The sequence below is a fragment of the Eumetopias jubatus genome, unplaced genomic scaffold (assembly GCF_037043125.1).
Source record: "Eumetopias jubatus isolate StellerSeaLion01/CBP00866 unplaced genomic scaffold, mEumJub1_p1.0 scaffold_11, whole genome shotgun sequence".
NCBI classification, from domain to species: Eukaryota; Metazoa; Chordata; class Mammalia; order Carnivora; family Otariidae; genus Eumetopias; species Eumetopias jubatus.
In genome coordinates, this window is record NW_028274817.1 from 113,077,733 (window position 1) to 113,221,911 (window position 144,179).

General features: G+C 43.4%; 3 pseudogenes; all 3 read right to left on the reverse strand.

Moving 5' to 3' along the window:
- Positions 1-12,758: 12,758 nt before the first annotated feature.
- LOC114223607 (heterogeneous nuclear ribonucleoproteins C1/C2 pseudogene) lies at positions 12,759-69,298 on the reverse strand (annotated as a pseudogene).
- A 4,368-nt stretch (positions 69,299-73,666) lies between these two features.
- Positions 73,667-108,199, reverse strand: LOC114223606 (protein Mdm4 pseudogene; annotated as a pseudogene).
- On the reverse strand, positions 84,833-84,895 carry LOC114223639 (U4 spliceosomal RNA; annotated as a pseudogene).
- Positions 108,200-144,179: the final 35,980 nt, after the last annotated feature.

Here is a 144,179-nt window from a genome sequence, read left to right on the forward strand (position 1 = left end):
ACAACAGGAATGAGAGGAAAAGACAGATTCTTATGTGAGACTTCCAACAATGATGTCATGGGGGCCCTCACCTGGTTAAGAAGGGAGTCACGATGAACCTGAAACTAATACAATATTGTATGTCAAGTACATTTCAATTAAAAAAAAAGGAAGTGTTTTAAACACTTCACTACAAGCACAGGAAAAAAAAGGAAGTGAAGAGATATTAAATAATATTTTAATAGCCCCTATCTGCTTTAAACAAGTTAAAAATCTATAAGCCTGGGCAAATTGTATCTGGGGTCATTGAAAGAACATGCAGATGAGGCAACAGAGCTGCTGGTGGTTACCAGGAAAATGATGGGGAAAGGAAGAAACACTAGAGGATTGGCACATATCCAGATTTTCCAACTGGAAAAGGCAAATGATACTAGTAGCAAATGTGTCTGTAGTACCTAATAGGTGCCAGGTTCAGGTTCTGAGTGCTCTAGATATGTTGATTCATCAATTCCTCACACCAACCTTATGAGTTAAGTATTAATACTGTCTTCACTTTTCAGATGAGGAAACCGAGACAGAGAAGTAATCTGCCCAAGATATATTGCTAGATGTAGATGGCAGAGCCAGGATTTGAGCTAGGGGGCCTGACTCTGGAGTCCGATTTTTTGAATTGGTATTACACTATGCTTCTCACAAATGAAAGATTTCCGGGGCACCTGGGTGGCTCAGTCGGTTAAGTGACTGACTCTCGATCTCAGCTCAGGTCTTGATCTCAGGGTTGTAAGTTAGAGCCCTGCATTGGGTTCCACGCTGGGTGTGGAGCCTACTTAAAAAAAAAAAAAAAAAAAAGGAAATTTCATTATTTGTCTAGTTCTCTGCCCTTTCATCCTCCTTTTCCCCATAGCTGGGAATCATCTGATATCCACTTGAAAGTTCAGCCCAAGCCAGGCTCTGGGGCAAGAGGTGTCTTTGGCAAGAGAGGTCCTAGTTCAATGCTTTGGTAGTACACCATCACATTTTATGGGCTACCATCCCCACCCTGACCTTGTACCTCAGTTCTGGGCCCTGGGTCCTTCCTTGTATCATCCATCCCTAATTTAGGTATTAGAGTCTGTTCTTGGACCCATTTGCAACTTGTGGACAGGAGATCCTGATACCCCAGTCTCCTCAGGTCATTGTACAGAACCTTCTTCTTGATACTACTTACCTGTCAGTTCTATTCTGTGTTACCTCTTGAGAGACCTCCATGACACCCAATTGCTTTTGCCAAAGCACTGTGAAGGATTATACTCCCCACGCACCATGTTCCACCTACTGGTCAGAACTTCCTCCCATCACTCAGATTGCCCCCATTTGCCCATCCATCCCAGCAACTGAGTCTAATTCCGAGATCAAGCCCCTCCTCCCCTCCCAGTTTGCTTGGTTTTCTGTATTGGTGAAACCTTCCTGTTATGAGTGAAATGCCATAGTGTCAAGTCTTTGAGTCCTTGGAAAAATTATGTGTATTATAAAACAGTTGATTTAGAAGCACTTAAGATGAAAAGCGAGGATTATTAAGAAATCCTTCCAAATCCAAACTCAGTCACCCTTTCCCCTTTTTAGATAGTGTTATTAAAAGTGCCAACAAGAAGAATGCCTTAGATATAGTATATCTGGATCTCAGCAAGCCATTTAACAGGGCTATCATGAAATTTTTGTGGATGAGAAGCAAAGAGTGTGGTCTGGATGATAGTATAGATATGTGAATTCATGTCTGGTCTTGAATGTCACTTTTGAGCTAGATCTCCAGTGCTGTTGTAAGGGTCTTCTTCTTGTTGAGGAGGAAAAATTTTTTCTCCTTCAAGAGTCTTCCAGCTTATCTAAGAATTAAATTGTCATGAGGCAGATTAACAGGAGAAAATAAAATTTGATTACATACCTACATTCATGAGATTTTAGGCACACTGTGGTCTGTATGTCACCCTGAATTAAGAAGAAGGGGGTTAGGGCTCTGGGACTTCACAGAAAGCTGAAAAAGAGTAAACATTTGGTAAACAAATGTTTGCTGGGCCATTTAGAAACAACAGGACATAGAGAAGAATTTTTACAAACAAACTTTGCTAAATTCCTCCCTGTCTACCACCCCTAATTTATATTATAATGTAGTGCTCTATGGTGATAGCTCTCTTTCTGGAGCAGGTCCTTTATCTAAATTCTTTTAGGCAGTTAGGGGGAAGGTCAAAATTTCTTCCTGAATCTTTTGGGCCTTGATTGTTTTCAACTCAAAAGAATCTGCATACCAAAGGGGCACGTTTTGGGGCATCTCTCCCTTGGCCCCTATGCTCTTAATCCTGGCCTTTTCTACTTTTTATTAAACGCTCTAATAGACACTTCTGAGGAAAGCCCAGCAAATGTGTAGGAGATGCAGAATAGAGACAAATAGATCCCATGGCCAGTGGCATACTCCGAAGTCAGGGGGTTCTCTGCAGGCTAGAATGAAGGGCTAAAATGAACAAGATAAAATACAATAAGAATGCATGTAAATACATGTGCTTTTAAAAAATTAAACTATACAAAAACTGTATAAAAGGGACATGGGCTAACAGTATAGTGGTGGGGAGGTGGAGTCTTAGGACCTTAAATTTATTATAAACTCATCGTGAGCCAGAAGTGTACATGGCTGCCAAGTATTGAATGTGATCTTGGACTACATTAATTATAGTATAATGGGAAGGCTAATTCCGTTGTACTTGGTACCTGCCAGACTCTGTCTGTATTATTGTACTCAGATCATGGCAGGCTGACAAATTACAAAGGATCTGAGACAGGCAGCAGGGCGGAAAAGGGTCTGGAATTAATGGTATGCTGGAGCTGGCTGGTACTCACTTCTAGAAATTGCTAAATATTCAGGAACTTGGGGGCTGCTAATTAAACCCTTGGCAGCTTGAACTGGGCCATGGTGGGAGTATTGACACCATGGTAATTGGCAAATGCTAGAAATCAGGACTTTTTATTTTCTGGAGAGTGGGTTTGTCAGGACACCACTGTCAGTAACCCTCTGATATGAAGAATGATTTAAGACAGTTGTTGCATTCAATCAAGAAGAAAAAAAAAAAAAACAACTCAAGGGCAGAGAGGATGAGGGTTTCAGAGCTATCTTTAAATAGTTTAAGAGTTTAGAGCACCTGGGTGGCTCAGTCAGTTAAGCGCCTGCCTTCGCCTCAGGTCATGATCCCAGGGTCCTGGGAACGGAATCCCTCGTCGGGCTCCCTGCTCAGTGGGGAGTCTGCTTCTCCCTCTCCCTCTGCTCCTCCCCCTGCTTGTGCTCTCTCACTCTCTCAAATAAATAAATAAAATCTTAAAAAAATAGTTGAAGAGTTTAGATTTTCTTTTTCAGCAGATGAGAGCCATGCTTGGCCAGCAGTCCCGTTTTCCTCTGAGGACAAGAACAGCTCCCACCCCGCCCAGCCAGAGGTATAGCCCCAGACTGCCAGTCACTGGTGAGAAACTCCTGTGAAGTTTCTCATATTGTCTTTAAAAGTTACACAAATTTTATATTTTACTTCATAAGGGATTTATATCTCTCTGACTCTAACAGTAATCCATTTAAAGAGGCACTTCTCAAACTTCTCTATGTATGAATCACCTGGGAACCTTGTTAACATGCAAGTTCAACGGAGTAGTTCTGGGCGGGAGGCTGAAACTGAATTTCCAACAAGCCCGAAGGTGCTGCTGGAGCTGCTGCTTTATGCGTACTTTGGGTAGGAAGTGTTTAAATGCCTTTACGTGCCTTTTCTTCCCCCAACTCCGTCTTCTAGTAAATTTGGCACCCAGGGTGATAGGGCTCGTGGAATGGGTGTTTAATCTCTGTCTCCCATGGAGAGCAAGCCCTTGGGGGGGGGTATACAAATGGACCTCTGAAAAGCTTGGAGTTGGAACTTTTTAGACTTATTTGCATTGCATTGTCTGCCCTCTTGTCGAATTCCTTTTTACTAAGTACAGCACTTGGACCTTATCCTCTCTGCCCATACTGAGTATCATTACAAAAAACAGCCAAGGAAATTCATTCTTTGACCCACTGCAGGAAAATTGTCAAGGACGTCATCCACTATGTTACATTCTGTTCTCTGAGAGCTCAGGGGAACTTTCTCTTAAGTTTTATTTCCAGGAATTGCTTCTTCTGAACACTTCATTCTTTTTGAACTTACTGACGCTCTGAATCTCATAGTTGAATGCACTTTCTTCTCTCACTCAGTGTTCATCCAGCACAGAACGATGGAGCACCTGCTAGGCTCCAAGCACCAGTGGGGTTGGGGCGGAGCAGGGAACAGAACAGACACAGATCCCTGCTCTCATGGAACCTGTATCCCAGTGTCTCTTCCCTTTGATTGTTAGGAAATACAGAGCCACTTTGGAGGCTGCCTCCAGCAACTCTGAAAGACCCGATAAAAGATAGTTCTGGTTTGAATCTGGCTCCCGGTTGTATGATTTTCCGAGTCTCATCTTCTCTTTACCGGATTCTCCCAACTCTTTATTTTTCTCTTCTCTACCATGTACATTTTATTTGTTGTCAGCTGCCTCAAATCCCCCGTGGAATGAGGCAGTATATAGATAGCTCATTAAATATGTGGAGTTGGAGAAATCAGAGCTAAAGCCAATGCAGTAAAGTTACAGGGAATTCAACTTTAGCCTCGTATACAAACAGTCTAATGTCCTGAAATGAAATTGTTCACCTTATAATATGGGGACTTTTCTGACATCATATTGGCAGTTCAACGTGTCTGGGGAATTTTGACATGGTACTTCGTGACACAAAGGGTTTTTCTACTAGATAATAAATACCTCAGTGCCTTTCAATAATTGGATTATAGACAAATTTCCATGATTTCAGTTCTATAGACCACAGTGGCTCCTCCTTTTCCCACCAGCCCCAATATCTATTGGAGAAGGTGAATTCTTTGGGGGAGATGGGGGCCTTGGGGGATCACACATGTTGAGGTGGGGGCAGTTTTGGAGAGGGAGAGGGGCTTCTGCCAGAAAAGCAGCCCAGAGCTCAAATCCTCCACCTGGGATGTGTTTTGTGACACTCACTAAAATCTAAACTCCTGCTTTTTCTTCTAACTTGTCTTGATCCAGTTCATGGTTTTCTTCAGATGAGTAAAATACCCCTGTATTTATAGTGGATGCTGTAAACCAGCCAGCCGTGGTATTTTTTTATATCATAAGCAGCTGCTCTCTGAGCCGACACAGAGTGAGAGAGGCCGATTTGTATTTTTACAGCCAGATATGAAACCAGCTTTCAATGATTTGGGAAGCACGTGCCACCTCTTGTGATCCTTGGGGTGCTTATTTTGAAACAAGCCCTGAAGATTGCAGATACTACAGTTAATACAACCCTGAACAGTAGCCCTGTTTTAGCCACTTCCTCGAACACAGGAAATTTTAATGAATTAATTGACTTTATCGTCAGTATGAAATATTGGCACTTGTGATGACACAGATGATACTCTGTGACCACGTAGAGGCCGCATTTATGACCTTTGTAACTACATTCCACTCACTGAAAAATGACAACTGTGCTAAAGGAATACTTTCCTCCTTGCTGCTGCTTCTCCCAACGAGAGCTTTCAGCAAAGGGCATAGAAAGTCCTGCCAATAAATAACAAAAATTTACTGTCCTCACCATCATTTTACAGTCTTGCTCTCCTCAAAAGAGGAGCACAGAGAGCAGAATGGATGAAATCAACCTGCTTTGCTCAGCACCAAGGACATGTTATCACTCAAATGAGGTGCTGAAGAGGGGGGGGGGGGTTGAGGAGAAATATACAGACCCACAACGGCGCTGCCCCGGCCGTGTTTCTTGGCCATTGTTGTTGTCCTCATTACTCCATTTCCCACCCCGAATGGCTGGCTGCCCTGTTTCCAATGCCATAGAAATCAGAATTGTCTTCACCTTCTGAAGACACCGAAAGACAGAAATCCCTTGAGTCAGAAGCCATCCAAAGGGAATCATTTCTGTATTCCTTTTGTGGGACTGAATGTTCGTTCCTCTCCTATGTAAGAGACTAGGATGCTTTAGAAAGTGCGTCTTCAGATTCCTTGAATTGAGGAAGGAAAAGAGACAGAGCCAGAAAGAGCTTAACTGGAATGAAAAGCATTTTCCTGGACGCTGCCCTCCTGAATTAATCAGGTCCAGCAGAGGCGGCTGAAGGAGGTTGTTGGGGAAAAATTCCTTTCTCGTATGACTGGGTATTTCTAGCTGGGCTGAAAACAGAGGAATGCTTTCTCGCCCTTGGTCCAGGGCCATTGCAAACCAGAATCAAAACAACTGTTTGCCATTCCTATAAGGAACTTTAATGATCTGAAAGGAAATAGCAATATGTACGAAAAGACCCAAATTTCTCTCCCATTAGTGGTTTAAGGGCTCTTGGTATAGTGATTCTTGAAATCACAATTACAGTTCATGAAGTTTCTCTGACAAAGCCCAACTGTGAGAATTGGTTTGAGAAAAGGAGCACTGGGAGTTCCAGCCTTTATTTCAAAGAACCTCAGCTTTACCCTCCTTGTCGAAGTCCTTGAGAAAAATAGCTTGCACGGGGTGTGTGTGTGTGTGTGTGTGTGTGTGTGTGTGTGTGTGTGTGTGAAGTAAAATGTATTTTCCCTCCTTAGTAAGCATGTCTTTTTAAAAATGTAGCCCGAGTTCTCCCTTTTTTCCCATCATTTGAGGCTTAATTCCCATATACAGACTATTCTTGTCACAGCCAATCCCTTGTTGCTCTAAATACATCTTTTATTTTGCTGCAGATTTTCAGTAGCTTCTTTTATTCCTCTATTTCAGTAACAGTGACTGGTCTACCCAAATTCTCACCAAGCAAGACATTTACAGGAGCAGGAGGGCTGGGGGCAAGGGCAGACAAGCGATTAGTTGAGTGCCTACAGTGGGTTGGCGGTACAATTTAAGCCTCCACCCGTATGCTGTAAGGCTAGTATAAGCATCCCCACTTGATGGATGAAGAAACTGAGGCTCTCTTTTCAAGGAGATTCAGCCATTCTCCCAAGTTTCAACCATGCGAACCCAGGTAGTCTGACCTCAGAAGCCACACCCGTTGTGATATGCCAAACTGCCTCTTGTTCAGGACGGATGATGCAATCTCCATTTGACAGTTGGCAATGTAAAGGCGAAGGGGGTTTTTTAACTTTCTCAAATTCCCATCGTAATCCTTGCCCGGTTAGTGTCCCTGGAAACCTGTTTACTGTACCAAGCCACTCAGCATAGCAGCTCAAGACAGATGATCAGGCTGCATCCCATGTTGCCTGGGCAGTGTATGGGCTGCTTAAGAGAAGCTCCAACTTGATTATAGAACCTATCAAAAGTCACCTTCTACTTAATGTAAAGAATAGCTTCAGGTCATCGCTTTACCTGGGGATGGTGGAATCCTCTCTACTCTGACATTAACCAACTTGGTTATGTTACACTGTTGGTGGCCTACAACTGTTCATCTTTACTATTTTGTTGTCCTAGCTCATTACTGAGGTTTCCCATATTCAGGACAGCAGTGTGGGACTCCAGTTTCCCTCTTGAGCTATGCAGGCAATACACTCAATGAGAATAACTGAATCTGGCATCAAGAGCTGTGTTTTTACATCATTCTTGGGACCACAGCACAGAGAATAAATATGTACCCAATAAGCCTCAAGGGAGGTGTTCCTGGATATTCCCAACCATACAGAGTCCTCGGAACAGGACAGGGACAACTTTCCCTTTACTTGGGCACTTCTTCCTTCGCCCTGGGCATCTGTGTCTGGAAAAGACCCCAGATTTCTCCATAGCCTATGGGAGAGTCAGGTCAGGGCCGGAGATAAAAGTCTAGAAGGGGATTGTAGTGGAGGCTAATAGCTGATCATCACAATCAGTCCTCCCCCTTTTCCATAGTAAAAGAGTTGTTGCCAGACACAGTGAATACCTACCCATGTTCTTCCATTTGAGTTCCTCTGTACAGCTAAACTATATTTAAACATGACTGCCTGGCTCTGTAACATTACCTAGCATTCCTGTGGTCTCAGAGCAGCAGCATCATCTGAGAGCTTGTTAGAAATGCAAATTCTCGGGCCCCGCCCCCCGACCTAGTGAAACAGAAACTCTGGGGGCTGGGCCCACAGTCTGTGTTTTAACAAGTCCTCCAGGGGATTCTGAGGCAGGCTAATGTTCTTGAGAACAGAGTGAGTAGAAAGAACGTGTGTTCCTTCTGTGACTGGGCCCAAAGACATTGAATACACCTCTTCTGTGCTCTCTTCCTACTTCCTTCAGGCTCGATCCAGATAAAGCCTCAACCATGCAGATGGTGACAGTGCTTTAGGGCAGAGGTTTTATACTAATTTGATGCTAAAGAATCTTTTAGATTCAAGTTTTCTTTTATTTTTTAAGTAGGCTCCACGCCTAGCGTGGAACCCAACGCAGGGCTTAAAAACATGACCCTGAGATCAAGACCTGAGCTGAGATCAAGAGTCGGACACTTAACGGACTAAGCCACCCAGGCGCCCCTCAGATTGAAATGTATGAAATAAAATTACATAAGATTGAAAAGAAAGCCATTTGTATTATAAAATATTCTTTATAAAACCAGATATGTGAAATAGTACTATATATATACATTTTAAGTAATGCATTAGCTAACAAGATCTGACAGTGGGTCTAATGACCTCCATAAATTTAAGATATCTGCAGTAACTATAATTATAATGTGAAAAGTATTTGTGGTCTCTACTGGTAACAAAATTCCAGGTACTGCTGATACTACTGTGGGTTGTTGTATACATTCATAATGTAAGGAATGCTAAGTTTCAATTAGAGATTTATGGTAGGCTCAACAGTGGCCCAGGATATCCGTGTTCTAATCTTCAGCACCTGTAACCGTAGCCCTACATGGTAAAAGAGACTTCACAGCAGATGTGATTAAGTTAGGGTATTGACATGGGGAGATCATCCTGGGTTGTTCAGATGAGCCCTAAGTGTAATTCCAAGTGTCCTTACAAGAGGGTGGTAGGAGGTGGCTAGACAACAGACGAGGATGAAGCAGTGTGGTGATGGATGCTATGCTATAGACCTTGAAAAGGGAGACGGGCCCACAAGCCAAGGAATGAAAGGGGCCTCCAGGTACGGGAAAAGGCAGGGAAATGGACCTCCCTCTGGAGCCTCCAGAAGGAACACAGCCATGCTGACACCTGGACTTCAGCCCAGTGAAACTTATTTTAGGATTTCTAACTTCCCAAACTGCAAGAGGATAGATTGGTATTGTTTCAAAACACTATGTTTGTGATGATTTGTTACAGCAGCAGTAGAAAACTAATACAAGCTTAGTTAAAGTAATGGTGATTTTTTTTCCCCCCTTATTCCAGTTCATGAACCTCCCGAATTCTATCCATGGGTTAAAGAACCCTTACCCTGGGGTTTGGAGAGCTACAAAGTGGAAGGACCTGGGTCCCTGAATGACTCAAGGAGGCAGAGCTGCCCATGAATCTAGAACCCTTTACTCTGGACTAATATTGAGAGAAAAAGAAACTTCTTTGATTTTTAAGCCACTGAATTTGGGGGGGGGTCTCCTTGTTATAGTACCTTAGTTCCCTTATAGTATGTATAGTTCCCTTAACTATTATGGGGGAATTCCTCAAGAGGGGTTAAGGAATGTATCTAAGAAAACCATATATGGATGGGAGAAGGAATCCAAAGCACCTCAGCCCATAGGACTCGGGAGCCAACAGTGCTGCTGAGCAGTTGGGTCTAGAAACTCAGAGCACAGACCTGGCAAGGTCAGGAAGCCAGGGGCTGAGTCTGGTCAGGACTGCATACTAGGGCACTAGGGGGCAAGGTCAGAGAAAGGTGAGTGATGGAGGATGGGGGAGCCTGGGGGCCTCAGCAGCATGAGGGGCCAGCCCCTTTCTGTGTTCAGAATTCCAACTCCCAGGCTGGTTCTCAGCCAATAAGAACCCCGACCTCTCTAGCAGCCATGCTAAAGAGCTTGGCTTGGGGTTTGCATGTTCCTATTTTATCTCACAGGTACCTGGGCTCTTGTTCCTCCAGGCATGGACCTGTGGCCTTGTTCCCTGGTTCTGAGACCCAAGTTGGGCCCCTTTGGTTTTAACGACCTTCCGGTTTTCCTTCTCAGCTTCTTGGATCTCAGAACTCCCTTATGGTTTTCAACTTTCCTCATCTTGGTGTCTTTGGTTCCCCTGGGTGAAAAATTTCAACTCCAACTCAGCCTCCCATCACCAGCCTCTTTAAAAACCTACCCTCGAGTTGAGTGTGCCCCAGCCTCGCCTGGAGTAGGTAAGGATTCTAACAAAGACATCTTTTCATTATGATTCCACCTTGAAATAAAGATAGAAACATTTCTCAAGAGTTTTGCTTGAAGATCAATATTGCTTCATTTAGGGGAGATATATATATATATACATATGTATATATATATTTATTTATTATCTATTTATTATTTATTATTTATTTATTTCATAAAAGACAGCAGCCAGTTGAAGTCAATTACTAAGGAATTATGAGGGTACCTGTGCAGAGTACCCATATTTCTGAAATTTTTCTGTACATGTTAAAATGTGTTAAGAACTAAGGAAGTTAGCTGGGGAACTTAAACCTCACCTTTCCATTGTTGTGATTTAGACATAAGGGTTTTCCTGATATGGTTTCTTACATTTATCAAAAAAACCAGTAGTAACCCCATAGTAAAGGAGATTAGACAGAGAATGTCCATGATAAAATTTTGGAAATGTTAACAGCCGATAAAAACTGGGAAAATGAAGTAGTAAGAAAAAGTTTTCTTCTGGAAATAATGTCTGGAGCAGCCATTAATGATTTTAAGTACCCACTTTGGTAAGGGATTTGGTTGGAGCACCGTAAATATAAAAGCAACAAACAGAAATTTTGAACATTGGACATATATGAAGAAATAAGGAAAAGAATGTCTAGTCTTTTTTTTTTAACAAGTTTTTTTTTAAGATTTTATTTATTTATTTGACACAGAGAGACACGGCGTGAGAGGGAACACAAGCAGGGGGAGTGGGAGAGGGAGAAGCAGGCTCCCCGCCGAGCAGGGAGCCCGATGCGGGGCTCAATCCCAGGACCCTGGGATCATGACCTGAGCTGAAGGCAGATGCTTAACCAAGTGAGCCACCCAGGTGCCCCAAGAATGTCTAGTCTTAAATCTGCATTTTGATTTTTCATATCAATGAATGAAAAATGTCTAAATTAGCTCTAGAGTAGAAATATAGAAATTATATTTAAAAAGTGATTATAATTTAATTGTACTTTTGTTTCACTTCATGCTTCAAATGCATTCCTGGAAAGTTAAATAAAAATATATCCAATATTTTCTTGAGTACAATTATGATTTTTTGGAGTTTCCATCAATACACAAAAGTCAACTGCATTTATATTTAATTAAGTAAGTAAATAAGTAAATTCTACACCACACATGGGGCTCAAACTCACGACCCTAAGATCAAGAGTCACATGCTCTGCCAGCCGAGCCAGCCAGGCACTCCTATTTTTTATTTTATTTTTTTCAGAAAGTACATGTTTTATTTTAATTCCAGTAGAGTTAACATACAGTATAATATTATTTTCAGGTGTACAGTATAGTGATTCAATACATTTATACATTACTCAGTGCTCATCATGATAAACGTACTCTTTAATCCCCATCACCTATTTCACTCACCCCCACCTCCCCGTACCTCCCCTTTGGTAACTGTCAGTTTGTTCTCTTGTAGTTAAGAGTCTGTTTTTTGGTTTGTCTCTTTTTTACTTTCTTTGTTTGTTTTGTTTCTTGAATTCCACACATGAGCGAAATCACATGGTATTTGTCTTTCTCTGACTGACTTATTTCACTTACCATTATACCCTCTAGATCCAGCCATCCATGTTGTTGCAAAATTTCATTCTCTTTTATGGCTGAGTAATATTCCATTGTGTGTATGTATGTGTATATATGTATGTGTGCATATATATCTCACATTTTCTTTGTCCATTCATCTGTTGATGGACACTTAGGCTGCTTCTGTAATTTGGCTATTGTAAATAATGCTGCAATAAGCATAGGGGTGCATATATCTTTTCTTTTTTTTCCCCCTCCAAATTTCTGGTTTAAAAAGGACTTGTTTGAGAAGAAAGGTCCCAAACATCAGGTTGTTCACAAAAATAACCTACAGTATCAGCTTTGGAAAACAAATCTTAAGACTATTGCGCTAATGTTTTTTCTAGAGGATGCATTTGACATGCCAACTCTCATTCACAAAAACACGTCGTTACATTTGTGAACAGCCCCATGTAGCACTCTTAGGTGGTGTTAGGGGTATAACACGTATAGCTTGAACTCAGAGCTGCTCTCAAGTGCTACTCAAGTAATGTGATTGCCTTTGCAGTTAGGGAAGCAGCTACTGAGCTCAAGTATGAATGGAAAGAACTGTACTCCCTGCATAACAAGAGATTATTTTGGAGACCGTTGATAAAAACCACACATCGTTTTTATCATTAAGTCAGAAAGAGGAATCAAAAGCAAAAGCAAAACTTACAGGGTAAGATAAGACAACGCCCAGGAGCATCAGAGGAAGCGACAATGAGACCGGGCACAGGGCAATATGAATTAATGAACATGGGAAGGGCAAGGATGGGGGCAACAGTAAGCGTGTGCTGAAGACGATACCAGGAGAGGGGATCTGGTGAAAATTTTGATCTTAGACAAGTGCCTAAGTAAAGAAATAATGGGACAAAATTTCCAAACCCCACTGTGTGCTTAAGAGTCATCCTCGCCATTGACACTGTCTCTGGTCATCCTTTCCTCCCTCAGCCTCTTTTTCATCATCCCTCACTCAACTCCAGCTGCTCATCACCACCCCCCTCCCCAGTCTTCATTGTCATCATCATCCGGGAGGTCCCCCCCCCACAGCAGAGCCAGCTGTAGCCCTCTCACACTCCATCTTCACAGGAGTCTCATCTTTCTTCAGGGAGCTGCTACTCTGCTCCTCTTCTCAGTTACCATTCTTCATCTCTACTCCTTGTTTGCTCTGTTCTTTTTCAGTTTTTTTTTTCTAGGTTTTCCAGTAGAGAACCTACTTTTTGTTTTATCTGGGTCAACTCCTTCTTAATGATGTGAAGGTCATCTCCTTTTAACTTTCCAGACCTGGAGGAAGATCCTCACTGTCCACTCTTAGAACTGAAGCCCCCTTGCCCCTTCCTGAGGTGTTTCCTGATACGCGGTGGGATTTTGAGGGAACTACAGCCCGAGCAATAGGAGGAGGAGAAGCACATGCTGGGTTACTCTACTCCATCCTATCATAATAATCCAAGTGAAAAGAAGAGCCATACAGCTCCGCTGCAGATCGTTTTGCACGTGCTTCTCCTCAGTTCACTTTTGGCTCTGGAGACAGATTAGTATCTAAAACCTGGCCAGCTGTCATTCTGCCATCCTCCCCTGCCCCAGCAGCTTGGGCATTTCTCTCATTAACATACTGAACAAAGGCAAAGCCCTTAGGAACAGAGCAACCCACAATTTGGCTATATTGGAGAAAATTGCCTCCATGTCCGATTTCTTGACCACAAGAGTATTGGGATTCCCAGTGAACTCATGGGAGTTCATGGAGCAAGGATCTGTCTTGTTGGTAACATTGCTGGCCGTTGTCTTTGATGATAAGGTTTCTCACAAAACCAAAAATTGTAGCTGAAGATCAAAAAAAATCTGACTCTACGTAAAGTTCCACTAACATATATTTCAAGTGATTTGTAACCAGGATGGGGGAGGGAGAAGAGATTTGCTTCTGAATCTCCTACTCCCGGGTTCTACCTGGAGAAGCAACTGCTGCTTGTCAGCAGTGCAGTGGCAGCCCCTCAGTCTTTGTCTTTGCACTATCTTTTCAAATTAGTGTTTTCATATTCTTTGGGTAAATCCCCCATAGTGGAATTACTGGATCGTCTTGTAATTCTATTTTAATTTTTTGAGGAACCTCCATACTGTTTTCCACAGAGGCTGCACCAGTTTGCATTCCCACCAACGGCGCACGAAGCTTCCTTTTCTCCACATCCTCACCAACATTTGTTATTTCTTGTCTTTTTGGTTTTAGCCATTCTGACAGGCGTGAGGTGATATTTCATTGTAGTTTTGATTTGCATTTCCCAGATGATGAGTGATGTTGAGCGTTTTTTCATGTGTCTGTTGCTCATCCATAGGTCTCCTTTGAAGAAAGGTCTGCTCATGTGTTCTGCCCATTTTTAATTGGATTTTTTGTTTTTTGGGTATTGGGTTGTATAAGTTCTTTATATATTTTGGATACCAACCCCTTATTGGGCATGCCATTTGCAAATATCTTCTCCCATTCATTAGGTTGCCTTTGAGTTTTATTGATTGTTTCCTTTGCTGTGCAGAAGCTTTTTATTCTCATGCAGTCTCAATAGTTTTATTTTTGCTTTTGTTTCCCTCGCCTCAGGAGATAGACCTAGAAAAATGTTGCTACAGCCAATGTCAAAGAAATTACTACCTGTGCTCTCCTCTAGGATTTTTATGGTTTCAGGCCTCACAGTTAAGTCCTAATCCTTTTTGAGTTTACTTTTTGTATAGTGTAAGAAAGTGGTCCAGTTTCATTTTTTGCATGTAGTTGTCCAGTTTTCCCAGCACCATTTGTTGAAGAGCCTTGTTCCCATTGCATATTCTTGCCTCCTTTGTCGAAGATTAATTGACCCTATAAGTGTGGGTTTATTTCTGGGCTCTCTATTCTGTTCTGTTGATCTATGTGTCTGTTTTTGTGCCAGGACCACACTGTCTTGATTGCTATAGCTTTGTAGTATATCTTGAAATCTGGCATTGTGATACATCCAGTTTTGTTCTTTATCAAGATTGCCGTGGCTATTTGGGTTTTTTTGTGATTCCATACAAATTTTAGGATTATTTGTTCTAGTTCTGTGAAAAATGCTGTTGGTATTTTGATAGGGATTGCATCGAATCTGTAGATTGTTTTGAGTAGTATGGACATTTTAACAACATTTGTTCTTCCAGTCCATGAGTATCAACTGCATCTTATATGTCAGCATTTTTGCACATCACGAAGGAATTTTTGAAAATTTATTTATTTGAGAGCAAGAGAACAAGAGAGAGAGAGAGAGCATGAGCGAGGGGGGGGAGGGAGGGAGAGGGGGCAGAGGCAGAGGGAGAAGCAGGCTCCCCACCGAGCAGGGAGCCGGACGTGGGGCTCGATCCCAGGACCCTGGGATCATGACCTGAGCCAAAGGCAGACACTTCACCGACTGAGCCACCCAGGTGCCCCCAGGAAGGAATTTTTAAAAAGATACCAATTAAAATGGTAACAAGAGTATGTAAGTTATCTAGGAATATGTCTCCGTAAGTTATCTAGGAATATGTCTAACAAAAATGTACAAGAATTCCATGGAATAAATTTTAAAATTTTATTGAAAGATGTTAAAGAAAATCTAAAGTCAAGTCTATGAACATACTATGTTCATAGATGGGGGATTCAATACTGTAAGTAGTTCACTTTCTTCAAATTGATGTATAAATTCAATACAATCCCAACAACCTTAATCTTGGCATGCTGTTTCTAAAATATTTATGAAGAATAATACCCAAGGGTAGCCAAGATGCTCCCCAAAAAGAGAAAGTAGGTGGTGGAATTTGACTCTCTAAATATTATATAACTGTAGTAAAGACAGTGTACTCCTGATAAGGGCTAGAAAATGGAACAGAAAAGACACCCCAGACACAGACTCATACATATATGAAGACCTGATATATGACAGTTATAATTACAACTGGGAAGGAAAAAAAAAAAACTCTTCAATATATAGTACCGGGAAAATTGGCTATCCCTAAGGGAAGAGAATGAAAATAAATCCCTACCTCACCATATACTGTACAAAATGAACTACTACTTTATTATACACATATATCCAGTCCAGATGGCTTTAAGAAATTAAATGTGAAAGACAAAACCTAAAAACTTTTGGAAGAAAACATAAGGAAATATTCATGTGACAACTCTGGGGGTAGGGAATGATTTCTTAAGTAAGACAGAAAAAGTTCAAACTTTAAAGAAAAAGATTGATACATTTGATTATATTAAACTTTAGGATGTCTGTACATAAAAGAGCTTCATTAAGAGAGGGAAGAAAATAGCCACAATTTGAGTGAGGATATTTGCAATACAGGTAGCTAACAAATACTTCTTACCTTATGTGTATGTTATCTATGTTATACACACACACACACACACACACACACACACACACACACGTGTGTATATTCTATTGCTGTGTAACAAATTACCTCAATACTTACAAATTTAAAATGACACATATTTATGATCTCACAGTTTTTGTAGGACAGGAATCTGGGCGTGGTTTAGCTGGATCCTCTGCTGCAGGGTCTCATTGGCTACAGTCATCTCAAGGCCCCAACTGGGAAGGATCTTCCAAGCTCAAACTCATGTGGTTGTTGGCAGGATTCAGTTCCTCAATGAGTTGTTGGCAGGAGGCCTCCCTCAGTTCCTTGCCACATGAGCATCTAACACATGGCAGCTGGCCTCATTGTGAGGAGCGAGCAGGAGAAGGCGCCAGCAAGAGAACCTGCTAGCAAGACACAAATTATGATGTTTTGTAACCTAATCTCAGAAGTGGTATCTCATCACTTTTGCCATATTCCATTTGTTAGAAACACATTACTAGGTCCAGTCTATATTCAAGGGGAGTGGATTACACAAGACTATGAATACCAGGAAGTAGAGATCATTGTTGGTCATGTTAGAAGTCTATTACAATGTATATCAACCTAGGGGCGCCTGAGTGGCACAGTCGCTTGAGCCTCCAACTCTTGGTTTCAGCTCAGGTCCTGATCTCAGGGTCGTGAGATCAAGCCCCACGTCGGGCTTCATGCTCAGTGCGGAGTCTGCTTAGAGTTTCTCTTTCCCTCTCCTCCTCCCCTTCCCACCCCCCTCTAAGATAAATAAATAAATCTTTTTTAAAAGACAACATATATCAACATAACGGGAAATTATGCAAAAGACATTAACAAATATTTCATAGCTAGGGAAACACAAATGACCCACAAACAATGGAAACACTTGTGCATGTGCGCCAGGAGAGGTATACAGCAATACATACAGCATCCTTATTTATAATAGGCAAAAACTGAAAAAGCAAATGTCCAGCACCAGTAAAATGGATAAATCATGATATAACCATACAGTGAAATACTGTACAACAGCGAAAATGGATAAACTATAGCTGGACACATCAATGTGGAGGAAGCATTCCAAAGCATAATACTGAGAGAAATAAGCAATTCACAGAAATAAATGTATGGTCTGATTCCATTTGTATAAAGTTCAAGGACAAGGGAAGTCAAATAATTTATGTATTTATATATTTCTACCTCCATCAGAGAAATGATCAACAAAACTAGAATAATGGTTTTCTGAGGTGAGGGACAGAATACTATCAGGGAGGAGACACACGCGGGGTTTCAAAGGCGTAGGGCAATGTGTGTTTAAGTACATTTCTTTATTATTATTTCACCAGTGAATACACAATACATTGTTTTGTATATGCGGGTTTTTTCATGCTAAAAACCATAGGGAAAAATAAAAAAGCTCCTGTTTACTGAGCATTCCTCTGTGCCTGCCATTTTGCAGATGCTCTCTTTGAAGGAATGAATCCCATGCTTTTTTTTTTTTTTTTAATGCTTCACCTCTCATTTTCTGTTTATTGTTTTTTACTTTCAGGAGCATTTACCTAAAATAAAATAGAACAGATTGTGTTTAAAGCAAGGGAAAAAATCATGTGATAATAAAAACAAGGAAGAAAATACTAATAACTCAAGGAGAATTTTATTTTTATACTGAATACAGAACCTAAAACCATGTCATCTACTCACAGAAGCCTCTGAACCAAAAGGAGCGACATGGAACAATCAGACTAGATCAGAGGTTTTCATCCTCGGCACTATCGACATTTTGTGCTGGATCATTCTTTGTTGTTGTACCTGTCCCGTGCACTGTAGGATGTCGAGCCGTGTCCCTGGCGTCCACCCACTCGATGCCAGTAGCGCCCCCTTCACAAGTTGTGTGGCAAATGAAATTGTCTCCAGACACTGCCAGATGTCCCCTGGGAGGCAGAATCATCCCTGGTTGAGATCCACTGAACTAGGTGGTCCTGGCATATTCAACAGAAGTATACATATGTGAACCTATCATGTGTCCCTTTCCTATTCCCTTGGTAGTTCTCTTTCCTTCATTTATTTCCTTGACATTTATTGAGGTACCTTCTCTAAGAACTAAATGTTAAGTAGCTTTGCTTGTTATATCATCCCTCCAGGTTTCTTTTTTTTTTTTTTTAAGATTTTATTTATTTATTTGACAGAGAGAGAGAGAGACAGCGAGAGAGGGAACACAAGCAGGGGGAGTGGGAAAGGGAGAGCTGGCTTCCCGCCGAGCAGGGAGCCCGACGCGGGGCTCGATCCCAGGACCCCGGGATCATGACCTGAGCCGAAGGCAGACGCTTAACGACTGAGCCACCCAGGCGCCCCATCCCTCCAGGTTTCTCGAACATATTCATTTACCAGCAGAGATAACAGTGCAGAAAGAAACCAACAGTTTATAATCACAATTCTGTATTTCTTTGTTTTCACATCATTTTAAAAGTAAGTGGAAAGGTTTATACCTCAAGAGGATTCAAGGATGCATTAGTGACCACTTGTAGGTTTTCACTGACCTTAAAGGGGGCCACTTAGGCCCTGTCCAACTCAAGGCTAATGCAGATTTTTTGAAGTTTTGTTGGGTTTAGCGTGTGAGGAGCTTTCACTTGGTGTAAATTGGGTGACTGCTTTAATTGATTAAATCATAACCTGAGCTAAGTCGATATGCTGAAGGCAAGGTTGACCTGTATTAAAAATTTAGGGAAAGGACATTTTAAAAAGTTAATGCACGCACTTATAGGCATGCATAGTTCTTTTTCCTACTCACACACAAGAAAGAGTTTCAGTCTCTGTACATAGTAAGTGTAGGCTGCAGACTTCATCATGCCCTTTGGATGTTCATTTTCTTCATTTAGTCATTTTAAAGACTTTTTTCTAGCTGTGCCTGACTTGCTCTTTTTCTGTCCTTGCTTGTATTTTTAAATTGTGCATTTACAAGGAATAAAAAGAAACTCCTAACTTGCAGTGTAATTGTGCACAAGGAGTGTATTTTGGTCCCTGCCGCTGTGTCAGCCTCAGAGTCGGGATGCTGTTGCCATGGAGACAAAGATGTTGAACGGGCTTCCTCACCTTTGCCCTGCTATTTAAAATCATACTCATAGCAAAGCTCTGGCAGACACAGGGCTTTTTCTGGTAGGTCAACCACCTCCTCCCTTTTTCTCTTTTAAAAACAACAATTTGGCAGATTGATGCCATTTTTATTTATGACTGTTATAAAATGTAATGTAAATACCCTCTCGCACAGAATGAATGGGTAGCTCTCTCTTTGTGTTGTCTTTTTCCAGCATGAAACTGAAATTCCTTGAGAGTTTGCCAAAACCAGTCCCTTTAATGGGTTCTGCTCAGGGTTCTATCCTCTCTCTTGGCTTTTGGAAAGTACTAGAGCAGTGGGTAGAGAACAGGGAGAAGCCGAGGATATTATAGGATGAGACAAAAAGCAGTAGAAGTTAATCACAGGCTTTTAAAATGTTTCAACAAGCCCCACTGTGTTTCGGGAGTAGGCTACTCTCAAACACCCCTGGCAGAGGAGTGGGCCAGTACTACCTTTCTGGAAGCAATTCAGTAATAAAAGCATTAAAAATACCCTTGCCCCATCAATGACAATTCTAGCAAATTTTTGTAAGAGGACATACATGCAAGGGAACAAAGATTTGTCTACAGGATTATTCATCACAGTTTTATTTATGCTGGCGGAAAGCTGGAAACAACCAGTTCAGAAACATGTCCGTAAAAGGGGATTGGTTAGGGGCACCTGGGTGGCTCAGTCGTTAAGCGTCTGCCTTCGGCTCAGGTCGTGGTCCCAGGGTCCTGGGATCGAGCCCCGCGTCGGGCTCCCTCCTCGGCAGGAAGCCTGCTTCTCCCTCTCCCACTCCCCCTGCTTGTGTTCCCTCTCTCACTGCCTCTCTCTCTGTCAAATAAATAAAATATTTTTAAAAAAGGGGGGGCATTGGTTAAATTAATTCTAGTACATCACACAATGGAATACTAGGCAGCTGTATTAAATAATAGTGTGGCAGTCTATTTCTTAGCCTGAAATTGAGGCTGTTCAAGCAATGTCATTTAATGAAAAAAAAAAGGGGGCAAGTTATAAATCACTAAGTGCGTTAGTATTCCATTTAAAAAATAATTATAGAAACATACACCTGTACCCATGGGAAAACTGGAAAGTTGTATGTCAAATTTTGGTTTGAGTGTTACTTTAATTTCTTTTTTTCTCTATTTTATATGTTCTACAGAGACCATTACTTATATAATATTAAAAGTCAATTAATAAAAAACTCATGCTTATATAAAATATTTTTAATTTAAAAAAATTCTAGGAGCTTTCCTTAAGAAAAGGACTTTTTACTCAATGTCCTGAGAATTCCAAAATTAAGTTACTACCTTTTGCTCTCAAATTGATTCTTTAGAAAATTTTCTGGGCAGTTTATTCTTTTGGACCCCACAAAACACAGCCAGGTAACTCCGGTTACAAGCATTGAACCCACTGAATGTTTGAGCTCCTCTCCACCAGTGTCCAGAATAGCCCCCCAGAAAGCAGGGCTGGCACTGTCCATCACTTGGCCAGAACCCCTGGCTCCCCAAGTAACGGCCTCTGCCATTGCCAGGGCCAGCTCTCTGCGCAGGGGAGGCGCCAGCTGCCACCGAGAGTTGAGGTGAGCTGTAGAGGAGGGGATTTAATAGTTCCCTCTCTGCCCTCTGAGCACCCTCTCATTGCCGATGCAGGGATGGGGGTGGGGAATAAAGCAAACCATAAATAAACTGGTGGCTAGGATGTGATTGTAACTCTCCATGCTCACACACACACACACACACACACACACACACACACACACACACACACGGGAATTTGTGTTAAATTCCATTACCAATGGCAGTTTTTTCCAATATGACAGGGTGGGAAGGGGGGTGGGTGAGGGAGGGAGTATTCCTTTGTCACCTGTATTTATTTTCTTTCCTAATGAAGACATTTTTGTGAGTCCAAAGTAATGTGCAGAAGCATTTGATGTGAACAACTGACAAGAGCTCAGTGCTCATTACTTTCATGACTCCCCCGCCCCCCAATTTCCTCCACACCATCACAGCAAACAAGATAACTACTTGGGGGCACTACAGAGCATACAACAATCTAAACGAGATTTCCGTGACCCACCGTAAAGCAGAGACACCATATTAACTGTGGAGATCTTGAAACTGCCTGGTGGGAGGACCAGCCTTTCTGTCACCCCTTTGCTGCGCTGGGCCCCTGGAGGGGTGTGGCCTTCATTATCTGACTGGCAGGGAAGCTGAGGTCCCCACGCTGCCCCAGCCTGCCTCAAAACTTCACCCTCAGGTTTTCATAGACTGACTGCCTTCCAGGAGTCCAGAGGTGGTGCTGTTGCTGGGCAGGCGAGGCAAATCAAAGGCAGAGAGCCCCATCAGGTTTCCATAAACTGGAGTGTTTCAAATGGCAGCCCGTAATCCGAAGGGCAGCATCTGCCTCTTTGGATTTTGAAAAATACTATTGGCCAAAAGGTACAAGATGGAAAGGCCTAGAACAAAGCACTAAAACACAGGGGAGAAAAGATATGTCCATACTAACTACAAGGCAAACTGTTGCTTTTTAATTTCCCGAATATTGCTTTATATATGGTACTTTTTAAAAAGGGTCAGAATGTATCTTTATTTCACATTAGCTCAACAAAATTTTACTTAACCTCTCTGTACCTCACTATTTTCTTCTGTAAAATGGTAATAGAAATAGAAACTGCTCCATCGGGTTGTTCTGAGAGTGAAAGGAATAAGTATGTGTAAACCCCCTAAAAGTGCCTGCCAGATGATGAACGCTCAATAATTATTACTATCACTATCATCATTCTTGTCATTATTGCACATCCCTCAGTACCGAGTCCTGAGTACTAAGTACTACCAGGCACTCTGCTGAGAGCTTTATGTGCAGTAGTTGAATCTTTTTTATTGCTCCAGTCATTCCATTGTATGAACACTATTATTTCATTCTCCCACTGACGGATGTGTGAGCTCTTTGGATTTGTTTTTTTTTTTTTTTTTGGCGGGGGGGCTATTTTTAACAAAGCTGCTATGAAGCATTTTGTACTTAGTCTTTACAGGACACACGCACCCATTTCTTTTGGGTACATACCATGGAGTGAAATCACTAGATCACTGTTCAGCGTTGGTAGATATTGCCAAATAGATTCCAAATTATTGCCAACGCTTATTTATTAAGCACCTATTTTGTGGTAAGCACGGAACCTATGGGTTCTGGAGCTAGAGGCTAACCAGGACACAGTCCCTACCCCACGGAGTTAGAAATCTTTGCCCCACTGGATAGCACTTGAAACATCTTGGCTTTTACTCTCCCCTTCTCTCTCCCAGTGGAATAGTGTGAGCGCCACATACCCGATTGATGAGCCAAGGGGCAGAAAATATAAGCAATGTGCTTATAAGTTCCAGCATCACAGAGCAGGTTGGCAGCAGAACTAGAATAAGTAGAGGAACAACAACAACAGATAAAAATGAAGACAGCAGCAGCAACCACAAAATCCCACTCTTCCCTCTCTACAACGGCAACATAAACCTTCAAAGGGAAGCCATCCTCAGCTTTATGCAGTAGCAGGCGGTTCATGCCCCCACTCGCCTTTACTAGACCAGTGTGCAGCATAGTAGAGTGTGTCTGAGACCCCTGGGGCCCCTGAAGCCTTCTCAGTGCTTTTGAAAATCCCAGAATTAAGCTACCTGAGCTAATCCCTGGTTTGTCTCTGGGAGAAGGCAAACAAGAGGAACCTCAGGAGCTACCTTTCCCGCCATCCAAGGAAACTAGATAGCTTAACAAAAAAGAGAGAAATAAAACATTCCGGTAACCACAGTTAAATGTCCGATGTGCCACAGATGGGTGCATTCTAAATTCAACAGAGGGCTGAATTGATATGAGCAGTCAGGGGCGGAGGGAATAGACCAGGGTTTCTCCCCCTTGGCACCGTCGAGTTTCGGGTTGGCTAAACTCTCTGCTGTCAGGAGTGTCCTATGTTCAGCAACTTCTCTGGCTTCTACCCAGTGATGTCATTAGCACCGCCTACCTCCCATTTGTGACAGCCAAAAATGTCTCCATACATTGCCAAATGTCCCTTAGGGGACAAAATTGGCCCTGGCTGAACCGCTGGGATATACTTAATGTTAACAGTGTGGGACAGTTGAATTTTTATATTTTCCCTCTTTTTAAATCCTGGAGGTGGGTCCTATTATGAAGCAAAAAGGCCAATATTTCGTATCAAGGAACTTTGATACTCTCTAGATAAGTGTCGGGAACACTTAGTCTTTTACTTCTTTAAGGGAAATACAGCAGAATGCTAATACCGAGTAAGAAACAGAAAATCCCCTTTCAATTCTCGAAATGTCTGAATTATTCAATTTTTCAATACAATTTTGTTTCAAATTCAGCAGAGTAAGTTCTTCAGTCACCCCTGCTGAATAATGGCTTGCAGTTGTGTATCAGTTGTATATTAATAGATCTTTTCCAAAGGTTTTAGGGTCTTTGAAAACAATTTCCTCCCATAAATGCTTTGTTCTTGTTGGTATTATCGATATGTATGATTTTCCCTATCCCCGAAGGAAGGCATTGGTAAACAGATGCTAAAATTGTGTTTGGACTTTGTCTAATTCTGTTCAACTGGGTCAGAGGGATTATCATATTCAAAGAAGGAAGTTTTTTTCCATAATGGTGAAGGCTTAACAGTGTGTATCTGTCTTATTCATTCAGTTTAAAAAAAAAATTATTGAATGCCTACCCAGTGCTCTGCCCCCGGGGATGTAGTGATGCCTGCGACAGGCTCCGGGAGCGCGCTGGTGGTGGTGGGTGGAAAGGGCACCATTCAGGGATCAGTAGCGGCAAGTTGTTAGTTCTGGCTCTGCCAGTTGGCCAGCTCTGAGAGCTGGAGAGGGTCACTTCATCTTTGTAGAACCATCTATTCACTGACATAGGTGGATTAACTGAAAGGGCAGGTGGGTTTCGCTTCTAGTGCCAACTCACATCCGGTACTATTGGCCGCCCAGAGTACTTGATTATGAGGTTCTGTCTTCACTCAATGGCAAAGATAGCTATCATTGATTACTGATGTCTGGCGTGGGTGCACCATAGGAAGTGGACGGTACCCTAACGAGTGTGCCATCCCTGGATTTCTAAGGCTTCGGATTCTGTGATTTGCAAGCAATCTCCCCTCCTGTCTCAGTATAGTTTGGCGTGGGGGAAGTGAGGTAATTGAAGTTTTTTTACTTTAAAAACAGGCTATATTTCCCCCGTCTTCCACTTTTAAATCTCTTGGTCCTAGAAAAGGATTTTAAAGTATTCCCCAAAAGGTTAGTTTGCAATATTTTCTGACATCCTGCTCCATCTTTTGAAAAGATCAAATAAGGCAAAACTTGACCTCCCTTCATTCAGGGCCTTTTTGGGTAAATGATTTTCCAGGGCAATGAGAGATGACTGTTTTCTTAATTTTGAATAGATGAAAATAGACACCAATCAACAAACCTTTGGCTAAGGGGAAAAATCTCTTTAACTCACATTTTGCTTCAATTACGGTGAGGACAAAGGAGCACATTGCACCCTGTGCATGAATAGATGCTTCATTATTCAAAACAAGCATCAAAGAGCATTCCGTCCCCTATAGAAAATATGCAATCACTGTTTAATTCAATGGTAGGATGCAAATTTAAATTCCCAGAAGGGGAAGACTGTTAATGCCATTTAAATTGGTTGTAAATTACAGATAATACGCTTGAGACCCCCCGAATACAGATTAGTGGAGTATTGCTTTAGGAATTCCATTCGACTTTGAACTTAATTGTGTATTTATCTATGAAAAATAAAGCCATGAAGGCTTGTTTACAGCTACATTTTATTGCCTATCTTTTTTCTTTCTGAAGCAAATATTTCACTTTTAAATGCCACAGAGATGGCACAGCATAATATAAGGAAATGTAATGATGTTAAAGACAGATCAGTACTCTCAGAGGCAGCTCTTCATTAACAAACAAAACAAAACAAACCTAAGAGAGGAATTTAATCAAGAGATCACACTAGCTGACTTTTCTTTTGACTTCATATCTATTGGTGTTTCTACAGCTTAAAAATCCCACAGTCACAAGACAATTGTGAGTTTCAGAAATTAGAGGCCGGGATTATCTCTTACTGCTAAAGTCTATCAGCCACTTAGAGGTTGTTTCTCATTTTCACAGAGTAACTAATCATGAGTGGGATGCCTGATGGGGCAAGTCTTTGTTGGAAGAATTATTCCTTAAAAACAAGGGCTTTTCAGAAGGAGAAAGGGTTAGATAAAAATGGACACTTTTCAGCAAGGGTTTCTGCGCTCCCAGCTTGAAGAGGAGCGATTTCCCTCCTCCCAGTTCATAGAAGTGAAAACGTTCCCTGCCCCCCCTTGATGTGGTTTCATGTCTCAGGTAGGAAATAGGTTACTCGGGGTGATAGAGATAAATCAGCTTTGAGGCTCGTGTTCTCTCCTCTGGCAGTCTGTAGGGCGTGTTTTTATTGTGTGTGTGTGCGCGCGCGCGCGCGTGTGCGTGCATGTGTGTGTGTGTATGTGTGTGTGTGAAACTGAAAGGTATTTTGAAAAAGTTGCCATTGATATATATACACAGAATGCAGCCAAGCTGCAGAACAATGGAGGAATGCCTAATTCATTATGCCAGAAAATGGATCGTTACCATCAATACCACATGGAGTTAATCATTTCCAAAGAACTCTAATGCCAGGCTATCCATAACACTGCACCTAAATGGAGTAATGTTTTATTTTTTCTTTGATCTGTCAGAGGTACTTCAAGCTTTGCCAGGACCTTAGAGACACTATCAGCATTTCATTGTATAGTTCCTATGAATTACACAGACCTTGTGATATCACAGAGGTTAACTGAATTTTTAAAATCGCTGGTATTGTTTTGTTTACTTGTCATTTGTTTATGCTTTATAAAATAACACAGAGCCTGACATACACACCCCTTTCTTTTTCTGGCTATTTGCATTTACATTAAACAGGAGTTTTTTCCTCTGTGCCCTTAAGGGTAAGGATGAAAACAGCCATTTGCAGCCCAAGGCTTAAAGAAAAGGTGGATAAGATCCAGCTAATCTGCTCAGGAGACTCGACAAAATATGTGTGTGCTAGGGGGCAGATTTGTGATTTAGGATCCTTCTGCCTTTTCCTTGATAGGCTCTGGATCAGAACAATCCTGATGCACATAAAAAGTAAACAAGGAGTAGCTAGCTTCCCGTTCTTAGGCCCTCGGTGCTCTGTGCATCTGTACGTCTTTAAGCCTTACCGGGTGAGGCTGGAGGCTGGCCTCCTGCCGGAGCTGTGCCCACCTGTGCTGGCAGTGAGTGATTAGCACCACGATGGCCATTTGTCTTTTCTTGGTCTCTTCTGGGTGTGGGTTTGGGACAAGCATACTGTCTTCTGGAAGAAGCCACTGACCAGCATTCCAATAGGGTGGGTAGGCCTGCTCTAGGTCCCCGTAACCTGGCCCCCAGCCCTCAAAGCTAACAAGAACAGGGAGGCAGGGCAAAGCAAGTACCAGACTAGGGGCATGAGACCTGGGTTCTTGCCTGGCCTCTGTCATCTTTTCTATCAGATCTCTGGGCCTCACTTAAAAATATTTTCTCATCCTGAAAGTGAGAAGAGCTATTCATTTGAACTAACCTTTGGTGAGCACTTAGCACATACTGGACTCTGCCCTGGATCCTGGACAAAAATAAAAACAAGACATTCTTTTCATTAAGGGATTCAAGGTGGAAGGTTGTAGGGAGGGGTGTAGACAAACTTGTAGACATATAATGATAATAAAATGCAGTAAGTTCTTTTTTTTTTTTTTTAAAGATTTTATCCATTTATTTGACAGAGAGCAAGAGAGAAAGCATGAGGGAGCACAAGCAGGGGGAGCTGCAGACGGAGAAGGAGAAGCAGGCTTCCCAATGAGCAGGGAGCCCGATACAGGGCTCAATTCCAGGACCCTGGGATCATGACCTGAGCTGAAGGCAGACGCTTAACCAACTGAGCCACCCAGGTGCCCCTAAAGATTTTTTTATTTATTTGAGAGAGAGAGAGAGAGAGAGAGAGAGAGAGAGAGTGTGTGTGCATGTGCAAGCTTGGGGAGGAGCAGAGGGAGAGGGAGAGAAGCAGACTCCCTGCTGAGCGTGGAGACCATGGGGCTCAATCCCAGGACCCTGAAATCATCACCTGAGCTGAAATCAAGAGTCATGCCCCAAAATGCAGTAAGTTCTTAACCCTGGTATAAACAGAATACTGTCAAAGCCCAGAGGACGGCCAGTTGGATTTAAGATCACTTCTGCACATCCATTAAGAACATAGGCTTTGGGATGCCTGGGTGGCTCAGTCGGTTAGGCAACTACCTTCGGCTGAGGTCATGATCTCAGGGACCCAGCCCCACATCGGGCTCCCTGCTCAGTGACGAGTCTGCTCCTCCTTCTCCCTCTGTGATCTCTTTTGCTCTCACTCTCTCTCAAATAAATAAATAAAATCTTAAAAAGAAAAAAAAGAGCATAGGCTTTGAAGCCAGACCAGTTGGTTTCACAACCTGGCTTCTCCCTTACTAGCTGTGTGACCTTGAGCAAGTTACTTAACCTCTCTGTGCCGTCGTTTCTCATCTTTCAAATGGAGGTGTTAATAGTACCTACCTCTTTGGATTATTCAAACAATTAGGACAGTGTCTGGCATGCAATGAACCCTATATATGTTCATATATAGTGATAATGTTCGAGAATTCCCACAAGTCCATGGGGTTGTAAAGGAAAGAGTGAATGAAAGGGAATCCTTAACTTTAACAAAATATAACTACATTTCAGAGAGAATGAAGATGAACGTACATTGTGTACTTATTAGGTGGTCAGATGGGTCAGTAACACCCCTGCATCCCTTGGATGCCCATAAGTCAAGGCCCAGGCTGCCAATAGGAGCGTTTGGCCTGGTTAGGAGCGTTTGGCATGGTTAAGGGTGTTCTGCATTAAGACTAGGGAAGGACCGTTCTCATTCTTTGATCTGCAACCGGCTCCCAGAGAACACACACAGAGAAGCTAACCATCCCTTTGCCCACCCGGCTAGGTCAGACCGTGGGAGAGAAGTCTGGAGCAGGAACATTTTCGGGCCTCACTGACTCCCATGTCTGAGAAGGAAAATAGGAGGGTGGGTGGGTCTTTATGCTTAGAAGTTGCAAAAATGAAGCCAGAACTTGGCCCTGGTGGGAAGGAGGGCCATGGGGCTGGCTGGATGTCAGTGGACTCAGGCCAAGTGCGGGCAGCTGTGGGCTGCTTGGGAAGGTCCTTCTGGGAAGTGGGACGCAAAGAGAGAGAGGGAATTGGGGAGGCTCAGGAGACTGGGATGGGGTCTTGATGGGGAATTTGAGAGAAAGGAGACCAGGTTAGACCTTGGAGATCCAGTACCGAGAAGGGCAGGAAAACAAGCCACAGTAAGCACACACCTGCGATGAGCAAGGAGCAGAGAGGGTCAGACTCGTGGGAAGAGGGACGTGCTGGTAAATATTTAACACCCGGCCCCTTTGGGAGGGCGGGCAGGGAGGGCACTCCTTCACAGAATCTGCTGATTTCCTAGTGTGAATCCAGCTGCTGTGGCTGACGTGGAGCTACCAGAGTGATATCACACAAAGCGGAGTTGGGAAGAACTGCCCCGTGGTGCCAATCACACGTTATTTCCACTTGCAACGTGTGCAGTAGAGATTCGGATAATCTCAAGTGCCTGGAGAAGAGTAAAATGTAACAAAAGAATGAGGAAGTAACAGGTTTTAAGTATTTATTACCTTAGCTTGAATATAATTTATTTAATCGTAAATTTCTAGACTTTCCTTTTAAATAATGACCACCGTTTACAGCTGGGGTGCAAAATTCTTAAAAATTTAACGATTGGCCTTTGGAAGCTGGCTCCAGAGCAGCACTGAAACTCTTACTTCTCTTAATATCTAGATGACAAGCTTCTTGTGAGGGTCAGAAAAGTATGTGGAAGCATTTCAAGAACTGTAAGCAGCATGTACGTATTATATACAATGAAAAATTATTCTCATGGGGACAGATAACCTAGTGGTCAGGAAGGCAGTATCTGGAACCGGCCTGCCCAGGTCTGAATCCTGGCTTTACTCTTTTTAGGTGCGTGACCTTGGGCAGATCCTTGCCCTCTCTGAGCCTCAGTTTCCTCTTCTGTAGAGTTTCCGTGAGGCCTGGTTAATATTGTAAAGTACCTAGAACAGTGTCTAATGCACGGTAAGCGCCTTTTAAGTATTGACTAAAATTGTTTATCAGCGTGAGCAGCAGCAAACCTGCAATTCTTCCAGAACCAGATCTTAGCCTCCACTGCCCCCCCAACTTGGTTTTAAAGAGACAGCTCCTCTCTGTGGTAACAGATTTGCTACTGTGCTAACAGCCAGTGCTTTTTAGATAATGAACCCTGAGGCCTTTTGGGGCGATAAAGATGCTGCTGGAATCAGATTCCATGGCCACTCACCATAGTAGCCGGCGGTGGGAGAGTGATCTTATTACATGCCTGGCTGGCTCACTTACTTCAGTCGTGACCTAGGCAGAGGCTGGAGCCAGGGCAGAGCCCCATAGTTGGAGGGGCCATCAGCTGCCCCAAAGAAGCTGGTCATTTACTGGCTCAGGACAGGAAATGGCGGCAGAGACTGCTCAGCACAGGCCCCGGGGCTGGGCAGAGTAAGAAAGCAAACAGGACGAGAGAGAGAGACAGGGACAGCATGAGGCAGGGGCCAGGAGCCAAGGCCGCCACAGCAGCCACCGACTGCTTCAGGGAGTCCCGCTTCCAAGGCAGAAGGTTCTCAGGCAAAGAGTCAGAGTCAGGGACAGATTTTGGTGGGCAGGGAGGAAGGTGGTTAGGCAGGTAGTTAGAGTCTCCTCACCAGGGACAAAGAAGTCAGGTCCCATGACAGATAAGAACAGAAAGGCAAAAGTGAAGAAAGGCTTAGTCCACAAGGCAGAAAAGTCAAGGCAGGCTGCTAAGGCCAGGTTTTTTCCAGCTCAGGCACTGCAGCCATTACAGAGTCCTGAGTTCCACAGAGTGAGTCAGAACCAACATTTCCTCTTTCTTTACAAACTAGAAAAGAGCAGCGTGCACATGAAAAAGTGCTCAACATCGCTCGGCATCAGGGAAATCCAAATCAAAACCTCAATGAGATACCACCTCACAACCAGTCAGAATGGCTAAAATTAACAAGTCAGGGAACGACAGATGTTGGCGGGGATGTGGAGAAAGGGGAACCCTCCTACACTGTTGGTGGGAATGCAAGCTGGTGCAACCCCTCTGGAAAACAGTATGGAGGTTCCTCAAACAGTTGAAATTAGAGCTACCCTTCGATCCAGCAATTGCACTACCGGGTATTTACCACAAAGACACAAATGTAGGGACCCGAAGGGGTACGTGTACCCCAATGTTTATAGCGGCAATGTCCACAATAGCCAAACTGTGGAAAGAGCCAAGATGCCCATCGACAGACGAATGGATAAAGAAGATGTGGTATATATACACAATGGAATATTATGCAGCCATGAAAAGGAATGAGATCTTGCCATTTGCAACGACGTGGATGGAACTGGAGGGTGTTATGCTGAGTGAAATAAGTCAATCAGAGAAAGACATGTATCACATGACCTCACTGATATGAGGAATTCTTAATCTCAGGAAACAAACTGAGTTACTGGAGTGGTTGGGGGTGGGAGGGATGGGGTGGCTGGGTGATAGACATTGGGGAGGGTATGTGCTACGGTGAGCGCTGTGAATTGTGCAAGACTGTTGAATCACAGTTCTGTACTTCTGAAACAAATAACGCAACATATTTTAAGAAAAAAGAAAAAGAAGAAGATAACAGGAGAGGAAGAAAAGGGGAGTATGTCAGAGGGGGAGACGAACCATGAGAGATGATGGACTCTGAAAAACAAACTGAGGGTTCTAGAGGGGAGGGGGGTAGGGGGATGGGTTAGCCTGGTGATGGGTATTGAGGAGGGCACGTTCTGCATGGAGCACTGGGTGCTATGCACAAACAATGAATCATGGAACACTGCACCAAAAACTAATGATGTAATATATGGTGATTAACATAACAATAAAAAAATTAAAAAAAAAAAAAGAAAAGAGCAGCGTGGTATAGATTGCCTAGATGCTCATCAACCCCATTTCCCCTTCCTGGGTGCTCAGACTGTTTCCCTGTGGCCCTTACAGTTAGGTTAGAACCATGTGACTTAGTTGTGGCCGTGGAGTGTAGGCATAAGTGATGCTAGCCACTTGTGAGCCTAATCATAAAATCTTCTCAGTGACTCTCCCTGCTCCCCCCTCCCCAACTACCACCCCACTCTCTTCCCCCCCCCCCCCCCCCGCCTTTCCTTTCTGCCATGATCCTTTGTTCAAGGTGGTGGTGTCATAACATGGAAAGAGTCTGGATCTCTGGGGTGGGGAGAAAGCCACTAAGGAGAGCTGCCTGACCCCGAGGTCAAGAGTCATGTTCTACCCACTGAGCCAGCCAGGTGCTCCTCGGTCTTAGACTGATAGCTTATGTGGGGCTGGCTCTAGCCCTTGAAATCAGGGTGAAGGATGCATGTATGAAGCCTGGTCAATTACGGTGTTCCATTCTGAAGTGTCTCAGAGATTGGTTCAAGGATGAACACCTGAGCCAAGTCGGTCCACTCAGAGCTAATATTGGGACTTTGGCTGGAGTGATCGTAAAAAGAAGTGTTTTGTTTCTCCTGGTTTGGGAACTTTGGGGATATAAATCTTTGGGGAGATGAACTACAGGTGACCAGAACATGCCTGGGAAGAACCATCACTGAGGAAGGCGGAGCTGGAAATTGAACAAGACAAAGCCCTGATGACATCGTTCCAACCCCTGGATCTAGCCATGCCTGAAGTCATCCCTATGGTTTTTAATTGAGTGCATAAATTCAGCAACTGGCTTCTTCTAGATCGGGTTGGGGTTTTGGCAGTTGTAACTGAAAGAGACCTGAGGCTGTGGTCTTCCCCATCTTTAAGATGTCACTTCCTTGGTAAAATGGGCCTCAGAAAAGGATTAAAGTAGAAAACAGCTGCTTTGCCAAGGAAAAGTGGCTTCAGTCACTGAAGAATCAGGCCTTTGACATATGGAAAAAAGTGTAAGGTAAAATCCAAGGAGAAACTGGTTTTTTCTTGTTTTCTGTTTTGAGAGGATGAAGAACAGATGAGTACCATTAGAACTAGTAATGTATTTCTCTTCATGTATTCAACACATATTTACTGAACACCTTCCATGTGCTGAGAACTGTGTTAGGCTCTGGAGATACAGCACTGAGTGATAACAGAGCAAATTTCTTCTGAAGAGCTTACTCTGCGTCAGATCCTGTTCTCAGAACTTTATGCTTATTAATCTTATTTGTCCTTCATATGTACCCTGTCAGGCAGATAACGTTTATTTCCTGTTTTATACACGACAGAACTGAGGCACGGAGCCGCTAAGCTAGGAAGAAGCAGAGCTAGTGTTGAACCTTGCGATACTGGCTTCAAGTCTGAGTCTCAAACGCAGTAAACCGTACAGCCATTTCCTTGCTCACTCTGCACTCACAGCTGTTCCTACAAAGGACCATCCTCGAAATCTCTTGGGATCTCTGCTCTGAGTTTCTTCTTTCCCAATTCAATTTAACAAAGTCTAACCTTGACTTTGACTTGAACTGTAACATCACTTGTTGAATTCCAGGCACTGCTCAATTTATCTTTCTGAAATTGGTATAACTATCAGCTACTAGTATATGTGACTCCGGGTATGAGGAGGATAAAAAATCGCTCACGGACACAGTTTAGTGTAGTGGTTAGGAGCGTAGCTTTTGGACTCGTCTTAGATACCGGGTTCTAATTTCTGCTCTGCCACTTTCTGGCTGCGTGACCTTGTAGAAGTTACTGACCTTCTCTGAACTTCTTGTTTCTTCATCTTGGAAATGGGGTTAATGATTGTAATTCATCTGGTTGTTGCACAACTGAAATAAAGTAATAAAGCGCCGGGGGCAGAGTCAGCACCCAGTAAATACTGGTTGTTATAGCTCTCTTTTTTTTTTTTTTTTTTTTTGGCTCTCAGCTCCTTGTTTGTAAAATGAGCTGGGCAAGATGCTCTCTGAGGTCTCTGCTGGCATATGTTTGTGTGACTAGTATTTTCCAAATGCTAATTTGGGAATGGCAAATTCCCACTGTCATGGTTTTTCTTTTAAAGAATTATTTTCTGTTGTGTCTCCATAAGGTTGGGCTTTAAGTGCTAGTTTGCAGCCAAAGGAGCTTTAAGCCTTTCATATGACATCATAAGTTTGTGCCCATAAAAGTGACAAAATGCTATATACCAAACCAGTGAGGGAGAGAATTCCAGGGGCCAGTGGTTCTAATCCAAAATCTGGGTCTTCTCTCTCTGGTGGGGATGGGTGGCTTGGCTTCCCCGCGTCCTTGACTCCCACAGTGCTGGAGACACTCTGATCCCCAAGTTAGAGGTGGTGGCACTGGGGGATGGGCAGAGGTTGAAGAAGCAAGGGAGGGGCAGGGAAAGACCAGAGGAGGAGGGGGAGAAACAGAGGAAGGAGGGGCCTCAGGAGAGTCAGGGTGGGCAGGGGCCAGCGGAGAGGAGAAAGAAGAGGGGGGAGAAACAAGAGAGGAGGTGGGGAGGGCAAAGAGAGGGAAAGGCTAGGACTCAGCTAGAACATGGGCAAGGAAGGACTGGGAGCCAGGAAGAACTGGGCAGACCGATCGGGGAAGTCAGCTCCGACCTTGCCATGAAATGTTCAATCTGTTATGGTAGAAGCTGATTTCTGAACCATCCTATTGGAAACCATGGAACAGATTCAAAAATAGGAGACCATAATGGGTCGAGGAAAAATTAATGACCATAGAATGTTCCTTTTTTTTTTTTTTTAAAGGTTCTATTTACTTATTTGTCAGAGAGAGAGTGCGGGTACACAAGCAGGGGGAGCGGCAGGCAGAGGGAGAGGCAGGCTCCCCGCTGAGCAGGGAGCCCGATGTGGGACTCGATCGCAGGACCCTGGGATCATGACCTGAGCCGAAGGCAGACACTGAACCAACTGAGCCACCCAGGCGCCCCCACAGAATGTTCCTTAAAAACCAAACTATCGGGGTGCCTGAGTGGCACCCAGTCAGTTAAGTGCTCGACTCTTGATTTTGGCTCGGGTCATGATCTCAGGGTCCTGGGATGGGACCAGTGTCAGGCTCTGTGCTCAGCGGGGAGTCTGCTGGAGATTCTCTCTCCCTCCCTCTGCCCCTGCCCCTACCCTCCCCGCTCACGCACTCTCCCTCCCCCCAAGTAAATAAGTAAATCTTTGAAAGCCAAACTATCATAATGCCATTGACCTCTTTTGCACTCTGCAGAGTCACTCCCAAGCCGTGATTTATTGACTGTTGAAATGCATAAGCAAATGCAATGCAAACAAACAAACAAAAAAAAATAGGTGGAAAAGACTACCTGTCTACACTTCTCAGAGAGACACTCTTAAGTGGTGTGAATTTTCCTTCCTTCCTTCACTTACTCATTGCTTTATCTGCCAGTCACTCATTGGGCACCTATTCCGTACCATGCCACATGGTAGATGGTAGGGGTTCAGAGATAACTAAGACACATTTCCTGTCCTGTGGAAGAATGAAAATACAGTGTCAGATGTGGGGGACCATATCCCTTACCCTTGAACCTTATGTGGCCTTTATGCCTCACCTGTAACCTACAGAATGAAGTGGAAGTAACATATAAGGTTAGGTTAGAAAAGGTGGTACAGCTTCTGCTTTGCTTTCTGGGACAGTCACACTTAGAGCCTTGAACTGCTGTGAAAGAAATCTGATGGCCCTGAGGCCACCGTGGCGTGAGGGATCCCAAGCAGCTACATGAAGAGGCCATGTGTATATGTTCTGATTAATAGACCCAGCTGATGTCCCAGCCAACAGCCAGGATCAACTTTCAGGTGTGAGTGAAGATCCTTCAGGTCATTCCAGCCCCGAGCCACTCAGTCACCTTCAACCGCTGGGTCTTCCTAATTTAGGTCCCAGACAACATGACACCAGGGCAAGTCGTTCCCGCTGTTGTTCTATTTGAATTGCTGACAACAGGGTCCATCCATGGACATAATAAGTGTTGATTTATGTCACTAAGTTTTAGGATGATTTGTTAGGCAGTAGTAGTAATTGGGACACTTTCTAGTGATCATTAAAATCCCAAATAACCCTGAAAACACAGTTATTAAATTACCACCATGATCATCATCCCCAGAGGTATTCTTCATTTGCCCATTCATGATACTTGCTGGGACTCACAGCAATTTAAAGAGTTACTGTCCTCAGAAAGTTGATAGCCTGACATGGGCAGATCCAACCCAAGGGGCTTAACACTTAACAACCAGAATGTACCAAGGGGGCCAAAAATCTGGTCCTTTAAGAAGCTTTATTAATGCAGCAGCCTAAAAATGACAACGAAAGCCCTTCCTTATACCATGATTCAGGGATATGCCAACTGCTTAAACTCACTTTCATTTCCCACCAGTCTGTCTTTTTGTAGAGCATGGATACTGACCATGACAGGCAAGCGTGGCAGAAAATGTGAGTGTACCGTAGATTCATACAATGCTAAATCTAAAGGAGGTGTACAGATCACCTGCTCCAGTCCACACACACTTGCCCTTTGAGGACATTACTGAGGTCCAGAAAATTGAGTGCCAGCTGGTGGCCATGTGCCAGGACCCAGGGCCCCTACCTTGTTTCTCTCCAGCCTCCTTTCCCTGCGCATCAGGGAAGGCATTGTACTCAACGTGGCAGCATGTAGAAATTCCAGGCCCATCTCATGGGGTCCGAGAGAGGTGGGACGGAGCTCAGTTCGGCTACTTCCTAGCTATGTGAATGTGGCCCAGTTACTTAATTTCACTGAGCCTCCGATTTCTCATCTGTAAAAGGAGGGGTGATTACAACACTTTACCAACCAGGATTCCTTGTGGGAGTGCGTGGAGATGATGCGCAGGAAGCACATAGCTTCACACCTCACCTGGTCTGCAGTAAGCACTTAGAAAGCCCAGATTGCTCTACAGTGAAAACTTTTGGGCTGTGCCTTGAAGAAGTGGTTTTTGGGCTGAGTGAGAAAGTGTGGTTTATTTTTTTTTTCTAGTTTGAGGGTGATCAAAAGGGGTGCAGGCCAGCACTGTGCCAGCCTTCTGGGAGAAGGAGGCGGCTGCTGGCTTTAGCTGAGCACTGGTGACGTTGCTGCCTCGTCGCCTCTGTTCTCTGGATGCTGGCAGAGCTAGCACACTCGGCTTGTCCCTTCTGAGACACTCCCCTCCACCTGTGAATGACATTTCAACTCCTCTAGGCCTGATGCACCTCCTCGATCTAATTCCTTGCCCCCTGCCTTAATCCTCCTTGTCACCCCTCAGACTTGAGGGCTCCCTGTGGATGTCTGTCAGGGGCTGCAGTGTGATCAGCTCCCTGCCTCCTCCTGCCAGTGGAGTCCCAGGGAAGCAGCACAGTGCACCCTGGGGGAAATAAAAATCCAACTGCTCCGCTCTGGCTCCTGGCACTTCAGAGCACCCTGCTGACCTCAAATCCTGGAGCAACCTCCAGAGCTCAGCTATAAAGCAAGGGAGGGAAGCGCTGGGCACCCCAAACAGAAGGAAGCTAAGAGGACAGCCCAAGCTAACGTTTCTATCCAGGTGCATGGAATGACTCTTATGCCAGGAATGGTGCCAATTACCAGAGAGAAGGGGCTAAACCTCCTTTTGGCTCTCTGAGGTCCACGCAGTCATTCACGAAAATTTCTTACAAATGTACGGTGTTCCAGGCATTATCTTTAGCACAAAAATGAACAAAATGGCGATGGACCTGCTTTCTACAAGCTCATAGTCTTCAGGGAGAAGCCAGACTCAGAAACGACCACACAGTGTGATTGGTATTGAATTTGCCATATGTGTGACAGTAGCAAGGGACACAGAGGGTGTGGCTGTTGGTGCTGTCAGAGGCTGAAGGAGGGGTTAGGAAGTCTTCATAGAAGAAGTGGCATTCTTACTGAGTGTTCAGTGATGAGCAGGGCTTGGCTAAAGCAGAAAGTGTGACCCAGGCCTAGGCACCAGCATGTGCAGAAAAGGACAGCAGTCTGAAAGAACTTGGAGTGTTTGGAGGAGCACAAACCACCTGGGGGAAAGGGAAAGAGGTGGTGGGAAATGAGGTTAGGAAAATGATAGGGGGCCAGACTTGCGAGCCTTTGGCTGCGTATATAATCTAGAGGTTGTACTTTATTCCATTGGTAAAGTGGAGCTCCTGAAGGTTATTGAGCAGCGGGATGACATGTAGCTTTGTATTTCAGAAGGGTAATGCTGCTCCCAGGGTAGAGGGGGAAGCACATGGGTCTGAATTAAATGCAGGGTGACCATTCAGCAGGCTCTGGCTTCATCCAGGCAGGAGGGGATGGGGACATGTGGCAGAGACCCGCCGGACAGAGGCTGGTGGAGTTCCATCTAGCAACAGCCTGATCAGATTTAACTTATACACACTCTCTCTGTATCCCCCAGACCCCAACTAACAGTAAGTGCTCCATAAACATTTGTTAAAGGAATGAACAAATGTGGAACATTTTACCTTCCAAGGACTTTCATGATGTGAATTGGAGACTCTGCGGGACCTCAAATTGTGCTTGGATCTTGACCTCCTAATGTCAAATGTGGAGGCTTCAGTCTGTAGCAGGACAACCCAGGGCTGTTGCTCTGCCCTGGTCATTCTAGGGAGCAAAAGCCTCCTTATTTAGGAGGGGCAGTGGAATCAGGCCATGAAGTTTCCCTGGCATCTGCAGATTTTGAATGGAGGTCAGAGAAGAGGGAGCAGAAATCGGCCAGGTAATTTTCACCATGAGGCCAAAGTGCTATGGACCTAGGTGTTTGCTGTCTTCCACTCCTGTCTCTCATAGTTCCAGGGTCCACTGTGAGCTGTTAGCTCACTTTTGTGTCTGTTAAGTCCTGGGTAGGGGGGAAGGTCTTGGTTTGGCTACCCCCTAGGAGCAGGTCCAGAGACAAAGACTCAAATGCAAGTTGTTTATGTGGAAGGCAGTCCCAGGAAACCCTGGTTGGAAAGTGGAGGCCTGAGAAGGGGAGAGAAGGAAGCCACAACGGCACGTGACAATAAGCAAGTTACCATGTGGGCTCCTGGAGATCAACCCACTCTCTCAGGGAGGAAACTCTCAAGGGTAGTGTTGGAGACATTTCAGACTTACCCCACCAGTGGGATGAGAAAGCTGGGGTCTTTCTCCACCAACTCCCATCTGTCAGTGTCTGAGGGCTGTTTCCAGGGGCATGCACTCGCCAGCACTTCCATCTTGCCCTGAGCACCTGCTAAGCATGTTCTTCTAGAGACGTTCTCCTGGAGATGTTTGCAATAAGCAGACTTGGGTGTGTAGAAGGAGGACAGGTAAGGATGACAACAGGATCTCTTATGGGCACTTACAAGCACAGGGAGGGCATCCAAGTCCACCCCAGGGGGGATTCTTCAGTCCCAAGTTCAGGGAGGAAAGTGGGCATGATAGACCCTGAGGTTTGATGGAAATGCATCGCTGTTTTCGTATGTAGTATTGAGGTGCACGTGTTAAGAGCCTGGACTTAAAAAAAATTATCTGTTTGTCTCATTCAAAGCACAAATCAGATGATCACCTGGGCTTTGGCATCTTTTCTCGCCCATGAGCGAGTAGACCGGAAGGTGGTAGCGTTGTGTGGCATGGCCAGGCTAGGGGCAGGATTTAGTATCCCTCTAATTTCCATCAGCCTTTCTCCAGAGCTACTTTGAATAAACACTGAGACCACAAAGAAGCCAGGTGACTGTTAGCAAATGCAGCCAAACAAGTCACCCAGCCCACCTCAGACCCCGTCCATAGAACAGAATGCTATCCCAAGGCCTAAGACATGCCACAGCCGCCGATCCTCAGAGCCCTTGGACCAGTCCTGGGTAAATCGGTGAGACCTAGAACCCCCTGTGGCATGTGCTCAAAGGTCAGGTTACTGGGCTAGGCTCCTGAGACACCGAGATTCGGGGGGTCTGGAGTGGGACCCAGTGATGTACATTTTAGACCAGACTTCCCCATGATTCAAAGTAAGTGTTGAGAAGCACAGGCTTAGAAGCTGCTGGGCACAGACAGAGGAAAAGAAGAAGGGGCAGGAAAAGAGGCAGAGAGTGAAGAGCTGAGTACACGGGGATGAGGGAAGGAGGAGACGTGTGGAAACTTCCAGTGGGGTGGGGTGGGTGGCCAGGAATGTGCGACGACTGGGGCCTTCTGTCTCAAACGAGTGCCTTAAAGTCCTGAGCTCTACGAAGCAGGCTTCCTTCTAGTAAACTCTGAAGGCAAACATGAGTATTTGAAGGTACACGATCTAAGGGAAGCGATTTAAGTAAGAGAGCTGATCGGGAGATCTTGGGCCTAGGGAGAAATCTCCTCTCTGCAGTGCATGTGTACCCAGCAGGACTGCCCACGGGTTATAGCTAAGAGGGAACTGGCCTCTGGGGAGAAAGAAGACCTGGAAATGCCTCACTGGACTGAATGCATTCCATGGTTACAAAAGCATCCATTTTAGCACAGGTCACTTTCTTTCTACTGTCTGAACCTTAGGGGAGCTAACAACACAGCCTTATGTTGGTGACAGCAGACGCACGAACAAACTAAAACCCAAACAAACAAAACTGAAGTGCCTTCAGAGCTGCTTCCACCACTTCAGTCTGGGGGGAGGATGAACACGGACCAACTCAGAGACCACATGGGTCAAGTTTAGGCAAGTGAAGGGCAGACTTCTGGTAGAGGTTGGTCCAGTGGTTCTCACACTTGAATGTGCATCAGAGAGATGCACAGATGCACGGTTTTAACAAGACCAGGAGGGCTTGTTAAAACACACTGTGGGGCCCCACCTTGAGTGTCTGGTTCACTAGGCCTGGGGTAGGGCCCAAGGATTTGCTGATGCTGCTGGTCTAGGGGGTCATACTTGGAGAACCACTGGGTTAGACCACGGTCTAAGGTTTAGACCAAGGTCTGGAATGTCCAAGGAACAGAGATATGAAGCTTTGTTGAAAAACTGGGCAAGAGGAGAAGGTATCAGCAGACCCTAGTTAAAAACGTGGTGGAGGGATCCTAAAAGATTAACACCTAATATCCCCTTATCTTAGATGAACATTTTTACCTGCTACCTGCATGCTTGCTTCTCAGGGGAAGGGGATGTTATGTGGTAGCTCCCTTGTCCTCCACGCTCCTTCAGGATGAAGATGATATACCCTCCTCTGCTCTCTCAAACCCTGGTTCGGAAATTAGGTCATTCCTGGCCTCTGAAGACGAGACTGGACACTGTCATATGAATAATGAACTCTCTGGAGACCCTTAGTCTCACCCAGTAATTTTCAACGCTCAGGACAGACCTGATCCACTGTCTCATATTTCCAGGCCCTTTGCAGAATCCTGCGGGTCAAAAAAAATTTTTTAACTGCCCTGCCATTAACGCGGTTTTGCTAGGTATAAACTTCTCAGGAAATAAGAGTTGAGCTAGGGAAGAATTACTTCTCAGAATATACAAAAGCATATCTCCTCAATTCTAGGCTATAAATTAGGCTGTTGGGAAGGAACACGGTAGCTCTTTGAGGTCACCAGGGTATGCTTTGGGGCAACAGAAGGAAGGCAGCCACTTCATAAATCCCAAAGGGGGCTTTCAGTTCAGCTTCCTCTGTCTGCCCGCTCGGTTCTATTCATGACTGTGCTGCACTTGCACATCTGCATTCACAATCCGACTGGAGCTCTTCACTTTCACTTCGGTTTGCATCTGTGGGTTAACCACAGGTAGATCTCCAAATCATAGGGTGAATTAAGGTCGCGGATTAAATTGGGAATAAGACATTGAAGGCGAATCTCTTAGAGCAGTTCTTCTTAACAATTTGAGGGGCTCCCAGACCCCTCTGGGAAGCCCACAAAACCAGTGGACCCTCTTCCCAGGAAAATGCCCTGATGGATATAGTATTCTGCATATAATCGTATGGACACCTCAAGTGAAGAATCCACAAGTACATACCAAAGAATAATCCCAATGGAAAAGAAGAGGCTAGGCTTGGGAGGTGGAGGAAGAGGGGCAGAATCACGAAGAAGGGCAAGCCTCAGGGTGAACAGCCCCTCTCTTAGTTAAAGTGACGTAACACTAGCTGCTATAACAAACAACTCTCCAAATCCAAGTGTGTTGATACGTAAGAGTCCTTTGTAGGTGTTCCTCGCCAGCAAGTGAGTGAGCTCACCACGGCAAGTGAGTGTTTCAGGAATCAGGCTTCTTCCACCTTGTGGCTCTGCTGTGCCCCCAGAGTCTCTGTCTGAGTCCTGTGCAAACAGCACAAAGGAGAGACACCACAGATGAGGCTCACATACTTCTTCAGAACCCCAGCCTGGAAGTGCTACATATCACTGCCAGTCGTATTTCATTGATGAGAGCTGGTTTCAGGGCCACAGCCGGATGTGGGGCTGGAGAACATATTCTCCGTCTGGGTAACCATTTCTTAGCGACAACTCCAAAGGGGAGTATGAACTTGTGGTGGCCAGAAAGCTATATCTTTTCCTAACCGCTGCATGCGTGTAAAATCAGGTTAAAATAAAAGGCAGGCACTGCCTTGATAGGGAAAAGAAGCCCCCAAGAGATATTATGAAGGCCCAGGCATGTGTAGACTAGTGCAGCTGTGGCTCTTCCTTGCTGGTACCACATCTTCCAGTCTCAGAATTTTCTAGAACCAGATGGTCAAGTTCCCTCATTCTCTCTAGCTCTATCCTTCCTTCCTCCTCCTCCTTTTTTTTTTTTTTTGGAGGAGGGGAGGGGCAGAGGGAGAAGGAGAGAGAGAATTTTTTATTGTTATGTTAATCACCATACATCATTAGTTTTGGATGTAGTGTTCCATGATTCATTGTTTGTGCATAACACCCAGTGCTCCATGCAGAACGTGCCCTCTTTAATACCCATCACTAGGCTGACCCATCCCCCCAACCCCGTCCCCTCTAGAAACCTCAGTTTGTTTTTCAGAGTCCATCGTGAGAGAGAGAATCTTAAGCAGGTTCCGCACCCACTGCAGAGCCTGACAGAGGGCTCGATCTCACGACCCTGAGATCATGACCTGAGCCAAAATCAAGAGTCAGACACTTAACGGACTGAGCCACCCAGGCACCACCGCGCACCCCCCCCCCCGCCGCCGCCCCGCTTCCTCCTTCTAAACAAAAGTGCTATTTCCAGGAGCAGCTTCCCATTTATAATGGATGCTTTCATACCCATCCATCTGAACCAGAATTTGGTTGGTTAATTGAAAAAAAAATAATTAAAACCAGGAATCATTTTTTAAAAAATGGGACATGCAAACTGTAAACCTTTTATTTAACTTAAAACATGTAAATAAACATTCATTCACTAAACTTTTGATGTACAGCCAAGTTGTTTTCTTTGAATAAAAATCAGCTGATGAGAGTTGCAGGCTTGCTTTCTTGCATGAGCTGTATCTAAAATACACTGTCTATGATTTCCACTTTTGGAAGTGGGGCAAGACTTTAAGACACCTGTGAGGTGAGCTTAGTGCCCAGTCCTCTCAATGTTTTGATGATTTTTCAATCTCTTATGGTTGTTTGGCAGACTCATGATTCAACAGCATTTTTAGCTACCTGCTACTATTAACATCTTCCAGAATTTCAATTTTGTTCCCATAAAACAGCTCCTTTTTGCATTCATATTTTATAATTCACATGTTGTATAAATTACTTAATTTAAGTAACAACTGGAACAATTGTCATATACAGGTTTGGAAGCAACCACGATCAGCTCTTAGTAAGTGTAAACAGTGGGAGCAGAAGTGTGCGTGGGATTAGAGTGTGGCTCTGGGCATTCATTGGGCCATGGACCTCAGTTGGCGTGTTTTACAGAGGGAATAGAGAGCCTTGGTGTATTTGGTGTGGTGCCAGCCTCCAGTGATCCTTGCCTTTTGGTATTCCCAGCTTTATGTAGTCTCGTCTCACAAGTGAATTCGTGGCTGGTCTGAGTGACCAAGAGAATGTGGCAGAAGTATCGGTTGTGTGGCTTCTGAGGGTAGGTCTAAAGGGTGTTGGGACTTGTGTCTTAGTGTCTTAGATCACTTGCTTTGGGAAAAGTAGTCATCATGCCATGAGGACATTCAAGCAGCCTGATGGGGAGAAACCCACATGGAAAGAATCGGAGTTCTCCTGCCAACAGTCAGCACCAATCTGCTGCCTTGGAAGCAGACTGGCCAGCCCCGGTCAAGCCCTGCTGTAACCTGTCGCCTCAGCCAACATGACTGTATTCTTATGAGAGACCCCAAGCCAGAGCCACCTGACCAAAGCTGCTCTTGAATTCCTGACCCACAGAAGTTTTGGAAGACAATGAGTGGTTATTGCTTTAAGCCACCAAGTGTTAGGATGATTTGTTACACAGCAATAGACAATGAATACATTTGGCAAAACGGTTACATGTCTGTCATTTATTTTTTTTTTTTAAAGATTTTATTTATTGGGCGCCTGGTGGGCGACTGCCTTCGGCTCAGGTCATGATCCCGGAGTCCCAGGATCGAGTCCTGCGTCGGGCTCCCTGCTCGGCGAGGAGCCTGCTTCTCCCTCTGACCCTCCCCCCCCCTCATGTACTCTCTCTCTCTCTCTCATTCTCGCTCTCTCAAATAAATAAATCTTAAAAAAAAGATTTTATTTATTTATTTGACAGCGAGTGAGAGAGAGAGAAAGAGAGAGGGAACTCAAGCAGGGGGAGAGGGAGAAGCAGGCTTCCCACTGAGCAGGGAGCCTGCTGTGGGGCTCCATCCCAGGACCCTGGGATCACGACCCGAGCCGAAGGCAGTCGCCCAACCGACTGAGCCACCCGGGCGCCCCCCATGTCTGTCATTTAGAGAAGCTTCCGCGGTAATGGGGCTATCTATTGTGCAGAAAACTGCCCTACCTGCATTTGCCTTTTGGAGTGGTGGCCACAGACCGTGTGTGAGATGGTTGAACAGGGAGAAATAAGATTAGAATCATGGAGGAGAATGGACCATGGGAGACTTAGTCTAGAAATCTTGGCCTTAGCACCAGACTCAGCCAAGCTACCAGGTTCAAGCTTGACTTCGGGCATGGTCAGATAACCAAGGCTTCTTTATTCCAAGTGTAGTCCGTGGAGCAGCCGCATTGGCATCACCCGGGAGCTTGCTGGAAGTTTAGCATCTCAGGCCCCATGTCAGGCATAATAAATCTGAATCTGCATTTCAGCAAGTTCCCCAAGGGATTCATATGCACTTTAAGGTCTGGGGAGCACTTCACTAAAGGATTATTTGTGCAGGGACTTGGGAACTGAAGGGAACACATTCTGAAGGGATTGCTTCTAGAAGGGGTGTCCTTTTTCTGGAACTAAAATCCGTAACAGGAACACTGTGGAATCAATTCCTGAATTAGGAGAGGTTGGATTTCATGTCCTTCCAGATGAACTGCAGTTTTCAACATTCTGTTGGTCTGTTCTGTGATCCTCGGCTCCGATTTCATTCTGTCTTAGATGGCTACGGTACCTGTCCCAGGAGCCCAGATCCTGAGTTTCACCGCCTTCTTTCTTCCTACCTCTTGCGTCGCTCTTGTTTGCTTTAGTAAGGCAAATTCATCAAAACCCAGTGATGTTTTCCCGCTACTTGAGGGTATAGATTTGGCTCCAGGGAGGGAAAAAAAAAACCCCACACGTTCTTCAGATTGTGGTATACCTGGGACACATGGCTTCCTGAGAGGGTGAGAAGGCAGGCTGCTCCCTCTTGCTATTGACCGCCCGAGACTCCTCATGAGCCACTGTGAGCTGGAAGGCAAGGTTTTTAAGGAGGCTGGAGGAGTCATTAATTATGTTATCACAAAAAAAATTTGGTGCTTTTTTTTTTTTTTTTTTTAACATTACAGCTGCCATTGCTGCTGGTAATGCCCTTTTATTTGTCCAGGGGGGCTTGCTCCCATTAGATTAGATTAAGTGTCTCCTTTGAGGCACAGTAACAGATTTGGCCCGGGCTTTAGCTGCTGGCTGTGGTTGACTGATACCCAAGCTTTTGACTCCCTGCTGCGTATCTAAGCAGTACAAGCTGTAGTCAATGCATTTAATCTACATAAAAAGAACACAAATTGCACGTTAGCCTTTTTGAGTCCAGTAATCAGGTCCCCCCCCCCCCCCCCGACAACGCACACCTCTCCCCTCCCCTCCCCCACCCCACCCCTGCTCCACTGGGCAATTTGAGGCACCCTTGTGTTGCAAAAAAATTTTTTTTCTGAGTCAGGTAAAAAGAAAAGACCTGCATTTTAATTGCACTTGATCTGCACATTGAATGACCTCTGTAATTTATATATTGTTCATAGTTAGTGCTTTCCCCAGTCCTGCTGTGCAGCTGATAACATAATTCACAGGCGCACACCTTGGGCTCTGTGGGTAGGGGCTTGGGTTTTCTGTTCTTTCTGAGTTTGCAAAATTCTCTCGCTCTTTCAGATTCAAGCTGCTGCAGCAGATGTCAGTCACTATCTGCTTTTGCAGATGTAGCGAAAAGGCCACTCAATGAGCCCCAGACTGCTCCTTTGTTTACATTTAAAGATTGCCCTTTCCTTTCCAGCCGCCTACGCTGTTTGCAGACCCGCTGGCTGTGTGTGACACAGCTTCCTCCACACCCTCCCTGGATCCTGCAATGAATAAACTCGAGCTGTGGAAAGAACAGCAAACACAGGTATCACCCTCTAGCAGGCTAACTACAGAGGCAGTGAGATCTGAGACAATCAATAAATACAAAGGGCATAATAATTAGAGGATGGGGAGATGACTTTTTTTTTTTTTTACAGTAGATGGTTAGCTTTTTAGAACCAGAGCCATGCTATTTTTGTGATTTGAAAAATATTCTAAGCGTTTAAGACAAGTCTTTGGGAAATCAAAGTTCAGTTTGTAGGAAGCGTGTAGGTGTTTCATCGTTTTTACTTGCTTCATATTCACGCTGAAGCTGTCTTCTTCACATCCTCGGGAAGGATTGAGTTGGATTATTTTGGCCCATCTCAGATTTGGCGTTATCGGTTTTGCTCTCAAATCCTTTTGGTGGTAAGAGATTAGATCTTGCCACTCAAAGTGTGGTCCACGGTGCATCAGCATGCATCAGCATGATCATCACCTGCGGGGTTGTTAGAAGCCACCATCTCAGAATCTGCATTATAATGAGATCGCCAGGTGGCTTGAAAATCACAGTTTGGGAAGCACGGAATTGGGTCTCAACCCTGGCTGCACATTCAGATCATCTGAAAACCTTAAAAACAAACCAAACCACTAATGCCTGGACCCCAAGCCCAGAGATTCTGACCTAATTGCTCTAGCACAGAACTAGGCATGGAGGATTTTTACCACCTGCTCACATGATCTAACATGCAGCTAAGGGCAAGAATCACAGGACTACCCAAAATCTTAGAGCAGGATTCAAAACAAACAGTTCTAAGCCTAAATCAGTGCCCCACGGACATTTCCAGAATCCTTTCACCCAGGCTCCCTGGAAACCAACAGGATTTTCAGCACAATTTAACTTGACAAGTATTTCTTTAGTGCCTCTTATGGATCCATTTCACCGCACTCCACAGGTCCACTGAGACAAGCCAAGAAGCCAAAATCCCCTTGTGGACAAGAGCGAGTTCTCTGTAGAATTCCCTGCACCATGATACCGAGAGGTCGCCCTGTGTGTCTGCTGATGGCCTCGTGGGACTCAGATAAGGTGGGTTCTCAGACAGCTCTGAAACACACCCCTTTGTAGAAGTTGTAGGACACACCAAGCTGGGTTCCTAAGAACTAATTGCAGAGAGTCCCAGTTCCATGGGCTTGCATGGTTTTGTATTTTGACGTCTTGTCTAGCATATGTTTAGCAAACTTTCTGATTTTTTTTTTTTTTTTAATTAAAGAGAGGCAGGTGGCCCTTTGGAAAAGATTTTGGAAGGGGAGTCAGAAGACCTAAGTTTGAGTTCTTATTTCACCATGAAGCAGTTCATTATGATGTCTGAAATTTACTTTAAAATTCCTCACCAGTTTGGGGTGCCTGCGTGGCTAAGTGGGTTAAGCATCCAACTCTTGATTTCAGCTCGGGTCAGGCCCCCCCGTGTTGGGCTCCACGCTTAATGGGGAGTCTGCTTGAGATTCTCTTCCTCTTCCATCCCCTTCTGCTCCCCGCCCCCGTTCATGTGCCCATGCTTGCACTCTCTCTCTCTCTAAATATAAATAAATCTTTAAAAAATGTTCCTCGCCAATTAGAGCAATGTCACATGCCACAAATTTAGGTTAAGCAGTAAGCCAGATGCAGATCAATCATGCACACCCCAGGGCCGGTGTGTGGACATTCCAAGCACAGGGGCCACCCTGCAGAGGCTGCTGCTATACCCATTTCCGCTATCTAGATTACCTAGGTTTTGCTAAAGAGCATCGCAAATGTCAGAACAAGGTTTTATTATTGGAATAAATGACTTGTTAATTAGCAAGATGAAGGTTGAAATGAGTTCTCATTGATGAAATTACATGAATTCAAGATACATGGATCTGCCCAAATATTTTAGCAGTACGTCTACTCTTTCGTGAGCCAGGTATAAGAACCTAGTGACTGCCATAGCTGGTACCCTTAGGGATGGTACCCAAGAATTGAACCCTAAGTGGGCCCTTGTCCAACCATTGGTTTAGGAGGATTTCTGACTGCCTGATGCTGGCTATAATGATAGCATATTCCTGTCCTGCTCTGTGGTTGTTGTGTCTGTTTTCGAGTGAACCTTTCTTTCTTGCAAGGTGATAGAATATGGTTTGAGGATTGCTTTCCTCATAACTCTGTCCTGAGGCTGCAGTGGAGTAGCTAATCCTCGCTCATTCACACCTTTTCAACAGCTACCATTAGCTTCCAAAAATATTCTTTTAGCTGAGTATGAACAAATAGGTATGAGTCAGCCACAACCCAGATAGTTTTGTGACTTTGAATCTCAACATCTAGTTGCTATACCTCTCTAGGTCTCAGGCATTTTATTAAAAGAAACCAAGAGGATTGTCAAATGTTAAAGATATTTTTCTGGCTTGAGATTCTAATTTTTTTTCAAAATTCTAACATATGAAGAAAAGCCAAACAGACCAAAATACAGTAGATCTTGCTTTTGAGTCCCCTGCATCCCCCCGCTGGGCCCCCTCAATCCCAACCCGTATTGTGTGACTCTTTTCAATAATCCAAACCCCTGGGAAACTTAGCCCATGCTTGCCATTCTCTCTGTATGGTCCCAATTAAGTCTGTGGACTGTAATATGGAATCCTGACAAGGCTCTGAATGTTGCTAAGTTAATAGAATATTCTGGCAAAAAGCAGAGTGGAAGAGATGATACTTTACAATTGTCTCATTTAGCATGCTCCTTTTATTCTGAGAAACACTGGCAATGGGGTTGGTTTCAATTTAACATTTTCCTCCAAGGGAACCTAGCAGTGGTCATCTCATCTCCCAGTGAGGCTTAGATGAAGCATCAAGTCTGATGACCCCAAGGCAAGCCCCAGTGACTCCTGCTCTGTGCTTGGTGGGGTCAGGGACGCTGTTGCAAGAAGCAGACCCCAAACGGTGAGGCTCAGTCACTTGCTTGTTCCAGCAAAGGAGGAAGAGCATGTTTAATTGACCTCTTGGTAGATAGTTGTTCTTATTTCCTCCTCCTAAACAGCCTTGGTATCTTTCTATTGTGGCTTCCCAAGGATTCCTGGCATGAGCCTTTTATAGCCCCTAACGAAGCCATTGTACTATTTTCAGTCAAAATCTGTGGCATGAAACAAAGAAGGCACTTGACAGAGCTGTTTCCAGCGTAGTTATTGAAAATAATCCCAACCTAGTGGGGCCAAAAATAACCAAGATCAAGACAAAGATCAAACTGTTGTTGCAATCTTGCGCAATAGCAGCTCCAGTGAAAAAATGCTGGGCAGCAAACCAGCAGAGGCAGTTCATCTCAAAGACTTTTCCTTAGAAAAATTCTTCAAGACATCTGGCCCCCAGCTCTGAAGTTTTCCTGTTTTCTGTTATCTAAATGTTTGTTGGGTTTCAGCATTGCTGTGTGTTTTCGGTTTTCTAAAAGAACTTACCTTTATCTTTAAAGACAGCATGGAATGAATGATCCCTTAAGGGCTTGAAGCAGGTTATAATTGCATATTATTGTACCTGACTGTATTTTAAATAATGGGAACATTAAAAATATGAGTATCAGAAGTCTTGATTAAAATGTCCATGAAAGATAAAGCAGGAGGAGTTGACAGGTATTTCTTTAAGGTGATTTGGGTTGTTCAAGTCTACTAATGGGCTGCTAAAGAAGTCCGTTTGTCCGACATTAGGTAAAACTTAAAAAAAAAAACAAAACAGCCCATTTCTTTGAAGGGATCTGAATATGAAACTCCAGTGACCCTAATGTTTTCCCAGAATCAAGTGCAATGCTCCTTGAACTCAGGCAAAATCTTTTTCTTAGATAAACATTTGATAAATATCCACAATATGCCACTTGCTGTGGTGGGAGATTAGGAGTATATCCTCAAAAATCCCACAGCCGTAAGGAGGTATGGATCCATGTTTGAGGACCACCAGCTACCACCCTGATTTTGAAACCCATGACCAAACTTTGAGCCGTAGGAAGTGCTAATGACAGCCATCCAAGGCCAAGAGGCCAGTAGAAATGAGGTGCAGGTGTGATGCCCTAGAGGTTGGAGGTGGGGCTGGGGAGGCCCAGGGGGTTCAACTTCTTAATTCACCCCATTCTCATCTCCTTTCTCTTGTTCTATCTCTGAGGACATCAGTCTCTAGGCGGGAGTGAGTGATGAAACCAGTCACTGTATTGAGCATCTCAGCCGTGGCTCTCCTTCAGAATCACCTCTAGAACTTAAAACAAAACAAAACAAAACAGAAAACCTTTTAGCTCAATTTCAGAATCAGAATTAACTAAGATGGAGCTAGGGACTCCATGTTTTTATAGTCTTCCCCTCACAAGTCTGATGCTCATCTAGAGTTAAGACTTCCTGGACATAGAGCCCACGTACTCAGAACACTTTGTGCTAAAGGGCCAGGGGGACTGTGAAACAAATAGAGAGCCAGGTCCATGCCTACAAATGATTTATTGCAACCAGAGGAGAAGTGCAGGGAGAGAACAAGAAAATAATAGAGAAAGGGCGAGGAAAACAACCCAGAGAGAAGGCCATGGAACCATGTTGTTACATTTACTGTTTCAGAGGTGGGAAGGAGTATTTGAGCTTCCACACACGTAGGCTCACCCCTAATATTTGTAAGACCTGGAACCATAGTACAAATGGAAGTGTGTGTGTGTGTGTGTGTGTGTGTGTGTGTGTGTGTGTATCTCCAAATACTTAAAGTTATAAATAAGCTCAGAAACTGTTAATCAAAAAATGTCTATCCCTCTATCTTGACAAATAGATCCATTGTAAGACCTGAAAGACCAGGTTTGAATTTAAAATTACTGAATTCCTTGGAGTTCCACACTGGACCATAATGACATGGGGAAAATAAGCTTGGGTCACTAGCCTGTAGCCCACCTACCCATCCCTTCCCCCTTGGCTCCATCTCCCACTGTAAGGAGCCCCGTGAGTGCATGGGCCAGTGGGCTGGAGTCTCTGTCTAAATTATCTTTACACCTCTCTGAAAACAGCTACTCCCTTGGCCTTCCCTCTAGCATATTGAGTTCATACTGGCTACATAGCCTGCCTTTGGGAAGAAGGACCCAGGAAAGAAGCCCATGCCATCCGGAAGCTGGCTTGGGTCATTTGGTCAGAAAATTCCAAGGTTCCTTTCATCTAAACCATGGTCTAGAAGGTTTTGGCCTTCCCGGCTCCTCACCATGTAGGAAGAGGCCCAGCCAGAGTGGTGTTCTCTAATGGTCAAGGCCAAGGATAGGGTCGCTCATGATGGGATCAAAGAATAGCTCTGTGTCTAGGCAAGATGATGGATGGGTCCTACATGAAGATCTATCTCATTGACCAGAACTTGGTTATGTAGCCACAGCCAGCTAAAACTTGCACCCAGATAAAAATGGAAATTCTATTCCCGAGGAAAAAGAGGAATCGGGTGACAACTAGCAGTCTGCCAATAGACTTCTGATTTCACACAATAGAAACTGACTTTGGAAAATTTAAGCAAAAGGAAAATTTACTGGATGGCTATTGGACAATTCAGATATTCGATAGGCTGAGTCGAGGGTCAAGTTCTGAAAGGGAGCAAATGATCTATCCAGAACACTATCATCAACCCAACCCTCAGAGCTGCCAACACCACCAGACTCTAAATGATGCCACCAATGCTATGTATACTTTCTCAAATGTCCCTGCAGCTTGGCATCATCCCTTCTAGAATTGTGCTGTTTGATACGGTAGTTAGTACATGTGGTTAGTGGTACCATATTGTCCAGTGCAGATATAGAACATTTCCATCATTGCAGAAAAATTCATTGGACAGTGCTAGTCTAGATTCAAAGTCCTGGGCCAGGGCATCCAATTTGCCAAGCAATAGCCATAAACTATCATGTGCCTACCTCTTGGCCATCAGGAGTATTCCCCACACCAAGATGCAATAGAACTTGCTCAAAATAGGGAGGAGGTGTGGATGCCCAGCAGCTACAAAAGCAGGAAATGTCCTCTGTAAACTTACTGACAGTGTGATCTTGGGCTAACTACTTTTCTAGCCGCAACTTTTTTTTTTTTTTGCATTTGTACAATAGAAATAATGATAACTGCCCCTTAGGATTGTTATGGAGATAAAAAGATAAGATATGAAAATTACCAGGACCGTCTGCATTAATGGAGTCTTAGATATAGTAACAACCAAATGCAGTGCATGGTCTATGATTGGACCCTGCTTTGAACAACCAGCTGCAAAAGACATTTGGGAGACAATTGGGGGAAATTTTAATATAGAGTAAGTGTTAGATAATATTAGGAAATTATTGTTAATTTTGTTAGGTGTGATGATGGCACTGTGATCATGTAGGACATGATAAAGGCTTTAAGGGCCAAATATTATGATGTTTGTGATTCTAAATATAAAAAATAGATGACAGAAATATGACACAATGTGCATTGTTAATGTAGATGATAGGTAAATGGGCATTATTCTCCTTTTTCTCTCTTATTTCTGACATTTTAAAAAAATAATTTATTAAGGAGGAAAGGAAAGTACCGTGGCCATAATAGGAATTCAATAAATGTGAATTTCTCTTCTTTTCTCATAGTCTTAGGGACCTTATAGTCTTCTCAAAATGTCTGGAATGCTTCCCATACTTTTCCCAGCCAACCCGCCCCACTTTTCCCAAGGCTACCTGCTTAAAGGCTTCTTGCCCTTTCTGTGACAATACACTCTCTCTATCTTGGGGGACCTTTGAATACAAGGAGTAGTTTGCCCAATAATGGGGGGAGCCTTGCAAAGAGGCACTTGTCCACAGCACTGATACAGGATGCAAAGCCTTTCCCCTTGCACCAGAGCAGGGGTTCAGAGGGAGAAAGATCAGTATACTGGTGCTCATTTTCATATTTGTCAGATCAGCCCCCCTTGCCCTGGTGTTGGGAAAGAGGAGGATGTGACAGCCAGTTTTCCATTTTAGCTGATCCACTTATTTAGTGAATGTAGAGGGCCAAGGTATGGAGATTTGGAGGGTTTGAGTCATCTCACAAAGATCAATAGTGGGAGGCATGCAGATGGACCTAGAATGGATCACCTGATTTTCTCTCTGAGGGCTCTTGAGAAATGACTTACCAAAAACATGAGTTGTGAAGCCTGTGGCAAATGAACAGCAAGCTACGATGGCTAACTTACTGTACAGGACTTGTCTTTAGGGACCATGTGCTAAAATATCAGCTTTGTATACAAGAAGCAAGCATCTTGAGGCCCATAGCTATTTTAAACGTTAGAGATGGTAAAATAGTGACTAAATAAGAAAGCCTAGTTTTATATTGGGTGCAGTAAGTGAAACAATGAGTAATGGCATTTTTTTTCAACCAGATTTCCACCTAAAACAGTATGTTTCGAAGTTTAACAATTGGTGTGTATGTGTGCATGTGTGTGTTGTGTGTGTTAGGCGTAGGAGGAGTGCTCTGAGTCAGTCTCTTACTGCATAGCAGCTATATCCTGGATAAAAAAATATGAAACAGTTTTCAAGTCATTTCTAGTCAAGCGGTTGGAGAGATTTCCAAAGGCTTCCACAACATTAGCTCCTAAAATAAAAAAATAATCCAGGCCTAGACCAGAGCAGGAAGCCTTGAATTACAAGCAGTAGGTGTGTGGGGGAATGCCCTGAGGGTAGATATCAGTAGCAACACATAGCAATACTGAGGATGCTGATCTGAGGACCCATTTATTAAGCCAAGATCTTCACAGTGGCTGAAGTGGTCTTATATCAGAAGTGTCTCTGACTTTTTGCTAAAATAAATCCTCTTCAGAAAAAAGTTCCTCTAATTTAGACCTACCGGATTCCTGCAGATTAAAATCAAGCAATCAGCTTGCAATATAGTAAGACAAGCCACCATGAACCAGAGGCAGCATAAATAACATATAATAGATTCAAATCTCCACAATGATCGGAGATACAGGAATTTTCAGTTACAGAATACAGAACAACTATATATGAAATGTTTAAAGATGTAAAAGATGTAATCACACAGATGAGTGGGCAACAATAGGCTAGCAGAAATACCTAGAAAGATTTTTTAATAGAACTTCTATAAATAAAAATATAATTATTGAAACAAAAACCCCAAAGGACTGGTTAAACAGTAGATTAAATCCAGCTGAAGGGAGGATTAGAAATTTTACCCAAAATGCAGCACAAAGAGGGAAGGAGATAGAAACCATGAACGAGAGATTAAGTGATTGGAGTCCACAATGAGAAGGTCAAACATAAATCTAATTGGAGTTTCAGAATAAGAGGAGAAAGAGATTTGAAGAGATAGTGGCATGACTCTTCCAACACTGATGAAAAACATCCCGGAATCACAACATATACCAAAAAGGATATTTTCAGAACAGGAAATTCATGTCTAAACACCCCATAATTCAACTGCAGAACACTGACTGCCAAGAGATCTTGAAAGGGGCCAGAGAGAAAAAATGGATCATCCTTAAAGGAATGACAATTAGACTAATAGTTGCCTTCAACAGCAGTGGAAATCAGAAGACTGTGGAATAATATTTTTCAATTGTTGAGAGAAAATAACTTAGAGCTTAGAATTGTGTACTCAGAAAAATCACATTTTCGGAAGGAGGGTAAAATTAATGTGTTTACAAATACACCAAAACAGAGGGATTTACTATCAAAAGATCCTCACGAAAAGAACATCTTCTAAAAGATGTGCTTCAGAAAGAAGGAAAATGATGTCGGAAGGATGATCTGAGATGCCAAAAGGAATGGTGAGCGACCTGGCTGGCTCAGTAGGAGGAGCATGTGACTCTTGATCTTGGGGTTGAGTTCCAGCTCCACATTGGGTGTAGAGATTACTAAAAAAATAAACTTTAAAAAAACCATATATGCATGTGAACAAATATGTAAAAATGTAAAATCATACACATATCAAATAATATTTGGGAGAAAAGGAATGCTAATGTCAAATTACAGAGTTAAGAAAAATGACAAAAATAAAATATTGGACAAAAATCATATGCAAGTCAGGAGGGGAGATCAGAGTTAAAATCTCCTAAGATATTGGGGCACCTGCGTGGCTAAGTTGGTTAAGCATCTAACTCTTGGTTTCAGCTCAGATCATGATCTCAGGGTCGTAAGATCGAGCCCCTCATTGAGCCCCATATCGAGCCCCATGTTGGGCTCCATGCTCAGCATGGAGTCTGCTTGTCCCTCTCCCTCTGCTCCTCCCCCCCCATTCGCATTCTCCCTCTCTCTCAAATAAATAAGTAAAATCCTTAAAAAAAAAAAAATCTCCTACGATCCTTAAGAGTACTATTAGAGAACAAGTGTTGGCAAACGTTTTCTATAAAGGGGCAGCTAGTAAATATTCTAAGTTTTGCAGACCTTACAGTCCCTGTCATGAATACGAAACTCTGCCATCATAGGGTGAAAGTACATAGATGGTACACGAGTGAAAGAACAAGCCTATGGTCCAGTAAAACTTTATTTACAAAGCCTGGTGGTAGGCAGATTTGATCATTGGGCCATAGTCTGCCAGCCCTCTTTCTAGAGGAACGTTAAAATATTATTAATTTTTTCACTTTGTAAGTTAAATATACATGATAAAATTTTAAGGGTGATCACTAAGTAAGTAAAAATAGAGTTTATAAAATCCAAATAAGTAAAAAGGAACAAGGAAATAAGGAAACAAATACACCCACAAACAGACAATGAACCACAAACAATCTGACCAATAGCAAGAAACGGGAAAGAAAAAGAATCACAGAAAAAGCAGGACAAATAAAAAATAAAAAAACAAGATAGCAAACCAAGTCCAAATATAATAATTGCTATTACTCACCAAATATGCTAGTGAATTAACTAGCCAATTAAAAAAGCAGAAAAAATATCAGATGGGATTTTTAAAAAATGTAGCTATATGTCCATTACAAAAATCACACTTAAGGCACAAGGATGCAGAAAGGCGGAAAGTAACAGAAAAAGAATAATAATAAAGGCACACCAGGCAATTACTAACCCAAAGAAAGCTACATTGAGGAATACAGACTTTAAGATTAAAAGCATTATCAGGGTTAGAAGGGGTCACTAGATCATTACAAAGGATTCAGTTCCTCAGGAAGATAAAACAATTCTAAACTTGTATGCACCTAATAAAATAGACCAAAATGTATAAATATTGGCAGGAGAACAGTCCTTTGGGAGATGCTGGGAGTAGGTGATGACTTTAGGAGCTTAATGAGATTGAGCACTTAAGTAACCAGAGTCATAAAGTCATGTGCTTCCTATCCTTAGAAGTAGAGCCACACCCCAAAATAGAGTAGTGTTAAGACCACCTAACACCATGAAAAGGAGTGTGCATGCGTGTGTGTGTGTGTGTGTGTGTGTGTGTGTGTGTTTTAAACTTAATTAATTAGAGACCTTCCCAAAGGGATGTGTGTGTGTGTGTGTGTGTGTGTGTGTATGGGGGGTGGTGCTAGAGGATTCCTATTTACATAATAGGCCAGAGGCTGGCTGGAATCCAGTATTAGATTCCCTGCACATGTGCCCTGGAAAAACTGAGCAGAGGGGAGAGACCATATGGCCAGCAGAACCAGAAAGCTAGTGTGATTGGTTCACAAAGGTAATGCTCACCCTACACACAAAGGAGATCCATCCTAGCTTCATTTATTTCAGAGAACGGTGACTGGCCAGCTAAGGTAGACATTAGGAACACTGGGAAGAATCCTGGAGGGGAAGAAAACCCACTCAAAACACAATTCTGAGGTCGTGAATCATCATTTGCTTCATCTCCATCAGTCAGTCAGTTCAGGCTGCAGAGCGGTGTACATAATACTGAGAAAGGAGTCAGTGAAAACACAGAAAACATGCCCATCTCTTCATATACTGACTAATCTCTGAAAAGGTTGAGTTCAGGACTGACGAAGGCTCAGAGCTCTGAGCATGCCAAGGGCTGAGTCCATTATGAAATAGGGGGTCTGGGAAGGCTGAGGGAAACTCACTAAACATGGCTGTCCTGAGTTACCAAGGAGGTGACAGAGACGTGGGGCTGAGTGGGTGTGGAAAGTAGGGTGCTTTAGGCTTTTGGTTGCTATAGAAGTAGTGAGGTGTCTTGGTTCTCTTCCTTTGACCTTCCACCCCCTCCCCCAAATCTATTCCGCACTTCTCTCTGCCTTGCTCTGCACCTGGGAAGCTGAGCCCTGCAATGGCATCATCTGGGCTCACTTGCTGGCCAGCTTCCGTAGAGCCTGAGCAACGGGAGACCCTGGCAGGAAGGTGGAAGAGAGGAAGAGAAAGCAGTGACGGTCTTTCTTCCTTGCTCTCTCTCTGCTGTTGCAGTGCATCCCTTCAGGACTCTCGAAGCTCCAAAGACCCTTTGGCTATAAACAACCTTACCTTAATGATGATGGCTAGCATTTATTGAGTGCTTACTATGTTCCAGAGCTTACTCTAACCCAGCACAGTATATAGGTGAACTTGCTGAATCCTCCCAACAACCCCATGAGGTAGGTACTCTATTTACAGATGGATAACTGCGACACAGAAAGGTTAACTAACTTGCTCAAAGTCCATCAGTTACTAGGTGCAGAGCTGGGATTTCAACCCAGGCTGTTTGGCTCAAGAGTCTGTATTCTTAAGCTCTAATAGAAGCCATATATGTAATTTTTTTCTACTAGCCCTATTAAAAAAATGAGAAATGGAACAAGTAAAATTAATTTTAGTAATATATTTTTATAAACCCAATATATCCAAAACATCATTTCAACATGTAATCAAATATTTTAGAAATGAAGATATTTCGCATTCTTTATTTTGGTATGAAGTCTTTTAAAATCTGGTGTGTACTTTATACTTACAACCCATCTCTTTTTCCGACACTGAATGTTCATTGGGAATACTTGATCTGTATTTAGATTTCTTAAAATTCACAGTGGAAAACGTAAGTTAACATACTAAAGTCATTCCAACGTATCCAAAAGTTTTCCAGCAACTGAACTGAATAGCAATTTTTAATTTTTAAATTCTTAATAAGCTTTTTATATTAGAATAATTTTACATTTACAGAAACGTTGCAAAGATGGTACAGAGGTTACCATATATAAATCACACATTTCCCTATTGTTAGTATCTTAGGTTACTGTGGGATATTTGTCACAACTCAGAAGACAACATAGATACAGTGCTATTAACTAACTCCAGTTTTTCTTTGTATTTCACCAGTTTTTCCACAAATGTTCTTATTCTGTTCCAGGGTGCAATCCAGAACACTACACTGTATTAATGCATGTGTCCTTAGTCTCTTTTTGTCCGCAGTAGCTTCTTACACTTTCCTTGTTTCTTGTGACTTTGACAGTTTTGAGGAGTACTGGTTGGGTATTTTGAAGAACGTCCACCAAGTGGGGTTTGGCTGATAGTTTCCTCATGATGAGACTGGGGTGATGGGTTTGGGGGAGGAAAATTACAGAGGTGAAGTACTTTTCCCATCGCATCATATCAATGGCATGTGCTATTGACATGACTCATGACTGGCGATCTTGACTTTGATCATCTGGCTGAGGTCATGTTTGCCAGATTTCTGCACCCTAAGGTACTTTTTTCTCCCTTTCTATCCTCTTTTCCTTGGAAACGAGTCACCGAGCACAGCCTACACTTAAGGATGGAGGGGGAAGGGGATGCGGATTAAGCTCCAAGTATCAGTTTTTAAATTTAAATTTATTAGAATTAAATAAAAACTTAGTTCTTCAGTCATACTAAGCATATTTCAAGTGGCTTGTGGCTACTGTATTGGATAGTGCGGCACTGTCCATTACCACATTTCAGTGTTTGAGGCAAGAGGCAGCTGGTGAGGAGGTGAGGTACTGACAAAGATGCTGATGGGCCTGAGTTGATGGGAAGGAGGGTCAGGGACGAGGAGAGAATTCGTGAAGCGTTAAGAGAAGGCCAAGGACAAAAGATAAGTTAATGAGAAGCATTAAGACAACAAGGGGTAGGGACGCGCGTGCGTGCGTGTGTGTGTGTGTGTGTGTGTGTGTGTGTGTGTGTGTGTGTGTAGAAAGGGGAGAGGGTAGGAATGGAGAGATGTTCCAGAGAATGTACACCTTAACTGTGTGCTTAAACTAAGCCCTGGATTTTGGTTAAAAAGTTTGACCTTACGGGGCGCCTGGGTGGCTCAGTCGTTAAGCGTCTGCCTTTGGCTCAGGTCCTGATCCGGTCCTGGGATCGAGCCCCGAGTCGGGCTCCCTGCTCGGCGGGAAGCCTGCTTCTCCCTCTCCCACTCCCCCTGCTTGTGTTCCTTCTCTCACTGCCTCTCTCTCTGTCAAATAAATAAATAAATAAATAAATAAATAAATAAATAAAATCTTTAAAAAAAAAGTTTGAACTTACAAATCTGGGCTTATGTTTCAACTGTGCCATTTTTTGCTATCTGATGATCTTGGGTGAGCCACAAATCCTCTAAGCTTGTTTGCTCATCTGTAAAATGGGTAGGTCCTAGTACTTACCTCATGGGGACGTTGCAAGGATCAAAGGATATTTGTGTTTCAAAGGGCTTCCTGATCTTTGCCGTAATCTACAAATGGAAAGGCGTGGGATGGTGTTGATGGGACATGAAAATTAGCTGTTCTGTTGGTAAATTGAGGTGTACTGGTTCCTCTTTTGCCCGTCCCAACCCCCAGATCCAGTCTCTCTGCCCCATTCTGTGCCTCGGGAACTTATACACTGCCATCACCCGTCTCTGTGGCCACCTGGCATCCAGCTGGGGTTGGCCAATGTGAAACAGCAGCAGGGAGCTCTGAGAGGCAGGAGAAAAAGCCTTGCTCTTTCTCTGCTTTGGCATCCTGTCTCCAGTAGTGTCGGCACCCCTCCAGGATGACAGCTCCCATGAGGAGACCCCTCCTTCATGGCTCCAGTTCTCACCAAGCTCCAGTAACACTGTTTCCTTCCCTCACTCCTTCAACCCTAGGAGTGGCAACAGCTCCCCATTCTTGCTGATTCCTGAGGGCCTCGCCGTCTTGGTTTGTTGCCCTAACCCTGCCCATACTTTAGTGTGTTGTTCTCTCTTTTGTTTTCATTTAAATCATCTGGTATGAATTCTAGGTCCTGTTTGGCCCCTGACTGTGGTGAAGATGGTAAGGAAGAGACTGCTGAGAGTGACATATAGGGCCAGCTGAAGGAGATGAGAGCACGAGGCGATGGCCTCACTGCAAGGACTGTAGTGACCGAACTGGGGAGGAATCAGGCTCTGAACAAACACAATGTCAGTGAAATCAGAGGCGAAAAGACACATGGGAGTACAGTTGTACAGAAAGGCATGGAAGATGCAGTGGTGTGGCTGAGATGGAGAACAGAGAAGGAGAAGAGTTAAAGGCTACATCGAAATTTCCATGCCAAGTACACCAAGAGAAGTCAGCCAGACCTTGAGAGCCAAAGCAGAAGGTACTACCCATGATGATGAAGACATCAAGAGGCTGTGCTTGGTTTTGAAAAGAGTGCGGATATTGGATTCATACAAGTGTGATCCTGGTTCCACAACTGACTAGCTGTGGATCCTTGGGAAATTTAACTTGCCTCTCTGTGCTTGATTTCTCATGCAGAAAATGAGGTAGAGCTGTAGGATTTAGATAAAACCCATTTTTTTTTTCATTCATTCATAGTCCACAATTAGTTTTTGAGCAACTGTCGTGTGCCAGACTCTATTCTAGGCCCAGCAGTAAGTGAGATAGACAAGGTCCGTCCTCTCATGGAACATTCTAGTGAGAACAGACAATGAACAAGTAAGGCATCTTAAGTCTGGTTCCCTGGAAACAGATTGTGATGGAGACCTGCATACAGAAAACTTATTATGGATGCTCTTAGGGATGACACTGGTAGGCAAGTGAGGGAAGAGAGACTGAGCAACGACTGGTGGGGAGAAGTGGGGGGTACAGAGGCTTCAGCCCACCCCACAGAAGCTCTGGGACCAACATAGCCCTTCAGAGTTGCCCCCAGGCAAGGCAAGTATGTGGGCCTTTATACCCGCACTTTGACAGTCGCAAAATGCAGGCTGCCCCAGGGGAGGGGTGTGATCATTGGACAATTCTTGAGGGGACGCTTAGCTGAGAACACCCAGCAGCCATCATTCCCACGACCTGGAGGAATGAGAACCATAGTCCTGAAGGGAGGATCTGGAGAGCACAACAAAGCATCTGTTACATAAATAAGTAACTGAACAGGATAATTCCAGGTAAGGAGAGGTGCTACGATGACAACAGAACTGGGTGATGTGACAGATGGGGGAATGGGGCACTTTATATTAGATCAGGTGCTCAGAGAAGGCTGTGGCACATCGTAGCTGCTCAACGAGAATTGGTTTCATTGCCCTTCCTTTTCTTTTGTTGGGACTGGTGGACACGTGGGTATCAACCCATCATGAGAAATATGTGGTGCTCCTTCTCTGGATGAGGAGGACCCCTAGATGCCGTGGAGGTTGCAGGAGAGTAAGACAGGGTCTTTGCTCCCGAGGAGCTTGCAATGTAGTCGAGGAAGATAAGGGATATACAAATTTAGCAAGCAATGCCAGGTGGCATAGCACTACTGTCGACAGGTGGTACAAACGAGGATAGAAGTGTCCAGATCCTTTTAGCCTAGGTGGAATTTCACAGGTGGAAAAGAGTCAGAGGTGTAGTTTTGGTCAAGAAGAGAAACTGCAGCAAAAACCAATCTGGGAATGGGCATGGAACATCCGAGTGTTTCACTTGTGGGCTGGGATCGGCAGAAGCCAGGCTGTTGTCCTTGTGCATTGGCCTGTGATGTTTTTCTAAAGCATTATTGGGTTTGTCCAAAGGTAGAAGATCACTAAGACCCATTTCTTAGACACATGAGATCTTGGTGTGTGCTGGCTGTGTGGGAGAGGAATGACAGACTGGGAGCAGGCAGTTCCAGAGGCTTCTTGGTAAGGAGTAAAGTAAGTCTGAGGGTTTGAGGCCAGGCAACTATGAGAAGGGTGGTCCCACTGGTGTAGGTGGGACTTGCAGGCAAGTGGACTATGGGATCAGGTTCCCTGAGAGAGTTTGGGAATGAGAGGTAGTTCAGGAATAGTATCTGTGGAGCTAATGCCTTGAAACCAGGAAGGAGAGTGAGAAGTACACAAGCGAACTTAGAAGAAAAGAATGGAAGGCTAGAAAGCTCTGAGAGGCATATCTCCAGCGCTTAGACAACGGGTCCTGTGCTGCTACAAGACTACTACAGTCTCAGTCCTTGAAAACAGATATCCTAAGGCCTTTTCAGAAGATAAGGATGGTCAGCAAGACCCACAGGCATCCGGAAGAAAGAGAAATGGCAGCAGTTTCAGAGCCTTCACCCTGGTACATTTTCTGTCTCCTTGGTTTGAAAGACTTTGTTGGCAGCAGGGGTCTGTGCATTCCAAGGGTTTGAACTTGAAGGGGATGTCATTTTTGTTAACCTTTAACCAAGAAGGCAGTCAGGGAGGAGATAAATGATCTGCTCAAAGAGGAATAGTGGTTGCATTCAAAGAGGGAATAGGAGATTACTGAGGCGCTACTGTGAATGACCCCACGACCCTTCTCTTCATTGGAGGATTGATGGAGAAAAGGCTCTCCCCACTTTTTCTCCAGGCGTTAAAGGCAAAGTCCCGGGAGTACTAAAGGAAAGGATGACAGGACACCTTGAAAAATTAAGAAGGCTGTGAATCAGCGGAACAAGGAGGCATTTACCCAAGACTTCTAAAGCAACTAAAGAAAATGTATTAACCTTCTAATGAAAATATTGTTATCCAATTCATCGTTGGAAACAGCTCTTTGGGCAACTGCTACATTCACCATTTTAGGAAGTTGCTTAGTGAGATCCAAGCTCTTGGGATTTCATCTGCAATGCCTACCTGTTTTTGGTCAAGACACAGTGACAGATTTAGATGAAAAGGAATAGAATTTTGTCTCACAGTTTTGAAGTGTGCTTCGGACAACAGTTGAAAGTGTTAAGTCAGAAGCTGCTCTAACGTGGTAGACACTAAGACATAGCGGTCCGAGTGGCTGGTTTAGACCCTTCAAAGATTACTAGAGGTGAGGGGGGAGGGGAGTGGAGGCCAGAGGACTGGGGAGAAATGGAATGGCAGATTGGCAAGTCCTTAAAAAGCATAAAACTGAATGAGGTCACTAGTCTAGTTAACAGTACCGTGCCAATGTCAGTTTCCTGGTTTTGCTGTCCTACTACCATCACATTAGATGTCACCATTGGGAGAAGCTGGGTGAAGGGTATGTGGGGCTCTACGTACTATTATTGCAACTTCCCGTGAGTCTATAATTTCAAACAAAATGTATAAAAGAAGTCGTGTGGTGGGGGAGGTGAGAACAATCCTCATGAACTCTAAGAGTATTTATGTGGCTTTTACAGGTTTTAACACTTTCACACACGTTATCTCATTTGCACCTCCCGATGGCACTGTCATGTAGCAAAGGTGTACTATTATCCCTATTTTATGAAGAAACTGAGGCGCAGAGAGAGAAAGTAACTCACCTGTGGTCACAGAGAGCAAATTGCCAAGGCAAGGCTCAAAATCCCATCTTTGAGTTCCAAATGCCACGACTCCGTGAGTCCAAATCCACCTGGCCTTCGTTGGGTCACACAGACACAGAGCCTGAGATGAGGATTTAAGGGCAAGAAGCTTATTTGGGAGGTGACCTGAAGCTCCAGTAGGAGAGCAGGGAAGCACGGTGGGACAGAGTACATGCTGCAGCGTACCGCCTGTGTGGGCAGTTGGGGCTCACTTCTGCTGGCGGGGGGGCTCTGGGGGCTATGTTAGTAACGCATGCCTTGGGGTTATACCCAATCAAGGGGTGAGGAAGCTGGCGTATTTACCTCCCAGTCCATCCTGCATCGAGTGAGGCCAGTGCTCTTGGGGTGCTCATTCCATGGCTCCTCTAGATGGATGACTCCATTCTCAGGCCAAGAGAAAACCTCAGGCAGCGAATTGAAGAGACTGCTTGAAGTTGGACACTGTCAGCATATATACTGGAAAGGTTAATGCCCAGGGGACGAGGGCAGGGTCCTCACCAGCAGTGACTGTCCCTTGATTCTATCTAGCACCCTCACTCTAAGCCTTCTCCCACTCAGACTTTTTCCTCTCATCCTAGAATACTCTCCAGCCACAGGTGCACGCCCCCACACACATCCAGATAGGCTGGTACAAGGCAGGGAGGGCTGCCCTTACCTCGCTTGTTGGGCCCGGGAGTCAGCATCTAGCAAAAAAGGCGTGTGTGCATGTGCGTACATGGAGCCTAGATGTGTGCACCTCTGTGTCTTTTGGCACATCTCCATTGTGATGAGCCACCAACTTCTTCCAAAAGCAGTTTGAGGCAGAGGAGAAGGTATAAAATGCTGGTGTCCAGTGGGTCAGAGGTTAAGTCAAAAGTCAGAGGTTAGTGGGCGTTTTTCATTGTACCAATATAGGCATTTTATTTCGTTCGGTGGATACTACAGAGGAAGCTACTGGGATTCTGGAGAAATGGGCTGGTTACGTGGTTGCGTGGTGCAGGGTGGAGACAGAGTCGGCCAAGGCCTTTCTCACGGTGCTTGCCGCCCCCTAAAGAATTGATTGGCTCATTCCTTGTTCATATGGTATTTCTTCTCCAGGGTCCACGTGGATATACTCTTCATCTCTGTGGGCTAATGTAATCATTATGTGCACACTCTAGAAATTAGTGCCTGAAATAGACATTTCAGACATTTATAACTCTCAGTCACTTTAATCCAGTCGTTTGCCCCAAGTATGTTCCCAATTAGAGCCATTTTGCTCTGTGGTTGATACCATGAAGTGGAACACATGTTCTGATCTTTAAAAAAAAAAATCTTTTAAATAGCAAAGGTATACTGTGTTTCCCTCTATTATAATAACTGAAAAGCAGCTGATGGAATCTTTCTCGACTCTTTACCCAACCATAAAAATTTGACCCTTGAATTAAAATCTTAAAAATATCCAGGAGATGTAATGCCTTGAAATACAGAGCATTTTTTTTTTTTTGTCTCTATAAAACTTCCACAGCTTTAATCCATTATATCTTCACAGGTTTTTTCGTATTTAAAAGCTGCCATAAGGTTGTGATACCAAGTCATGAATAATAAAGTAGTGTTCAGTTTCGGTACATGTAACATCATTTTGTTTCCCAATTTAGTATCAATTCCTTCTAAATCACAGCCAGATTCCTGCATTAATACTATCACATTTTGTAAGCCTACATATGAACAAACCTAAAACCACTTTAACCTAGAAAATGCATTTGGATTTATCCATATTTTGATTCCATGCTTTTTTTTGTGCTCTTCAAACTTTTTTTTTTTTTCCTCACCCGTTTTCTCATCATAAACTGGAAACCACATCTACTGACAGCCTGATGCGCTTCCATTCGGTCTGCCTCCTTTTCAAGGGGCGGGCAATTTAAGAGGGCCTGTCTCTTGATGCTGGGCTCACCCGGAGCCCATTAGAGTGTCCCAGCTCTAAGACCTGAGGTGCAGATCTGCCCACCATTACAAACTGAAATTTCTCTCGAATCTGTGAACAGAGGGGAAGTGGGTGCAAGCACTGCTCAGCAGGCTCAGGCACTGGGAGAGTTACACTGCTCTGCTAGTAGCATAGCGGCATAGACGCTTGGCTCTGGTGGTTTCTCGGTCACTTACTGCCCAATGGGTGCACCTGAGCAACTGAACACACAGCGAATAATGAAAGGGTGAGCAGACGCACTGGGAAATGGCAGAGGCTGCAATATAATTATGAGCAAGTATTAAGCAATACCAGCAGGGCCTGCCATTTAACTTCATTTAATTTTAGAAAGTAACTTGGCATATGATATGACAATTTTGGCTTTGCCAAGAAAGGGCGATTCAAAAGCAACCCGGTCGTCAACCATTGGAATCATTTCGTCAAAGAAAAGCCATTTGAATTGTCAAAAGGTGCCAGAGGTAAAGCGTCTATCAGTGCCCATAAATATAGCAATGCCCTAGGAAATGTGGGTCTTTGTCTCAGTGGGACCCAGGTTCGTGGAGGAAGGGATGAGTGAGACCTACTGTCTTAGGGGAAAGTAGAGACTACACCCCAACCTCCACGTTTTGACTGGGGGTTCTCTACCTGGGAAACTGTAATGAGTTCCTGGTGAGCACAGCATTTTGTCTTAATCCAGAGACAGAGGTCCTCTTAAATTTGCCAGCACTTTGCAAAAGCCTCTTTATTTGGAATTTTTATGAATCACTTTTTTTTTTTTTTTTGAGGTATAGCTCACGGGACAGTGCACAAATATGGAGTGTACAGTTTAATGAATGTTTACCTACGTCTACACCCATGTGACTTCATCAGATCAAGATGTAGAACATTTCCAGAGCCCCACAAGTCTCACTCCTGCCCCGCTTAGCCACTACCCCAGGGTAAGCACTATTCTGACCTCTAGCGCCGTAAAGTGGAATTGCTGGATTATAGGGTATATGCATGTTTCGTTTTAATAGGTACTGCCAAACCTTTTGCAAAAGTATTGAACCAATTTATAATCCTAACCAATTACTTTTTGTTTGCCCAGATTTTCTGTTGTTGGCACTGCAAATGCTCGACAGCTCTTCTCTTGCTGGTGCTTGACCTGGCCCATGACAAGTTTTCATTACCCCCTGGGTTTTTAATGGTGTATAAGCCAGTATGGCTGTCATTTGTCATTTGCTTGTGGTGGCAACCGCAGAATGAGCAATATGGTGACACGCTATGATTTCACAGTTACCGTGGGTGTTACTGTGGATTTCATGGTGAGTTTCCACAAGGCAAAACAAAGTCATCTTGGTAAATCATGACCTGTGTCATTACCTTCTGAGATCCCAAAGCCTAAAATACTTCTTCTGCCTCGCAGGCAAGGAAATGCACTCTTCTCAAAGGGCTTCTAAGAGCTGTTTGGAAAAGAGTGGATATTAAAACCTAGGAGTGTGAGAGGAAGCCAGGGGTTTTGCCAATGGGAGTGTCATCATTCAGGCCCCATTTCCAATCTAAACCAGCTGATGGTGTCTCTTTACATTTTTTCTTTCTTTTTCAAAATTATAATGAGGCTTACTTTTTTTTGGTTTCAGTTTTATTCACTTAGTCTTGGAAAAATGTGTACCTTTAAAGATCTGGGCACAGCTGACAGAGGGTGTATGACACAAATATTCTGTTTGGTATTCATGTCATAGACTATTAGTGCCATTTGTTTAGAATTTGGTTTTATTTTAAACATTACTCAAAAAAAAAAACAAAAGAAAAGAAAGAGCAAAAGCACCAAGTGGCAGTTTATCTGGTCCACTGAAAATGTTGCATTTAATCTAATCCTTTTCCAGGGATTTAGAAACGAAATAAATATATAACTGCCTACCAGAGAACACCTCTACATTTTCTTGCCACCAACCAAGCTAAGAATGCATGCCCAATGACAGGAAGTGTTGTCTGGGGGATTGCTTTATGAACAGCCAGCGAAAGGAGGATATAAAAAGGGGAAAGTAAATGAAGCAAGATTGACCAAATACAGATTAATTGTTGAAGCTAAGTGATGGGTGCAGGGGGTTCATCCTACTATTTTCTCTACATTTTGGGCTTTGTTTCTCACAATCAAGAATTTAAAAATCATATCAACAATAACAAAAGCATTCAAGTTAATAATTAATGGGTATAGAACTTTAGAAAGAGCAGAATTTTAAAAATAATTTGTGGAAATAGGAATGTGGACTGGGATTGTAGTTATCTTTAAAAATAATCCTTCTTATCTTTTAGAGATACGCCTGGAAATATTTATGGATGAAATGACATGATAGTTGGTTTTTACTTAGGAAATGGGTGAGATTGGCCATGGGTAAATGGTTGTTGCTGGATGACAGAGCTCCGGGGGTTCATATACTGCTCGAGCTATCTTTGTGTACATTCAGAAATAACGTAAAAAGTAATTTATGCATACACATTCAAGGAAACCAGATTAGTACCAGGTGATTGCAGATTTGTTTGTCTCTTCATACTCAGGTTATGAAAAGCTTACAGTATAATGTTTTTATGAAACCAGCTATTGTACGAAGCACCTCTGAAATTATTTTTTCGTTTGGGGAATGCATTAAAACCAATAAAGATTCAAAGTGCAAGTCCAAACAAAAAGGTAATCATGGGGCTCAGATAAACGTCACCCAGTGGACCGACAAATTCCCATGGTTCCAAGGTTACCAGTGCAAAGGTGCCTGTGAGTAGGGCTGTAGGGCTTCTGCGCCTCTGTGGCATGTCCATCGTATCACCAGTCAGTGGGCTGGATAGGGCAGGGGTGGGACACAGCTTCCCCAGCCCTGCCTTTTCCAAACATTTACAGACCATCTTACAAGGACTAAAGTTTTTCTGAGGCAGTGTCAGAACGTATGGTGTGACACGTGCACCGCGTGGAAACCACAGGGCTGAACACTGCAGTATGTGCTGTGGTTAGGGACACTGACTCAAAAGCCAGAGCCAGGACCTCCAGGTTTAAATCTGGAGCTGTGTGACCTTGGGCAAGTTATTCAACCTCTCTGTGCGCCAGCTTCCTCATCTTTAAAACAGGAGTGATGATAATAATACTCCGTCTCATGGGATTATTGTGAGGTATAACCAAGGTCAAGCCTGTAGAACAGTGCCTGTTATAGGCACTATTATCATTATTGGTCAGTGGGTCTGTCCTAAAACATCCTGTTTACGGAGCAGCAGGCAAATGTGCAGATGATAAATAATCACGCTTCCCATTCTCTTCTACCCGCAGACCCCCTAACCAGAGAGGAAGGGATGTTCACTGCAAAGAACCCTTGAGAGTATATTCTGAAGGGATCCTGTTGCAAGTACAAAGGTTAGTATTTTAGCTTAAAAATCCCACAGATTTTTGCATCCTGCACCATAATCTAGCTATGTTTGTTCTGTTATAGAAATAATGCGACTCACCCTATAATTTTTTTTTTTTTTTGCATAGAATTGAGGGTCAGGAGAGATGCTTCGTGTTCATCCCACGGTGTTCCTGATCCTCTGGATATGCCTCTCAGTTCAAGAAGCTGCTACGCATAGAGCCATTTGCTTTAGTGAAATTCCCAGGTCTTCCTCCCCGGCAATCTGGTGTACTTCTCCTTCATAGCACCTTCTGTTCTCCAGGGAGCACTGCCTAGCTTTACCTCATGGGTATGGGTAGGATATGGTCATATATGGGTAGGATATGGTCAGGATATCAGGTCACGTCTCCTGTCCTCATTTGCATTGGCTCCTCTGTGACTGTTGACTCAGTTCTTTTTGAAACTCACTCAGTTGGTTTCTGGGACATCACCTGGCTTCGGGATCTCTTCCCGCAGCTCTGGCCTCTTCTGCATCTCTTTTGCAGGATCGTCTTTTTTTTTTTTTTTTTCCATTCAGCTTCTAAGTGTCATGCTCCCCAGGATTTTGACATCAGTTCTAGGTTCTCGTTCTATATGTCCTCTCAGGGTGACCTCACTAATACCCAACCCTCAGTTTCCACCTATAGAGAACATTCTGGTCTTTGCCTGCTCATTAGCTCTTTCCCTAACTGCTAGTACCAGAACTTCTCTTTCCTGGAGGAGCACACTTGTGGGTTTTATGGAGCTGACCCTGTCCCACGCATTGCCACAGGCTTGGGTTCATGACCCAGGCATGGTCGATCAGAATGTTCCAACTCCAAGTTACAGGGCTTGGTTCAAGAATGGACATGTGATCCCCGATGAATCAATCATAGTCTTTACAGAGACTTTTCTGCTGGAGCTATCAGAAAACAAAAACCAAAACAAATCTCTGCTGAGTTGTTGAATGACTAGATGTTAAATGGGGACTTTGGCGTTGCCAGAGGCCATCCTGCCCAAAAGAGTCCAAGAAATTAATTAAAAGAGAGACAGAAATCCAGTACTGTCATTTAAAACCCTGTATCTAGCTATGCCTAAAGCTGAAGAAACAACCCCAGGGCTGTTTGGTGTCTTCAGCCATGGATTCCCTTTTTCTCCTTGCACTAGTTTGTATTGGTTTCCTTGTCACTTGCATCCACCCATATGCTGATGACTCCCAAATCCACACCCATGGCCAAGGCTTCTCTCCTGAGCAACAGACTCATAGAAATAACTTGCAATTAAACAACCCCCATACAGACGTCCCGTAAGGATATCTCAAGCACAGCAGGTTATTGGCTAAATATAATCACATTATAAATTTATATTTACTTGTTAGTGTTTTAGAATTTTCCACCAGAATGTAAAATCTGGGAGGACAGGAACTTTGCTTGTTTATTCATTGTTGTATCTTCAGCACCTAGAGGAACACAGATAGTAGATGTTCAATAAATATTTGTTAAATGAATGAAACAAAGGCATTTTCCTTGACTCCTTTCATGATATCAAATAACATGTTCAATCAGCCACTAAGTCTTAGAGTTTTGACTCATGAGCGTCTCAGATCTCATATCTGATCCCCTCACAGTACCCCACTGCTTACTTCAAGCCCAAGTTGCTTCTTGCCGGGACCAGGACAGAAGTCTCCTAACTCTTGTACTGCTTCCAGCTACCCCCCTACAGAATTAATTACCAGGCTTTTTCTAAGTTGGAAACCAGTTTCTATTACACCTTTGCTTAAAATATAACAGTGATTTCTGGCTCAAATACTGGCTCCCGCCTCCCTCTCGAGGCTCATCTCCTGGCTCTCTTGGCATTCAGCTATTGCCCAACGACGAGGGACTCACTTGGGGTCTCTCAGATTCACCAGCATGTTTCTTGCTTCTGCATCTTTGCACATGCTTTGGTGTCCTCCCACGCTTCTCCTTTCACCTCCCTGATTACCTGGCAGAACTCACGTCCTGTCCTGCAGAAAGCCTTCTCCGGTCTCTCTCGCCGTTCTGATCGGAAGTCCCTGCTATGTTCACAACGCTCCCTGCGCACCCCTTTGTGTACTAAGGCAGTTATGACACAGAATATTTTGGTGCTGCTTAGTATCTATATTTTACTTTCCTCTTGGCCGATAGCTAGACTACATTTCCCAGGCTCCTGTGCAGTTAGGAGTGACCGTGTGACTAAGTCTTAACCAATGGAATGTGGGCAGAAGTGATGTGCCTCACTTCTAGGCCTAGCCCGTTAAAACCTCTCACATACGGTCCTCCCTCTTTTTCCCCTCAGTTGAGTAGAGAGAACTTAGGGTGTATGGGGGGGAGGAGCCACAACATGTGTAGAGCCACTGTACAGCTCTGCAACTTGGGTCACCCAGGGGTCAAAACTGGGAAATAAGAGGGGGGAAAAAAAAAAAAACCACCCAGGAAATATGCCACCATACTGACTTCTTTGACTTGCCTCCCCCATCTGTCTGCTATTACTTGCTTTGCAGAATCTTCTGTCAGTAGTTGCTGCTGTTGTTGCTGTATCCTGTCTGGAGTTCTCAGATGTAATCAGTGGGGGCTGATCCATCTTGGCTAGCACCCCCTCTATCACCTTGTTTTTGTATTCTATTCCTGAATACCTGGCTCATAGTGGGACTTTAACACTGGTTTGCTAGGTGGACTAATTAATTATCCATAAAATTAACTATGGCCTCCCCTTTACCAGAACAGTATTTCTTGTTCTTAGCTTTACAATTTATGTAAGTGTGAAAATGTTTGAAACGGTTCCTGGGAGAACTGCTGATGTGATTAAGGATAGCAAATGGATGCTCCAAAGAGAGGTTACACCATGTGCTATTACGTAACTTTCCAGGTGGGAAAAGAATGAGTGGGGATAATTTTGCATACAAACGTTCAGATTACCAAGGGACGGAATTTTGCAGATCGCTTTTTTAAAAACCGAATACGGCTTGTTTCTTACATCTTCTGTATCTGTATTAAGCTGAGGGTAAGAAATCCATATTCATATGTGTGCACTGAGAATTTAATTTGTAAATTTTTGATTCCCCAAGCAATAACATTTACAACTCTTCATTCTTATTGATTATAAACAAATATATCCCTCAGTTAACACATACTTGTTAAGACCTCCTACATGCAATGTTCAACAAGGGTGCAAAGTGTAAGAATTAGCTCCTGTTTAAAAGAATAGTGATAGAGTTCACTGACGAGAACTTGACAGTTTACAAAGCACTTCTACTCTTCTTGCCTAAGTTCTCCTCACAGTGTCCCAGTGAGGTGGGTCTCAGTCCTGTTTGACAGTCTACAGAGGCTCAGAAAGTTTGAGGACTCTGTCCCTGATCACATCATAATGGCAGAATTGAGTCTTTCACCCCAGTCTTCTGGTCCAATATCTGTTCCTTTGTCATTATACCTCAGTCCAGCTGGGGCATGAACTATCCCATCCACAAACAGTTACCCAGGGGTTCAAGGCAGATTATGCCAAATGCCAACTGAATGATCAAATGCAGCAGGGAACACACTTTCCTACCTCCCCTTACTAACTGTTGTTAGGGAAGACAACATTCTAGAAAGGGCACCGTTGGCCTGACCGGCTCACTCAGCCCTAAACTCATGGTTTCGTGTTCTTACCGATACTGATGAGGTTATGTTAGTCAGGATGTAATAAAGGCAGAGCATGGAAAAGGCTGAGAGAATGCCTGGGCCCAAAGTGTGAGGCGGAGCCATCTTTAAGTAAAATTCTGCCTATCGCAAACTACAAATAACACGCACAGTGGTTCCATATTCCCCGTCAGTCATTCCTCACCAAGGAACTGTGGAAAATGTTAGCTGCTCAGGTTCTCCTTTGTGCGCAATAAAGTGTATTTTGAGAATTTAGATATCAAAGATGTGCAGAAGGCTGGGTGTTACACGCAACGGATGAATCATTGAACACTACATCTAAAACTAATGATGTACTATGTGTTGGCTAATTGAACTTAAATAAAAAAAAAATAAAGATGTGCAGAAGGAAGACTGATCCTGGGTGAGAGTCAGGAAATGGAAGATTACCCGCAAAGGGGCCAGAGGGATGATTTTCAGGTGATGGAAATGTTCTGTAGCTTGTTTTGGGTGGCGGGTATTCAAGTGCCTAAAACTCATAGGAAAAGAACTTTTAAGGTCTGTGTGTTTTATTGTATGTTCATTATATCTCGGGTTTTTTTTTTTTTTTTTTTTAAACGTGGAAAAGAGCATACAGTTTCTCAAAATTCTTTGAGGGGTATGTTAGCAAAAAGTCTGAGAGCCATTATTCTGGGGCATACATGGAACAAATCTCTTGTTTTTCAAGCTTCTTATTTTTTCTTTTGATTTCTCAGATCCATGTAGCTTGAGTGTAAAGTAAATGATCAATAACACGTCACATTATTTGTGGTTTTTGATTGTTAGCTTTAATGTTTTTCTCATAGCCACCTTGGATTTTTATGCCAAAGAGCATTCTCCAACAGAGTGGAAGAGAAAGGTAGGGAAGAAAATTAATTAGGGAGAAGGTCAATCTTCAGATAATTTGGCGAATGGATGTATTTTCCTGTTTGTCTGTAATTGCTCCCTCCCAGAACCTCTTTTTTAGAGGAAGAATGGAGTGACGAAAGTCACTTTCCATGTAAATGGAGCCCCCAGATTGATGATCTGGTTTTAAAGAATTGCTCTCAAATTCCGTATGAATTTAGAAGGGAAAATGCCCCAGCGCATAGACGTTTGCATGAATCAGTGAACGGATGCAGTGGGTCTCACTGAATGGAGATGCTCAGTACTGACAGTTTTATCCCTGACCTGGCTCTGGTTATCATTTCTCTGCAACTTGCCCATTCAGCTAGGCCATAAAAACCTTAATAACCAGCTGAATGTTCTTGCAAAGAGGGCATGAAGCCCCAGGCTTCTTTAATCTTCTGGCGCAGTGGAGACAAGTGATGAGGTGGCCTGTTCTTCCGGGAATATTTCTGTCGTGTAGCCCCTTCTCACACGTGCTACACAGCATCAAGAGATTTTTGTCAGTCCTTCATATTTTGTGTGTCTGGTCTCTGCTCCGTGAGGCCATCTGAGTGTTCTCTCATGCTTGAGGTGGTCTCTGGGCTTTAAGAACTGGGAGCCAAATCTGAGAATTCCACTGAGCTGCAGGAATCAGGAAATTTGGGGTTTTCTTCCTTTTCTTATAGGTCAGCTGTAATGACTGGAGCCAAAATGGTGCCTTGGCAGGGAGGGACATCAGTTACTTCATTTTCCTCTTTGCAGGTGTGGCAGGGGTCACAGAAATGGAGGGACGATGGGCTCACTTAGAACAGTCTGAATACTGATCCTTCAGGGCCCAGCAACAGCAACACCTCTGGTTTGGAGAGCTCGTTTTCTTGCACTCAGTAACACTACCACTCATCCTCAGAAGCAGCTTCTCCACCAGTGTCACCTTTTGGTCACTTAGCTCCTGATTTTTGGGTACTTGTTTGATCAGTATTCACAGCGTCTCCTTTTAGCCCAGCACCTAACTGCTCTAATACCGATTCATTTACAACCCACACGTCATGCCGAGTGCCTGAAACGGTGGCAGGACCTGGCTCCTTCTCTAGGAGTTCTGCATTGACGTGGTGAGGTAGGCAGTATAGATACCATCCTCTTTGGCTCTTTTCCTGGACTTGGAACTTTCCTCTGCACGTTGCTTCAGTTGGTCTTGGCTCAGAATATCTATGCTCACGACAAGATTCCTCCTTAGCTTATCATAGAGAGGGCTCGGATATTTCACAGAGAAGTTCTGATGTCCAAGTGGTTCACCCGAAAGATCACCCCAGGCGACCAAGGGCTGCTTCCCCATTATGTGCTGGCCTACATAACGCGTGGCCGCTCGAACAGTGCGCATTTCACCTCTGCACCTGCCACCGACAAAAATCTTCAAAAGCAGCAGTTTTATTTTACCTGTTGTACAGATAAAATCAATCTGATTGATTTGGTCTGGGGAGAACCCGCAAGCACGGTCAGATATTGAACAGTGGGCAGAAGCTTTTAAAGGATGTCCTTTTGGCACTGAAGAAATTGCCATCTGTTGACCAAAACTTAACAGCGATTCCGTGGCTCGCTATGCCTCAGCTGAATCTGGAAAGTGTCAGTCACGGGTCCTAAGGCCTCAGCAGCATTTTGAAGCAAATTATAGCTGAGGATTTTTAAGAAACACTTTCTGCCCTGAAACAATCTCTGTGCTCTTCTGTCCTTTGTTGAATAGTGTCTCCCCTGCCCCTCCCAAGTTCGTGTCCCCCTGGGATCTCAGAAGGTGACCTTATTTGGAAATCAGGTCTTTGCAGGTCCAGTTAGTTAAGAGGGGTCCATCCTGGGGTAGGATGGGCCCTGATGCAATGACTGGTGTCCTTACAAGCAGAAGAGAGGACAGAGAGAGAAACACAGAAGCCCCTGTGGTGATGGAGGCAGAGATGAGGGTGCTGTGTCTCTGAGCCCAGGGAACACTGAGGACTGCTGGTCACCGCCAGAAGCCAGGAAGAGGCGAAGAAGGATCTTTCCCTAGAGGCTCCGGAGGGAGCATGACTCTGCCAACAATGTGAGCTTGGACTACTGGCCTCCAGAACTGTGAAGGAAGACATTTCTGTTGTTTTAAGCCACCCAGTGACTAGTAGTCTGTCACAGCAGCCACAGGAAATCATACGTCTTCTTTTTCTGTCTGCGCTCTGCCTCATTTGCAAATTCTTCCGTGTGAGTCCCACACCAGTGAGAAGAATCTTATCAAGATTACTCGCATTTGAATCTTGACCCTGCCACTTATTAGCTCTGTGACCTTGAGCAACTTCTTCCACGGCTCTGTGCCTCAGCTTTCCTGCCTGCAAAATGGGGATTAAATGACTGAATGAATAATTTTAAGGGCATAGAACAGTGCCTGGTACATAGGAAATGTTATTCGCTGTTTGGGATATGAATAAAAAAGTGTCTGTTGGTTTGACACGGCCATGTGGAAATGGGAATGGTTCCATAGATGAGGAATTAGGACGGGAGCTCGACCTTCAGAAATCTGGTAAGGCTGGCCAAAGGCAGGTGGGAGAAAGAGTGTGAGCAAAGGCTTGCCGGAGGTGTGAGGGAAGAAGGGGGTAGCAAGATTCTATTAGAGTGGGACTCCCCACTCTTTTCTCCCTGATGGTCAACGGTGAAACATACTATTTGCATACACATGGGGTCATTGAGGCTGCTTACGGTTGCACCCTGGAGGTCACCAACCAAGCTTCTAAGAGCCGAGGGGAGGCGATACCTTGGCACATCTGCAAGCCATTCCCAGAGCCTGTGGGGAGCTCAGGGTTTGAGTAGGACTTCTGCAATTCAAATGTGCATCAAAATGCAGATTCTGACTCAGTAGGTCTGTGGAGTGCGGACTACTCTTTGCCTCAAACTCCTTTCTACCCCAAGTGTGATTTATAAACCAACAACATCAGCACCCTGAGAGCTGGTTAGAAATGCTGAATCTCTGGTCCTCCCACCCCCACTCCAAACCTACTGAATCAGAATCTGCATTTTAATCAGGTTCTTAGCTGACTGAGATGCACTTTAGCATTGGGAAGCACTGATCAGAAGACTTAGCCCAACTTGCCCGACGGGAGGGTCTGGCCACCTTGTTCTCAGAGCCAACTGTACGTTCGATCCTTGAGGGCGCTTTAAAAAACCCTGATGTCCATGGTGCACCTGCGTGGCTCGGTTGGGCATCCAACTCTTGATTTCAGCTGGGGTCGTGATCTCGGGGTGGTGAGATCGAGCCCCACATCGGGCTCCATGCTCAGCGTGGAGTCTGCTTGGGATTCTCTCTTTCCTTCTCCCTCTGTTCCTCCCCCTGCTCTCTCTCTCTCTCTTGCTCGCTCTCTTTCTGTCTCTCCCTCATAATAAATAAATAAAGAAAATCTTTAAAAAGAAATCCTGATGTCCAGGTCAAAGTGGCTTAGTTACATCAAAATCTCTGCAAGTAGTGTCCTGGGGAATCAGTATTATCTTTTAAACTCCCTGGGTGATTGTAATGTGTCCTCAGGGTTGAGAACTGCTGAGCTAGGGAGAAACCTCTAAGCAGGGCTAGAAAGAGGCTGAGGGCACACAGAGTTCTAGAGGGGGTTCAGGTCCCTTTCTCGAAGCCCACCACAGTAGTTCAGGGCATGGACTCTGGAGCAAGGAGGACCTTGCCTGGCTTCAAATCTGGCTTTGTGCCACTGGCCAGCTGTGCAATATGCAGGGTTCTTAGCCCCTCTTTGCCTATACTTTTTTACAGTGGGGACGGTAATGATAGTAACTATGCCTTGGGGTGCTTATGAGGGTTAAACGCTAAATGGACAGTGCTCATTATAGTACTTGGCCCGGAGTAAGTGCCATGTAAGTGTTTGTTCATTCGAATACATATTTTACTCTTTCTGATGGGGGATCATGGGAGGTTCCTCACTTTCCTGTCGTGCCATCCCATCCTCGCTGCTAGGTTCTTGGGCAGCACTCGCACCTCTGATTAGGCACCCAATAAATGTTTGAGGAATGCACGACTGAATGGTTACAATGCCCCCTTGTGTATTCAGTGGGAAGAAATAACAAAACACACAGTCGGGCCATGGGAGGTTCAGTGCCAAAACTGGTGAAGTCCCAGGAAAACTGGGACAAGTACGGGCGCCACCCAAATGTCCATTTCCTCAAAGTACTGTTTCCAAATAAGCACAAAGAAAGATTCCCACAGTTAACTCCTTTATGTGTACATAACAAAGGCAATGGCGGTTCACTTCCTGGCCATGGGATGTGTGTGTGTGTGTGTGTGTGTGTGTGTGTGTGTGTGTGTGTGTGTGTGTACATACAAATAATAATAGTAGGTAGAATGTAGTTAACAGCGGCACACGGTATGTACTGTGGTGAGCAGTTTGCATGCTTAAGAGGGAGCATCAGATGGCCAGGTTCGAATCCTGGTTATCTTGATTACTAGTTTTGTGATGCTGGGCATGTTTCTTAGTCTCTCTGTGCCTCAGTTTCTCCATCCGCAAAGTGGAGATGATAATAGCACTCACCTTTCAAAGTTGTTAGGAGAATAGATGTGTTCATACGTATGAAGCATTTAGCAGAGTGCTAGACACATAATAAATTTCATTGCTAATAGAGATAATTATTATTATTGCTATCATTATTGACACCACCAGGCAACTGACATTCCTCTTCTGCTTCTCTCTCTTTCTCACCTCCCAGCCTCTTCCCTTTACTGTGAACCCTCTGCAGCCTACCTTCTGTTTCCTTTCCCTGCTCTCTCCCTCCGCCACCAGAGGGGCCATCAACAATTTTTCCCCACTTAGGTAGACAGAGCCCCCAGTCCACCCTCAGACACACAAACTGAACACATGCCTTAGGCCATGACAGAATTATGAATCCATGTTAAATAGCATTAATGTGGATATAAGAAACCAATACACTTATTTTTCTCCTTTGATTGGTAGATCAGAGCCAAGAGATAGATGGCAGTGGATGTGAACTTCAGCAAACATATGGTAAGTTCTGTTCTTAGAACCTTAAAGATGATATGGAGAAGCATAAGCCAATCACTATTAAAATTAAGTTGTTACTGTTTAAAGAAGGAACAAGTATGCTAAGTAATATAGGTTTCTGGTGGAGCAGGAAGGCATTTCTCAACTTTATTCACTCCTTCTTATCCATAATTTGGAAGGAAGTGTAGAAGATATCAGTATCAGATACGCAGGAGATAATCTCAGAAAAATAACAAATACTTTCAATGGAGAGTAGGGATATAAAATAATGTGACTCTTGAAGCAATGGGTGAAATATAACCAGATGAAATTAACATGGATAAATGTAAATCTTGTGTGAGGGTCCAAATAAAACCCCACCTGAACATATATAAATTAACGTATGTATTATTACATTATATGTCATATAATTAATACATTAATTTTTGTTATTTATTATATTATACTATTAATAGGGGCGCCTGGCTGGCTCAGTCAGTTAAGCGTCTGACTCTTGATTTCATCTCAGGTCATGATCTCAGGCTTAAGACTCTCCCCCTCTCCCACTGCCCCTCCCTCCCACCTCTCTCTCTCCCCCTCTAAAATAAAAAAAAAAAATTATACTATTGATACATTATGTATAATTATATAATGAATACTATAATAGCATATGTTACTATATGTATAGTTTATAATTTTGTATATCCTTTGGACCCAGGAATTCTACTTCCAGGAATTTATCCTAATGAATAATTGTATGTGTGGGTGGGTGGAGGGAATGGTAAAGAGAGAGCCTAGAAATCAAAGTCAGCGTAGAACTAAAATGATATTAAAAAATTGGACAGCAACCTAAATATATGTCAGTGGGGATTGATAATAAATTATGGTAAATGTAAACAAAAGAAAAAGAAGGAATCCTTACAAATTGTGCTAACAGTTTGGGATCTGAAAACCTTATGCATTAGAATTTTCTGGGGTGCTGGTTTAAACACAGAGGTTCATAGACCCTCCCCAGAATACAGAATGAGTGTCTCTGGGGGAACCATCCAGGGAAATACTTTTTTAACAAGCACCCTCAGATTATCTTTCTGATATGCTCTTAAAATTTGAGAATCGCTGTATAAAAGAACATTTAATGGCATAGGAAAATATTGATGATGTAGTAAGTGACAAAAAAAATTCCAAACAAGATGATCCCTTTTGTGAAAAAATACATACTTGTATAGGAGAAATTATGGAGGGATAAAGGCCAAAATTATAGCCATAGTTAATTTAATTTATATGGCATTAGTGGCAGAAATGTGCAGATGGATAGTTCCATGTTATTCTGTACTCGTGATATAATACCTGGAATATTCCATTTGAGGAGGTAAAATCTATACAGATTCAAACAGTACGGGGTATAAAGAAAATGAAGAGGAGGAGTCAAAGATGGAGCCAAAGTTTGGAAGAATGGTGATGCGTTAATGGAGTAAGGAAGTCACAAAGAAAAGCTGGTTTGGGGAAGAAAGATGAGTTCGGTTTTGAACATGGCAAGTTTGAGGTGTGGTGGCACATCTATTGGGAAACAACCAAAAGGCAATTGGGATTCTGGGTCTGGAATTCCAGAAATTGAGCGGGGCTAGAGGTGCAGATTCAAAGACAATAAAAGTTGTAGGAGTGGATTAAACAAGGAGGAAAATCGAGTAGAGGTAGAAGAGAAGGTGGCTAAGATTAGCTCCCTAGAGAATGCCATTGATTAGTGGAAAGGAAAGGAAAGGAAGAAAAGCCAGCAAAGGGATAAAGAGGGCATGGTCACAGAGTTAGAGCATGAACCAGTAAGATCCAGCATCACCAGTCATCGCACAGAGGGGTTTCAGGGAGGGTGAGAAGAACGTCAAAGAGGATGAGGATGAAGTGTCAGCCACTGGACTAGACAAATAGGTCAGTGGGGACCTTCCACAGCGTTGTTTTGGAGAAGTGGCAGCAGTTACAAAACAATCAAGTGGCAAGGGAGGCGGGAGAGCTGGTGCAGTCATTGCTGCATTCTGAGGTTACTTAGTGGCCTCTCTCATTGTAGAGAAATGACTCCTTGCTTTTCATGCTCCTTTCAAGATGAAGCTGGGACAATTTCCCCCAGCATTCTTTTTCCCAGAAAGAATGAACTGGAATTTGGGTTGTTCCTTCTTTCATGGAACTTGAAGTCACCGTGTGCAGTGTGATTTTTTGAGAAGTAATTATTTTTCCCCTCCCTGCATAGTTCCCTTCTTTCCCCCACTCTGTGTTCTTGTCATGGTGAAGATTCGGGGTTGGATACCAAGAGTAGAAGTTACCTGCAAAACATTTCCCTTCCTGGCTTTTATTTCCAAAAGGCTCGATCCTTCCAGGGAATTGTAATGGTGTCCTAGAGTGTGAGGCAAGAGAGAGAACACTTTTGAGGAGAACAAAAAGGATTTCTCTAAGACGAAAAAGAAATTCCTCTGGCTCAGGACAGGAGAGATAAGTCTAAGAGCCTGGGGGGGCCACAGGTCCCTACATTCTTCATCCTGACAGGACCAGGAGAGGAGGCAGGTTTCAGACAATGAAGCTGAGGGAAGGAGGACCAAGGCCTAGGCTCCCAGCCAGCGAGGGCTTCAGAACCAGCAGCCTGCGGAGCTGAAGGGACCCTGTGGGCTGGATCTGTGATATCTCAGTGTTACCTCCAGACCTGCCTGAGGCCCAGAACCTTGGTGCACTCCAAATAGTGGGGGAGAGGACCCAGAAATGCCTGGGATTGAATTTCCAGCTTGGCAGGATGGGGCCGGTTGCTTTATAGGAAAAAACAGAAAACAAAAAACAAACCCCCAAAACCCAAAGCAGTGTGTCTTGCTCACCTGACTTTGTGGATTGGGATTTATGTCTGCTGTGCTAGCGGAAGTGAGGCTTACATTCTCAAGTGAGATGAATATGCTTTCTTCACCTGAGGGTCTCCAGATGATGGGGCAGCTGGTGTCTAAGTAGTAGTCAGCATGGTGGGGTGACTAGAGGGGGGTAAAAAAGAGTGACCGCATTGGCAGAGAAAATGGATTCTCGTCCGTCTCTGCTGTTTGAGCTTCCTGCAACTTTGGCCTCAGTTTCCTCATAGGTAAAAGGGAAGCCTTAGATTAAGTGAATGCTCAGGGTCCTCCCACATTCTGAGACTCTTTGGCTTGGTTCTCTCCTTTCTCGTGGTAAACTGAGTTTCTTCTCTCCCAGCAATGAGGTGGATTAAGCAGCCCTCTCGCTGCTGAGCTGCAGTCCCCTTTGCCTAGCACATGCGAGGAAACCAGCACGTTGGGGCAGCTTGCGTTACCGAGGAGGCTCCAAGTGTGCGTTTCCATCTGTGCAGCTCCAGGATTTCAGATACAGAGCATGAGTCCCTGCAGATTTAACTGAGCCGGGCAGAGGGTGATGAACCTACCAAGTTTGCTTTTTAAGCCTGGGCCATCCGCTGAAGATGGGTTTGCACACTCGTCTCAGAGGGCTAATTGATCACTCTGGAGAGCAACTTCTCATTAACACAATGTCAGTGCTGCCGGGGATTGGCTAGACCACCTTTGGAAGAGGTTAAATTACCTTTTAGTCAGTGTATGGAAGAGCAAAGCTCTGTTCCATTGTGGCACTGCAGCCTTGCTAATTTGATACCTTGTAAAAACCGAAGCAGTTCCAACTATACCTGTGTGAGACAAGCAGGATTATTTCCAGAGAGGCAGAAGACAGGAAAGGAGGGTTTCTGCAGCTGTTATCCAAACTGGCATAATTGATGTGGGTGCAGTGGGTTAGAGCTAATGGTCTGTGTTTAATTATGGAGGCAGTGACACAAGACCTCGAGGATGATAGGGCACTAAGCAGATGATGTACCACTTTCGCAGCTATGAGCCTGCGGGATGGGGTCAGTACAGTGGCACGATGCTCTAAATTCCATGTTTCTCCTGGGATTTGGGCTCAGTCCTTGAGAGGCACAAGACTGTATTCATAAGATGGGTCCACATTCACACGGACGAGGTCTCCTGGGAGAACAGTCACAGGCCCCAGACGGAAGTGCTTCGAAATCCACTACTCTAAGAATTCATTCCCCATTGAAACCTCGATTATTTACATGGATGTGCACCTAAAACGCATCAGCCACAGTGGAAAGATGGGACTTTTCTTCTTGTTTCATTCGTCAGAGCAATAATCAACAAACAATCTATTTTGTCCTCTAGCTTACAAAATGATGACAATAACTGTTATTGAACTGCCTATAATTACACAATATCCATTATCAAGTTTTAGAAATAGAAGCTTGAGGTTGCGGCTGGACACCTGGCTGTCCAGCTAGAGACTACATTCCTCAGCCTCTGTGGCAGGAGTGTGAGACCATGTGGCTCCATTTTAACCAATAAGAAAAGAGCAGAAGTGATGCGTGGAATGTCCGGGTCATGCTCTTGAAGGACACTGTTCATCCTCCGCTTGTTCTTTTCCCCTTCTTGTGGGTCAAAGTGAGGTTGTGGTAGCTGGTGGTTCAGTTTCAGTCTTGAAGATAAGGAAAACACCTGTAGGGTTTTGTAGGTTTTATCTCTTAAGTACACAAACTGAGCAGGTGAAGTAGCAGGTGGAGGAGTGGCTCCAGTGTCTGTTCGATTGGGAGGAGGCTGGAGCTCAGAGCGGCCAGACCTTTTTTGCTCAGTTGCATACCTATGTGGACACGGAGCCACATCTTGAACCCAGGTATTCTGACTCCAATTCCAGTGCTCCTTTTACCATAATATTGCCTCTTCATCCTTGGAAACCTTAAGACATAGCCCTACATGTTCCTGAGAGGGAGATCAGCATCCACGGAAGCCCTTGCTGTTTTGGTGGCTTAAGCACCCCCGTCTAGCTTGTGTCTCTCCTTTCCACCTCTTCCCGACCCCCCACCCCACAAACAACAAATAAGCAAAGCTCTGTAAAGCAGGGTGTTTTGAAAAATGGTCAATGACCTTGCTTAATACCAGAACTTTCAAGGGTAGGTGAGGAGGAGGAGTATTTTATCAGAGACACTGTTTAGAATTGCCAGCACATGGGGTAAGAAAAAGCAGAACAACTTTTAGTCAGTTTTATTGTTGTTTTAAATTTCTCTACAGGCAGTGAATCCCTCATTACCTGTACCCCCTTTTTGTCTGTGCCTTGGATGGACCACTTCTGTCACCCCCCCCTTAGTATGCTACAAAATAATAGTAACGAAGGAAAGCAAAATCATAAAATGTAAAATCCACCAAACTCTTGCCTTGCTCTCTTTGATATGTATACATGTCCAGGAAATGGCTGCGATGTTTGTACCAGTTGCTGCCCATTACATTAAGAAGAGCTTCTGTAAAGAAAAGGAAAGCTTGTCTGTTTCCTTGGGTTTTTCCTTCCCTCTTATCTCCATAGTTACAAGAATTGGTTCTGTGCATTTTTTTAAAGCTGGCATCTTGCCCAACTCAAATTGATTATAAAGGTTGGGAGGGACAGTTAGGATCTGCGGCTTGATTTCCGTGAAGTTGGCTGTTTAGAAAGATAGCATTGACAGCCGAAGCAGCGTACGGAGGGCAAGGCAAGTCTCGAGACTCCCTTGTTTATTATGGAGCCGCTGAATGACTCACTGGGTTGTGCTCTTCCTTGGAGGAACACAGACGATAAGTGCCTAAGTGCCTGGCAGAAATTAGCAAAAGGTTCTTTCCTCAAAGGCTTTATAGTAGGGTTACTAGATTAAAGACAGGACACCAATTAAATGTACATTTCAGAGAAACAACATATGCTTTTTTTAGTGTAAGTACGTCCCAACTATTAAGTGGAATATACTTATACTAATAGATACAGGACACCCAGTTAAGTTTGCATTTCAGAAATGCAAATTTTAACAGGGCATCCTGTATTTTTATTTGGTAAATCTGACAGCCCCACTTATAGAAATCTAGTAAGATTTTATGAAATTGTCTCTTTCAGTTCGGGAATAGCCAATGCTGTTTTTCCCTTGCAGAATGATGCAGGCTATTTGGTTGTATTTATGGGCAGGGTGGGGGCATGCAGGGGAGAAGATCAAGGGGAAAGAGACTAGACTGGAAGGTGGCAGACAGAGCTCTGAGTCCTGTGCCAACAGCCACCCGTGTGAAAGTTGGGCAAGGCACTTCACCAGTCTGAGCCTTAGCCTCTTAAAAGGAGGGGATTAAATGGTCCCTCTAAAGATAAAATGACTTTATAGTCCTATGCTCGTCCCCATGCTACAAATATTATGATGGAATTCCTTTCCCCTAGAGATGATGTAGGTTGTTGCTGTCCAGTAGAAATAAACCGCAAGCCACCTGTGTAGTTTTAGATGTTCTAGTAGCCACATTATGAACGTCAAAAGAAACAGGTGGAATTAATTTTAATAGTATATTTTACTTAACCAATTATATTAACACATTATCACTTCTATGTGTAATCAGTATAAAAATCATTAACGAGATAGTTTACCTTTCTGTGTGCTAAGTCCTCAAAATCTGTTGTGGATCCTTATGGCACAACTCAATTTGGACTAGCCACATTAGCAATAATCGCACCTCGGATAAACCTCATTGGCTACGATACTGCCACTGTGCAAAGCTGGACTAGCCACATTGAAAGCACCAGTAGCCACATGTGGTTATTGTATGGCATGGGTATAGGCTAAATAAATAACTAAATAGATAGATAAATAAGTAAATTTCAGAGAGTTAGACAAATTCAAAAGTGAGAAATCTGTAGTGGGTTATGGAAAGAACTTAGCCCTATTGGGGAACATGTTCACAAGCCTTTAAAAGTTAATATACAGTTGATCCTTATTATTCATGGATTCCATATTTGTGAATTCACCTACTTGGTAAAATTTATTTGTAACCCCAAAATCTATATTGGTGACATGTGCACGGGGTGAACCATTTGAGTGGCCCAATGCACGTGTTCCCACCTGGGGCGGAACAAGGTGATGTTCTGTCTTCTCGTATGAGCAGTTCCCATACTGCGCAGAAAGAAGGTCCTTTTTGTGGTCTGTTTAGTGCCACGGTTTTTGCATTTTTTGTGCCTTTTGTGGGCAATGTCTTTAAAATGGTCCCTAAGCATAGCGCTGAGGTGCCTTCTCGTGCAAGAGGGCCGAGCTGCGCCTGATGGAAAAAATATGTGTGTTAGAGAAGCTTCTTTCGGGTGTGAGTTAGAGTGCCATTCGCCATCAATTCAATGTTAATGAGTCAACTGTACATTAAATGAGGTGGCTTTAAACAGAAACACACATAAAACAAGGTTATGTATTGATCCAAAAATGTTGTGACCAGAGGTTCACAGATAGGGGTAATGGCTCCACATTCACCAGCTAGTGTTTGTGGAGATTTTATAGAACATTGCTTACATATAATGAGAATCAACTGTACTTTGTTGTTTAGAATAGTTTTAGATTTATAAAAAAGTTGAACAGATAGTGTAAAGATTTTCTGTATACCCTCCTTTCCCCCTGTCATTGACACGTTACATTAGTGTGGTTCATTCGTTACAATTAATGAACTAATATCAATACATTAGTATTAAGTGAAGTCCATAGTTAATTCAGATTTCCTTAGCTTTTACTTAATGCCACTTTTCTTGGATATCAGGATACCACATGACTTCAGTTGTCACATCTCCTTAGGCCCTTCTTGGCTGGGACAGTTTGTCAGATGTCCCTTCTTTTTGATGACCCTGATAAGTTTGAGGAGTACTGGTTAGGTATGTTGTAGAATGCTCCCGTAGTGGGATTTGTGTGATGTTCTTCTCACGATGGGGCTAGAGTTATGACTCTGGGGAGGAAGATCACAGACGTAAAGTGCCATTTTCATTGCATCGTATTAAGGGTACATACTATCAACATGACTGATGATATTGGCCTTGGTCACCTGGCTGAAGTAGTTTGCCAGATTTTTCCACTGTAAAGTTAGTCCTTTTCCCCCTTTCCATACTGTCCTCTTTAGAAGGAAGTCATTATGGGTAGCCCACACCTAAGGAGTGGGGAGTTGTGCTCCACCTCCTTGAGGGTGAATATTTACATAATTTATTTGGGATTCTTCTGCACTGGAGACTATCTCTTCTCCTCCATTTATTAAGATATTCAATCATTTATTTATACCAGTAGAGACTCAGGAGTACTTATTTTATACTTTGGGTTAGAATCTAATACTACTTTATGTATTTTATTGCTCAAATTGTTCCAGCTTTGGTGACTGGGAGCTTTTTCAGTTGATCCTTGTGAGCATTTAACATACTCCATCACTCCATCATTCTGTGTGTGCGTGTGTGTGTGTGTGTGTGTGTGTGTGAGAGAGAGAGAGACAGAGAGACAGAGAGACAGACAGAGGAGGGGTGGGGGAAGAGCATTTCCTTACTTTCTGGCACCACAAGATACTCCAGATTCATTTTTGTATATATTTCCTGCCCCAGATCCTAGAATCAACCATTTCTCCAAGGAGCTGTGATTCCTTTTATTAGAGACTAGTATTAGAAACCAGTATCTGGGAAGTAGGTTTGGTCATTGTTACTGGGGTGTTGTTTCTTTTAGGACCTCTCAGCTGACAGAATAGAGAAATATAGGTGTGTGTACTAACCCATACATGCATACATCTCTATAAATATTTCTGTATATATCCATCTGTGTCTATATTAAGCTAAACCTAAATTCATACTGATGTCTCCAACTAATCCATTACCACATGGATCATTCTAGCCTCCTCTCCTTACTGATCTGTAAATTTCCACTCTAACAGTGAGAAACCTGGCTCCCACCATCTGCCATCCATTTACTTAATTGTTCAATTCCAGTGTACATGTATAGAGGTATTAGCTATACAGGAGTACCATAGGCTTTTATAAAATAAATGTATTTTCATTATAAAGATAACATATGTTTAACAAAGAAAATAGGAAAACTAGATACAAATCGAGAAAGAGCATCAAAAGTAGGCCCCCTCACCCGAATACAACCTTTGCTGATATTTAGGGTTATTTCCTTTACCTCTGCCTTCTCACTGGCCCTTTAAACCAGCCAAACTCTCCCCACACCCCCCTAAAGCTGCTAGCGACCATCTCTCAGGACCCTTCCTGTCTCCCCCTGCATGGCCCTTAACTCCAGTCTCCACACCCAGAAGCTGAGCTGCTCTGCAGCCTTTGGACTTAATGCCTTCCTTAGCCTCCCTCGATTTGGCTGTTGGCCCTCTCAGGGATACCAGCGTAGCCTTACTTCACCTCTTGAAATGAGACAGGCCCTAGTCTCAGGCCCTAGTCCCTAGCCCCCACACCCCAAGACCCAACCCCAGCCTAGCCCTGTTTCCAGTCTCTTTCCTCCTGTCACTTTTGGCTCATTTTTCATAGTTGTAGTCATGTTTCAGGTAGGATTTTGAATATTACTTTTTCCATCTTAATGTTATATCATAGGTGTATTCCATGTTATTGCAGTTTTCCCAATCACCATTTTCCTGTGTTAGTTTCATCAACAGGATTTACCGTGGGTGGTGGTGGTTGTTGTTGTTGTTGTTTTAAACCATATCCTATTGGAAACCTGAGCAGTCCCAATTTGCAGCTATTATAAGTCACCCTGAAATGACACCTTAGAGCCTTATAGCCTTTTCGGTATCTAGAACAAATAAGACACTTTAGAGTATATTTAGAGTCACTCCCAGAAATTGAGTTATGAAATCAAAGAGTGTTTGAAATTTTCAACATACATTAGTAAATTTCTTAAACATGTGTGGTAGTACTAATTCAACTTAGGGTTAGTGTCAAAAGACAAGGCCTCGGGTGGTCCCTAACCCCATAGGGCTGCCTCTGGGTATTCTTGGGAGAAACAGAAAGGACCCCAGATCGACCCAGGGAGGCACTTCTTTGGTTTTCTTTTTATATTATGACATGAGTCCAGATATATTACAGACAAATCAGGGCCTCAAGCCATTGTAATAACAATAGCTGATGTTTATTGAGGGCTTCCTGTGTGACAGGCACTCTTCCAACAGTTTGAATAATGTGTTAAGTAATGTCGTTCTCACAACACTAAGACATAGACATCTGTGGGTCTCCACTTTACTGTTGGAGATACTGAGCCATAGAGAAATTAAAGAACTTGCCCAAGGTCACTTGGTTTGTACATGGTAAAGACAGGATCTGAACTCAGGTGCTCTAATGCCAGAAGCCGTTGTCTTGGTGCCTCTGTGTGAGATGAAAACTCTTCATAAAACAGTCGCCTCAGTGCTGTGTATTATTTACTTGTTCCCAATATCAACCCTATGAAGGGTGCTCCCTTGTCATATTCTATGTGTCTTTTTTTTTAATTTCCATTATAGAAAAACTTGTCTTATTTAAATGGGTCAAAGAACACTATGAATAAATGTCATTTTCTTTATTGACGAGCTTTCCAAAAAAGAAATTTGCATTTCTGCTAATTAAAACTGTATCACAAATTCAGATGATAGTTCAGTGTTCTAGCAAATGAGGAAGTACAGGGTGCCACGCTGAGCTCAGCAACTAACTCTGGGCTTTCCTTGCTCTTCGGGGACCAGTCTTTCCCCAACACCTTGGGGATTCCTAGAAACAATCCTGAAAAAGGTGCATGACTCTAGAAAGTGTTTTCTTATATATAAAAAAGATCAGTTCCTTATCTTTCTACATAGAATGTCTAAGGATTGTCCTTCCTACACAAGTAAGGGGATTGGGTTGCGGTGGTCTTTAGTAGCTGGAAAAAAGCAAAAGAGATGATTTTAAAGATGGCCTTTGAAAAGGTTAAGATTCCCTCCACCATCGCTGCTCTAACTGTATTAGTTACGGTAATACTAGAATCTCAGTAGATGAACCCACTAGCCATTTATTTCTGACTGATGTCAAATCCATTGCCAGGGCTCTTGCTCAGCAAGGGGCCTTCCATGGCCTCCCTTGGGGGCCCAAGTTCCCCCCATCTTGAACTAGGTCTGGAGCATCAGCGGATGGGGAAAGAGAGTCTGCAGAAGGCACCCGTGCTTCTTCACCACCTCAGCCCAGAAGTGAAAAGTGTATTTGCACTCACGTTCTGCTGGTAAACAGCAGTCAAAGGGCCTCCCCCGCGAGTGTGGGAGATGGACTCCCTGGCTAGGTGGCTGCTTTCCAGCCACACCTCAACGTCACGGAGGCGAAGGCCAGTCCTGGTGGCTGGCTCGTCAGCTCTGTCATGAGAACCGTAGATGGCCTGAGTTCCAGTTCCTGAGAATGCTGAGGCCCGCAGGAAAGGTGGAGGCGGACGCTCTGTGGAAGGGTAGAGCACTGACCCCACGCCCGCTGCTGACCTATGCCACATGGCCCTGGGCTGGCACTGGCTACTGAAATGTGCGGAGAGCTATTTTCTGCATGCTGGACACGGAGATCCTGGAGAAATCACAGTCCTTGATGGCTGGACTATAAAGTGAGCACAAAATAAGAAAAGTTAACGAGGCATGTGGAGCAACCAAATAGAAGTGGGGGTGTGGGGTGGTTTATCCATGGGCACTGACTTCGTTAAGCAACAGAAAAACTGCTTGATGTTTTAGAACAAAACGAAACAAAAAACCCAGATGCTCTCTAACTGTGTGGCCGTTTGCCTGACATTTGGCCACTCTGGGGCTTAGTTTATGCAAAAATGATGATGTGGCCTGATTGTTTCCAAAGCATCTTCTATGATCCTATGACCTATGAACTATGGAATGGTAACGAGCACTTCCAGGGCCCTGAGAAAAGCCTCCTGTTACAGATCTTGATCTGGCTGGTGGTTACACAGATGTGTTTACTTTGTAAACATTCACTGAGCTGTATACTTATAATTTGTGCACTTGTCTTTATGTACGTTGTCCTTCAGTTTTAAAGGTTTACAAAGGAAAAAAAAAAAAAAAACCCTTGTCACTTTATCCACCCCTTTTCAAATAAGGATCCTAACATGGTTTTCAGAGTCCAATCCAGGCCATGAAACATGCACAAGATAGAGACATCCTTTGCTGGGCATGCCCCCAAGATCTTTTTCCCCCTGCACTCAGTGTCTCCGCGGCAGGGTAAAGGCAACTACCTGCTTCATATGCACTCAGACTTTTCTAGAATCCCTGATTCTCATAGATGTGAAGTCTAGGGAAGGAGGAAACAAGGCAAAACGTGGCCATACTCTTTAAGCCCGCTGACTGGTTTTCAGTGACTCTTGGCAGAATCTTCAGCAGGGGTCTCCTTTGGTACTGGGCATGTCACATCTCTGGCCGTCAGCCACGCCTTGTAGGCCCCTCTGAATGGTCCCTGTCGTTAGGCAGTTCCTTAGTCAGAGGTCATCCTTCTGCCACCATGTGACCTCATCTTCAGACCACACCAGATTGGGCAGAGATGGACACATGTCCCAGCAGCAGCACATCTATAGGTGACCAGAAGCCAAGAGGTAGCCTGCAGTAAAAGTCCCACAGAAATAGAGATGACCGATTCACCAGTACAGCCCAGTCCTCCTGGGGAGCTTGGATGTGTTACAGGCACAGAGTCGGGCAGGTGGATGGGAGCCCCAGAGGAAAGGTGCCTAAGAGAAGGCGGGCAGAAAGGCCTTGAGGAGGAAGGGTCACGAGTGGCCGTGACCAGGAACAAGCTTTGCCCAGGCAGAAGCCAAGAGATTAGCAGGCTACAAGGTGAGGCAGTTGATTGGCAGGAGCAGACAGGAAATCCCAAGGCGGAAGACGCTGAGTGAGAGAAATGGCAGAGCCCAGAGAAGGCGGCCATGAAGCATGAGCTGCCTGTGAAGAGGCCCCAGGTCTCCACTCAGGCTCGCTTGGGGGCCCCTGTGCTGCTGTTCCTGCTTTTCCTTCTTGGTGTAAGCACAAGAGCAGGATTACGGTCACCTTTATTTAATCTCTCAGCTCCCACATCCATAACATGGGGATAATAATGCCTACTTCTCAGCACTTTATGGAGTTTAAATCAGTTGATACATGTAAAACACTTAGACTAGTGCTTCCCACATACTAGGTGCTCAAGACCCATTAGTCATATTGATGGTTATTTTCACATGCGTTCTTAACCCCACAAGACCCAAAGTGATCAGAATGACTCTTGTTACTTTTGTTCAAAAGGCCCTAATTATTTTACCTGGTATGTTTAATTCCGAAGTGTGTGGCTCAATATTAATTCAATTCTGGCCTTACCTCTACTCATGACTTTGCTTCCAAACACAGTCCGGTTCCCTCCCTTGGGGCTGTCCTCTAAAAGAGTTGCTTCCGGTCATAGCTATTAGTGGCATCACCATCATCTGAAGGGAGCCTGAGGATGTTTTCGGTACTAGAGAAACTGCGGTAATCTAGAAGCATTAGGAACCTTGCAGCGAGTCTGACCCGAGCAGTAAGGAAGAAAAACATGCTGAGTATACCGATGTGAGCTTGGAATGCAAAACTAACTTTTAAGACGAACGGTAAAATGGAAAATGTATGCTCTACCGGCACAGTATTCTAATAGGTGTCCTCCTCCACGGAAGCCCTGAGATCTTGAAGCATCCAGTTGCAAGGACCTCTGGGAGGAGATAATTGTCTTAGCTTGGATTCCTCCGGAGGCCGACTCAGAAGCAAGGTCTCCCATACACAGAGATGATCTGGAAATCTGTCGGAGGGAGCACCAGAGGGGAGCAGGCAAGTGAAAGAGGGAAGGGAGGGCAGCCGATAAAGAGTGTGGTATGGAGCCGGTGATCACTGTGGGCAACTGGCTTCGGTTCCCGGCACTTCTGGCCTGCCACCGAGGAGGGCCGTGCAGACTTCAGGGGCCAGGAAAGGTCCAGAAATACAGGTTCTGGCAAGTGGAAGTCAGGCTGGAATGCCCCGAAGTGCTGAGGACAAGGGGGGGAACGGGCAAAGCGCCTGACCGCACCTGCTGCAACAGCCCGGCCTCGCCTGAAGATGCGGCTGCATCTGCACTTCTGGGGTCAAGTGCTTGTCTTACAAGCCACCCTGACAACCTGCACTTCGTCTCTTCGCAAATCATCTGGGTTGAGACGAATGGAATGGTTCTCCTAAAATGGTAATTGCGTTTGCCTGGAAATCGGCACAGGTTTGTTTATCTGCCACTTGCACGTTGCGGCACATAGCACGTGCAGATCGTGAGCATGTTGAAAAAGCCGCACAGAGACCTAGCACAAGTCTGTTCCCAGACCTGCCCAGAGGACACCAAATGCTATGTTATTTCCTCCTCCCGACTGCATGTCACCAACAAAGGAACCCTACATGCTGGAAGTGGTGCTTTTCCGAGAGCTCGCAGCAGGCTGCAGACGTGAGATTTATGTCATTGGAAGGTCTGGCAGCCTTTTCTGCAGTGCACGGGTGAATACTCAGGATGGGGAACGTTGCTATTTTAATTTACATGCTATTGCTACCCATTTTGGCTGGCTTACCCAGAATGCCCCAGATACCTATTTGCATGGGAAGTGTTCCATATTTGTAAGACAGACCATCTTGTGGAAATTGGTGTTTTGTCACTCTCCCGAACAGTGTGAAGTTTGGAAAATGGCTTGTGTGTCTTGTTTGTGTTATAAAATTCCAGCATTTTTTTCTCCATCTTTCTTTCTTATCAACATTTTTCTCAAGGGAGCACACAAAAGCCAAAGGGATCCTTTTTACCATTTTTTTTTCCAGAACCATCCAACGTGAAAAATAAAACCTTCTGCTATGCCTTAATTATTGTTTGCAAAAACTCAGAGTAGTTTCATGCCATGATTTCTGTATACTACTGAGATGGCTTGGTAGAAACATGAAAGCTTTCAGAAATCATTTTGGGAATTTCTTCTTTTTATTCTTCTCTTGGAATATTGATATACTGAACAAAATTTGCTATAGATGTTTATTTTTAAAAGCCATATAATTTCTTTTTTATTCTAACTAGTATTTTGCAACGTATTTCTATGTGTTATTGAATTAATCACATTTTTCAATTTCATTTTTATACGATGAGTTTTGTTTATAGAATGATCAAATTGCCATATATAATATACATGCATATTTAAAATGATAGAAGCATTCAAAATTCCAACAAGACTCTCATATAATTGCAGTGGTGTAATAGAATATAATGCAATAAAAACACAATTTATCCCAAGGACATATTTGGCAGAATGCAAAGGTCACGGTTTTCTGACCCTAATTTTCAAGCTTCTGTCTGACATTTACGTTGTATATCATTAAGAGCATCGGGGCGCCTGGGTGGCTCAGTTGGTTACGTGACTGCCTTCGGCTCAGGTCATGATCCTGGAGTCCCGGGATCGAGTCCCACATCGGGCTCCCTGCTCAGCAGGGAGTCTGCTTCTCCCTCTGACCCTCCCCCCTCTCATGTGCTCTCTCTCTCTCTCTCTCTCTCTCTCTCTCATTCTCTCTTTCAAATAAATAAATAAATCTTTTTAAAAAATAAAAAAATAAAACATTAAAAAAGAGCATACACAAGTATATCATGTCTTTTTGAGACTAATTTTGCATAAATTATGTGTCTCTATGATCTGTTTGTATAATGGGGTCTTCAGTCTATATTAGGAATGTCACATAGACCAGCCCCCTGCCATCACAAGAATGCTGGAAGTAAATCAGAGAAAAGAGAAGTTGGAGAGTTCTTCTGAGACATTCTAAGAAGAATCAACAGGAGACTTCTTCCAGCAATAAAACAGACTGAGCTCATATTCTATTACTAATATGTAGAAATGCTGAAAAAAACACATCTCCAGAATTTAAATATATACATGGGCTTAGAAACAGATAAGGAAATCCCCAAGTGCCAGATAAGAAGAAAGGAATCAAAGTCAGAGCACTAAGGCCAAACAGGTACTCCAGGACCATGAAGATTTCATCTCAGACAGGCTCTGAAAAGGGGCATGGCAAGCTTGCCAGGGAAGCAAGCCTGGCCCAGGGAAGTTATGAGGAGACTGGTGGCTGGACCCCTGGGCCGAGAGAAGCCCTCTGCAGGAGATGAAAAGCCCAGGACTACACCCTACTCGGTATATAATTTGAATTCACGTTTCCTGTATGGCACAGGAAACCCAAGCCAAACAACTAGCATAAAAACGGATTTAGAACCTTTTGGAAACTCCAGAATTCCCAACTGAAACAAATGCAGAACCACTCCGCAGGTCCATTTTCACAGCTAGTGACTCACAGGACTCTAGGAAAAACAACCAACCTGCCAAAGAAGAATTCACAATAAAAGTTTATGATTGTATAGAATAACACACTCATTGTGAGGGGCAGTTAGCAAGTTCAGCAGACAGGAGAATAAGCACCCCAAGTTGGATATTATAGAATAATCTTAAAGATATTTTAAGTATATTTTAAATAGTTGAAGATATAAAAGAGAGAACCAAAATGAAAACCCAAAATAATATGAAAAAAGACCAGAGAGATTTGACTGAGAACCAGATAGAGTTTCTACTGATGAAAAATAGAGTCATAGAAATTAGTGGACGGGTTGAACGGTAGTGTAGACAATGGCGAAAGGAAACTTAGTGAGTTAAATGGTACATGTGAGGAAATTACCCCAGAGGTGGCAGAGTGGGAGAAGGGGGAGAGAGAGAGAAGAGAAATGAACTATGAAAGTAATTCGGAGCAAGTTCCAACATATGTCTAATCAAAGTTGCAGAATGAAAAATCAAAGGGAAATGAAACAGGGGAGAAGCAATATTCCAAGAGATAGTGGCTGAACATTTTCTGGGGCCAAAAAAAGACATGAGTTTTTAGACTAAACGAAGCACGTCTTGTCCCTAGCAAGAGCAATGAAATCCACACCTTAAAAAAATGTGGTAGAACTACAGAGCACTCCAGTAAAGGAGAAAATCTCAAAACCAGAGGGGAAATGAAAAAAAAAAAAAAATAGCCTGCAAAGGAACCATTCGGTCAAGTGGCCAAACCAAACTGCAAACACAGCTGGGAAATGTAGTCAGGCCGTGTGTCCGAGAAGATGGAAACATGGCTTTCAGAGACCAGATAGCATCTCTGCCACAGTGGAATTATCACCTTCTGAGTGGTGAGCTCAGGCCTATGGAAGAAGGGAAGAAGAAGGATGCTCTTGGGAGATGAAGCCTAACTATCCTCCAATCACACTACACAAAGCGCTGGAACTTTCCTCTCTGACATTATCTTGGCTTTACTGTTGTAAATGGCAGGGAAAGAATTCCCCCACCCAGATCGAATATAACATGTTCTAGAAATGAATCTTGTCCAACTTAAACTCACAGAGAAGGGTGATCATTTGGGTTTGCTTCTCAAACACTGAGCTAGCCACTCATAGAATAATAAACTTAAGAAGATCTCGGTGAATCTCCCAGGTTAGCCCCTGACCAATGCCCCGAGTCATGAGGGTCTCATTTGCGTGTGGCACATAACAGACTCAGCAAAAGCCTGTTGAATCCATTCACTGATTCTTGCATTCAACAAACACTTAATGGATGGCTCCACCGAACCATTGTTCTGGATCTGCACTGTCCACTAAGATAGCCATTAGTCACACGTGGCTATTTAAATTTAAATTAACTAAAATTAGAAATTCAGTTCCTCAGTCACACTGGCCACATTTCAGGTGCTCAGCAGATGCATGTGGCTAGTGGCTGCCACATTGGGCAGCACAGGCGTAGAATATTTCCATTGTCACAGAAAGTTCTGTTGGATAGATGCTGAAAGTACAGTAGTGAACACAACAGATACATTTCCCATCTTCATGAAGCCTAGGTGCTATGTCTGATGGTGATAAGCCTATGGAGAAAAAGTAAGCAAGAGTGCGAAATAGGGAGTGGGAGTAGAGGAGCGGAGGGGAAGTCATTGCGATTTTAAATATGGTAGTCTAGGAAGGTCTCCCTGAAAATGTGGCTGTATTAGTTACCATTACGCTAACTGATATAACAAATAAGCCCTCAAGTCTCAGTGACTAAACACAAGAGTTTATTTCTTGCTCCAATCACTGGGTTGTGCGGAGGGACTATAGAATCATTAAGTGGGATCTGTTCTCTGTGGTCATTCAGGGCCCCAGGCTAACAGGGGCTCTGCCGTCCACAGCACAGGGCCTCCCAAGTTGCTCTGGGTGTTAACATCAAGTCAGCGGATGGGAGAAACAAAAAAATGGAGTATCGTTTAAGAGGTTTCTCTGGTCTGTGGGGCAGGCCTGGACGTGGTGTAATCATTTTCACCAACATTCACCGGCCCAAACTCAGCCAGGTGTAGGGTGACTGACTGAGCTAGTTTGCCGGTACCGAGGGATTTCCTGAGATGAGGGGCTTCCAGTGCCCAAACCAGGGAAATTCCAGGCATACCAGGATGACTTGGTCACCTTAGCACATATCCTTACCTAGATGCACCTGTTGCACTGCTAATAATTCTACCCTATGGTTGGGGGCATAAACTGGTGGGCAGCTGTCTGCCACAGTAACAGTTCCCTCAAAGAACTGAGGGAGCCAGCATGCAATATGAGGGGAGGGGAGAAGAACAGTTTAGCAAATACAAAGGCCCTGAGGCAGGAGTGTATCTGGCATCAAGGAGGAAAAGCAAGGGGGCCAGTGTGGCTGGAATAGGGAGGTGATGTAGGATATCCCGGGGGTATCTTTTCAGGTTCTCTCTCCAAGTGTGGTTGTTCACTTCCATCCAACTGGCCATACTTTGCTTATAAAAAAATGAGGATTTTGGCTAACTCCTTTGCTAAAATCCAGTTACACAGTCTGTGGCCTTTCCCTGGCTTAATAGTTTGATAGCCCTATCAAAAAAGTTAACTGGCACGAGCTACCAAAGCTTAAGCTTCGAGGCCCCTCACCTGCACAGACCCCTAACAAGCCCCTGGAAGGGGCCCTGGCAACATGTTCACGTGTCATGTGTTTTTGCAAAATTTGCAAAAATTAGGCATTCTAACCACATTCAGTTTAAGTCCTCTGTCTCAAGTTCTCCTTCCCGTCTGTCATATATCTACCCTACACCTGGCTGAGTCTGGGCCAGGTGAATGCGGTGGAAATGATTACACCATGTCCAGGCCTGCCCCCACAGGCCAGAGAAACCTCTTAAACGATATTCCATTTTTTTGTTTCTCCCATCTGCTGATTTGATGTTAACTCCCAGAGCAACTTGGGAAGCTCTGTGTTGGGGATGACAGAGCCTCCTTCAAATCTGGTGGCACTCAAGTGGCCACAGACATTTTTGAGATCGGGCTGAAGGGAATTTGAGTTGGGGGGTGCACTTAGTTTACGTTTAGTGGGAAATATTTATGTGGTTCACAGTGACTGGTCTGTATAGTTAATTTATTGTTAACCAGCCCAATACAAGAGTGGCTCTGGAATCCTTCTGCTTATTTTCTGTGCCAACACATGCGGCATTGTGACAAAGACTCTCCTAGCCATATTGAGATACCAACTGGACCTACAGCACCAAGTACCAAAGATATGCGCAGAGTGGAGGAGGAATAAGGTCTGGAAAGCATACAGCTTGATGTTGTGGAAAATTCTTCCATCAACAGACACAAATGGAGGATTCAGTTGTCATTGATGCCTAATCAAAATGGACGTTTTCTTGGCAAGGATATACTTGGTGTGCTGGGTTGAATAGTGTCCCCCAAAACTCATGTCCACCCGGAACCTCATAATGCTGACCTTACTTGGAAATAGGCCCCCGAAGAGGTAATTAAGTTAAGATGAAGTCATACTGGATAAAAGTGGGCCCTAATCCAAGGGCTGGTGTCCTTACAGAGGAGAGGGCCCACAGAGACACAGAGAAGGCCATGTGAAGATCAAGGCGGAGGCTGGGGTGATGCTGCCACAGGCCAAGAAATGCTAGGAGCCATGAAGAGCTGGAAGAGGCAAGGAAAGGTTCTCCCCTCCAACCTTTGGAGGGGAGCCACAGACCTGCTGACACTTCGATTTGGGACTTCTGGCCTCTGGAACGGTGAGCGAGTACACTTCTGTCATGTCAAGCCACCCAGTTTGTGGTCATTTGCTTGGGCCGCAGTAGGAAACTAATCCACTTAATAAATGCAGCATTTATAATTACAAGCACATGATGTGTTTTTTCCCTTGATTAATTGGAACAAATAGAAATAGACTTCCTGTGCTTGTATGCACAGACTTACAGCAATACCCTAAGCGGTAAGAACATGAGCGATAATAAAAAGATGAATTTCAATCAGCTACAGTGGAGATGAGGCTGAAGTATTTCTGTTGTTTCTGTAGAACGTGCTACTGTAAAATTATTGTCACATGAAGACGTAATCAGAGTATCCAGCTAGAAGAAAGGAAAAAGTATTGTAAATATATTTCAGGAAGCTAATTCATACAAAATACTGTCATTTTATGATTTTTGTTTGGGAGCTTTGTCATTCTTTTTTCGTTTACAGTTTGTTGCAAGTTTTGTTCTTCTTATTCTAAGTAAATACTCAACGTTTGTACCTAATTTTGTTATTTTGTATGTTTTTTTTTTTTTTTTAGGGATTTTTATTTATTTATTTGAGAGAGAGAGAAAGCACGAGCCGGAGGAGGGGCAGGCTCCCCGCTGAACAGGGAACCTGATGTGGGGCTCGATCCCAGGACCCTGGGATCATGACCGGAGTGAAGGCAGAGGCTTAACCGACTGAACCACCCAGGCGCCCCCGTAGGATTTTTTTTTAAAGTAGGCTCCACGCCCACTGTGGAGCCCAATGTGGGGCTTGAACTCACGACCCTGAGATCATGACCTGAGCCAAGATCAAGAGTCAGATGCTTAACCGACTGAGCCAGCCAGGCGCCCCTGTTTTGTATGATTTTTAAAAGAGCTCCCTCCCACCAAATTCTGCAAAGCTTCAGGCCCCACAAAGCCTGGTCTGTCCTTGGGCATGAAAAACTGACTCCAAGGGAATTCTGCATCAGCATCTGTTCGCTGCATGATTTTCTGAAATCTCTGGGCAAGTTAAGCCCTCTGGAAGCTTGCATCATAAGCGAGCCCAGTAATCTCTAGATTTACAGCTATCCTGGACAAACAGGATTTTCACGAGGTAGTGAAAACAGCTCTAAATTTGCTTGTGCTTCTCGTGGTTTTGACACAGCAGTTCGCATGGCAGCTTGGGCGGAACAAAAGTCTGTTGTTCCAGACTGTCATGTGCACTGCAGACTGTTGGGCATCCCCGGCTCCCGCCCACTAGATGCCAGCAACAGGCTCCAGTCTTTAGCATGAGAATCATGGTCAAACATCTCCGCATCTCCCCTAGGCTTGTCATGGGGGGAAGAGTACCACTCCCACTGAGAACCACCGCTGCAGCAGATGGCCCCGAGATGTTCGCTGTCAATCCCATTTTATCAGATTAAAATTAAATTAGAACTTAATGCGTGGGCAAGGCCCCTTGCTTTGTGCCTCACTGATGGGGCAGACCCCTCCTCAGCTCTTCCAAATCAGCCCCTTTCCCCCACAGGGGAGCCTGGGAAACCCATCTTGGAAAAGCTCTGCACGAGATTCTGACATCCACTGAAACACTGGTTCTCTGATGAGAGTGATTTTGTCCCCCAGGGGATATTTGGCAATGTCTGGGGACATTTTGGTTGTGACAACCAGGGAGTGGGTCCTACTAGCATCTAGTAAGTGGAGGCCGGGGCTGCTGCTGAGCATCCTACAGTGAGCAGGACAGCCCTCACGACAAAGAATGGTCCAGCCCCAAATGTCACATGTACCAAGGTTGAGAAGCCCTGATCTAGACATTAGATGGATCCCTGAAATAGTCTATGTGAGACCCATTTTAAAAAAGCAAGTTCTCTTTTAACATAGTTGAAACTTCGTGTCCACCAAGTCCTAAGGTTTTCAGCTGGGCTGACTTGCCTGGGAACCATAAGCAGTTCGCAGTTCATCCCCTGAATTGTTGGGAACCCTCTGGCTTTGCTCCCCATCCCTTTCCCACATCTGTCAAGCTGCCCCCAGCCCTTCTCAGATCCGACAGGGTTTGCCTGAGCCCCCAGGGAGTCCTGGTGTCACTAGCCTCCCTAGGTAATTATGGCACAGCCAGTCTATAAACACCGATCAGACCTTTTCTTCTTGGGTACACAGGAATCACATTTCGCAGCCTCTCTTGCAGTCAGTTTGAGGGCCATATGACAAAGTGCTGCCCCGTGAAATGGGGGCAGAAGTGATAGGCCCTCTTCCTGGCTGGCTTAATGCTGGGGTAGCAGGGAGGGCATCCAGAAGGGCCCTATGGAGGGAAGCCAACAGTAACCACAATGCTGGCTAGTGAACCCACCAGAGGAGGTGCTACAGGGGGACAGAGTGACCCCCGGGCTGAGGGCTGCAAGGTGAACCTGAGGCTGGGGGCCCTAGGGAGTCCCAGCTGGACTTCAGGAGGATACACAGCATGTGCAAGAGCCAGGAGAGAAAGTGGGGCCCTGAGTAGCTGAGTGCCACAGTTGTGGGAGTTGCCAGCTACATACTCTAGCCGCAGAGACAGCAGCGTGAACGGGGGTGAATGGACAGGGACGCCATTGCTACTGAGGCCTGCAAGGACCCAAAGAATGTCATGAGGACGTGGCCGGTCTCTGACTTTCTGCCCACACCGCTGTCCCTTGAGGATGCTGGGTGGAGCTCAGAAAGGGACTTTTCTCAGATATTCCCCTAGATTTTTATATTTAAACTTGTTAAACATTAAGACAAGTTGAAAGAGTGATACAGTCATCACCTGGAACCTCTTCACCAAGAGTCACCTAACATTGTTCCATTATTCTCTCTCTTTCAACGCTGTTCCCTCCCCCCCCTCTCTCCCTTCCTCCCCACTCCCTCCCCCCTCTCCCCTCCTCCTTCCCTTCCCCTTCTTCCACCCCCCATCTTTCTCTTCCCTCCCTCCCTCTCTCCTTTTGCTGAAACCTTTGCAAGTAAGTATCATAATGTGTGTTATATAATCCATTCTTCTCCTTAGTCTTTGTGATGGTTAATTTTATGTGTCAACTTGACTGGGCTAAGGGATGTCCGGACAGCTGGTAAAACATTATTTCTGGGTATGTTTGTGAAGGTATTTCTGGAAGGGATTAGCATTTGAATCAGTAGGCTGAGTGAAGAAGAGCTCTCTTCAGTAATGTGGCTGGGCATCATCGAATCCCTTGAGGGCCTGGCTGAAGAAGGGTATTTGCTCTCTCTGTTTGAGGTGAGACATCCATATTCTCCTGCCCTCAGACGTTAGTGCTCCTGGTTCTGGCCTTTTAGGCTCAGACCAGTACTTACTCCATTGAGCCTCCCTGGTTCTCAGGCCTTCAGACTAGAAATAAATTACACCAGCTTTCCTAGGTCTCCAGCTTGTAGACAGTAGGTCATGGGGCTTCTTGGTCTCCATAACTGTGTGAGCCGATTCTTGTAATAAATTTCCTCTCTCTCTCTCTCTCTCTCACACACACACATCTATCCTATTGGTTCTGTTTCTCTGGAGAACCCTGACTAGTATGGATTTTTGTACCAAAAGTGATTCTAGAGGAACAGAATTTTAGGGGCGAATTTTCTGAATTGGTTCTGTGTTTCTGGAATTGACTCTTTAACCTGATTAGATTTCAAGATGCTAATGACTCTGTTTCCAGCAGTAAACAGAGAGGGTATAATTTTGTTACATAGTGCCAACCCCCCTGCATAGTGGCTATGGCAGTTTTTGCTTCCACCAGCAACGTGGGAGAGCACCTGTTTTCCCACAGCCTTGCCAGCAAAGGGTTTTGTCAAGTCTGTGGGGTTTTGCCCAACGGATGGACGACAAATGCAGTCTCACTGTAGTTTTAACTTATTATGAGTGAAGTTGAGCATATTTTCTTATATTTAAGAATCATTTGGGGGCTCCTGGGTGTCTCAGTCTGTTAAGGTCTGACTCTTGATTTTGGCTCAGGTTACGGTCTCAGGGTTCTGAGATTGAGCCCCGCATCAGGCTCCGCACTGGGTGCGGAGCCTGCTTAAGATTCTCTCTCTCTCTCTCCCTCTGCCCCTCCCCTCCTAAAAAACAATCATTTTTTCATCTTTTTCCTCCAGACTGTATTTGTCCATTTTAAAAATTTTGCCTTTGGTCTTTTTCTTCTTGATCTTTAAGAGCTCTTTATACAGGTAAGGGAGATTAGCTCAGAAAAGGGCCTTTTTAAACTGAAAGAGAAGTTTTAAAACTGGGAGACATGAAGACATGATTGATTGAAAAGTTGAATTTACCTTGCTAGTAAGCAGGAGAGAACACGAAGATGATTAGGTCATACACAGGAAAATAAGTAAGATAGTTTTCTCTTTTCTTTTTTTTTCCACATAGAGGTCTAGTGTGAACAGAACTGTGATGCAGTACATATGGCTAACACTCCAGAAGAATTTCAAATCCAATGGGCTTTCCCCCTGGACTTCCTAAAAGTGAGACCAGCTGCTGATACATGTAGCCAATTTGCCAACCAGCTCCTTTTTAAAAAACAAGATGATGATGTGATCTCAAAAAGAAAACTCTTAAAGAAGAGGACATAGTTCTGGTTTTTAAATACTGTAACGGGCGGCACGATTAGAGGATAGCGATTTTAGTATCCACGAAGCCAGGTGTTTCATAACTAACGGTAACACACTCTTGGCCCTAATTTGAATTTGGGGCGTATGTTTAAAGTAGAAAATAGCAATAGAAAAATGTGGAACTCAAACTATTGTCTCCAGATAAACATCTCGTAGTAACGATAACTTGAGAAGGTTCTGAGTGTGGAGAGTTTGAACATGGGCATGCAGCGTCTGCATGGCATTCTCTTTGATGAGAAACGAAAAGGGGAGGAAAAGCAACCAAGCACCCTAAGGGAACACGTCTTGATTCTTCCCTTGAATCTTTGCAGTGGCTGAGATGTTCTCTGAGAAGAGAGGCCTTGGGCTGGACAGGTCCTGGAGAGATTGTTTCAAGTCCCATTCTCAGCCTTAGAGAGAGAGAGAGAGAGAGAGAGAGAGAGAGAGAGAGAGAGAGAGAGACAGTCCTGGACAGCGACCCAGATGCCGACGTGCAGTGGCGCGAAGCAACCCTTGCCGGATACTCCGCATACTGGGCAGGCTGCCCCCGCTGACCATCTGTAAGAGGAAGAGGTAAGTGGCCAATCCAGAGGGAGTGACAGCGGTGCTTCAATGGAGTGATAGATAAAACCTGACTGGAGTGGAGCCGAAAAAGAGGAGAGCAAGTGAAGATGGCCAACATAGACAGCTCATTCTAGAAATTTGAGTGCAAACAGGAGTAAGTACCTTAGGGCAGTCTATGGCATTGGATGTGCAATTGGAGGATGTATGTGCGGTTTGAAGTTTCAGGGCGTTTATTTCCCGTGTGCTTGTAAGCCGGTCCAGCTTTCTCCAGTACACTCGGGGAAATTGAGGAGACAGCTGCTGGGCTCCGTCCTTGAGGAGGCAAGTGGGTTGGGACTGGCGTCACGGGCCTGCGACCTGTGGAGGCACCCAGGGCCCCATGCTCTGAAAGGCCCTGTGCTCTGTTTAATGTTCTGTTGTTGCTGTCTGGCGATTGTTGATAAGTTTACCTTTGTAAATAAAGTCCAGTGGAACTTAGGAGCAGGTGCCAGGGGCTTGGAGCCTCGACTCACATACCGCCCTGCCTTCTCCACCTCCCTGGGACAGGTCCTTAGACGCCTGTGCCCCAGCCGTCTGGTGCCCCAGGACCCATCTGGCCTCCCCGTCACCCCATCCCTGCCCCATGCCCAGGATAGCAGCTGGGTGGCAAGTGGGAGGGGTGGGAGGGAGGAGAGGCCTGATTTGTGCTGTCAGCGTCCACTCCCGGGGGGCCTGGGTACAAGCTGGTTGAGCTCAGGTGCCCACACCTTGGGGAGTTTCGGGGCGGGCTGTGGTGGTTGCCATCTTGCCCCGGGGTTGGCATTGCCACGGCATGTCCAGGCAGCTTAACAGAGGCGGCATCCTGGTGGAGACAAGCCTCTCATCCACCCCGAATCAGGTACCTAGTGTGCCCTGGTGCACAGGTTTCAAGATCCCTGAGGGTCATCCATCTGCCGTGGACTGGGGAGACACACCTGGGGGAAATGGGACTCGACTTGCTCAGAACTCACCCCCAGTCTCAGGATAGCGCCTAGGCAAAGGTGGCTGGTGGGAGGGGAAACTCAGCAGCCATCAGGCCCAAGTGTGTGCAGTACAATTCATGCTGGTAAGTTAAACATTCCATTTTTTCTTATCTAGCCTGACGTTAAATAGCAAATAAAAGCCGCAGTGCAAGTCAAGAGACAGACGGAGAAAGAAAGGAAAAAGCTTTATGTTTGAGTAGCATTTCCCCTGCTTTTTAAGCAAGGTGCCCCACGTTTTTCGTTTGCACCAGGCCCCGCAAGTTATGGATTGAATACCTACTGTAGGCCAGGCACCGCGCTAGATGTTTTTACATAAATGATCTCATCTGACTTTCCGGGTAATTCTGCCCTAATGACGCTGTCCTTAGAACCGAGGAAGGGCATCCTTGAGCAAGCACGGTGGTTAAGGAGGGATAGGAACTCAGGTCTGTTCTTTTCCTGGGAAGCTCTCTGAAATTCTCCAGCCAGCAGAAATGATACAGTGTCTTGAGATAAGCCTTCATCTTTTTTTTAAAGACTTTATCTTAATATCAGTGCTTATCATCTTTAGTAGCTACTAATCTCTAAATAGTTCTATTTTTTATTTTTTTAAATTTTATTTTATTATGTTAATCACCATACATTATACTCCTTCGGATCCCTACATTTGTATCTTTGGGGTAAATACCCAGTAGTGCAATTGCTGGGTCGTAGGGTAGCTCTATTTTCAACTTTTTGAGGAACCTCCATACTGTTTTCCAGAGGGGCTGCACCAGCTTGCATTCCCACCAACGGTGTAGGAGGGTTCCCCTTTCTCCGCATCCCCGCCAACATCTGTCGTTTCCTGACTTGTTCATTTTAGCCATTCTGACTGGTGTGAGGTGGTATCTCATTGAGGTTTTGGTTTGGATTTCCCTGATGCCAAGCGATGTTGAGCACTTTTTCATGTGTCTGTTGGCCATTTGGATGTCTTCTTTGGAAAAATGTCTATTAAATCGTTCTATTTTTAATTCTTTCCTTAAAAAAAACATATAAGGGCTCAGATTTTTATGAGAAGTGAGGGGGCTTGCAGGTGGCCAGTACTGCAAGATCCAGAACGGTAGGTGTTTCTGGTTGGAGAGAGGATGGGCAAGATGGCCTTATCTGCCCTCCCATCTCTCCAGTGGGCTGCTGGCAAATGGTAAACACCAGGTTTTACTCAAAATTAAAAGCCTCATTTGTCTCATTGGCCAGTCTTCATGGTGTAAATCCTCTCCCCACGGCTGATTTCAAGCTCCCAATGTGCTGAGGAGTTGGGAAGAGGTACACCGTAGCACAGAACTCTGTGGCATCTCCATTGTATAGATGTAAGACATAAACACCCCTCAAGATCACAGATAATATAAAATACAATGTAATAATTAGTAAATTATTTTGTTTTTAATATCATTTATGTAATGGTATGTTTCTTTAACTTAATTCTTTATTTTCACGTTTCAAGTTTTTATTTAAATTCTAGTCCAGGGTGCCTGCATGACTCAGTCGGTTAAGCGTCCGACTCTTGATTTTGGCTCAGGTGATGATCTCGGGTTTGGGAGATCGAGCCCCGCGTCAGGCTCCACACTGGGTGTGGAGCCTGCTTAAGATTCTCTCTCTCCCTCTCCCTCTGCCCTCCCCTCCCCTCTCTCCCCCTCTTTAAAAAAAGATAATAAAAATAAATTCTAGTTAGTTAACATATAAATTCAGTGATTCATCACTTACATGTAACACCCAGTGCTCATCACAACAAGAACCCTCCTCAGTACATTTAATTAATTCTTAATAATGGCTGTATTTAAAGCAACCAGTCCACACAGTCCCTGAAAATTTAACAGTCAGCCCTCATGAGCCAGTGTGAACTAGCATACACAGTGTGGGCTGATGTGAGGTGGTAGGAACCGGCACAGGCCAGCTCTGACACACCACTGCTTCTGAGGAGCTGAGCTGCAGAGTTGGGTGGAGGGTGTTTATGTGAGTTTCTGGGGGTATGGGTACTCAAGGAGGTAGGATGTGGGGATCCCCATTTCAGAGCTTTAGCCATGGGCCTATCTCATGTACACCCATTGCACCCACTTTCCTTTCCAGTTGATCTGAAGAGCTTGCTGGATCTTTCTTGCTCAGCTTTTGCCCAGCTGCCCTGGCCCCGGTCCGAGAGAACCAGTACTGCCCTGCCTGTAGCTGAAGTGGCTTCAGAAGAGCCCTGAGCCTGATCCCAGGGCTGAGGAAGGCGTCTTGTCCCTTGAGCTAATTTTCTTTCTTGTTATGCACATCTCAGGGCAGAGGCAGGAGTCCAGAATAAGAAGGGCTCTAGGAAGCTGCTGGGCCCCTGCCCATTTTACAGATCTGGAAATGGAGTCCCAGAGAACACAAGGGGCTTGCGCTCCATACACTGGATGCCTGTGGACCTCCCGGGTCTTGGACATGCTGCGTGTCTTTCCCCGCACGCAGTCCAGACAGTGTTTGAGAGTCGATTCCATAGCAGGCAGCACGCCAGGTGCTGGAGACTCGCCAGCGACAAGCCTGCCTTGGAGCCTGTGTAGGGGGCAAGGGTCAGGGGTCCACCTCAGGGTGTGTTAATAAGAGGCTGGACCCAAGCAGACTTGGGTCTGGATCTTGGCTCTGCCATTTACTAGCTGCAGGACCGGTCACTTCAGTCCTCTGCACCCTTGTCCTTGTTTTCTTATGTGGGGAAGATCATGCTTTTCTTGGGGGGGGGGGTTGTTGTGAGACTCTGGCTCGAGGTAAGAGTTTACTATGTGCTGAGAGAGAGAGGCACCCACGGGAATATTTGCTAGTTGCAGCAGTTCAACTGGCATCCTGGGCCGCCCCGAGCTGTGGGGGGCGGAAGGGCTGGACCGCACTCACCGTGCTCTGCCGGCCAGGGACTGCTAGCCCCCGCCCCCAGCCTCCCCGGGGCCTGAGGTGGTCCGTCCTCCTTCTGCCTAACCCTGGGCCCCTCACCTTCTTGCTGGAGCAGGGCCTGGCATTGGCCATGTTCCTGAAGGCCCTGCCCATTCCCCTTGACCGCACGGGGCCTGCCGGGGGTGTTCAGCCATGTGCTTCCCTAGTGACAGGCAGCCTGGATGGGGGCAGCAGGCCCTTTGTCCTTAATCCCCCTGCTATGGCCCGAGAGGCCCAGCCCTGTCCTAGGGGTGCCCCGGTGCTGAGCGTAAACTCTGTGGGTCCTCTGTCTGTCCTGTTTGCCAGGCCTGGGAAACCCAGGGACGATGAACAGGCCAGCATGTACTGTGCCTGCTCCGTGCTCAGGACTGCCTGAAGCCCAGCTTTTTGGAAAAGCACGTCCAGTTCTACACACATGAGAGACCCTACCCGTGCGCCCCCTTCGGCGTTGCCTTTATGACCCGGAGCGGCCTAGATAAGCGCAGGCATATCCAGACACGTGTCTGCAGCTCCCCACTGTCCTCTGAGGCTGATGGGGGTGGGGCTGCCTCCTGGAGGAGGTCGGTGAGCCTGGAGAGACCCTCCGAACAGAGGGAAGGAGATAGGGCATCAAAGGGATTTCCTTCTCCAGACACCCAGTCCACCATGCATCTGTCCCTTGCTGCCCGGAGCCTAGACATGAATCTGGAGCTGTTTTCCTGTCCAGCTCCACATTTAGGGACTGCCAACAGGGAAGCCCCTTCGGACTCCAAAACAAGGCCTTCCCTGGGTTCCTGCTGGCATAAGATGCCAGACTACCAGTCTCCGACTGCCAGCAAGCTGGGCGGCTGCAGTGACAGCACACAGCCTCCTTGGAGGGGCCCCGGAACACCAGGGCCTCTGAGGGCAGGCTGCGAAAGTGTGAGAGCACAGACTCAGGCTACCCGTCCCTCTCCAACAGCTCAAAGTGGCTGGTAGTAGCCCCCCTCCCCCAGTACCCTGTGCCTACAAGGACGCCTTCCATTTTGACCTCTGAATACTGAGCCCAGTGGAGGAATCACACCACCCTCTCCTCAGCCCCTTCCACCTTCACTCCTCCTGACAAATCTAGGCCCCTCTTCTTTCACTCTCTTTCCACTCAGTTCTCTGCCACCTCAAAATGTATGCTGATCAGCAGCAGCAAATTGCTGGCTTTTTATCGAGAGCGTCACAGCACAGTAAGGGGGCCAGGCCCTGTGGAAGCCTGCCTCAGGAGGCAGAAGCTTCTGAGCCCCAGACCCCACGTGGCCCAATGGGGCTGCAACCTGGAGCTGACCTTAGGAGGTATCCCCAACAGTCCCCCTAGAGCCCATGCTGCCACAGAGGGCCTGCCTTTTACCCTGATGGAGATACCCTAACCACCACAGAGGGCCCACACGGAAAGAGAACCGCCACAGGGGAGGAGTTTGCTAGCCAACGTGTGTCATCCAGTAAAAGAGTGCAGTCAGGGGGAGCCGAGGGTGTGTTCCCAGGAGAAGTGGCAAGTGTATTGGGCATAAGGTGTTCAAGAGCCTCCACTAGGAAATGAAAAGCTGCCACCAGAGAAGAGGGAGGTGAGAGTGGGCAGTGGGATACAGCTGGACCCGCCTCCACAGGAGAAGGCAGTGGGGCAAGGCGGGGAAGGGAAGTGGGTGCAGCCCAGCCCAGGGACCGGAGGACCCCTGTTCCGCGTGATGACATTTTCCCTCCTGAGACCATTTCTGTTGGGGAAGATGGGGCTTCAGGCAAGTCAGCCAGCCCAAGAAGTCTCCCTGGTGGCTGAGTCTCCCAAGCAGAAGGAGAAAGTAGGCAGCACAGGAAGTAGTAACCAGTCCGGTGCAGCGGGGGGGGGGGGGGGGGGGGAGGCGGAGCCAGGTCATTTCCCCCCCCCCATCCTAAACTGCAGAGACACCCCTGCCAATCTGGACAGTAAGAGTCCTCTGATTCCTCCAAACGGGAGGCTGGAGTCAGAGTGCCGGCTGCCATCAGCACCTGGTCTTTAAAAAAGGTGCCCCGGAAGCCCGGAGGCTGGTTTTGCCAGACCCCAAGCAGGAAAGAGACCTCCACGGTGACAGGACGGAAGGAGATGGGTCGGTCGGTGGGTCTAAGACATGCCCAGATTGTCCAGCTGTAGTTCCAGGAAATTCTAGCCCCTGAGGATAAGCTCCCCTCAGAGAGGAAGAAGCTCAAATAGAGTTGGCTGAGCAGCCAGGAGAAACTGGATGTCCCCCAGCCAGACAGTGATCCCGGGGAGGAGCCTGGGAGCCGTACCGGTGTGCTGACCACACAGCGTGAGTGAGACGGGCCAGCAGATGTGCCCTGGGGGTCCTTTGGTGGCTCCTTAGCTTCTTCGTGGGCTGTCCTGAGGCATGTAGGGCTGAAGGCAAAGGAACTGCCAGTTCAGTGTGTGGCTCTGGTCCCCAGGCGGTGTCTTAAGACCCCAGAAGGAAGTGGCTCCCTGCTGGCTGCCTAGCCTTGGTTTCCTGGGTTGCTCGCTTCTCTAGAAGACAATGCCTGTTCCCCAAAGTACCTCCTCAGATTACCTCAGCGAGAGACCCACTCACGGCTGCCAGGATTCTCTCCGTGGGAGAAGGTGGCCCAAGGAATAAGGCATCCTTTCTTGGATTGGGGCTGGGGGCCAGTTCCCTGGACATGTGACCTGTGCTGTGCAGTCCCTCATGGCCATAGCATCAGAAGGGCACCTTGCTTGGTTTAATGCTCTGCTGTTGGTGTCTTGGGATTCTGAATAATTTTTGAATAAGGGACTCTACATTTTCATTCTGTATTGGGCTCCCCAAATTATGTAGCTGGTCCTATAAGTAGGGATGGGAACCAGTGCCCAAGTAAGGGGTCATCCTTAGCTGAGAACAGACAGTTCTTTTGTAATAGAGGAGGGGAGGGCACGGTCACAGGTAGGTTGGTGGATGTGGTGGTGGGAACCTAAGGGACTATTCTCTGACTGCTGATACATTTCCAGTGGAATAAGAAACAAGGTCATCAGGTGAGAGTGAGGAAGAGGGGGAAGTGTTTGTGGTTTGAAGAAACAAGATAAGGTGTGGAATAGTAGTTTATGAGGGTGGACTGACTGGGTCCTTCCCAACATCTGGGATGATTCATGGGCCCCTCAGGGGGCACTGTGCTTAGAGGGTCTGAGAGGGTCAACTGGCTGAAAGGACTTCCATCCTACCCAACAAACAGGCTGCTGGAGCCAGCCTTGACAACAGTTGGCCAGCTTAGGGGAAGAGCTTCAAAAACAGGCCCATCCAACTGAGGTGGGAGCTGATAGAGCTGTCCCAACAGCCCCCACCGGTCCCTGAATGGGAAAAGCACAATGGCCTGAACTGCAGGTGGCCAAAGACAAATCACTGGAACTGCTCTTATGAAGGATGTTAATGGCCCCTATGTTGCCACATCCCACAGTCAGTTACTAGGCCTCATCCTACTTGATCCATCAGCAATTGTGACAGTATTGATCACCATCTCTTCCTTAAACTCTTTGTTTGGTCTCTGAGGTACCACCCTGTCTTGGTTTGCCTTTTTCTTACTGGCTTCTCCTTCCCACCTGCCTGACCTGTACTTCCTTATCTTCCCAACCTCTAAGCTTTGCAGCACGCTCAGACTTGGTGTTCATGTTTCTTCTCATTCCCTCTCACTCCCTAGGTGATTTTATCCAAGCCCATGGCCTAAAACACCACCTGTATACTCATGCTTCCCAAATTTGTATCTCTAGCTCAGATCTCTCTTCTAAATTCCATACTTATATAACCCACCTGCCTGGCTCCCGGACGTCTTGATTAGGAGGTCTACTACATAATATCAACTTAACGTATCTAAAACAGAGCTACTGGTATTTCTCACAAACCTTCCCTGCAGACTTCTCCGTGAACACCAAAAGCTCTGCTACCGCTGCCTCCCAGAAAGATAGATCCTTCTGTCACCACCTACCCCTCAACCAATTCCCCATGGAGCTTACTCACTCCCACTTTAAATTCTGATTGGTAGAGCCTAGGTCGTGTGCCTGCTCCCCAGCCACAAAGGAGGCTGGGAGAATTAATTCTGACTTTGACCTTGAGAAGGGAAATTCTCCAAACATAGGAAGAGTTTTCAAAGATGCTGAGTAGCGGGGTGCCTGGGTGGCTCAATTGGTTAAGTGTCTGACTCTTGATTTTTTTCAGCTCAGGTCCCGATCTCAGGGTCATGAGATCGAGTCCTGTGTCAGGCTCTCCGCTCAGTGGGGAGTCTCTTAGAGATTCTCTCCCTCCCTCTGTCCGCCCCCCGCCAAGATAAATAAATAAATCTTTAAAAAAAAAGATGCTGAGTAGCCACAACTTAAAATTTCTCATATTTTGTGAGGAAATCTGAGTATTAACTCTTCCTAAAGTTTTCTGATGTTCACCTAATATTTTATACCTGAATCTACTACATCCAGACCAATAGCTTTTTTTTTTTTTTTTTTTACCTCCAGCAGTTTGCCTTAGTCAAGTCTATCCAATAATTCTCAAGCTTTTTATAGTCTTTTTTTAAAATATCAATTCAGGTCACATCTAATTAGGTTACAGAGTTCTAATAACAACTGTAAGCATAAACAGGTTTGAGAACAAATTTACCTCACGCTTGACTAAATATACAACTCAGCCAGTGGCAACAGAAGCATTCTGCCGTTTGACAGAGTAGCCTTCTAGCCCTGACCAGTTTCAGGCCCTGGGCATCTGTATGGCTTCCGGTGGCGAGTATTAGTTAATAAGGTGAGTCAAGTAAGCACAGATGTGTTAAGAAGAGAACTTCTGTGGCTTATTTATTACTCTTATGAGAGTGATGACTTCACATTTAGTGTCTTCCTGGATTCCCTTTCGACACTGAACGTACTGGGCTCTTATGTGTCTCCTACCCCCACACTCAGGGAAAGGCTGGTTCTTTTCTCTTCCAGAACCCTTTGTTGACACATCAGTCTGTTGCCCTCTGGAGAAATAATGTGCACCTTTAGCCTAATTCTGAAACAGTCTGACTGCAGGGAGGAATAAATTTGATAGATAGATAGATAGATAGATAGATAGACTGATAGACAGCTAGAATCAAATATAATATATCAAGTATTAAATATATATATATCTCAACTAGTCGGACACTTTTGAGAGTAAGTAAAGGGCACAGTATAAAAACTAGAATGGGACAACAAGTGTAAAACCTGAGATGTTTTGTCTTGGTAAAGTGAAACATCTGATAACCCTGATAACGTAGATGCTCATGCAATGGTAACCTCCAGAGTTCACAGAGACGCTTGTAGGGATTGTCAACATGGTGAATTTTGCTTATTATATGTCATGTGGGTGATGCAGTGATTTTAGGGATTGAGATAAACCATTTTTGCCATGGTACAGTAGCATTCCAGAAGGATAAACTGCCTGGGATAGACACATAGGGATAATATGATCCTATCTGGTGAGATTCTGTTCCATATCTGGAAAACCAACACCTGGTTCTGGTTCCAAACCACTGAATCCTGGTATGTACTTAGACTTTGCCAGCTTGGAGAATTGGATGGTGATGGATACCACTTTATTTATGCTTTAAAATGCCATACCCTGCAATTGCATTGTGTATTGTATAACTCCAAGATTGATGAGGCATACCTGGACCAATAATGCTTTGAGTCTTCCCAGCCCAGGTGCCAGACTCTGTGAATGAGTGAGCTTTCAGATGACTTCAACCCCAGCCATCTGCATTCATCTGAGAGATCCTGGGCCAAAACCTGCCCAACCAAGCCAATCTCAAGTTCCTGACCCATAGAAACTGTGAGAGATAATAAATTATTGTTACTGCTTGAAGCTACTAAGTTTATGGGTGATTTGGTAGGCATTAATAAATAACTAGAACTGGTACTTATATGCTCTCTCAACGGAGTGTCCAACAATCAATGGATTTTATGAGTTGGAGTTTCAAGGGAGGGCTCAATGCTGAAGACAACAGTTTAGGGGAGAACCTGAACATATATGGTGGTTAAAAGGGCTGAATATGAAACCAGAGGCTAGTGCATCCTTGAAAAAGATCAAGGAGGGACAGTCAGAGAGTTAAGCCTTGGTTTCCCAAACCCCACTTTCTCATGGCTCTCCTCTGTCTCACTGGCCATGGCTTCTCAGTGTCTTTGCTGCTTTCTCCTCACATGTCTGGCCTCTAAACTTCAGAGTTCCAGGGCTCAGACCAGACTGCTTCTCTCTCTCTCTTTTTTTTTTTTTTTAAAGATTTTATTTATTTGACAGAGAGAGACACAGCGAAAGAGGGAACACAAGCAGGGGGAGTGGGAGAGGGAGGAGCAGGCTTCCCACCGAGCAGGGAGCCCCATGCGGGGCTCGATCCCAGGACCCTGGGATCATGACCTGAGCCGAAGGCAGACGCCCAACGACTGAGCCACCCAGGTGCCCCCAGACTGCTTTCTCTCTTATACATGTATTACCTAGGCAATCTTATCTAAACTCATGACTAAATACTATCCATGTGCTGATGGCGCCTCCCTTTGATTCTCCAGAGCTAACCCCTCTTCTCAACTCCAGACATATGTACCCAGCTGCCTGCTGTACATCTCCACTTGGAGGTCTAGTGGGAATCTCAAACTCAACATATATAAAGCCAAACTCCCAATTTCCCCCAAACATGCTCCTCCTTCAGTCTTCCCCATTTCAGTAGATTATGAATCCATCATTCCAAGTGGCCCAAGAAAAATTTGGAGTCATGTTTGGATCTCTCCATTTATTTCACATGTTTGATCCATCAGCAAATCCTTTTGGTTCTACCTTCAAAATACACCTAGAAACAGCCCACTTCTCATCATTTTTACCACTTCCTCTGTACTCCAAGTCACCATCAACTCCCATCTGGGAGATGAAGGTGATGAAGAGACATAGTGATACAGCCAGAAGATAATGATTCAAAACAGGAGAGTTAAAACATTGTTTTATTAAATTAAGCTTTTTATTTAAGATAATCATAGATTCTCGTGCAGTTAAGAAATAATATAGAGAGGTTTGGGGTTTCTGCCATTGGTAACATCTTGTAAAACTGTAGTACAAAATCACAACAAAGATATTGACATTGATATGGTAGAGATACAGAACATTCCCATCACCACAGGGACCCCTCTGTTGCCCTTTTATAACCACACCCACTTTTCTTCCACCCCTCCACCCCATCCCTAACCACTGGCAACCGTCACTCTGTTCGTTTCTAGAATTTTGGTCATTTCAAGAAAGTTATATATATGTTACTGTACAGCTTATCATCTTTTCGGATTGGCTTTTTTCTCCGCTCAGCATAATTCCCTGTAGACTCATCTGAGGTGTTCTTGTGTTTCAATAGTGTATTCCTTTTTATTGCTGAGTAGTACCATAGCTTGTGTAAGCACTCACCTGTGGTAGGACATCTGGGTTGTTGTTTCCAGTTTGGGGTTATTATGAATGAAGCAGCTATGGACATGTACAGGTTTTTGCATGAACATAAGTTTTCCTTTTTCTGGGATAAATGCCCAGCAGTACAATTGTTGAATCATATGAATCTTGCATGTTTCATTTTTTCAAATAATTGCCAAACTGTTTTCCAGAGTAGCTATGCTATTTTACATTCCCAGCAATATTTTGAGTCAACCAGTTTCTCTGCATCCTTGCCAGCATTTGGTGCTGTCACTGTTTTTAATTTTAGCCATTCTGATAGAGGCAGTAATTATCTCATTGTGGCTTTATTTATTTATTTATTTATTTATTTTTAAAGATTTTATTTATTTGAGAGCAAGAGAGCTCTAGAGAGAGAGAAAGCACGAGTGGGGAGCAGAGGGAGAAGGAGAGGCAGGAAGCCCGACGTGGGGCTCGATCCCAGGACCCTGGGATCATGACCTGAGCCAAAGGCAAATATTTAACCAACTGAGCCACCCAGGCATCACTCATTGTGGTTTTAATTTGCATTTTCCCTAATGGTTCATCATCTTGAACACCTTTTCTTGTGCTTATTAACCATCTGTATATCCTCTTCTGTGAAATACCTGTTTATGTCTTTTCTCATTTTTATTTATTTATTTTTACTTTTTATTTTATTATGTTATGTTAATCACCATACATTGCATCATTAGTTTTTGATGTAGTGTTCCGTGATTCACTGTTTGCGTATAACACCCAGTGCTCCATTCAATACGTGCCCTCTTTAATAGCCATCACCAGGCTAACGCATCCCCCCACCCCCCCTTCCCCTCTAGAACCCTCAGTTTGTTTCTCAGAGTCCATAGTCTCTCATGGTTCGTCTCCCCCTCCGATTTCTCATTTTTTTAACTGGATTGTTTGTATTTTACTATTGGTTTTGAGAGTTCTTCATATATTCTCGATGCTGTCCTTTGTTGAATATGTGCTCTGCAAATATTTTCTCCCAGTCTGTAGCTTGCCTCTGCATCCTTTCACAGAGCAAAAGTTTATAATTTTGATGAAGTTCAATTTATCAGTTGTTTTTTTTTTTTTTTTTTTTTTTTTTTTTTGAGAGAGAGAGGTTGGGGTGGGAGAGGAAAAGAGAGAATCCCAAGCAGGCTCCATGCCCAGCGCAGAACCTGATGAGGGGCTCAATTCCATGACCCAAGATCATGAACTGAGCCGAAGAGTTGGAAATTTAACTGACTGAGCCACCCAGGTGCCCCTATCCTTCTTTTGAACTGTCTTTGTACCTAGGTCCTTTGCCTTTCCATATATATTGTAGAATAATTTTGTACATATCTACAAAAAGTTTTGCTAGGATTTTGATAGGAATTGCATTAAACCTATATATTATAGATTAAATGTATAATTTATAGATTCAATTTCTTTAATGGTTATAGGACTATTCAAATTATTTGTTTCATATTGGGTGAGTTATACTACTTTGTATTTTTTGAAGACTTGGTCATTTTCATCTAAGCTGTCAAATTTAGGTATGTAGAGTTTTCATAGTCTTTCCTTATTCTACTGTTGATGTCTGCAGAGTCTGTTGTGATAATCCCTGTTTAATTCCTGATAGTAGTAATTTATGTCTTCACTCTCTTTTGTCAGTCTTGCCAGAGGTTTGTCAGTTTTACTGATTTTTTTCAAGTTGGTGAGCACTGACACTTTTTCAGTGTTGAATCTTTTGATCATGGGCATGGTATGTCTCTCTATGTATATCTTGTGTAATTTCTTTCATCACTGTTTTGTAGTTTTCAGCATACAAGTCCCACACACATTTTGTTAGATTTACACATAAGTATTTATTTTAGGGATTGTAAATGGTATTGTATTTTTAATTTCAGTGTTTGTATGCTCATTGCTAGTATACAAAAAATGCGATTGACTTTTGTATGTTCCTGTTGTATCATGCCACTTTGTCGAACTCACTTATTTGTTCTAGGAGTATTTTGTAGATTCCCTGGAATTTTCTACCTAGACAGTCATGTCATCTGCAAATAGGGAGGGTGTCATTTTTTTTCTTCCCAAACTCTATGCCTTTTCTTTCTTTTTCTTTCCTTATTACACTGGCTAGAACCTCCAGAACTGTGTTGAATAAGAATGGTAAGAGCAAATATTCTTACTTTTTTCCTGATCTTAGGGGGAAAGTAGTCAGTCTTTCATCATTAATATAATATTAGCTGTAGTTTTTTGGTAGATGTTCTTTATCAAGGTGAGGAAGTTCCCCTCTATTCCTAGTTCTGAGATTATTCTTTTATTATGAATGAATGTTGAATTGTGTCAGATGTTTTCCCTGCATTATTTGACATGATCATGTGATTTTTATTCTTTAGACTGTTATTGTGGTAGATTACACTGATTGATTTTTGAATTTGAACCAGCCTTGCATCCTTGGAATAAGCCCCACTTGGTCATGGTGTACAGTTGTTTGTGTATCTTGGTAAATTTATTTGCTAAAATATTGTTAAAGATTTTTGTTTCTCTGTTTATGAAAGAGAGGGGTTTTGTTTTGTTTTGGTACTGGTTTTGTCTGGTTTAGGATCTGGCTAATACTAGTTTAATAAAATGAATTGAGAAGTCTTTCTTCCTCTTCCATTTTCTGGAAGAGATTGTATAAAATTGGTGTTAATTCTTTAAACATTTGGAAGTATTCTCCAATGAAACCATCTGGGCCTGGAGATTTCTTTCTTGGAAGGTGAAAAATTATAGATTCAATTTCTTTCTCGTTTTTTTTTTTTTTTTACAAATGATTTTCTTTTTTTTTTTAAGATTTTATTTATTTATTCATGAGAGACAGAAAGAGAGAGAGAGAGAGAAGCAGAGGGAGAAGCAGGCTCCCCGCTGAGCAGGGAGCCCGATGTGGGACTCGATCCCAGGACCCTGGGATCATGACCTGAGCTGAAGGCAGATGCTTAACCATCTGAGCCACCCAGGCGCCCTAGATTCAATTTCTTTAATGGTTATAGGACTATTCAAATTATTTGTTCCGTATTGGGTGAGTTATACTACTTTGTATTTTTTGAAGACTTGGTCATTTTCATCTAAGTTGTCAAATTTAGGTATGTAGAGTTTTCATAGTATTTTCTTATTCTACCGTTGATGTCTGCAGAATCTGTTGTGATAATCCCTGCTTAATTCCTGATAGTGGTAATTTATGTCTTCACTCTCTTTTGTCAGTCTTGCCAGAGGTTTGTCAGTTTTATTGATTTTTTTCAAAAGACCAGCTTTTTGTTTCATTGATTTTCTCTACTGTTTTTATGTTGTCAATTTCATTGATTTTTGTTGTTGTTGTTCTTGTTCTTATTCTTACCTTCCTTCTGCTTGCTTGGCGTTTATTTTTCTCTTTTTCTAGGTTATTGAGGTGGGCACTGACGCTACTGATTTGAGACTGTTCCTCTTTTCTAATATAAATATTTTATGCTATAAATTTCCCTCTCAGCTTTAGCTGGGTCTCATATATTTTGATATGCATATTTTCATTTTTGTTCAGTTCATTGTATTTTTAAAATTTCCCTTCAGACTTCCTCTTTAACACATGGATTATTTAGGAGTGTGTTTAATTTCTAACTGTTTGGAGATTTTCCTGTTATCTTGTAGTTATTGATTTCTAGTTTGAATCCATTATGGTTGGAGAACATACTTTATGTTATTTAGATTCTTTTAAATAAGTTGTGGGTTTTTTTTTTTTTAATGGCCAGGATATGGTCTATCTTCATATATTATCCATGGACACTTGAAAATAATATGTATTTTTCCATTGTTGGGCAGAGTGTTGTATAAATATCTATTAGATCCTATTGGTTGATAGTGTTGTTGGTTTCTTTGACATCCTTTCCGATTTCCTGTTTAGATGGTCTGTACTGTAGCTTCTAAACACGATGGTAGATTTGTCTAATTCTCCTTTCAGTTACGTCATTTTATTGCTTCACAGATTTGTCAGCTCTGTCATTTGATGCATACACATTTAAGATTACTGTGTGTGCCTGGTGGGTTGACTCTTTTATTGTTCTGTCCCCCTTTGTGTCTGGTAATTTTCTTTACTGTTCTCTTTTGACTGTTTACATGATATATCTTTTTCCCTCCTTTTAATTTCAACCCACCTATGTCATTATATTTAAAGTTCGTTATAGTTGTGTCATGTTCTTTAGTCCACCATGCCAATTTCAGTCTTTTAATTGGTATGTTTAGACCGGTTACATTTAATATAATTATTGGCCTGTTAAGGCTTAAGTATCTATTTCATTATTTTGTTTTCTATTTGTTCTCTGTGTGTATCATGTCTGTTTTGTTTTTCCTGCCCTCCTGTGGGTTACGTAAACATTTTTTAGAATCAATTTTGGGGTATCTACATAGTGTCTTTGAGTGTATCCCTGTATAGCCTTTTTAGTAGTTGCTCTAGATATTACATTACATATACATAGCTTATCACAGTCCGCTAGCCATTTTACCAGTTCTAGTGAAGTACAGAAACCTTAGCTCCCTTTACTCTCCTTGGTTTAGAGTATAATTGTCTTAAATATTTTCTTTGCATACATTTAGAAACATATCAGATTAGTGTTACAATTTTTGCCTCGATCATGAAACATAATTTAGACGACTAAAGAGAGGGAAAAAAACCCCACATTTTTACTCTTTCTGTTGTACTTCCTTCCTGATATCATTTCTTTTCTGTTTAAAAATTTTACTTTAGCCATTCTTTTAAGATAGGTCTTCTGGTGACAATTTCTCTTACGTTTTCTTCATCTGAGAATGTCTTGATTTCCTCCTTCCTCTTCATTCCTGATGGATATTTTCACTGGATATAGAATTCCCGGATTGACAGTTCTTTCTTCTTTCAGTTCATGAAAAATCTTATACTGCTTTATTTTGGTCTCTATGGTTTCTGATGAGAAACCTGCTGTTATTTGAATTATTTTCCCCCTATAGGTAATATGTTGTTTCTCTCTCACTGCTTTCAAGATTTATCTTCAGCTTTAGCTTTCAGAAGTTTGACTATTGTATGACTTGGTGGGGATTTCTTTGGTTTTATCCTGTTTGAGGCTTGCTCAGTTTCTGGAATTTATAGATTTATCTATTTTACCATATTTGGAGAGTTTTCAGCTACTATTTCTTTAAGCACTTTTCCAGCCCCGTCCTCTTTCTCTTTTCCATCTGGGACTCCAGTGACCCAGATGTTAGATCTTTTGTTATAGTCCCACAGTTCCTTGAGACTCTGTTCATATTTCTCAGTCTATTTTTTCTCTGTTATTCAGATTTGGTAATCTTTATTGTTCTTTCTTCAGGTTCACCAGTTCTGTCCTCTGTCCTCCTTTCCATCCTGCTATTGAGCCCATCTATTGCGTTTTTAATTTTGGCTACTATATTTTCAGTTCCACAATTTCCATTTGGTTCTTCTTTATATCTTCTCTTTCTTTGCTGAGACTTCCTATTTCCTTGCTGATACTGTCTGCGTTTTCATTGTTTCAGTCTTGTTTGTAATTGCTCATTGAAGCGTTTTCATGATGGCTGCTTTTGTTTTTGACATATAATTCTAACAGCTCTTCCATCTCAATGTTGGCAGCTTTTGATTGTCTTTTTCATTCAAATTGAGATTTTCCTGGTTCTTTGTACGATAAATGATTTTTTTTTTTTTATTATTGAGACCTGGACACTTAAGCTGTGATACTCTAGCTCTTATTGAAAACTTCTGTTTTAACTGGCTTCCTGACACTGTTCAGGCTGGAGAAATAGGAGTGGCACTTTGTTCCTGCTTGGTGAGTGTAGAAACCCAGGTTTCCCATTCAGCTTCTGCTATCATCTTAGGGGAGTTCCAATTCCCCGCAAAGCTTTCCCTGACACTTGTGGTGGTTGTCTCGATACCACTGGATGGTGGGGAGAGTCCTGACTCTCCACTAGGACTCCTAGTGGGGAGGAGAGAGAGGTGCATCATTCCAGCTAGGTGGAGATGGGGATCCAGGCTTCCCACATGGTCTCCACCAACACTGCAAGGGATGTGTGTTTGTTACCGCCAAGCAGGGATGAAAGACATGGCTCCCTACTCAGCTTCTTCTGACCACTCTGGTGAGGGGGCGGGGGCTAGTTACAGCCATGCAATGGTGGAAGTCTAGACTACAGTTCTTTCTGTGGTGTTTAGGTGGAGTAAAGTAGTTATTTTCTAAAGGTTCTGTCTTGTGAGGCTGTCCCTTTCCTGGTACTTTGGCTGGAGATGGCAGGCTTTTGTTTGGGCGGTTTTTTTTTGTTTTTGTGTTTGTTTGTTTGTTTGTTTTTGTCTGCACCTGTTTGTGTTCCAGACTGTCAGCTTCTTCAGCTCCAATTCTGTGATATATGAGACAAAAAGAAAATCCATGGAATTCATGACTTTGTTGTTTTTCAGGTCCTGAGGTCCCTAGCCAGTCTGCCTTCCTTTCTCCACCTTTCAGTCTTTTTATGTTTGTTTTACATATAACGTCTAGGGTTGTTAGTTGTACTTAGTGGGAGGAATCAGGAAAAGTATATCCACTCCATCTTCTTGAAAGTGGAAGTTCCCCACAATTTTTTTATAAAGAGGTTTCCATATAAAGATGGGGGAGAAGTGAATGGTGGTCATTGTCTTCATGAAATGCAGTAGAATAAACAACATCTGTCTAAAAGAGCCTTAGGAAGTTGAGAGCTTCTTGGGAGAACCAGGCTTCAATTACCACTAGATGGTGACGGAACGGGCATCCACAGAGTTGCTTGCTATGGAAGGGGGCATCGGAATTCCAGTGGACACTGTGTAAAAGCTTGGGAGGGACAGGAAGACCAAGAGAGGTGAAAATCGAAGCAAAGAAACCCTTGGTTGAGAGTATGGGAGGGGAGAGATGACCTGTGGGGTTTATATTTGAGAGGTGACAGGTGTGACAAGCAGGATTGACTGCTTTAGCCGTCACAGATAAATTTGGTGTCACATCAGAACCTGATCACAGTACACTCTTCGTGGCTGGGAAATTGGGTACCACAATGGGGAGCAGGTAGGTAGGAGCAGGAATGGCACCTGCAATGTTCCCAAAGGCACAGCCAGACCTGATACAAATAAACCCTAAAACGAAGAGCTTAATTTCCAAAATGTTCTGGAAGAGTGATGAACCACTCATTAACTCAGTCTCTACCCCTTATTTTCTCATTCTAGTAAGGTTCTCAGGCAAACCAGTATGATTTCCTTTGCAGCTAGGCATTTTCTGGTATGCGTTTTTGGAAGATTTGAATATTAAGGTTGTCACTTTAAAATAAACTGATGTTGCTATTGCAATAGCCATAATACTAATAAATTTATTGAGTGCTTATTAGATGCCGTGTACTGTTCTAAGTGCTCAACGTGTTTTAAGTCATTTAATCGTTACAACCACCCTATAAGGTAGATACTAATTATTGTATTAGCTCCATTTTATGCATGAGAAAACTGGAGATGTGTCAGAGGAATTAGAAATATGTTCAAAACCTTCACTGAATTAAAAACTGGCAGAGCCATCTTCTCTGTTACCACATTCATTTCACAAGAATCACAAAGAATGATGTTTTCTAGTGCTTTCCTAAATAATTGCTACAATTTAGCTCTTGTATTTATTTCAGTTGCTGGGATAAAAAGTAACGAGTGCTAATCTCATTCATTTCATCTCTGGCAAATCACTTGATCCATTATCCTTATTTTCCCTGCCTTTAAAAATTGGGGCAGTCATACCAGGCCACCACCCCTCGAGCCACAGAGAACAAAAGCAGTAATATTTTATTGCAAAACATTTAAAAAAAATTGAACTTGTGCTAAATTATTATTCCACCCATAGAGAGCTGGGTGGCAGCTAAAGAATGAGAAAAGCAGGAAATGGGAGAAAAATCACAGAGGAGAAGAGGGTTACCTAGCAAGGTGGAACCCAAGAGAACAAAGGTGTAGGAACATTTTGAGATGCCAGAGGTTTGTTTTGAACTGTGCCCACCCTATGTTGGCTCTAGGCCCCTTTAGGCAGGGCCTGTGGGCTTCCCTTGGGGCCTCCCAGATGTTTACATCAGTGTTAAGTAATGACTTGAGTTGTCGAAAGAGCTTCCTTGGACTGTTTCCCAAATCTTCACCCTTGTCTCTCACCTCCTCTTTCATCTACCTTTCCAGAAGTTCCCAACAGATGGTTTTCAGGTTCGCCCATATTGATTTTGCTTCATGCAGAAATATGCCCGAGCATCTCCCTCATTGCGGAGCTCTCGGCCAATACAATTGTGGGGTGGGTGTGTATGTGCATATGCCCTCGGAGCACAATTCTCTTGCCTCTTGTAGAATCAGTGTCACACACATTGCATTTGTCTTCACAGAGGAAGAAAAAAAAATTTCAATGTGGTCTTATTATAAGCCATTTTAAACACTGAAAATTACCCCTTAGTGATACACTTCCAGGGTGGGGCAAATTTGGATCTCTTTTGAGTCAAGACTATAAACAGAAAATTCCTCACTCCTGGGTTGAAGGCCACCACAGATCAACTTACTGCTTGAAAATCTGCAGATTCTCCCATCAAATTGGCTCAGATTCCAAGCAGACTTGAAGATTTCCATGCTGTCATTTTTGAGGAAAGTTTGAATAATGGAAGACCAAAACTCAAATGCCATTTGTTTGCCTCCGTCGTCTTTTCCAAGAGGAAGCTGGCCCAGGCTTCTCATCAAAATGTAATCTCCCAAGAAGTACTTTTCTCACCTGTTTGGAAAGAATGGTATACAACAAAATAGACATTTCAAGATTTATTTATTTATTTTAGAGAGAGAGAAAGAGAGAGCACAGGTGGGTGGGGCAGAGGGAGAGGGAGAGAGAATCTCAAGCAGACTCCATGCTGAGCGGAGCCTGATGCAGGGCTTTATCCCACCACCCCAAGATCATGACCTGAGCCAAAACCAAGAGTTGGATGCTCAACCGACTGTGCCACTCAGGCGCCCCTACAAAATAGACTTTTAAACAACTTAAATTCACAAGCTTTTACATTTTTCTGGCCATCTCTTCCCAATGGAATATACTGTAAAGAAACAGTTCTAATGGAATATACTGTAAAGAATATACTGTAAAGAAACAATTGGAAGATGCTGTAAAGAAACAGTTCTAAAATAAAGTTTCCATCATGTCATGTCACTACTCAAATATATTCAATGACTTCCGGTTGCCTACAGGATAAATTTCAAAATCTTCAGATAGGCCTTACATTCTTATCTCCCATTCTTCTATCTACAAGCCCTTCACTTCCCAGAATCCTTCTAAATTATGTTTTCCACTTTTCCCTGCAGAAAAAGGTACTACCTTCCTCCTATCAGCTCCCTGCTCTTCTACATACCTAAAATCCTTCAGAGAAATGGTTCTCAAATGTGGTCTCTAGACCAGCACCATCCACATCACCTGGGAAGTTGTTATAAATGCAAATGCTTAGGTCTCACCACAGACCTTAGGGAATCTGAATTTCTGGGAAGTGAGGACCTACAATCTGATTTAACGGTCCATGTGGTTCTGCTGTGTATTCAAGTTTGAGAATACTTTTTAGCTCAGATCTTACCTCTTTCTGGATGCTTCCCTGATCATCATAGCTTTGATGTTCATCAAGCTATTGCGATGTTTCCATGTTTGTCCACTTCATTTGGTAATCACCATGTACGGCCTTGTCTAAGGTTAGCTACCTTTTAAGGAAGCCTAGGATGATTGCTTCCTTCCTCCTTCTCTCCCTTCCTTCCTTTCGAACCTACCACAGGCCCTGGCACAAATGTCAAGTCAGCGGTTGTTGATTGGCTGAGGTTAGATGGCTAAGCACAGTTCATATGTTTTGGTAGTATCTTTCTAGCTTAGTCTGCAAGAAAGGTGTATCCTCCCCAAGCTTGTCCTTTTGTTCTCCTGACATAAACAGATTACTAGGACAGAGAGCTCACGGCCCGCACTCTGCTAGTACTTCTTGAAGCTTAATAATCTGGAGACACTAAAAATCAGCGATATAGACCATTGATGTGTCAAGTACCAATGACTAAAGCAGGTCCCAGAAAAATCTTGCTTGCATAAACTTTGTTGGTTCAGTTCAGGCTACTTAAGACAAAGAGGCCCTAAGTGGTAAGTCAGAAAGATCAATCTGATCAACCAGTAGGGCCTCGTGGCTCTCCACCCACCCCCCACCCTACTGCCCGGGGGAAGTGACCCTTCTCACCATGGAGGGCAGCATGGTCAAATGTCATGAGAGGTAGCTCAATCTCTCTTAGGGTCCACTGGTAAAGTGAGAACCCCATCCTTTCAATACCATCTTCCCTTATAATTTTCTCCCTTTCTTGCCCACCATGAACCCCACATTTTGACATTTTCATCAACAAAACAAACTGCTCTTAAATGTCATGATGCCGAAAGAGAAGTTAAGCAACCAAGTTGCTAGGAGTGTTGTGAGAACAGAGGGAGACGCTCCTTTGTAAGATATTTCTGGGCAAAAAAGAGGTTTAATGATTTTTATTCTGTGACTCTACTCTGGCCTGGGGTATTTCAACAGGACTTGTAGTTAGTGCTCATAAACAATTCTGAGATTCCAACTCCCCCTAGAGGAGTGAGCTCCAAAGCTTTTTGTGATCCAGACACCTGTATCAGTAAAAATATTTGGGGCATGAACCACTGATATAGATATATTTGTTTCTAAATTATATTTGTGTACTACTAGCTCAAGAAACCATACGCAGTCACAAAAAGGTTAATTGTGGTGGCCGCCACTATCGATGCCCAACCCAGAACCCCTGGCCCATCCTAGCAGTCATCTGCAAAAGGTTCCTGTACAAGTAACACTTCCTACGTCTGTCCTCATGAAAGCATTCTCGGACTATTAAAGTGTAGTCAGTATACATGGGAGAGACCAGAGTGCAAGGGACCTAACATACCCCAGAAATGACTCTTAACCAGTGGGGGACAAGAGTCAGTGGATAAACACTCGAACTCCCTTGCACCTCAGAGGGACAGTGCTGTTCCACACAGCCCCTCAGAGGGTCCTGGGTACCCACAGTAGTAATCGATTCATCAGCATCCCTTTTATGGGCTTTCCTGCCTTTGTACGTCACTTCCCTACTCCCTCACTGTGCTTCTTGGAATTACCTCCCAAATAAGATACTTGCGTCCAAATCCTTGTCCTTGGGGGTCTGTTTTGGGGGGGACTCCAGACTAAATTAATTATTAATAACATATTTCTTGATAACTTCTATTTTTAAGTAATGTGATTTGAATTCGTTGTTTTATATAATATGGCTGATGCTGAGCTACTACGAGGGTGGACGAATTGTTACTGCTGCCATTTCTCTTAGCCTTTTGTGAGCTTGAGTTAGTGGCCATGTCTTGATCTGTGGTTTCTTTGCAGGGATTCTTTAAGCTACCTGCCAAATTTGAGAGAGTTATCAGTTAAAACTGGGTAACATAATTTGTAGTGCCACCTAACCAGGAACGTACCAATGGTAATACTTTGCAATATGCCAAAAGAAATGATCACATGAGGGCTCCATTGTCAACTCTTCCCAGTGTGGAACATTCACTCCTTTCCCCAGGATACCTTGAAAAACATCGGACCCTCTCATACAGACTGACGGAGGGCCCTGGTGGTGATCTTTATATTAAATAAGAGTAAAACTGAATCTGTCTTATCTACTGATTCTGACATTTGCTCCCTATGCCCCAGGGTATTATCTCACTCACCCTGGGGTTTGACCAGCCCATTTTGGAGACCCCTGCTCTAGGGAATCCAAAGCCATGTTGAAACAGCCAAAGCCAAGTGGAGGATTGAAGGCAATGAGGAATAAACTATCTCACAGAGAATCACTTACTCCTAGCAGCAGAGAGGTTTGGTAGGGTGGGCAACATTTCTCTGAATTGGTGTCCATGAGCCCTTGAGTTCTTGATTTTTGCATCTGAAGGAAGAAAGAGGAATTGTTGTTTTTTTTTTAAACATTCCCCTGTGATATTTATTTATTTGGCAGAGAGAGAGAGAGAGCACAAGCAGGAGGAGGGGCAGGCAGAGGGAGAAGCAGACTCCCTGCTGAGCAAGGAGCCTGATGCGCGACTTGATCCCAGGACCCTGAGATCATGACCTGAGCCGAAGGCAGGCACTTAACCGATTGAGTCACCCAGGCGTCCCGAAAGAGGAGTTTGGTGCACGTAGTGCACAGGTAGAGGAAGGTGGAGAATTGGAAATGAGGACAAGAGAGTAGAAGGCAAGATTGTTGTTCGTGCCTGGTTTGATACCACGGTCTTGAGCCTCGATGGAGAAAGGTATTATTGAGATCTAACATGGAAGAAACTAGTTTACGAGGCATCCTGATGAGACTGAACACACATTTTTTGCTTTGGGGCTCAGGTGACAAAGAATATTACACAGTGGAGAAGAGAGACATGCTCTAGACTGCTGCCCCCAAATGAACGTGTCTCTGCTACTGCATCATGGACCATTTAGAGAGCATGGCAAGAGAGTGCAGTCAGTGGGGAACATGAAGTTCTTACCCTCAGCAGCAGCACTGGGAAGATACTCTCACTCCACTTTTGAGTAGATGACGCTGACGAGGGGAAGCCCTTGCAGGAGAGGAAAAAAAAAATTGATCGTAGTGGATGCGTGGAGGCTGCAGCTGCCATACTGCTTCCTGAGCTCCCTGTGAAACCCCTCCAGGGACATCCAGGAATACTTGGTTGGGAGGGGGCTTTTCCAGAAAGCTGTCCGGGCTGCTATAACAAAAATACCATAAACTGGGGGGCTTATAAACATTTATTTCTCACAATTCTGGAGGCTGGAAGTCCAAGATCAGAATGCCAGCATGATTGGGTTCTGAAGGCCCACTTCCAGCTTGCAGACTGCTGATGTCTTGTTGTATCCTCACATGCTAGAAGGGGTAAGGAACTCTGTGAGGTCTCTTTTATAAAAGGGCACTAATCCCAATCATGATGGCTCTACCCTTATGACCTAATCACCTCCCATAGGCCACCACCTCCTAATACCATCATCTTGGGGGGTAGGATTTCAATATGTGACTTTGGGGGCTGAGGGGCACAAATTTCAGACCAGTGACTCTGAATAAGCAGGTAGAGTTAAGATCCAGGGAGTTTGGATTAATTTGACTCATGCATATCCCCCAGGAGACATTTGGGTTGCAATAATAATTTGGGATTTTTTAATTATCAAATAAGCAAATGATTATCTAACATCAAATAATTATTTCTCCAGTTTGCCTTGGCACTGCAGAGCCAGCCACACTGCACATAACACATCAATGGCTTTTTACGTGTTCACTTCTCAGGAGGGCAGTTTTTGGTGCAGGGGAATATTCTGGAGCATTAGTTGATGATCTTATATTGAAACACAGATGAGGAGGAGAACTAGTAATATTAGTGCTTTTAGGCAGGTTTGCAAGGGCAGATTTGCTTCCTGCTGCCCCAAGTTGCAGGATTATAGATGTTAGAACCTGCCCTATAAATGAGTGCATCGCTCCTCTTGGTGAAATCATTTGTACATCATATATCGTGGCTCTGACCCTTAGATTCTTCCAAGTTGAGTCATAATTATACTGTTGGATGGATTCTTGCACCTGTAATTTATAAATCTGATCATTCGTACTCAAATCCTTGCCATCTCACCTGCTCACGGAGTCATGATTTAATAGCTCAGCTGTGAGTTGAGGTCTCAAATTACCAAAGCATCATAACTTTTACCACAAATACTCTAAGACGTGCAGGAGGAAGCTAAGACCCTTGAAACCAGTTGCACCTCGGGCAGGAGTGTCAGCTAACTGCAAGACAGACACTTTTGGAAGCTTGGTTCACTTTTTCTGGATGCTAGGAGGGCATTTCATGTGCTGGAGGAAATTTGGGGTAGGTGAGATGGCATCCCAACATCTTGAAAGTGTTAAGAGATTTTCCAAAGATACCTTAATCTATTTCCAGTGAGTAGTTTCCCATGGCTCAATATAACAAATAATCACAGCCCAATTGCAGTTGCCAAAATACATAAACTTTCTGTATTGGGTAGTGAATTTCATCCAGAATGCTATCTGCAGTTTGGTTTCATTTGGAGATAGTTTTCCTGGAGGATTTTGGGGGGAAGGAAGTCTCTTGTCTTAAGTTTCTTTAAAAACAAATTTCCCTTTGGAAAAGGACTCCCAAATATTATAAATTTATATGTATATATTTGAGTCATTCGGTAGATTTCTAAAAATTGAGCCTGAAAAAAGGCAGGGATATAGATATTGTTGTATAGAGAGATCTAATGAAAGACTGAAACACATTTAATCAGGAAGTGGTCAGCCTTTATCTGGAATCCTGCATGTACTCTTGGGAACAAAGGTTTAGCTTATATGAAAGTGATCATGGGCAAAAGAAACTTGGAGAAATGTGAAATATTAGAAGTTGTCACAGATAAATTTGAGAAATCAGACACTTAAAGAAAGACATAAGAATTGGTTTTACAGACTTATCCAAATGCCAATTATAATTTAATAGTCTCCCTCTAAGAGTAAGGACTCCATTGGTAATTATTATCTTGAAATGAATTCATGAACGCTAAGCCCCCTCAATGCAGGATGCTTAAGAAACAATTAATAACAGACATTTAATACTAGTCAAATTTAGTAAACATTTGTTTCTTTTGAAACTTTCTGTTCATTTTGCAGATAGGCAAAAGGTACTTGGCTATTGTAGTATATCTTCTAGAAAATGTTGCGTTTGGAGTTTGAAAGTGGCACCCTGGGAAACTGTGTGCTGTTACCATGGTCTTGGAATGTCATAATCCTGAATTCTGCAACCATCCTGCAGCCAAATGCCAAAGCAATTTTGGGCAAGCAACGTAATGCTTCAGATCCTCTGGTTTCTAATCCCATCATAAAGCAAATAAAATAATAACCTCTCTCAGCTTCTTAACACTCTTTCCACCCTTGGCTTCAAGGCTGTTCTCCACAATCTTTCTGATCTCTCCTTTTACTTTGCTCTCTCTCAGTGACATAGCTAGTATATTAGACACCTGGAGCAGATCATTTTTTTAAATGCCCTTTATTTCTATGCCAAAATTATTCCCAGTAGCAATCATATAATATTCAGAACGATACTTTCTTCAATTGTTCTTTAGTTTTAAAACAAATAACTAAAAATTAGAAAGAAATTTTGTTCTGGACAAGATGACTTAGACCCACTTCTCTCTGCTCTCCCCTGCCAAGTACAACTATAAACCCTGGAAAGAACTCAAGGGGCAACTGAAGGAACACTCTAGAAGTGGGAAGAGAAAGGCAAGCTTGTTTGGGATCCTAGGACTATAGGAACAACACAGCAGCAGGAGGCCTTACATCTCCCTCTCCCCTCCCCACCCAACAGAAGAAGGCAACCCAGGCCTGGCATTTTCAGACCCTCAACCTAGCAACACAGAGCAGCCCAGGTGGGCTCATTTCTTCACCAGATCAAACAGTAGGCCTTCTGACAACACCAGGTGATCCTGACAGTGGAGGGGGTATTGATTAGGAGCCCCACTAAAAGCAAGCAGCTAAAGGAAGTGCTCTCCTCCTTTGCCAGACCTGAGACTCCTCCCTTGCCAAGAGACACCAAGTGCTAGGTTGGTACTGGCAAGAGAGATTCTGCTCTGCACAGCAGGCGCCCTGGCTCCGGAAACATTCTTCACCCCTATGGGCCAGAGATTCCCTTCTTCCACCGAGAGACATCAGGTGGCCCTGACTGGGGCAACCCCTTTGGTCCCCTCAAGCAGCACCACAAGGGACCCCTGGGAATTCCTGCAGCACCAGATAAGCCAAGCACTCCAAAAAATACTGCAAAGCCTCTGAAAATTAAGCTGTCAATCAAGCCACACCACAAAAAAAACAGGTCAGGACCTACATGCTAAACCTAAACAGATAACTACTTGCTGAAATAAAAGATTTACATAGGACCTAAAGTCTCACAACGTAATAGTAAAAATGTCCAGGATACAATCGAAAATCACCCATGGTAAAAAAAAAAAAAAAAAAAAAAAAAAAAGGAAAAAAGAAAAGGGAAAGAAAATCACCCATCATATTAAGAGCCAGGAAAATCACAACTTGAATGAAAAAAGACAATCAACTGATGCCAACACAGAGATGACTCAGATGTTGGAATGATTTGACACGGAGTTTAAAGTAGCCATCACAAAAAGCATCAACAAGCAATAACAAATGAAAGAGATGAAAAAATAGAAAATCTCAGAAAAATATAAGTTACGAAAAAGATTGAAATGGAAATCTTCTAACTGAAAAATACAATACCCCAAATTAAAAAACTTGCTAAATGAACTCAATACTAGAGTAAATATATCAGCAGATAGAATCAATGAATTTGAGGATGAATTAATAAAATTTACCCAATCTGAAAAAGACAGAAAATAGATTGGAAAAAAATAATAGACTCTCAGGAACCTGTGGAACAACAAGGAAAGCATTCATAACTTTGGAGTCCCAGGAGAAGAGGGGGAAGAGAGTGGGGCTAAAAGAATATTAGAAAAAATAACAACTGGGGCACCTGGGTGGCTCAGTTGGTTAAACCTCTGCCTTTGGCGCAGGTCATAATCCCATAGTCCTGGGATTGAGCTCGTGTTGGGCTCCCTGCTTGGCAGTGAGCCTGCTTCTCCCTCTCCCCTGCTTGTGCTCTCTCTCTCTCTCTCTAATAAATTAAATCTTTTTTTAAAAAGGAAAAAATAATGACTTAAAGAACTCCAAATTTAACAAAACACACAGATACAAGAATCTGAGCAAATCCCAACATGCTAGATTTAAAAAAAAATTTTTATAATGTAAAAACATTATAGGTAAACCTCTGAAAACTAAAGGCAAAGATAAAACCTTGAAAGCAGCAGAAATGACACATTACCTATGAGGAACACCAATTTGAACAGCAGTGGGTTTCTCATCTGAAACCATGGAAGGCAGAAGGAAGTGGTATAGAATTTTCAAGTTCTGAAAGGAAAGAATATCCTTTAGGTGTGAAGGGGAATCAAGACATTTGCAGATAAAGAAAATTAAAATAATTTGTTGCTACCAAACCTACTCTTAAATAATGGGGAGAGAGGTCTTCCTGGGGACTACAGGAAGTTCTTCAAGCAGAAAGAAAGTTATAAAAGAAGGAATCTTGAAGAATCAAGAAGGAAGAAAGTTAATTTTGTATCCTGCAACTTAGCTGAATTTGTTTATTAGTTCTAGAGGTTTTTTGGTGGAGTCTTTAGGGTTTTCTATATATAAGATAATGTCATCGACAGAGGCAATTATATTTCTTCCTTTCCAATTTAGGTGCCTTTTATTGCTTTTTCTTGCCTAATTGCTCTCACTAGAACCCCAGTATTATGATGGCTAGAAGTGGTGAAGGTGAGCATCCTTGTCTTGTTCCCAATATTACAGGAAAAGCTTTTACATTTTCACCCTTGAGTAGGATGTTAACTATGAGCTTGTCATATACGGCCTTTGTCATATACGGCCTTTGTCATGTTGAGATACATTCTTTCTATATCTAATTTGTTAAGAGTTTTTATCACGAAAGGATGTTGAATTGTTCTACACTTATTGAGATGATACGGCTTTTATCCTTCATTCTGTTAATGTGATGTATCATGCTTATTGATTTGTATATGTTCAACCACCTTGCATCCCAGGGTTAAATTCCACTTGATCGTGGGTATGATGCTTTTAATCTGCTGTTGAGTTCATTTGCTAGTATTTTGTTGAGGACTCTTGCATCCATCTTCATCAAAGATATAGGCCTGTGATTTTCTTATAGTGTGCTCGTCTGGCTTTGGTATCAGGGTAATGCTGGCATAATAAAGTGAGTTTGGAAATGTTCCCTCCTCTTCGATTTTTTTGGAAGAGTTTGAGAAGGATTGGCATTAGTTCTTTAAATGTTTGGTAGAATTCACCAGTGAAGCCATCTGGTCCTAGGCTTTTCTTTGTTGGGAGTTGTTTTTTTTATTACTGATTCAACCTCCTTACTCAATATTAGTCTGTTCAGAGTTTCTGTTTCTTCATGATTCAGTCTTGGTAGGTTGTACCTTTCTAGGAATTTATCTATTCCTTCTAGGATGTCCACTTTGTTGGCACATAATTTTTCATAGTAGTCTCTTGTGGTCCTTTTTATTTTTGTGGTATCAGTTGTGATGTCTCCTCCTTCATTTATAATTTATTTATTTGAATCTTTTCTTAGTTTAGCTAAAGTTTTGTCAATTTTATCTTTTCAAAAAAACCCTCAATGTCATTGATCTTTTTTATTGTTTATCTGGTCTTTTTTTTTTTTTCCTGCCCTAATCTTTGTAATTTACTTCCTTGAACAAGAGAAAGGGCAGCCATATGGGCGAATATAGTAGACTATCCTTCTTCTCCCAAATTTTACAAATTGTATTTTATGATTGAAACAGAAGTTATAACACCATCTGATACTCAAGACAATAATGGCTGAAAGCAATGAGAGTAAAGGGACCTAAATAGTAGTAAGATTTCCACACTTTACTTGAAGTGGCAAAACGTTGATGTAGACTGTGCTACATCACATATTTATGTTGTAATATCCAGAGTAACCACTAAGAAAGCTATACAAAGAGACATTCAAAAACCCTATGAACAATGCAAGATGGATTCCTTAAAAAGTTCATGTAATCCACAGGAACACAAAAAGAGAAGAAACGATTAAAAAACAAATAATAAAATGGCAGACTTAAGCTCTAATATATCAGTAATTATAGTAAATGTAAATGGTCTGAATACACCAATAAAAAGGCAGACTCATTGAATTAGTTAACAAACAGGACCAAATATATACAGTTAATCAAAAAATTCACTTCAAATTTTATGTTATAGGTAGGATGAAAGTAAAAGGATGGAAACAGATCTACTATACAAGCATTAATTAAAACAATCAGGAGAGGCTATATTAATATCAGATAAAGTAGACTACAGATGAAAGAAAATTAGCAGAGACAGAGTGGGACATTACATAATAATGAAAGGGGTCAAAGCATTTATTAGCTATACTGACTCTGTGTATGCACCAAACGGCAGAGTCTTAAAATGAATGAAGCAAAAACTAATAGGGCTGAAAGTTGAAATAGACCAGTTCACAATTATAGTCAGGGACTTCAACATATGCCTCTCAGCAATTGAAGAATTAATTATTAGGCAGAAAACCAAAGGAGATATAGAAAATCTGAACAACATAATCAACCAACAGTATCTAATTGGCATATATAAAACACTACCCAACAATAGCATCCATGTAACAGTTACCAAAATAGACAATATCTAGAGCCATAAAACAAAATACAACAAATTTGAAGGCATTACAGTCATACTTAGCATGTTTTCTGACCATATGGAATCAAACTAGTAACCAATAACAGGAAAAAAAAAAAAACAAGAAAATCTCTAAACACCTGAAAATTAAGCACTCCTAAATAATTCAAGTGTCAAAGAGGATGTCTCCAAGGAAATAAAAAATACGCAGAAAAAAATGAAAACAAAAACACAACAAGAAGAAAACATATGGGATGCAACTAAAGCAGTGCTGAGAGGGAAATTTATAGCTGAAAAAAGGTAATATCAAAAATCAGTAACCAAAGTTTCTATCTCAAGAAACTAGGAAGGGAAGAGTAGAATAAACTATAGCAAGAAAAAGGAAAGAAATAATAAAAAGCAGAAATAAATGATATTGAAAATAGGAAAATAATAGTAAAAATTAATGAAATAAAATTTTCGTTCATAAAAAATAAAATAATATTGATAAAGTTATAATACAGCTGATAAGAATGAAAATAGAAAAGAAATAAGGCACCAATATCAGTAATTAAACAGGGGATGTCACTACAGATCTTATTAATCATTACAAAGTTAATGAAGGAATACTACAAACAGTTTACACCAATAAATTTAACACCTTAGAAGACATGGACCAATTCTTCTAAAACCATAAGCTACCAAAACTCAACCAAAATGAAAATAGATGCTCTGAATAGTCCTATGACCACTAAAGAAATTGAATTTGTAATTTTATTTATTAATTTTTTATTTATCTTTATTTATTTATTTGACAGAGAGAGACACAGTGAGAGAGGGAACACAAGCAGGGGGAGTGGGAGAGGGAGAAGCAGACTTCTGGCAGAGCAGGGAGCCTGACGCAGGGCTCAATCCCAGGACCCTGGGACCATGACCTGAGCCGAAGGCAGACACTTAACGACTGAGCCACCCAGGCGCCCCTGAATTTGTAATTTTAAAACTCCCCCAAACAGAATTCTTCAGGTCCAATTTCATAAGAGATTTCTACCAACATTTAAAAAAGAATTAACACCAATTATACAAAATCTTTTCTAGACAATAGAAGAGGAGGAAAATTTTCCAATTTATTTTATGAGGCAAATGTTACCCTGACACCAAAACTAGAACAACTGGTACCCCCCAAAAAAACCCCAAAACAAATTTAAAAAACAAAACAACTACACACCAATATTGCTCACGAACTTAGACACAAAAGTCCTCAACAAAATATTAGCAGATCAAATTCAACAATGTATAAAAAGAATACACCATGACCAAGTAGAATTTATCCCAGATATGCAAGTCTGGTTCAACATTCAAAAACATACTAATGCTTTGACAAAGGAGCAAAGGCAATACAACAGAGTAAATATAGTCTCTTCAATACATGATGCTGGAACAACTGGACATTCACATACAAAAAATATTAACCTAGGCACAGACCTCACACCTTTCACAAAAATTAGCTCAAAATGAAACATAGACCTAAATGTAAAATGCAACTATAAAACGTCCAGAAGATAACATAGGAGAAAACCTAGATGAACTTGGGAATGGCAGTGACTTTTTAGATCAACACCAAAGGCACGATCAATGAAAGAAATAATTGGTAAGCTGGACTTCGTTAGAATTAAGAAGTTCTGCTCTGCAAAAGACAATGTCAAGAGAATTAGAAGACAAGGCTGGGAGAAAAGATTTTCAAGAGACGCATCTAATAAAGGACCATTATCGAAAAATACAAAGAACTCTTAAAATTTGACCATAAAAAACAACCCAATTAAAAAATGGCAAAAGACCTTAACAAACACCTCACCAAAGAAGATGTACAGATGACAAATAAACATATAAAAATGTGCTTCATATCATACGTTATAAGGGAAATTCAAGTTAAGACAACAGTGAGATACCACTCCACATGTATTAGAATGTCAAAATCCGGAACACTGATAACACCAAATGCTAGTGAGTATGTGGAGCAACAGGAACTCTCATACATTGCTGGTGGGAATTCAAAATGGTACAGCTACTTTGGAGGACAGTTTGGTAGCTTCTTATAAAACTGAATATGCTCCTACCTTAGGATTCAGCAATCACACTCCTTGGTATTTACCCAAAGGAGCTGAAAACTTATGTCCACACAAAAACCTGCACATGGAGAGTTATAGCATCTTTATTCATAATTGCCAAAACTTCAAAGCAACCAAGATGCCCTTCAGTAGGTGAATGGATAAATAAACCATGGTACATATAGACAATGGAATATTAATTATCACTAAAAAGAAGTAACCTATCAGGCCATGGAAAAACATGAAAGAACCTTAAATGCATATTCCTCAGTGAAAGAAGCCAATCCGAAAAATCTACATACTTATGATTCCAATATATGACATTCTGGGAAAGGCAAAACTATGGAGACAGGAAAAAGATAGTGTTTGCCAGGGGTTGAATGAAGCACAGAGGATTTTTAGGGTAGTGAGAGTGCTCTGTATGATACTATAATGAAGAAATGTCACTATACATTTGTCAAAATCTATAGAACGTACAACACTAAGAATGAAACCAAAGGCTTTGGGGGATTATGATGTGTCAGTGTAGGTTCATCAGTTGTAACAAATGTACCAGTCTTGTGAATGATACTGATAATGGGGGGGGGCTATATATGTGGGGGGGTTGGGGCTGTATGGGGAATCCATACCTTCCTCTCAATTGTTCTGTGAACTTAAAACTGCTCTAAAAAAATAAAGTCTTTAAAAAATAAATCAATGAAATCTATCATATCAACAGACTAAGGAAGAAAAATCAGTTAATCACTAGTAATTGATGCAGAAAACACATTTAACAAGATTCAACATTCATTCATGATCAAAAAAACTCAGCGTTTTCTTCTTTCCCAAGATTGCTTAGGCTATTCGGGGTCTTCTGTGGTTGTATACGAATATGAGGATTGTTTCTTCTATTTCTATGAGAAACGCCATTGGAATTTTGATAGGGATTGCATTGAATTTTTCGATTACTTTAGGTAGTATGGACATTTTAACAATATTGACTCCTCCAATCCAACAACACAAGATATCTCTCCACTTTTTTGTGTCTTCATTGATTTCTTTTCGTCATTGTGTTATAGTTTTCAGTGTACAGAACTTTCACCTCCTTGGTGAAATTTACTCCAAAGTATTTTATTCTTTTTGATGCTGTTGGCACTGGGTTTTTTCCCCAAACTTCTTTTTCAGATGGTGTGTTGTTAGTGTACAGAAACACAACTGGTTTTTGTATATTGATTTTGTATTTTACAACTTTACTGAATTTGTGTATTAGTTCTAACGGTTTTTTGGTGGAGTCTTTAGAGTTTTTTCTTTAAGTATTTTTTAAAAAAGACTTATTTTAGAGAGAGAGAGAGAACATGAACGGGGGGAAGGACAGAGAGGGAGAGAAAGAATCTAAAGTAGACTCCATGCTGAGCATGGGGCCCAACACGGGCCCTGACCCCGCAACCCTAAGATCACAACCTGAGCTGAAAGCAAGATTCAGATGTGGATGCTTAACCAACTGTGCCACCCAGGCACCCCTAGAGTTTTTTCCATATAAGATCATGTAATCTGCACAGAGACAATTTAATTTCTTCTTTTTGAGTCTGGATGCCTTTTATTTCTTTTTCTTGCCTAAATGCTCTAGTTAGAACTTCCAGTACTATGTTGAATAGAAGTGAAGAGAATGGGCACCCTTGTATTATTTCTAATCTTAGAGGAAAAACTTTTAGGTTTTCACTGTTGTGTATGATATTAGCTGTGGACTTGTCATATATGGCCTTTATTACATTGAGGTATATTCTTTCTATACCTAATTTGTTGAGAGATTTTATCATGAAAGGATGTTGAATTTTTTCAAGTGATTTTTTTCTGTATCTACTGAGATGATCATATGGTTTTTATCCTTCATTCTGTTAATGTGGTGCATCATGTTTATTGATTTGTGTATGTTGAACCATCTTTACCTCCAAAGGATAAATGAAACCACAAGAGACCCAAAATAGCCAAAACAATCTTGAGCAAGGAGAACAAAGCTGGAGGCATCATACTTCCTGGTTGCAAATTATATTTCAAAGCTATAGTAATCAAAACAATATGGTACTGGCATAAAAACAGACACACAGATCAGTGGAACATAAGAGAGAACCCAGAAATAAACCCACACGTATATGGTCAACTAATCTTTGACAAGGGCACCAAGAGTACACAATGGGGAAAGAACAGTCTCTTCAATAAATGGTGTTGGGAAAACAGGGTATACACACATAAAAGAATGAAATTGGACCCTTATCTTATGCCATACACAAAAATTAACTCAAGATAGATTAAAGATTTAAATGCAAGACCTGAAACTAAAACTCCTGGGAGAAAATACAGAAAAAGCTCCTTGACATTGGTCTTGGCCATGATTTTTTTTATATGACATTGAAAGCACAAGCAACAAAAGCAAAAATAAACAAGTGGGACTACATCAAACTAAAGAGCTTTTAAGAAGCAAAGGAAACAATCAACAAAATGAAAAGGCAACATATGGAATGAGAGAAAATATTTGCAAACCATGTATCTGAGGTATAAAAAAAAAGTTAATATCCAAAATATATAAGGAAGTCATACAACCCAATAGCAAAAATACACAAATAATCCAATTAAAAAATGGGCAAAGGACCTCAATAGGTATTTTTCCAAAGAAGACATACAAGTAGTCAACAGGTACATGAAAAAGTGGTCAACGTAACTAATCATCAGGGAAATAAAAATCAAAACCACAACGAGATATCATTTCACCTAATAAGACAGCTATTATGAAAAAGACAAGAAATAACAAATATTGTCGAGAGTGTGAAGAGAGACCCCTTGTGTACTGTTGGTGGGAATGTAAATTGGTATAGCCCTCATGGAAAACAGTATGGAGGCTCCTCCAAAAAATTAGAAGCAGGGGGTACCTGGGTGGCTCAGTCAGTTAGGTGTGTGACTCTTGATCTTAGCTCAGGTCTTGATCTCAGGGTCATGAGTTCAGGCCCCTCACTGGGCTCCATGCTGGGTGTGGAGCCTACTTAAAAAAAAATGAAAAATAGAATTCCCATATGATCCAGCAACCCCACTTTTGGGATTTGTTTTTTGCTACTGTGACTTACATTTACACTGTATTAAATAAAGGACACATATACAAAAATAAGATGCAAATACTATTATTAAGTGTGTGAAAGCAATAAACTGACAAGGTATACGAGTATACTTAGGTATACAAGTATAAAGCACCAAAATGGCCCACCTCCCTAGTAATCAGTGAAATAGAGTTTAAAACAAAATAAGACAAATATTTTGACTGAGGCTGGTGAGTACTCATAAGACAAGTACTCTCAGAGCTCATACTTAGAGTTAGTGGAATATCCTTTTTAAAATCAGTTTGGCAACATATAAATGTTTCTGTGTCTGCCCCAGAAATATTACAGCTGTGTATTTATTCTGAGAAATAATTATTAATGGGAACATTGATATACACAAAGAAATTAATTGTAGTGTTTGTTACAACAGCAGAATTTGGAAATAGCCTATACTTCCAACAGTAGGGGAAAAGCTAAGTATATGGTGATGAACATACTTGATAAAATTGTTCACTGAACCACCGAAAATGTCTATTTTGATTATGTAATATCAGGATGCTATGGGAAATGCTTATTAGTTGAAGTTATTAAGAGGCAAAAGCAAGAGTAAAAGCATATGTAATATTATTTCAGATGGGCAAATGCTATAGAGAGAAAAACTTGAAGGGAATATACAGATCATTGAGAGGGGTTATGATTGAATTGTTTATACTGAAGATAGAATAGCCTGTTGTACTTATATATAATTTTTAATGAATGTTACGATGAAAAATCATCTTAAGAGAATAAATTATATGTATTGTATTTTTATATTAATTATGAATTTTTTCTAAAGCAATATTGTAGTTTTCAGAAGGTCACTTTATTTGTGAGTAAAATGTTTGTTCTTCAAAAAGACAAAAACAATCACTATAAATCTCTAATGAAGACCCATCTAATAGGAGTGAAGGAGATAATCCAGGATGGTGGTAGTCTACAATTTATGCAAATACTCTTGTCAGGTTTGGGGGCATTCCCTGTAAGGCAGGGTGCCCGTGACTGAGAAACCAACTGTGTCCCGTGCAGACAGCAATCTGGCCATCACAGATTGATGGGAAATACTTTAGTGAGTGGGATTAGGTGTTGGAACTCTATGTCAGTGGAAGGCATGGGAGCCATGCAGAGAAGCAGACCCAGAAGCCTAATCCTAGGGCTGAGGCCAGTGTGGGAAGGGGTCATGGAGAGGATGACTGGAGAATGCTGTGACCCGGTGGCTGAGCGACGCCTCGGGAACACGAGGGGCTCGGATGGGAGAAGCCAGCTTCGTGTCAGACCCAACACACTGCTTGCTGGTCTGGTTCAGAAACTGGGCAGGCGTGCTCGTAGGGGAGCAGCAGAGAATTCACCGGCGAGGGGCCGAGGTAGGCAGGGGCTGACGTCGAGCAATCTCGTGAGAGCTCGGAGGTCCCGACACAGAGAGGCCACAAAGGCAAAGGACGGCAATGAAAACCGCTAGCCATCCTAGCAAGAGGGATTTTACTCTTGTTCTCTTTGCCTCCTTCCATGAAATTGTTCATACGATTCAGTAATTTGAGAAATTCTCTCAGCTGAAGACAGACAGCCCGATTAGAGTCCATCCTGTATTACACACCGAGGCCCTGTTCCAAAATGAATGACCTCGTCGAGTCCTTTCACCTCTTGAACTTACCGTAGCAACAGAAACCTTGTCAGTTATGCTGGAGAGACTTGCCATGCGTGAATCGGGACAAACCCGACGGGCCGTCCCCCGCACGGAAGGTGGCGGGAGAGTGCAGTCGTTTGGGGGCGTGGACCGCTTGTGAAATTGACGGCCACGTGCTCGTCTGTTGATAAACGGCGTGCTAGCTAGGTCAGATAGGTTGCATCTGAGAGCGAGGTGATCGCTCCCAACAGCCCCTGGGTTTGGTGGCTGACAAAGCCCTCCGTAGCTCTTCTTCCAAGAGACAATGGCAGAGAGAGACCCTTGCTGTCACCACAGTGCCAGGCGCAGGGGATGGTGGTTTCCAGCCACCGGGGATGTTTAGGAGCCGCTGCTCGTTGTCTCCTTTAACGTTAACACTCCTGCCGCGGAGTGTCTCAGCAGTTATTTGTTATGATTGCTTTGGATAATCGTCTAATTGTCAGTGCTCATCACCCCAGGACAACTTTGACGAGTTTCCCTTTCTTACTGAGAGATCACTGTGGTTCATTTGTGAAGACATTTTTAAGAAAGGAAAGGCAAGTCTGACACCTGGAAAGAGAAGAGGACTTGGCTTATGTAAAGGCGGGTGTGTGTGTGTGTGTGTGTGTGTGTGTGTGTGTGTGTGTGTGTGTGTGTGTGTGTGTGTGTGTGTGTGTTTCTCTGCCGAACGTCGTTTTCCCCGTCGCACGGCTGGGTTGTGTGGGGTCATCTCTGAGCCAGCCTATTCTTGGTCCTTTCTGTGCCAGTATTTCAGACACACTCGTGTTATAGTCGGCATTGTTTTCCCATCCAGCAAAATAATTTAGCTCTCCAAAACCAAATCGGAGTCTATTTTCCACTTAATCAAAACCCACTGCCTATTATTTCATGCCCCGTGACTCCAAATCTCTCTCCTGGCTTTAATTTTTGTTTCTGGTCCCTTTTTTGCTGATGAACATGCACTCTACTTTGTCTCATGCAACCAGGCTTCTCGCTTAGCTTGTACAGGGCTCTCCGCTAATTTGGACAAACCCTGGTAGCCTCAGGTGACACATGGCTCCAAACCCAGGCCGTCCACCCGCTCCCTCCACATGGAAAAGGAAGGTTGTAAGACTTGTACTAGGTAAGGCGTATTGAAGCTCCTTGGGAATAAGAGCCCAAAGCACAAACGTGAGGGAAGATAATCATGACTAGCTATCACTTACTGAAGGCCTCCTACCTTCACCTTCCAAATCAACTTTCTGCTCTTGAATCCTTGTCTCAGGATTCTGCTTCTGGGGGAACATATAGTATTCATCATCTCCAGTCCCAAATCTGCTTCTCTTCCTATTCCCAGGAGGTCTGTCTCAGTGACTACACCCCCAACCCACCCCATCACCCAATTCAGAAAGCCAGGTGCCAGTTACCCTAACTCCTCCTGTTTCCTCCATCACTGAGTCCTGTCAGTTCTGCATCCTGAGTAGAACTTGACTCAAGTTCCTACTCTTCATCTCTGCTGGTACTACCTTGATTCAAACCTTGATCATTGCCACAGCCTCTCTCACCTGGTCTCCCTGCTGCCAACCTCACTCCCTCCAATTGGCCCTTCACACCCACCAATAGAGTGAGCATTCCTCAACCCAAATCTTTCTTAGTCACCCCTTGCTTAAAGTCTTCATTGGCTCCCCATTGACTACAGGACAGACCAGGGACCTCAGTTGCCCCCTAGCCTCCTCCACCCGCACCCCTGCTATTCTTCACAGCCTCTATTCCAGTCTCACAGAATATTTGCAGCCTCCAGAATGTGCTTTGCCTCTGAGCTTTGGTGCTTGCTGTTCCTTTCATTTGTAATGTCTTTCCCTTACTTTGAAAAACTCCTATTTTTCAGTGCTCAGCTCTTGTCACCATCTCTGTGTAGTCTTTTCTGACTGCTCTGCCCCATGCCATTCTCTACCCTTTCCCAGCACAGGGCTAGCCCCACTCCTTTGGGGTTCACCTAGTCCCTATGATAACACCTCATGTAGCACATAGTGTCACATTGTATCATTAACAGTTCATTTATTGGCCTCTGAGCTCCTTGGGGTCAGCAACCGTATGTTAACCATCTCTCTAACTATAGTCCTTAGCTCAGTGACTGGCATACAGCAGGTGCTTAATAGATGTTTATTGGATAAATAAAGGAATCATCCATCTGGCAAGTATGTGAAAACTAGATTATGAGGAGATGCTACATTAGAAAAGCAAGGTACAGATCAAAGAATCAGATCTGAGATGGGAAGTGTCTTGAGTCCTCACTTAAAATGACCAAGTATTAAAATCAGAGATCTCAAAAATCACCCTGAGCAGCCCTGGAAGATTTTTTTGGGTTCTTTCCTGCTATTTGGGCATATCCTTTCTTCCCTCCATTGTCTTGGGCATCCCTTTAACTGTATGAATACAGTTCTTCCATATTAATGTCTTATTTCTGTCCCCAGACATCTCCTCCCCTATCCAGACCTGCTCCATAATTATGGACGTCTCTTTTTTCCTTCTCTCTGCAAGGGCAGTCACAATGAAAATACAGAAGGGTGCCACTGTACACTTTTGTGGGACCATAATGCCTGTTTATTATGCATTAATCTGAATCAGTATAGTCTTTCCTGAAAACATAAGCACCTCAAAGGGCAGCAAATATGAATCACAACTGCCAGCGAGGATCAAACATTAACCCAGGGTTGTGATGAGGCCAACAAAAGAAATAGGCTGGTAATTGCCTTCCAGGATATCAATCCCTACCTTATACACACATACCCCCTCAGCACACACAAAACCTTTATGGATCTTTCATCCATGAACTTGCCCAATTATAATTGCCCAGCTGTGTCTTTAGTTGTATTCAGGCTAGGTCCTGGCAACAGAGACCTCAACATACCTGATCCAAGGATTCAGAACATTTAGAGATCTCTAGAGGAAGTCTTTGGCTACTGAAATGGTTGAAGACACATTCACAGACAAATATTTCCACAGGTATCATTAATGACTCGAAGCTGATTTAAGACCCCAAGAACTTGTCCAAAGCAAGTAGGAACTGGTACTTCCTGTTGATATTCATTATTATCAATTCTTAAACTTACATTGTGTGTCTTTCTGCCTCTATGTCAACTGAGTACTTCTTAATTTAACTGTTTGTTTTTTTCCAAAAGAGGAAATTCAGTATCAAGGAATGGTACCACCAGGGCTTACTTCTTTCTTAGGAGCAGTAGGCAAAGTGCCTGGAACCCACAGTACTTTTAGGAGTCCACAGAAATGTTTTCATTTCATTTTTAAAATCAAAAGAAAAATTGATCGTCTAGCTTGAAGAAAATGTATTAACATATAATATTAATACATTTGTCTTTACACCAATGCAGTTGTAAAATATCACTTTTAGGTATTTTTTTAATGGAGAGGGGAATTCACGAAGGCAGAAGTGTCCACAAAAGTCATAATGTGGCCCTGATTTCT